The 144,179-nt window shown below is 39.5% G+C and overlaps 3 protein-coding genes across 6 annotated transcripts in view; 2 read left to right on the forward strand and 1 right to left on the reverse strand.

Annotated features, from left to right (window-relative positions):
- The first annotated feature begins 4,850 nt into the window (after positions 1 to 4,850).
- ZNF292 (zinc finger protein 292) lies at positions 4,851 to 92,499 on the forward strand. 3 transcript variants are annotated; one of them, XM_081250555.1, is made up of 9 exons: positions 4,851 to 5,768; positions 5,968 to 6,164; positions 50,049 to 50,203; positions 50,398 to 50,476; positions 52,760 to 52,895; positions 68,453 to 68,655; positions 75,135 to 75,271; positions 77,817 to 77,958; positions 84,656 to 92,499. In XM_081250555.1, the coding sequence occupies exons 2-9, from the start codon at positions 5,997 to 5,999 to the stop codon at positions 91,796 to 91,798; spliced, it is 8,163 nt and encodes a 2,720-aa protein (XP_081106681.1). In that variant the 5' UTR covers positions 4,851 to 5,768; positions 5,968 to 5,996; the 3' UTR covers positions 91,799 to 92,499. The 3 variants fall into 3 exon arrangements, with proteins under 3 accessions (XP_081106681.1, XP_081106682.1, XP_081106683.1); XM_081250556.1 differs by lacking the exons at positions 4,851 to 5,768; positions 5,968 to 6,164; positions 50,049 to 50,203; positions 52,760 to 52,895 and having other exon boundaries at positions 50,400 to 50,476; XM_081250557.1 differs by lacking the exons at positions 4,851 to 5,768; positions 5,968 to 6,164; positions 50,049 to 50,203; ... (1 more) ...; positions 52,760 to 52,895; positions 68,453 to 68,655 and adding an exon at positions 74,595 to 74,654.
- Positions 92,500 to 113,563: 21,064 nt separating this feature from the next.
- GJB7 (gap junction protein beta 7) lies at positions 113,564 to 114,234 on the reverse strand (the record flags this gene model as incomplete). The annotated part of the gene is given in 2 exon segments (XM_081251071.1): positions 113,564 to 113,583; positions 113,586 to 114,234. Coding segments are annotated over 2 exon segments (669 nt in total).
- Positions 114,235 to 137,806: 23,572 nt separating this feature from the next.
- Positions 137,807 to 144,179, forward strand: part of SMIM8 (small integral membrane protein 8) — an 11,137-nt gene continuing 4,764 nt past the window's right edge. Inside the window, exons 1-2 of one of the 2 annotated variants that reach the window (XM_081250880.1) lie at positions 137,807 to 137,871; positions 143,640 to 143,768. The gene's annotated coding sequence lies outside the window, so the exon portion shown is untranslated. The remainder of the gene's footprint in view (positions 137,872 to 143,639; positions 143,769 to 144,179) is intronic. The other variant, XM_081250879.1, reaches the window with a different exon arrangement.

Here is a 144,179-nt window from a genome sequence, read left to right on the forward strand (position 1 = left end):
TTCTAGAGGTGTGGCCTGAGAATCTGCCTTTAAGTCAAATTATTCAAGTGATCTTTATGCACACTAAAGTTTTAGAGGTTCTGCTGTAAGATAATTTAGATCCTGAAAGATAAGCCCTACCTGGACTGAGAGGTAATCTTCTTACATTTATTTTCTCCTTAGATTTCTAGGATGGTAGTAAGGTCCCATATTAAGCATGCACTAGATGTTAGTGGGTAAACTCGTGGTAAAGAAATTGAGAAAAGATTCAGTTATGTTAAGAAAACAATTGGACTGGAAATTTAGACTCTCTTGAAAAGACAATACAAAAATCAATATTGTGACAAAATGTAAGAGAAAAGACAAAATTAAATTAGATCTAAAGCCCAGATTAAGTTTGTGAAAGAGAAAGCTAGAGCCTGTGTTTTTGCAGTTCATCTGACAGAGTGTAACAACTGAGTATCTATCTTGCCTTCTTTTGAGTCTACTTGCTATAACTTTTGATTATAAATAATTTTGTTGATAAAAAGTAGAGTCCCCAAAATATTTGAAAGGCAGTTGTAAATAAGTTCCTAAAGTTTAGAGAGCATCATTGCTCATCCTGTAGAGTCTAGGATATTTTAGATAATATGAGGATAAGTGTAAATCTATATCTATGACGGTCAAAAATAAACTGAGTTGAATTTAGTTCAATGGGCATTTATTGACTACTTAATTTTATCTTGAAATGTGCCAAGGAATATTAGAGAAGGGAGCCTGGATATAAGACACAGTGTCTACCCTCAAAGGGCTTACAGGCTCATGAGCAAGGCTTATCTATAGACTAACTATAATAAAAGGCAAGATGAGGGATTTCAAATTAAAATGCAGTAGCGGGCGTGGGATGAATTGGGAGACTGGGATTGACATATATACACTACTATGTATAAAATAGATAACTAATGAGAACCTACTGTATAGCACAGGGAACTCTACTCAGTGACCTAAATGGGAAGGAAATCCAAAAAAGAGGGGATATGTGTATATGTTTGGCTGATTCACTTTGCTGTACAGCAGAAACTGACACAGCAGTGTAAAGCAACTATACTCCAATAAAAAAATGGTATGACATTAAAAAAATAAAATGCAGTAAGTAGTAGATCGAAGCTACAGGAGTTTTAAAGGGTGGTTATTTCTGCATGGGAAGGGGATTGGTGGGCTAAGGGAAAGCAGAACAAATCAGTCAACTCTACTCTGGTGACAGATGTATCCAGACTTCACTCCACCAGGAAGACAAAGGAAGACTTCACAGAGGAGCCCTGGTTAGAGAGGAAGTCAAGAGGGTGAGGATGTGGAGAGAGGAATAGTGAGCAAGTGAACATTTTTGTAAAGGTACGATAGAGGGTAAGCGCTTGATGGGACTGATCCTGGTCCAGTATATGAACAGAACACTAACCACTCAAATTGATGTTAATTGAATTTTTATTACTGCCACTGTTGTTATATTGAAGAATACGTCTATAAGAATCACAGAAATCAGCAAAACTCCTAAGAAGTTGATGTCCTAAAATGGGAAGAGAGACCTGTGCATTTCCAAGTTCATCACACTTTGACAGCCCTATTTTTTAAAATCCAGAGTCCACAAAAGTGATACTCTCTGATGGGTTTCCAATGAGGTAAATGAGATACAATGATGAAAACTTAGAAATATAAGAAAAAGGCACTTTTATATTGCCTTTCTAAAGGCAATTTCTATATTTCTTCTTGGGAGAGATGCTGTGAATCAACTCAGGGGTTCTCTACAGAGATAACGTATGCCACATTTATGCTTCCAAGATTTATTTTGCTTTATTTCGCGGTTAATTTACGCTTGAATAATTGAGGCTCTATTAAAAGCATTTTCCTTAGAATGGTATTACTCTTTCTCATCTGCACCTGGCTTTTCCTCATGGAAAGAAAAAAAAAATCCGAATAGGCAATACAAATATCTCCCCTCATTTAACTACCTGTTTATTTAAATATACATGCTATCTTCTTTCTGGGAAGAACGCAAGGACTAGAATTAATCGTTTTAAATGCGGGCCCAGCGTTTCCGGTGCCTTTAGAATCATTTCAATATGTGGCACAGCACCTGCCTCGTGTTTTCATCTTTGATTGGACTCCATTCGCTGCTCCTCTCATGAAAAATGTTTTCCTCGGGAAAGTGTGGTGTGTTTTTAACCGATTCCAATAGACTTTCAACCCATGCTCTCTCTTTGTGTCCGCGGACACAGAAGTGGTTCCCAGACTCCGGGGGGACTTTCTGCTGGACCGATCCCCAGACAGACTCCGGCCCTCACCTCTGAGATCCAGCAGGCGGCCTGTCTGGGGCCTCGCGGCCCAGCCCCTCGGATGAGAGCAGGTAGAACCCGCCCGAGACCCAGCAGCCGTGTCCGCGTCGCGGCCTCCGCAGCACAGACTCTAGCATCCCCGCCCTGTCGGTTTCCGGAGCCCCGGAGCCCCGCCGCGCCCTGGAGAGGCTCCAGCATCCCTCGGCCTGGAGGCCCCGGGCGCCCGCGGCTCCCGAACCACGAGCCACAGCCGCCCTGCGGCCTCGATCCACAGCGCCGGGTGGAAGAGCCGCGCCGGCAGATGCCGGGGCTGGGGCTGCTGAGCGCCGGCCCCCGGACGAAGAGCGCGAGCACCCGCGCAGCTGCCAGGCAATCGAGCGCCGTGCCGCGCCAGGGGAGTCCCGTCCCGCCTCGGCCGAGTGGGGACGCGAGGACACGGTTAACCGAGCAGATCGGAGGCGGCCTCAGCCCGGCTCCAGCCCCGCGCACCTTCCCGGTGGCCGGGGCCCCGGGAGACTGCCGGGGAAGGGAGAAACGGCGGCAGGAGGGCGGGGCGCTCTCCGCCCCCTGAGGCCCGCGCTCTCTCCCAGCGTGCTGGGGTTGCTCGGCGCCCCGGTCGGAAGGACGTGCCCAGCCTCAGCCCTGAGCCGTCCGCCGCGCCCGCCGCACCCCTGGCGCGGCCCTCTGGCTCTGTTAGCAGGCACAATCCAGCGCCCTTCCTGCCACCAGGCCCTGCTATTTCAAGAATTTTAGGGGGGGAAAAAAACGTGCACTAGCGAGCTGGGGGGCCGGGGCAGCCCGGGAAACTCGTGAAGCAGGCAGGCAGGCGCGGCCTGGATGCAGCGACCTCTGTCCCCTAAGGGTCTCCCCGGCTTTACTGATCGCAGGGGTGGGGTGAGGGGCTTTTTCTGTCTCCCAGATTTACTCTGAAATCGAGTCTCTTGGGACTGAACGTCCATATGATTGTATCACGTCCATAGCAGTCGCGCTGTGTCCAAAATGGGCAAGGGCACTCGCGGCGCAGACACTGAGGTCCCCAGAGACGCCAAGTCTCTTGGCCCCGGGGCTTATGCTTGTTTTCTCCATGGAACGGGCCTCCGAATTCCCCCAGGAACGTCTCAGTAAGTAGGGGTGTGTGTGAGCGTGTGTGCAATGATTCCCGTGAACTGACAGTGTTATTACAAGAACAAATGGACGTAAGTACAATACGTCATGTGTACTTGCTGATACACTTTTTTAATGGATAAGAATGAAATTTCTGAGGTCTCGAAGACAAGGTCGACTTGTCAAGGGAAAGTATTTCCAGCCCTCATTTAAGTAAAAAAACCTGCACTTCTGTAGCGATTCGATGGACATTACAGCTAGCACCTTAGACGACTTTGGTGTTCCGAATTGAATCTGCATGCATTCTCATAATAGAACACTTGTCGAACGAACTGCCATTGCAGGTCACTCTTCCTCAAAACTGTAAGCTTCCTCAAGGCAGGGATAGTTTTCATTCACCTTTGATTTTCCCCAAATCAAGCAGTGCCTGCCTATAAATTCAATAAATTGTCGTTAATTCCACCACTCACCCCTAGTCCTTACACTTTCTATAGATTCTAATACGGAGGAACGCAGGAAGGGGAAGGTGGGGAGAAAGATACCAAATAAAAGTGAAAGATTTAGTCTTCCAAGCTGAGGGACGTTTGCAAGACAGTGATAATGCTCAGAATCAATTTGGTAATCAAATCTCTTTGGTTTTAGGGCTATCATGGGCAGGAAGTGGAAATGACCTACATTCTTGGGCTTTTTGTTTTTAATCAATAAGTGGATACATTTCTCTTTGGATATATTTTCCTTTCTTCTTTTTTTCTTTCTTTCTATAGATTAGGTGTGGTGTAAACCATTATACTTGAAGTGCAAATGTGTCTTGCTAGCCTTTGATGTCTTGGATGTCCTTGAATTTACTGGTATATGTGGCTAATCTCATATTTCTCATTTTTTATATTTTAACGGTTATCCTAAGATAACATACATTGGAGAAATCTTGTTTGGACATCTAAAATACTTCACTTGGGAGAGTGAGCTGCAAATATTAAATCCATTAGCTGCCTTAACTGTTGCTTTTTAAGCTCTCAGTGATACTTTTACATCTTTGTTCCTTAGCCCTTGAGCGTACTCCCCAGCCTCTTCCATTTGTAACTATTTGAAGAACCTGTATTGTTAATATGTAATATCAGCACACATATGCTGTTATTATTTTAGCTGATAATGGCTTTTATAAGGGGTTCATTTGTGCCCACTCATCTTATATAATGGCACTTAAGCATCACCATCACTGATGCATTACAAACATTCATTCTGGACAACATACTGTCTAGAACATTTTCTATTAATACTAGAAATCTCCACATGCCTCATCACTATCATTGTTTCTGAATTTCTGTAGGCAAGTTGTAAGAAAGATTAGCCTTTTGTCTAATTTTCGACTACTAACAAAATATTTGTTTTATTCTGAACTTTAGGCTTAAGCACTTGAATTTTTATATTTCTACTGTTCTGTTCAAGTGCTAAGTGTTCATTCTTTCCAGGTTGTAAATAAAATATGGTTCAGAATGCCATCTCTATTTGCAGCACCAGGAAAAAATACTGTTGAATCTGTAATAACTCTCGATAACCTTGTTCTTATATTTTAGCAACTTCCCCTCCGTTGTGATTTTTAATGGAGTCCTTATTGCTTTTTTTTTTTCTTGACCTACTTTCTTTTCAAGAGATTTCATATAGATCGTGTTTTATGTGGCGGTGATTTCTGTAGTGTGTAGGAGAGTCTTAAATCGCGGCGGAACAGATTAGTTGGCTATCACTTATAACAGAAACGTTTTCGTGGTTTAAAAATCACCTGGTTCCAACGTCCACAATTTCACAGTCTGAAATCTTTTAAGCTATGCTTTTCATGAGTTTGCTCCGTTTTCCAGACTGAGGATTGGACCTCATTCTGCTCTGACCCAATTGTTATTTTTCTTTGTTGCCTCAACCCCCTAGAGATTGTGTTTCCAAGGGAGAGGCGTTCTTGGGACTGACGAGGAGGGGAGTGGGACGAGATCTGGTACCTCAGGCACTGGATCCCTCCTCCCCCTCTCGGTGAGAAGTCGGAGACAATTTTGACAGTTCATAGTCCCGCTTTGGCTCTCACGCTCTTGGTCCATGGGTGGGTTTTACCTGCTCCCACTTCCCCTGCCTCTGGCCTGCCTTCGGGCCAATCGCAAATGCAGCCCTTGCCCCAGCCCACCCAGAGCTCTCCCTCACCCGTCCTCTTGGGGAACTGGGGCATATATCCGTAGAAGGCTTCGGAAACTGGGGAAAACCACGCCGGGATCCGGACGGTCGAGAAGACAGCCCCTCCCCAGGCTTTTCCCCGCGTCGCGGCCCTCACGTGACCGAGAACAGGCCTCCACCGGCCCGCCCATTTCGTCCGCTGCTGCCCACTTCCCGCTGGGGGTAAGTAAACCGCGGTTTTCCGTACCGCCCAACCCCGCCCTCCTCCTTTCCCCTTCCCTTCACCTCCCTCGGGTTCCCTCGCGCCACTCTCCCCGCCCCCCATCCTCCCCACCGGGCCCTTTGTACGTGCTCGGCGGCGTGCGAGCGCGCCCGGCACGTGACCCCGCCGAACGTGGCATTGTGTTATCACGTGACCCAGGTGCGTACGCGACGGAGCGGGGTGTGAAGATGGCGGACGAAGAGGCCGAGCAGGAGAGGTTGAGTCGCGGCGGAGGCGGCTGTGCCGCGGAGCTGCAGCGCCTGGGTGAACGGCTCCAGGAGCTGGAGCGACAGCTGCGGGAGAGCCGGGTGCCGGCCGTGGAGGCGGCCACGGAGTACTGTCAGCAGCTGTGCCAGGTGAGGGCGCCTGGGGTCCCCTCCCCCTTTCCCCCTGCTAGAGGGGGAAGAGGGCGAGCGAGCGCTTGGCGGCCGTGCGGTGGTCCTCGCTGCCTTGGCATCGTCTGCGCCGCCGCCCGGGCGGGAGCGGGGGAGTACGAGGAAGGCGCCTTTGTGTGGCTGCCGTTGTGGCGGTTGTTGTCGGAGGCTCCCGGCTGGGGGAAGGGAGTTGTGGTCAGGGCGGAAAATCCCCCCTCCCCTTCCCTTCCCCGAACTCGGGACTGCGCGGTCCCCGCGGCCGAGAGATGCAGACTGCGAGGACTGGAGCCCTCTCCGCCGTAGGAGAGGCTAAGGGGGGAATGGAGGCCAGGTCCCCTTCCTCCTTCTCTTATTGTGCACTGGGGATTACCGCGCCCCCCGCCTCTGCGCCCCCGCGTCCCACTCCAATGGGCCTCCGCCCCCACTGGTTTGATTCCTTTGCCTCCTTTTGCTTTCATCCGTCCCGCCCCCGGCCCCGTTCTCGCTGTCTCCGGGCCTTTGTTGTTCGAGTTTCGCCTTAGGACTGAAGGGGCCTTTGTTGATGTTCCGAGGAGCAGTCCCCGCCGACCCCTTCTAGCTGGGCGAGACGTTCGGGGGTAGGCGGCGCGGAGGTTGTCCCTTCCTGCCTTTACTTGCTAGGAGCACCGCTTCCATGGTAAAGGTTGCTCTCCTCGGTGGAGAGAAGCTGTCCCTGTGTGTGTATCCTAGGGTCGGATGTCGCTGTGCAGCGGCTTTTCCAGAGTCCGCTTCTCTTTTGCCTTCATCCTTGGAGGAGTGTGGTTTCCTCTCTGCCCTTCCTCTGCCGTCTCCCCACCCCCCTATTACTTGGAGCCTTCCCTGTTTGGCCTCCCGGTGGAACGGAGAAGACTGAGGTTCATGTGGACCCGTGCTCAGGTCAGTTTCAGGCCTTTCCTTTTCTTGCACAAGGACACTGCTTTCCAGTAACTGCGTTCTAACCAGGATTTGGAATGTTAATAGCACTGTTTGCTTGATAGAAATCGGGGAGTTTGTGTCTACATTTGGACTTGATTACCTACCCTCCAGTTACATTTGAAATTGCAAGGTGCTGCTGCTGGCTGTGGTCAAGATTTTGGTTAGATTATCTTCTTGAGGAAGAAAAAGAATTTAAACGGGTCACATTTAGAGTTAGCTTGTGAACATGTATGTCATTATACAGAAGTTGTTTCATTAAGATACTGAACTTAAGGTCGAACAATGGTGGACCGTCTTAGCATGTCAGAGTAGATCACATTTTCACTTAACTTTTGGCCTCCAAGTTCTGAAATCTTTCTTTATAAGATCAGGGATACTTGATCCCATACCAGAAATTCTCCATTGTTCTATGCACCTTATTGTCGCAAATTATTTGATGGCGGTTATCTTAAAAAGCAAAACAACAAAAAAACTTTGTGAGATTGCATGGTGACTTGTCTGGGAATAAATGCAGTGTGAAAGCCACCCACTTAAGGTAATATAGGTCTGGTGAATACCTATGGCATAATTAGAGATTCTGTTATTCCTTTGAATCCTAGTTTTAAAGAATTGTTGAAGTTGACTAATTTCACTATCCTGACGGTAAACACTCATTCTTAATTGGTCTTCCAGATTTTAAAATTTATCTTAGCTTAAAAAAAAAAAACTTTAATAAGATGCCCATGAAAGGAACTCTTTCATTTATAAGTAAAGTTAGCTTTTCAGTCAGTGAAAAGTATTAAAGTCTAGCTTTGCTGAAAGACATTTTTCAGGTAACAGTTTCCATTGATGGATTTAAGGCTTATTGCTGTAAATAGTCTTGACCAGCGATATGTATAATCAGGATTAATAATTCTGGGAAAGTGGAATCTCATACAAGTTGGACTTAATTTGGAGGGTGTGCAACATCAGATATTTGTCACTTTAAAATTATTTTTAATATATGAAACAGTATTCCTTTTTGTCAGCATGAAGGTAATTTCCTGTATTAGTTTTAAGTGATTAGTCTTACAACATGTAAATTGTTTTTATTGACCAGTGCTACATGAAATAGTAATAAAACAAATGCTGGGTTTGTGGATTTCAAAAAAAAAATGACATATTGCATGCACTAAAATCCCACAATAACGTAAATGCATTTAAAAGTGATCTCCAGTATTCGAATAGTAGAGTGTATCTGATGTTTAAAATCCCCTGTAGAACATTTTATATATATATATATATATATATATATAATGTGTATATATATATATATAATGTATATATATATATAATAAGTTTCCAATTTGGTCTTGCCAGATGGGAGGTAACTTGAAACAGTTGTTTCTTTAAAATGGTATCACAGCCATTATTATTAACATTTTGCTACCAGTTGAAAGAGCAGAGCAGTGGTTAACAATTACAGAGTTTATTGGAGCAGTTTAAGAACCGTGCTAGAAATACTAGGAGCTAGAAATTATATCTACGTTTCTAACCTGGAGATTATCATTTAACTTTTTCTATCTAAGGTTTTTCTGTAAAACAGGGATATTCACATGCTTCAGGAAGGCAAAGATGAATAAATATTTGTCAGAGTTAGTGGGCTTCAGAGTTAATATTCTGCAAGTGTTGATGCTTAGTGCTTTTAAATGTGAATTAGTTTATATTCTGAATTTTTACCTCAACAAAAGGTGAGTTTCTGGAGAATAGTGAAACCTACAGAAATAAAGTTGCTTGCTCTTTCTAGTTTATGGATTTTTCTTTTTGAATGAAGTGTAGGATGGTAACAGATTTCTTGAGTTCTGAGAAGTAAAATAGAAATGAAAAACATTTTTCTTACTGTTAACTGTATTGTTTTGCTGTTTATATTAGGTTGCTTCCTGGAAGCATGCCCCACTTCTATATGAACGTTTGCTTAAAGCTTAAGAGTAGGAGGAAGGGAACGTGGTAGAGGATGGGCATATGGGAGTATTTGTCAGAAAATCTTAGATTTCCTTATATCTTTACAAGCTAGCTGTAATCTGGATAATGTTTAATTTTCCTAAAAGCAAATTAGAATAAGAATATAGGATAACCAGAAATAATTTATTGTATTTATTTGTTTCAGTGTCATTATATAAAAACAGATTGTAGTTGGAACTTATGGGACTGTTTATTGTATTAGACTAGGCCAGGATTCACTCACTCATTCAGCATTGTTATTGAATACCTACACTGAGGGCCAGGCAACCATGAGCATGGTCCCTGGCTTCAAGGATCTTACAGTCTCTGGAGGAAGGTAGACAAGTAATTGTAGTAAACTGTGATTTATATCTTTTATATGGAAGGTTATTTATTTGGGAGTTTGAACAGAAGCATTCCAATAGGAGAATTGTTCTAAAAGGATTTTAAAATGATTCATTTAAAAAGTTAAGCCATCGTAATAGTTGAAGAATGATTTGTTGGAGCATGGTGTTTGTTGACTGCATTACATACTGGACTGGATGACTCGTTGATTAATACATGAGTTGTGACTGTTTATGGTTATTTACCTTCTGGTGACAATTATTTTAAAAGGTAGAATTGCAGTTGTGGAAATATGGTTGTGTATCATACACACACGCACGCTTCTTACCTTTGTTCATACCTTGATTCATATAAGCAGCTTCTCAAATGGGCATAGTACTTTTTCCCACTGCGTTTCTCTCTTAAGGACATTTAGAAACACGTGGGGTCAGTTGTTTGGTTACTGCAGTGACTGGGGATGTGATAACTGGCATTTAGTGCCCATGGGCCATGGATACTACATTTTCTGAAGTGACCAGGATAGTCCCACTCCATTAAAATTTATCCCTCTGCCTAAATACCCACAAGTGCTCTTTTGAGAAACAGTGACCAGAAAGAAGAAGAATATATTAAGATTTTTTTTGTCCTTATGCTTTTTCATGTTAATATAGTTATATTAAGAAATGCAGTTAATCTGGAGCAGATCCAGGTCATTGCTTTTCAACCACATATAAATGCACACACTGAGCTTCAGTGCACATTGAACTTGAAAATTTCTACTTTCTTAGCAGAAATTAAGAGCAATTACTTAACCAGTTACTAAAACAATTCACTTTTACTAGGTTAAGGAGGGTAGCAAAGTCAGAATACTTAGTTATCCTGATTAAAGCAGAGATTTGATCTTTTGATAAAATTGAAATTCTGTGCTCTTAAGAAAGCATTTAATGCAAGGACTAGGTTTAAATGTTAGGGAATATAATATACAGGAGATTCTAATAGGATATAAACTAATAAGATTTAAATATCACTTCAAGATGACAACTGAAGAGATGTCAAAAGGCTGTGTATCATTAACATATGTGCTTTATTTTTTTTTCCCCTTTTTTAAATTGAAAATGTGGTACGTTAAAATGGTTTTTAAAAATTCAAAGACCGAGAAAGGGCATACACTGAAAACTTGCTCTCCTTCCCACCCTAGGCCTCCAGTCACCTTCCACAGAGACAGTCCCCTAATAGTATTTTATGTGTCTTCCCAGAAATGCTGTTTACTCTTTTTTTTGTTTTTGCGGTACGCGGGCCTCTCACTGTTGTGGCCCCTCCCGTTGCGGAGCACAGGCTCCGGACGCTCAGACTCAGCGGCCATGGCTCACGGGCCCAGCCGCTCCGCGGCATGTGGGAATCTTCCCGGATCTTCCCGGACCGGGGCACGAACCCGCGTCCCCTACATCGGCAGGCGGACTCTCAACCACTGTGCCACCAGGGAAGCCGTACTCTTTTTTTTTTTTTTTTAAATTAAAAAATCAGGACATACTGCATCTTTCTTTTCTTTTTTTTTGCGGTACGCGGGCCTCTCACTGTTGTGGCCTCTCCCGTTGCGGAGCGCAGGCTCCGGACGCGCAGGCTCAGCGGCCATGGCTCACGGGCCCAGCCGCTCCGCGGTATGTGGGATCTTCCCGGACCGGGGCACGAACCCGCTTCCCCTGCATCGGCAGGCGGACTCTCAGCCACTGCGCCGCCAGGGAAGCCCTATACTACATCTTTTTCTTCACCAAAAGTATCTTTGAGATCATTCTGTAGCTGCCCACGTAAATCTATGGGTTTCTGTTTTAAACTGTGTAATAATTGTAGTCTGCACCTGTGTGTAATTAATCAGTTAATTGTTGGTGGTTATTTAGAAGAGTAAGGTAATTTTATGTGTAGCAATTTCAGAGTTCAGAATAGGTAGTAAGCACATCAGGCTGGGTTATCAGTAAGAAGGCTTTACTAAAAAGGTAGGATTTGACCTAGACCTTAATGCCTTTATTAACTGTGTTTAGTGCCTTGTTGGTATAAGAAACAAATGAAATTAAAACTGTTGAGAGCTACTGTTTAAATTGTGCAGTTACAGTATATCTTTATATTTCTTCTGTCTATTTGATACAAATTGATTCTTTTGTTTGTCTGCATGTTTTGCTTAGCTTTAATGGTAGAGGCAAAAATTTTGAAAATACTTAAATATTTTCCTTGAGAAACTTGACTTTCTTTTGATTATTAGAGACTATCTTAAGTTAATTTGTAGGTCACTTCAAATCAGAAGAAAAGATAGCTTGCTTGTTAATTAGTGATAATTACTTTAGGTATTGAGGGAGTAATAAGTCATTTAAACTTTAAAAGTTTAGGTAATGCTCAGGGGAAATAATTTGTTAAGTGTTCATAATTAGTATGATTGCATGCTGGAGATGTTAAATTCTACTTTCCAGAATATACTTATACCAGTTTTAGCAAAGGAAAACTTTACCAAATTTTGCTTGCCTCCTTCTTAACACTTCTTGATCCTAAATTAAAATGGGGGAAGGGAAGAGGTATTTTGCAATTGCCATTCATGATATTTTATATGACTAATCTGCAAAACCAAGGATTTTTGAAAATGTATGGTCTTAACTGTATGAAACTGCTGCTGTACTTAATTTCCTGGAGATTCTGTCAAAGCTGAGAAATTACCTTATTTTTCCCAACTCCCACATGTAAATTCAGTTCATAAAATAAACCAATCAATGTGTGAGTAGCCTTGCTTCTAAAATGGAAAGTTTACTTTTTATTAATGTGTTTGTCAGATACGCTGTGTAACTTTTAACTATGTATTGTTTTCCAGGAGAACCTCTTGATTCATTGTTTCTCTTATTTAGAGTTGCACAGTGCACCTCACAGGAAAAAATGTTACCTTTTCCCACCTTACATATATTTAGCCAAGAAGATTTGTTAAAGTTCAGTCAGTTACATCTTAATTTATTTTAAACATATTGAAATTCCTCTTATATGGGAGCACTAAGGGAGCTATGGAGAATTGTGGCGTGGATAGAGCTTACAAAATCTGGTACATATATTAGTAGTTAAGCAAGTAATACTATTAGATAGTAAAGTATGTAGTGATTAATACAATAAGTAGAGTGTGAATTAAGAAAACTAGAGCATTTTAAAATTACTTACACTAGCTAAAAATTGAAAGGAAAGGAAAGGAAAACACTGTTTACATTGGGTCTTGAATGTGGATAACTAAAGTGGGAAGGATGGGAATAAACCTCAGAGAACTGGAACAACTTTTCAAACTGGCATCTTGGAGAAAAATGTCATGGGTTGGGATGAAAATAGGATAGAAAAGGTAGATTAGAACCAGACTAAGGGTTTAAGATCCAAACCAAGGAATTTTAACTAATCCTGTAAGCATAGATAATATATGGTTACATTTCTTAAAGACTTACCCTTCCGAGGTTGAGGCATTGAAATTTTAAAAAGTTCAGAATGTTAGAGCCTTTGGTTTTTCTTGAAGTATCCTGTGTCAGTTACTGCCATGTAACAAACTACTCAAAAACACAGTGGCTTTAAAAGAACAGCCGTTTTTATTACTTTTCTCAAGTCTCTGGGTCTTTTGGGTCGTTCTGCAGTCAGCTGGTAGGTTGTCTGGGGCTGAATGATCCCAGATGGTCTCACTCATATGTCTTGTGGTTGGTGGGTTGGTTGAGGGGCCCCAGTTAAGTTGGCTCATCTCTGCTCCACTCTTACCCTCTAGTAACGTAGCCTGAATTTCTTTACTTTGCAGCAGGAAAGCCAGTTCTGTAGCACAACTGCTTTTCAAGCCTCTGCTTGTGTCATGTTCGCCATTGTCCCATTGGCTCAACAAGTAGTCATACCCAGCCTCTTCGTGGGTACAGGGAGATGTGATGCTTCAGGGACCAATTTTATAACAGTCTATGACATATCCCACTTCTGTTTATTCTCCACTGCAATTCCGGGCACTTTTTTGGGTGAGATTTTAATTTTTTGTTTCTGTAGCCCCACCTCTGCTTTCTTTGTTGTCACACATATTCTGTCATCAAAGCACATCCAATTACCCCTTTCTCTTTGATTGGCAAAAGGCATTTCTATTCCTGCTTTCTAATCTAAATTTCCAAATAGAAGGGCATCCCACTCCATCACTGTAACTTTGGAAAGTTTGTGGAACAACCTCTTATTTGCCGTGGTTCTTTACCTTAATATTAAACCTGGTCTGTATGTGGTGTTTTGTGTTGTCTTTACCTTGTACAGTTTAGTAATAACATCCTAGTTCTTGTCCTAATATTTGAACTTCTTTTTCCTTTTAACTGATGAACTTGCTTTTAACCTTCCATTCAGTTTGTGAAATTCCCCCAACATCCTGCTTTTATCCTTCTACCTCAGTGGCAGTCCAGTACTCATGACAGTGTTTCTCAAATTTGTGTTTGCAGAAACCCAAGAGAGTCTGTAGATTTTAGAGTTACTCAGCTCAGAGTAAGATGTAACTTTTTTTTACATCACCACTTAGTTGTCCACTGAAACAAAATTATCACAAAAAAATACTTAACCTTTACTGTGTGATGCATTCTGTTTTCATTTACTATTATTGTTTTTAAAAGCTGCTCTTGATTTTATGATCCAGTAATACGTCATAACCAAGAAATTGGAAAACACTGCTTATAGGGAGTCAATGGGCTCAATTCAGTAATAAGCACAAACATAGGTAGTCCTAGGTTGTAAGGTGACCTTCTAGTCTAGTTGATTCGGAAAATTCATACAGTTTTATTTATGAGGAGCATCAAAATTAAAATACAATTTTAAATTTAAATGACTGCTAAAAACCCAGCATATGTCCATGGAATCAATTTGAGAAATACTGGTACATAGGATCAAATCCAAATTTAAGCTTGAGCCCAGTGGTCTCCGTGCTCTATTGTTTACTTTTTAAAAATACTTTCACTGTTCAGCAGGAACTTTCTGCTCCATCTAAATTGTTCATTCCTCATTTTACTGCCTTTGTGACTTTGTTCAGAGGAGCAGTGTTACGCAGTGAAAAGTCAAATGGCTTTGGGTTCAAATAGGAGGTCCCGGGCTTCCCTGGTGGCGCAGTGGTTGAGAGCCTGCCTGCTGATGCAGGGAACGTGGGTTCGTGCCCCGGTCCGGGAGGATCCCACATGCCGCGGAGCGGCTGGGCCTGTGAGCCATGGCCGCTGAGCCTGCGCGTCCGTAGCCTGTGCTCCGCAACGGGAGAGGCCACAACAGTGAGAGGCCCGCGTACCGCAAAAAAAAAAATAGGAGGTCCCCAACAATCAAGACAAGATTTTAGCTCATGCTTTGTTTGGGGTGAGGGTGAACCTTGGAGTTAGAGTCTAGACCAAACAGATTGAAGAGGAAGAGAGTTAATGTTCAAAACAGGCACTGTTACGCTTTACTAACAATGAATTATTTAATCTGAAGACTTGTGAGATCATAGGATTAAAAAGCGTTTAGTCTGTTTAAATGTCTGTTTACCCAAATTGCCTCTTAGGACCTGATCATTGCTATATAATACTGTTCAGTATGACATTGATTTATCAGAAAATGTTCAGTTTTATTAGGCATTTGTTTAGACGACTGAGATATATGGTTAAATGGCTAAAATGAAGCAGTTCTTTAAAAAATGAATTTCAAATATATGGATAATATATTCGTGTGGAACATTTGGCATCCTTATTGATGCCTGATGTATAGGCAATGTTATGTTTTAAGTTTATCACTCCTAGATACAGATTTTACATTTAGAAAGAGGTAATCTAAATTTAATAGTAGTAATTAATTAACTTGATCCCCATCCCAGTCATTTGTTTTGTTTTGTTTTTTGGATTGAACCTCCCCCGCCCCACTCCCCTGCAGTGAAAGCGCAGAGTCCTGATCACTGGACCGCCAGGGAATTCCCTGCATGAAGATATTTTCTAGGAAGGGTTTCTGAGTGCTTGTCATAACTATTGCTCCTTAGTAATTCAGAATGAACCCTAGTATGTAAAACTGAATATGTTGGCAAGAATGAGTCAGACTTAGTATATTTAATATTGTGACCTATTTAGTGTTTCTGAAAAGGCAATCTGATGTTGTAAATGCTGCCTAAAGAGAAATTATTTTTCACACCAGAAGACCTTTGAGGATTTACCTATCTTGAATGAAAACATTTGTGGTGTTTGGTGCCCCTCCTCACCGAATTATCTTTTATAAATCTTGTTTTACTTGATGAAGAAACACTACCCTCCAGATTCTTTCATATATACTTTGCTTGACAGCTCATTAGGTACTGTGAATTAAAGTGTTGGAATTCTAAGGACACTGATTTTAATTTTCATGAAATTGTTTATTGTGACCCTTGGCATGCTACTTAAGACTTTCCTGGGGTTTTTTTTGTTTGTTTTTGTTTTTTATCCTTGACATGGAGATGCTACAGACTTTTGCTGATTGTTGGTATAAGAATGGATCAAGGGGGCTTCCCTGGTGGCACAGTGGTTGAGAGTCCGCCTGCCGATGCAGGGGACATGGGTTCGTGTCCCGGTCCGGGAAGATCCCACATGCCGCAGAGCGGCTGGGCCCGTGAGCCATGGCCGCTGGGCCTGAGCGTCCGGAGCCTATGCTCCGCAGCGGGGGAGGCCACAGCAGTTTGAGGCCCTTGTACCGCAAAAAAAAAAAAAAAAAGTAGAAAGAATGGATCAAGGCATGATTATTTAAAACGATTGTTGTTGTATAAAGTAACATTTTCATTTACATTTAGAGACTACTTTGGAAACACCTTTGATGTTTTATACATGATAGTGACCTAGAATAATGTTATTACATTAATAATTCTATCATTTTGAAGTCATCTATTATCGTCATTTTGAAAATAGCATTAGATTACTGATTAACCAGCTTGTTTAAAGCCTACATTTTAGAGAAGGCAAGATTAGATTTTATAATAATTTATGAAAGGTCTTTTTATCATGGGGGGCATGCAGATTACTCAATGTGTGTGAATGTGCCAGGAGAAGATTATTGGCTTTGCAATTAAAATCTTTCCTTTGTCCAAAATTTTGAACCTGGGATTTGAGAGGCTGGGATGAGAAAAGCTAGTATTTACCTAGTAACTGAAAGTATAGATTTTGAACTATGATTAGAATTCTAGCTCCCTTATTTCTGTGGGATTTCAGGCTTGGTTTTGTGTCTTTGTGCTCATCTCTAGACTGGAGGTAAGAATAATATCTGCCTTAAAGCTGTTGTGATTAAGATATAATGTTTGTTGAGCACTTTGCATATTATGATGCTGGAAGCACACAGCATATGTTAGCTATTAATACATTTACAAGGACTAGGTCTGAAACTTTCCCTCATAAATGAATATTAATCTTAGTAAAATACTCTTTAGTTTATCATCTAGTGGTTTTCAAACTTAAAAAAAAATAAGGGGAACTCCCTTTTCCTCCCCCCCCACCCCAGGTCTCACTTGAAATGTTATGTATAAAACAAAAGTTACTGCTGCAGAACAGTTTGACAAGTACAGTACTAATCCAGAAAATAACAATGCTATTGCCAGGGGTTGTAAAGGGAGTTCAAGCAGAGTTCTCTTCTGCTGTTATTTTCTTCTCAAATGGTTCTTTTTTCTTATTTTCCCTCATTGTACTGCTTTTCTACACTCTCCCAAAAGATAATGAATGTTCTTGTCTTAGAGGCATAATAAAGCCATCACTGAAGACTTTTAATATGTTTTATCTTTAAAGACTTCTAATTGTGCTGCTTATTTTTGTTTTACATACCAAGGCACACTAAATAAACTCACTTTTTGGTACCTAAGATTTAAAATAAATTTGCTTCTCTGGAAGCATGACACTGATGTGAATATGTCTAAATAGAGAAACTGTACCTTATCAGAGAAACAATAAATATTAAATAATAGTGAAACTTATGCATGAAACAGTCCCACAGATATACTTAGTGCTTATGCTTAATTCTTTCTGAAATTTTGTTGAGAGGACCTAGACCAATTTATATATTCCCTCAAATCTTCATCTCATGTTTTCTCTAGATCTTTTATTTTCTTCCTTGGGTTTCCAAAGAAGTGGCTGTTCCCTGGCAAGTGGGTCTTTTCGTCTGTGCACCTTCTCAGAGAACCTTTCCACTTGCCTGTTTCTTCACATTTTTCTTTCCATCGCTTCTGTCCTTTAGCCTACAGAGATGGGTGTGTGTGTCTTTCTCATCTTTTTGCTATGTTGATCATGTCTTCAGATTTCTCCCTTTTCTCTAACCCCTTCTCTCCACATATGAGATGTCTCCTGTCTAAAAATGTCTTTCTCTAACTCTTGTTTTCTAGTCTTTCTTGCCAGACTTCTTTGGAAAGTTACCCTATACATTGCCTTCATCTCTTACCTTCTGTTGCAGTTTGGATTCTACCCCTCACCACACTGAAGAAGACACTCTTTTGAAGGTCACTGCTTGGCCTATTTGTAATACTTTATTAAATTTAGACCCAAGTAGCAATCCAGCAGCTCAGACTATTTCATATACCTGCATATTGTGTTTAATAAAATTTAATTGTTAGCATTTTAAAAATCATAAGCTTTCATGTTGAAATGAGAGTGCTTGGCTTTTCCTGGAAAATCAGAAGATCGGGCAGTATTGGACTCATGCATGGCTACAGGCTGAAGTGGCTGCCTGCTCAGCCTCTGGCATTTAAAAGTGTTTGTGACCCCATCTTAAGTTCATCTCCCTTCAATTTATTTACACTGCTCTCCTGATTCTCCTACCTTTGGGACTGCTCCTTAGTCGTCTTCACTGACTCTTCCTTTCACCGCTGGAAATGCGTGGTAATTATTAGCTAGTATTAATATATTTAAACGGAGTAGATACATTTCTGAATTTTTTTGTGGCATTTCCTCAGTGTTCTTTTCTTCCTCTCACTCTTCATTAATGACCCTCAACCATTTTCCCCATCTCATCAACATATCTGAGACAGGACTCTAATCAGAAAGTGGCTCCTGAGCCCTGGTTGACAGTCCGTGCTTTACATACTAAATCTTCAGCAGGCACCACTCTGACAGCATCTCCTGTCACTCACTCTGGATAGGATTTCCAGGGGTCCATTCTCTTGGACCTTGCCACTCTTCTTAGCTCTTGCCTCCTGCTTCCAACCACCTGTGCAGCTCTTCCTCGTGAGGTTCAGTTGGTACTTCTAATTAAACAAGTCTGAAATTGAACTCATCTGCTGTCCTCTCCACTCCCCACCCCCCACCAAAAAGAAAGCCTGTTGGTATTGGTGACATTCCTTCCTTCCGCCTCAAACTTAGGTTTTGAAATCTTGAGTCATTTTTAGCGCCGCCTTTCACCTCCACAGCCCAGTCACTGAGTTCTGTCAATTTTATTCATGCACTGTTTCCTGTATCCTTCTCTGGTTAGATCTGATATGCTATTAGTGGCCACTTAGTTTCTTGCAACAAAAAATTCAACAAACATTTTTTTCATGAAGGTACTTTTCTGTTCTCCATTCTCTCCGCTAATCTTTCTTCTATATTGCCGCTAAGATTATGTTATCTTTTTAAAGCATGGATATCATATTGTTAAAGACTTTTAGAAGGTAGCACAATGTGGAAGAGCTCAGACACCATGAGTTGAAATCCCAGCTCTACCATTTACTGACTGTGGGCTCAGTTTCTTAATCTCTTAGATGAGGATCATAGTATTGTGAGGTAAATGAGGTATCAGCACAGCATCCACCACGTTAGTAAGCACCACATAACATGCTATTCCATGAAAAATAAAGTTCAAGCTCACTAGCCTTACATTCAGGGACTTTCATGACATGACACCTAGCATGCCAGCCTGGCTGATTGGCAGCCATATCTCTTCATTTCTTTTTTATATAGAGCCTTAGGGGTTTGTAGTCTGTTCTTATACTACAGTTTACATGACTTCCCTCACCTCTGTGCTTTGGCTCCAGCTTTCCCCTTTAGGATTTCCTTCTTTTATCAACCCCATTTCTCCATATTTATTTCCTTCAATCTGTGATGAGTTTATGAGGTATTATTATCTTCTTCATGAGGCTTTCCTATACTCCTAAATGGATTTAATGGCATATTCCCCATCCTTCTTATTGAACTGTATTTTTTCTGGCTTTTATCATAGTTTTTCTTTTTTTTTTTTTTTTTTTTTTTTGCGGTACGCGGGCCTCTCACTGCCGTGGCCTCTCCGTTGCGGAGCACAGGCTCCAGACGCGCACGCTCAGCGGCCATGGCTCACGGGCCCAGCCGCTCCGCGGCATGTGGGATCTTCCCAGACCGGGGCACGAACCCGTGTCCCCTGCATCGGCAGGCGGACTCTCAACCACTGCGCCACCAGGGAAGCCCTATCATAGTTTTTCTATATTAAGGTTGTCTCCTCGTCCTCTCCCCAAATTGGAGCTCCTTAAAAGCAGGGGCCATGGCTTAATAAGTGATTAAATCTGTTAAATGGTTGTCTCCTCTTTTTTTGCTTGAATAGGCTGGTTTTAAATGTGGGGTGAATTTTGTGCTCATAAGAGGCCATTACTTCCTGAAATTAGGTTTCTTCTGACCACAGTTGTTTCATCTCAGTTCTGACATTGGGTTTCTGTGTTCAAGGCAAGGATTCAGTTGGATCAAATATGTATAGTTTTTATAAAGCAAACATGAATGAATGATAAGTAGTAGCTCTCTTAATCGCTTGGCGTTCGTTAAATGCTGATTGTGTGCCAGGAACTGTAAAGTGTAAGTGTGTGTGTGTTTGAGAGGGAGAGAGAGATTGAGAGAGATTAACTCATTGTAATCCTCGATAACCCTCTGAAGTAGGTGGTTACTGTCCCTATATATGAGAGACTGCTGAGGCATGGAGAAGTAAAGTAACTTGCCCAAGTCAATTAACTCAGACTTAATTTTTAAAAAAACAAACAGAAGCAAAACCCAAACTAAGTAAAACATTTTTTTTTCTTTTTGGGAGGAATATATAAGTGTTAATTGTTGAAATTTGTTTTAGGGCACAAAGGTAATTTACAATAGTAAAATTTAATCATTTGAAACTAAACCTCAGGAAAGCAGAGCAATGAATATAAGCAGTTATTGTAGTGGAGTTTGAGTAATAGTTTTATTTAAGAATGTGTTAAGTAAAGTTATTTGTTTAGTAGTAGTGGGAATCTTATTAGTTTTGAATTTCTTTGAGTAATGTATAGGTCTTTTAAGGGTAATCAATACATATTTATAAATTACAATGAAGGCAACTTGTTGAAGAAATCTGTTACTAATCTCCAAATATAACTAAGATCAATTATTTCATTGGATTAAGGAAAAAACTGCGTTTGTGTTGTGTTTGGCCTTTTTTTTTTTTTTTTTTTTTTTTTGCGGTATGTGGGCCTCTCACTGTTGTGGCCTCTCCCGTTGCGGAGCACAGGCTCCGAATGCGCAGGCTCAGCGGCCATGGCTCACGGGCCCAGTCGCTCTGCGGCACGTGGGATCTTCCCGGACCGGGGCACGAACCCGTGTCCCGTGCATCGGCAGGTGGACTCTCAACCACTGCGCCACCAGGGAAGCCTGTGTTTGGCCTTTTTATATGGTGCAAAGAAGTGCCTAAAATCCATGGGGAAAAGTAGGTCATCAGTGGTCTTTAAGCTGCTTTTAATTGGGTATCCTACCAGTAAACATTTGAATAGGAACCCTCAGTATGGGAATGTCTCATAAATTTCACACCCGTGTGCACGCGCGTATTATTTCAGCTTCTATAGTTATTTGAGTCTGTTAAATTATAAAGTTTGTTTTAGATAGATTTCATAGGAAAAGTTTTTTCCCCCCTCTGTACTGCATTTTATACTCTGCTTGGAAACCTCTGGTTTATAGTGCTGTGAGTAGCTGAAGTTTCCGAGATATGTTATTAAAGAAGTGCTGATTTATTTTCCCCATTTTCATAGTGTACTGGACAAGTGACAGCAGTGACCCAATCAGAATTTTTTTTCGTGTTGTCTTTTAGGCACATTTAATGTAATGCGTATTTCCAGTTTATTGTTTCTGTCACGCTTTACCCTTTATGAACGTCCCTGAGTATTGAGTGTGCCTGTTACCAGCTTCTCTCTTAGCTCTGAATCAACTCTGTTACTTGCTCTGTGGTATTGGAGCTTGGCCCTTTAAGCATTTCTCTGTTGATCCATGTTAAGCTGTGTCAGTAGAGGATGCTGAAGGGCCATTACACAAAGAAGGGGCTTCTGTTTGTGTTTCTTGCTGCTGCTGCATGACTGCCAGTGGCACAGATAGGGGGACATCTGGTGGTCCTCTGCCCAGATGAGCGCCCCGAGTGGACAGGTTCTTCGTGAGCTCACAGCCCCAGCCCCGACTTTGTAACTGCCTCTCACCACAGTTCTCCTGCCGCGGACATTGCACACCCTGGCCACCAGCACCCCACTTCGCCTGCGCGGCTGCTTGCGCTGTACAAGGTTATTTCCGTGGCCCTCCCCACGCAGGTACTGCTTGCAAGCAGGTCCTCAACTCTCTTTGCAGACTCACCTACCGGCCACTTAGGCCCAGGCAACCTAACCTGGCAAACTTCTTGGCGATTCCAGTAGGCTGTAACCATACTTTCTCCAACAAGGTCCAAACCCTAGCTTTGGGGAAGAACCCTCTTTCAGGTTTGTTTTTTTCCTTCTGGTGCTCTCTCAGTTCTTGGGTATTCTTTACAGCAGCGGTCCCCAACCTTTCTGGCACCAAGGACCGGTTTCGTGGAAGAGAGTTTTTCCACGGATGGGGGTGGGGAGGGGTGATTCAAGCACATTACATTTATTGTGCACTTTATTTCTGTTATTATTACATTGTAGTATATAATGAAATAGTTACACAACTCACCATAATGCAGAATCAGTGACAGCCCTGAGCTTGTTTTCACTTGCCACTCACGGGTAGGGTTTTGATATGAGTCTGCAAGCAGTCGATCTATTATGGTCTCAGTGCAGTCAAACCTCTCTGCTAATGATGATATGTATTTGCAGCCGCTCCCCAGCTCTAGCATCACCGCCTCAGCTCCACCTCAGATCATCAGGCACTAGATTCTCATAAAGAGCGTGCAGCCTAGGGCCTCCCTGGTGGCGCGGTGGTTGAGAGTCCGCCTGCCGATGCAGGGGATACGGGTTCGTGCCCTGGTCTGGGAGGATCCCATATGCCGCGGAGCGGCTGGGCCCGTGAGCCATGGCCGCTGGGCCTGCGCATCCGGAGCCTGTGCTCCGCAACGGGAGAGGCCACAACAGTGAGAGGCCCGCATACCGCAAAAAAAGAAAAAAAAAAAAAAAAAAAAGAGCGTGCAGCCTAGATCCCTCACACGCGCAGTTCACAGTAGGGTCCGAGCTCCCATGAGAATCTAATGCCGCTGCTGACCTGACAGGAGGCAGTGCTCAGGCGGTGATGCGAGCGATGGGGAGCAGCTGTGAATACAGATGGAGCTTCACTCGCCCGCCTGCCGCTCACCTGCTGTGTGGCCGGTACCGGTCTATGGCCTGGAGGTTGGTGACCCCTGCTTTAGAGCGCTCTTTACTTGTTTATATGTGTTACTCCCCTGTTAAAATTAATAATTCTTTATGTGAAACTTTCCCTATTCAAATTACTGTGTGGTTCCCAGGTTTTTGATTTGACCCTATCTGATGCAGTGGGCTAAAATGAGATGAAGTGCATACTGAGCGTAAAAACTGTATGTAGATTAGTACCAATACTTTCTGCCTTATACACATTGCCTATTTGGTTCACCTGCTAGTCCATGGAAACTACCGTTGGTATTTAAAAAAATACGATGGTTGCAAATTCAGGTTTTCATTCTAGTGGGATTATAATTATGTAGTAGTGGTCCTTAAAAGTCATTGGTCCCAAAAATTGTTGAGGTAAGGGAATGGAGTCATTGTGTTTCATAGTTAAATATCTCTCATACTTCAAACAGTCAGGAAACATCAAGTGAGAACTTTTCAATCCTATTAATTTATTGGCATATTTATTGCTCAAAAAATTTCCACCTGGTCTCTTTTTTTTTTTGGTAAATTAGCAAATGACAGGCATGAGTTATCTTTTAAAAAAAATTCCCCAAGTAGGAGGTTGGGTTAAAAGAAAAACACACCCACACTCCCAGAGGACGTGGAGCTGTTGAGACAAGGAGACAAAGAAGTGCTATTTTGACTAATTTCTTTGCTGCGCTCACTTGTTAAATGGTTTATTTGTAGACATCTGAATTTGATTCTGTTTAATATTTTCATATTTGAGTTTTCTTGTGGATATTTAAAATCAGTAGCTTTGCTGATGGTAAGACTCCTCTCATGTCTTTAATAACATTTACCACATGTCTGCAGCTCTTGCTGTACAGTTGGCTAAAGTGTTCTATTAACACTACATTCATTCCCAGGAAGTTTTCTCATTTTTCCAGTTAATGGATTTCTGACTTCCACTTTGGTTTTTGTGAACCCTAGTTCTAGCTTTTTCTTTGAAGCAGTGATATATACTTAAAATGGATGATGATAATGTTTCCAGAAGTTGAAGGAGAAAAGAATAAAAGTAAATTAATGATCAGATTAATGATTCTATAGGAAATAATTTTGTTATATCCAGTAACCTTTACACTGGTATGGAAGTAATGAATTTGCATAGTGTATTAAATAAATTACATTATTTTTTAAAAGTTAATAAAACAGTAGGACACCAGAAATCCTATTTGATGGGTTTCTTACCTCCTGGTCCTACTGCTTTAACTTCACTATTTGTAACAGCTTTGGGTAGAGATACTATTGAAGATAAAACTGATGGCCCTGACTCTGTAGATGATGATTTTCCCAGTGGAACATTTATCCAGTTAGTATTTTAAATAAAATTTTAAAAGCAAATCATATTTCCTGTAGAGTAGCCTATTTTTTAAAAAAAAAAACCTAGTTTATAATTACTATGTATACAGTGAGTGCTTTTGAAAAGAAAAAATGTGCTTTTTAATAAAGTTACAAATAGGAGTTTTTTCCCTCTGCAGTGGAAAGAATGGTACATTATTTAAGTCTTTGACGTGATGTTCAGTAAAGGTGTGATGTACTAGAGAAAGATAATTACAAAGAGGTGAGTCTTCTCATCTTAAAGGAAAGTAGAATTCTTTGCAACAGTAAAAATAATAGGAAAATAATTTAGAATATGTATTACTGTCAAGTACATTTTTGTTTCTTGCTGGTTGGCTCCTGCAAGAAAATATGACATGAATTTGAAATATGTAGGGCTTCCCTGGTGGCGCAGTGGTTGAGAGTCCGCCTGCCGATGCAGGGGACACGGGTTCGTGCCCCGGTCCGGGAAGATTCCACATGCCGCGGAGCGGTTAGGCCCGTGAGCCATGGCCGCTGAGCCTGTGCGTCCGGAGCCTGTGCTCCACAGAGGGAGAGACCACAACAGTGAGAGGCCCGCGTACTGCAAAAAGAAAAAAAGAAAAAAGAAATATGTAGTATATGTTGTATCTTACTAAAATGAAATTCAAGTATATTGTATATATTGTAACTTACTAACAAGTTACTTTTTTTAAAAGCTCCCTTCAGGTGACACAGTATGGCAATTTAATTAACACAGTAATCGTTTTAATTTTGTTGGTGTACCCGTGGTATTCTTTTAGAACTTTAAGCGTACTTTTCTGTGTTGTTAGTGGAGGTAAATTCCCAGCTAATCACAAAAGTCTTTTTATTAGCAGAGTATGCTTTCATGTTATTTTGTTTTCTAGGAACAGGATGCCATGGAGGAAAGAAGGGTTTCCTACTATTTTTCTGAGTAGTAGGCAAGCTTGCTGTCCAATTTAGAAATAATAGTTGTGAGCAGTTTTTTTTTGTGGGGGGGAGCGCTCCTTAACACTTCATTTTCATTCCTTCTCCCTTCCCTGCCCTCTTTCCCAAGTAGCCACTGTTCTCATATTTCTGTGAGCCCCACTTTGCATCCTCACTCAAACCCCCTATTTCATCAGTGTGGGAAAATGCAACTACCTGTTAAGGAACATCTAGACTAATATGTGGGTATATCTTAAGTGGATAAGATTTTGAGCAGATAAATAAAAATGGGGAAATACGGGTAATTTGGGAAAGGATAATTTGGAAAAGAAGGGTCTTCAAAGAGACAAACCACACTGTTGCTGTTATCTGAGTTCAGTCTTTTTTTTTTTTAAGAGTTATTTCTGTACCTCTGAACTCATAATGTCTCTGAAAATTTGAACTCAAAAAATTTTTTCCTAACTACTTTTACATTACAGCAAGGGTTCGTGGGGTATATGAATAGGGTAAGATGGGAGCCTTTGGTATGTATGGTTTTGTAAATTCAGGATTCCAGTTGTGTCATCATCACTCTGATCTTTTCCAGTTATTATGTGAGCAAATAAATTACTTTTTTTTCTAATCCTAATACGAATAATAGTCCAAATTTTAAGGGAAAAATTAATTAACTACAAAAATGTAGCAAGTTGTCAGTCCTCTGACTTACGTACATAAAATATACAGATAATTATGGGTCCAGATAAATCATGATAAATACCAGTGAAATTTAAAGAAAAAATCATCTTGTCCAATAACTCTCTTGACTACATCTCTGGATTCCGAAGCGTGGACACTTAGTACTGGAATATATACCTGTCCATAGCCAGATCTTCAGCTGCAGGTCTGTTGGATGAACCTATTTTGTGGACAAATGTTTGATATTTACTGATGACCTAATGTAGTTTGGTGCTCCTGCGTTAAAAACTGCTTTCACTACTTAACTGTTTGTCTATGCTAGCAGTGACAACACTAGATGCCTATAAAGCCCAGGAATGTCAAATAAATGGAGCACTTGGGAAGGGAAGGAGCAGTGGAGAACCAGAGAGCTCTTCCCCGATTTCCCAGTTGCTACCTTCCTGCTTTTCACTGCTACGTGGGATTCTTGACCCAGTATTACTACATCTTCTGAGTCTTCCAAGAAGAACTAGAAATCCAGATTTTTATGTGCATTGTCCCAATTTTGAAATATTGGCATCTAATTCAGAATGTGGGGGGGGAGGTGGGGAAACCCGAAAAATACTGTGTGAGCCAAGCAAAACATGTCCAGGGAATTTAAATTTATTCCTGGATATTTTGAGCGGTCTATAGTTTGCCAGAAACAGTACATGGAAAAACTCCTCCCCCAGAGTGAGATTTGGTTATGATTCCATCACTGTCCATGTGTTTTCCTTCTTCATTTTCATCTCTAGAAATTGTAGTCTCCTGAATGCATCTGGAAAGAGGTATGTACAGATGGCTAATATAGTAAGAGGAGGGAAACAACTCAGGTTACTTTCGCACCTCCTTTAGAATAGAGAGCTCTGTGAGGTGAAGATTCCTATTGGCAGATACCTAAGAAATCTCTTACCATCCTCCTGGTCTTGTATTTCTGCTACAGGACTCTATGCATTGTTTAATTTATCCTGAGGCTGGACAGATTTTTAACCGGTATTCTAAGTTTCCAGAACTGTTTAAACATTGTATATATCCAAGGGTGGTTATTATCAATGTATCAGTGGAAAGACAGGAGAACAAATCAGATAATATTAGCTTGCAACCATGTTTATTTGAAACTTGGGTGATTAAAGAGTTAAAAATACAATTATGGTAAATTAGGTTTTAGAATGTCAGTATTCTTGCTTAATTTTTTGCATTATCTAAGAAAAATTCTAAAGTTTAGATTAATACATGGCCAACTGTATTATCTTTTGTTTATTTTAGAAAGTTTAGTTCACTTGTTAAGAATAGCCAAATATCAAGCTTGAAAATGAACATATTAGTGAAAGATTTTAACAAATAAAAATGTTTTTTAGAACAAATTACTTATTAGAATAGTTTTAGATTTACAGAAACATTGTGAGGACAGTACAGTGAATTCCCATATACCCCAGGGCCAGTTTCCCACATTAGTCACATCTTGCATTCGTGTGGTACATTTGTCACTGTTAATGAACCTTTATTGATATGGTATCATTAAAGTCCATACTGTATTCATATTTTCTCAGTTTTTTTATCGTGTTTTTCCTGTTTCAGAATTCTATCCAGAATACACATTACACTTAGTTGTCATATCTGCTTAGGCTCTTTTGTGCTGTAATGATTTCTCAGACTTTTCTTGTTTTTGGTGACCTTAAGTTTTGGGAAGTACTGGTCAGGTGTTGTGAAAATGCCTCAATTGGAATTTGTCTCTTGATTTTTTCTTGATTAGACTGGGGTTAAGGTTTTTTGGCAGAAAGACCTCACAGGTAAAGTGCTGTTGTCATCACAGTCATATTAAGGGTACCTGTTAACAGTATGACCTAACACTGTTGGTGTTGACCTTGATCACCTGGCTCAGTAGTGTTTGTAGGTTTCTCCACTGTAAAGTTACTCTTTGTTCACCCTTTCCATGATGTACTCTTTGGAAGGAAGTCACTACACTTAAGAGGTGGGAAGTTATGCTCTATCTCTTTGAGCGTGGTGTCTAGATAAACTATTCATGATTCTTTTACATGGGAAGTTTGTCTCTTTTCCCACATTTATTTATTTATTCAGTCATTTATTTACATCAGTATGGACTCATGGATGTTTGTTTTATACTTTGTGTTATAATTTAACACTACTGTATTTTGTTGCTCAAATTGTTCCTGTTTTGGCTGTTGGGAGCTCTTTCAGTTGACGGGTTCCTTTGGATTACTACCCCCCCCATTTCCCTGTGTGTGTGTGTGTGTGTGTGTGTGTGTGTGTGTGTGTGTGTGTGTGTGTGTGTGTGTTAGCACAGTAAGTCTATCTAGAAGAAAAATTTTTAAATAGAGGTTAAGTTTCTTTTTAAATTTATTTGTTTTTGGCTGTGTTGGGTCTTCGTTGCTGCGTGCAGGCCCTCTCTAGTTGCGGTGAGCGGGGGCCACTCCCCACTGCGGTGCGCAGGCTTCTCACTGCAGTGGCCTCTCCTGTTGCGGAGCACGGGCTCCAGGCACGCAGGCCCAGCAACTGTGGCTCGCGGGCTACAGAGCGCAGGCTCAGCAGGTGTGGCAGACAGGCTTTGTTACTCCACAGCATGTGGGACCCTCCTGGACCAGGGCTCAAACCCGTGTCCCCTGCATTGGCAGGCGGACCCTCAACCACTGCGCCACCAGGGAAGCCCAAGGTTAAGTTTTATATACAGATAATCTTTCCATTTTTACTCTGTTGCTAACCCTAAAACTCCATAACTAACAAAATTCCACTATTATGGTTATGCCCTACTCTCAGCATTCTTTTTTCAGGTACTTTCAGAGGCATTGGTGAACATTATCTTGGAAGTAAAACAAACATTGTCAAGATAAAAGATCCTAGAAGATTTTAAAGTTCTTGAAACAGTGAAAAATGCCTGTGCTTGCTATAGGAAAATTTACCAGAAAATGGAGGTCTCTTAGGCCAGTGGATATATATTTTTAAGAAGACTGCAGAAAAATTCCTTCAGAGGAATATTTAAATAGCCATAAACATCTTTGAAACATGTTTATTTTATTTTTGATCAACTTTAATATTTTTTGATGATATAAAACTCATTTCTAGAAATTGGACTCTAATATATAATCTCTCTGTAGAGTTTGATTTACTAGGAGCCAGTGAAGTCATAGTTTGGGGTGGGATCACTGGTGTTAATTATCCATAGAAATGTAATTGTCCTTAGCGTACCCTGAAAGTCAGTTCTAACACAGTTTTCTGTGTAGTAAAAACATTCTTTAAGTCAGATAGACAAAACACTTCTATGTGATTAGTTTTTTTAACTCTCCAGTACATAGTATTAATAGTCTCTTTCCATTTTTTAACTACGTTCTTTTTTAAGTTATAAAAATGGCATTCTTTTTATTTAAAAATACAAGCAGTATAAAGGTGTCATCCTCCCTATCCTGTTCTACTCTTCACTCCAGAGGTGTAACTAGTTACAAAAGTTGAGTATTGTTCTAGACATTTTCCTATGCATTCAAATAAATGTAATTCATTTATGTGTTCAAATTTAAATAGCAGAATCATGTAATACGTATTGTTCTGTGCTGTACATTTTTTTCACCTGATAATATATCCTGATCATCATTCCATGTCAGTAAGTTCAAAACTACTTCATTCTTTTTATTTTTTTATTAAAATTTTATTTTATTTTATTTATTTATTTATTTTTGGCTGTGTTGGGTCTTCGTTGCTGCGTGCAGGCTTTCTTTAGTTGCAGCGAGCGGGGGCTACTCTTTGTTGTGGTGCGCGGGCTTCTCATTGCAGTAGCTTCTCTTGTTGTGGAGCACAGGTTCTAGGCGTGCAGGCTTCAGTAGGTGGGGCACTTGGGCTCGGTATTTGTGGCTCGCTGGCTCTAGAGCGCAGGCTCAGTAGTTGTGGCACATGTGCTTTTTTGCTCCGTGGCATGTGGGATCTTCCTGGACCAGGGCTCAAACCCGTGTCCCCTCCATTGGCAGGCAGATTCTTAACCACTGTGCCACAAGGGAAGCCCTACTTAATTCTTTTTAAATCATTTTATAGTGTGCACATACCACAATTTATTAAACAATCTTCTACTTGTGACATTTGGGTTGTTTCCAGTATTTTGGATTACAGAAAATGTCAGAAAACCCTTGTATCAATGTCTTTGCATGTATGTGGCAGCATTTGGTTAGGATTGTTTTGTGGAACCAGAATCTTTAGTTTAGTGGTATACCCATGTAAAATGTTTGTATTGCCAAATTGACCTCCGAAAGACCGTACTACAACCCTGGTTGTTTTTAAGGTTTTGGAATTTCTGCCATCTTGCAGAGTGAATTGGCGGCTCCTTGCTGCTTTTAATCTTATATTCCTGACAGCTGGGGAGGTTTGAAAGTTTCTTTTTCATAGACTATGCTTTGCCATGGAAAAGGCTTTCAGAAGATTTTGTTTTCCATCTCTGATTCTGGGTTATGAGGGTACTACAGTTAAAGCGGTTTTCAGATAGTTTGTATTTTAGAAGTATTTTTTAAACCTTCATATCAGGAACCTCTGAATTGTAGCTAATATTTTCTGGAAAAGTAATATGATTTTGAGCCACTAATGTTTTAAGCAATGTTTAATATATATTGATCGGTATTTTCTTTTTCATTAGTTTCAAATTGATTCTGTGAATTTGATGGGTTAAATCAGAGGAAATTCGGACAGCTAGAGATCTATGTCTTAAATGACACTAATTTGCTTAAAATTTAAATTCTAAAATAAGTCACTATTACATAGTACACATTAACTGTGTGCTTCATGTTCAGTCATTTAAAAAACATTAAAACAAGAACTAATTTGTAGTTGGGAAATGGATGTTGCTTAATATAGGTTGTTATAAGGTATAAAATACTTGAATGTATTAGGAGGGCTTGGGAAAGTTATTAATCCTCTGTGAATTCCACAGTCCTTATGTGAAACCATTGAAGCCAGATGTGATTCAGAATTCAGAATTTTATGGCTTTCTGCAAAGCTATATGGTGCATATACTGTATTTTACAGAATACCTTCAGAGGGGCTTTGGGTCGCATCCCATAAACACATAGCAAGATATATGAGTATTCTCTATAAGTGGAATAAAAGCTATGAAGTATTTCATTCCTTTTTATTATTTTTATTGGATTATATTCAATCATATGGATATAATACATTTTATTTATCCATCGACTCCATTTAATGGACATTCGGCTTGTTGCCAGTTAGTGTTGCTATGAACATTCATATACATTTTTTTTGTCAACATGTTTATATTTGTTGGGGTGCTTTACTAGTAGAATTGGATAGTGAATTTATATTTAACTTTTTATGAAACTGCCAGATTATTTTTCCAAAGTGACTGTATGTACCATTTTACATTCTGTATGTACCATTTTGCATTCTTCCCAGCAATGCATGAGGGTTCTAGTTTCTCTGTATTCTCACCAAACTTGGTATTGTCTGTCTTTAATTACAGCCATTCTAGTGGATGTGTAGTGGTATCTTGCAGTTTAATTTGCATTCCCCTAATGACTAATGATATTGAATATCTTTTCATGTGCTTTTTAAGCCATTTGTTATCTTTGGTGAACTGTCCATATAAAACTTTAGTCCATTTTTGGGAGAAGGTCATTACTTGTGTTTTTATTATAGAGTTTTAGTTTTTTATGTATTCTGGATACAAGTCCTGTATCAGATATATTATTTCCAAACATTTTCTCCTAGCCTAAGCCTTGTCTTTTCGTTTTCTTTTTTCTTTCTTTGTTTCTTTTTTTTTAAATGAATGCTTAGTTTTTTCCACGTCTGTTGAGGAGAATTGATAAATAAAATTATGTATGTTTCAGGTGTGCCAGATGATGATTTTATATACATTATGAAATGACTACAATCAAGTTAATTTAACATATCCATCACTTCACGTTTTGTGTGTGTGTGTGTGTGTGTGTGTGTGTATGTGTGTGTGAGAGAGGACGTATATTGAGAACACTTATGATTTACTCTTAGCAAATTAGAAATATATAATACAGTATTGTAGTCACCATACTGTACATTAGATCCCTAGAACGTATTTATCTTATAACTGAATGTTTGTACCCTTTGGCCAACAGTTCTCCGTTTCCCCCACCCCCCAGTCCCTGGCAACCACCATTCTACTCTCTGCTTCTATGATTTTGACTTTTTATACATACAAGTGAGATCATACAGTGTCTTTCTCTGTCTGGCTTATTTCACTTAACATAATGTCCTCCAGGTTCATCCAAGTTGCAGCAAATAATAGGATTTTTTTCTTTGTTATGGCTGAATAATATTTAGTTGTGTATATACACAACATTTTCATTATCTATTCATTTGTTAATAGTCAATTAGGCTGTTTCCATATTTTGGCTATTGTGAAAAATGCTGCATGAACATGGGAGTCCAGATATCTTTTCAAGATACTGATTTCATTTCCTTTGGGTATATGTCCAAGAAGTAGAGTTGCTGAATCATACATTCCATTTTTAATTTTTTGAGGATCCTCCATACTGTTTTCCATAATGGCTGTACACTTTACACTCCTACTAACAGTGCACAAAGGTTCCCTTTTCTCCCCACCCTCACCAACACTTATTTGGTTTCTTTGATAATAGCTATCCCAAGAGGTCTGAGGTGATACATTGTTATGGTTTTGATTTGTATTTCCCTGATGATTAGTGATGGTGAGCACCTTTTCATGTACCTGTTGGCCATTTGTATGTTGTCTTTGGAAATATATCTATCCGGGTTCTTTGCCCATTAAAAAAATTTTTTTCCCATCGACTTGTTTTATGTTCCTTATATATTTCAGATATTAACCCCTTATCAGATAGATGGTTTGCAAATGTGTTCTCCCATTTTATAGGCTGCCTTTTAATTTTGTTAATTATTTCCTTTGCTGTATAGAAGCTTTTCAGGTTGATGTAGTCCTCGTCTATTTTTACTTTTCTTGTCTGTGCTTTTGGTATTATAGCCAAAAAATCATTGCCAAGACCAGTGTCAAGGAGGTTTTTTCCTATTTTTTCTATGTTTTCATCTAGGAGATTTACAGTTTCAAGTCTTCTTACATTTAAGTTTTCAACCTGTTTTGAGTTAATGTTTATGTGTGGTTTAAGATAGGAGTTTAGTTTCATTCTTTTGTGTGTGGATATTCAGTTTTCCCAGCACCATTTACTGAAGAGACCATCTTTCCCCATTGTGTGTTCTTGGCACCCTTGTTAGAGATTAGTCGACTGTATATGCATTGGTTTATTTCTGGGTTCTCTGTTCTGTTAGTCTATATGTCTGTTTTTATGCTAGTACTATACTGTTTTGATTACTGTAGCTTTGTAATATAGTTTGAAACCAGGAATCCAGCTTTGTTTTTTCTCAAGATTACTTTGGCTACTGGGGTCTTTTGTGGTTTTGTACAAATTTTTGTTTAGATTTCTGTGAAAAATGTCATTGGAATTTTGATAGTTATTGCATTGAATCTATAGAGCACTTTGGGTAGTTATGGACATTTTAACAATATAATTTTTCTGATCCATGAACATGAAACATCTTTCCATTTGTTTGTGATTTCTGCAGTTTCTTTCAATATTGTAGTTTTCAGTGTACAGCTCTCCACATCCTTGGTTAAATTTACTCCAGTGGTTTTTGTTTGTTTTTACGGATTTTGAAGCTTTTCTTAAAAGCTGGAACTGTTTCTTTAATTCCTGTTAACAGCTTGTTCTCTTATAGACACATAGTTTGTTCTCTCATAGTTTCTAAATTTCTCTTACAGTTTGTTCTCTTATAGTTTGTTGTTATTGTATAAAAATGCAACTAATTTTCCTATGTTGATTTTGTATCTTGCAACTTTACTGGATTTGTATTTTTTCATTTTCGAAATGAAGTATTATGAAGTGCAAAAGTTTTAAATTTTGACGAAGTCCAATTTCTTTTTATAGATCATACTGTAGTGTTGTATCTAAGAACTCTTTCCCTAACCCAGGGTCACTAAGATTTCTTCCTATGTTTTTTTTCTAGAAGTTTTATAGGTTTAGCACTTTATTTAAATATGATCCATTTTGAGTTAATTTTTGCATGTGATATAAGGTAAATGTGTTATTTCATTTTTATGCGTGTGGATATCCAATTGTCCCAATACCATTTGTTATGTTGAGAATGGATTACATCCATGTATTAACATTTTTCTTAGGAAAAGAAGTAATTTTTTTCATTTGCTTTTAATCAAAGCTTTTGTGGATCTGTGGATAAAATATAAGTGACCAAGGAAAAACTAGTTTCTGTTGAATTTTATTAGCATCCAAGATAGTTGTAAATTATAGAACCAAAGGGAATTGATCACCTTTTAAGCTGGGCTTCCTGCTGTCATATTTCACGTTCTAAAGTAGGTGTATTTGTTCGTTTGAGCTGCTATAACGTAAATAACATAAACTGGATGGTTTATAAACAATAGAAATTCATTTCTCACAGTTCTGGAGGTTGGTGAGTCCAAGATCAAGGCACTAGCAGAATCTGGTCTGTTGAGAGCCCACTTTCTGGTTCATAGACAGCACCTTTTCACCATGTCTCACATGATGGAAGAGGCAAGGGAGCTTTTTTGGACCTCTTCTGTAAGGGCACTAATTCCATTTATGAGCACTCTGCCCTCACAACCTAATCACTTCTCAAAGGCTCCACCTTCTAATACCATTACCTGGGGGCTATTATTTCAACATATGAATTTTGAGGGGCACACACATGTTTAGTCCATATCAGTAGGAATGTCATATATGTGGCAGTTGGCCCATGATAGAGAGACATACCAAATAGACTATGGTACCCTTTTCTGCTGAACCCTAGCAGGTTGAGATTGAGACTCATGCTGTTATTATTTCTGGGATTTTAACTGTGCTTCTTTGAGTATGATTATGTATATATACTGTGCTTGTGGGTCCCTGGAGATATTAAGGTTACGGTCTTTGTGGAGATTTTCCTCTCTAGGATTTTGGACCTCCCGTGTGATATTCAGCTGTATGTTGGAATAAAATTATCACTCTAGACTTGAACCATGTGTTTACCTTCACTATGACTGCTTCACTCTTGGAGTCACAATATAAAGGTACAGGTCAACCAGACACATGCTGTCATGGTTCTTAGAGTATACGTACAAAGTTAGAAATATTGTGGAGACTAAACTGAAGTCAGAATTGTCATTTTTAGGGTGTCCTGTATGCAGAAACAGTTATATACTGTTACGAGAATTAGTTCAATGGATGGGATCTAAAAACACTTCCTCTCTAGGTTACAGTGTACTAGACACTGTTACTTTTTATCTCTATTACATCAGGTTTCTTAGGAAATTAGTCACCTGTGGGCATTGTGAACAGGTTAGTGTCAAACATGTTCATATTAATCCAAGATTGAGACCCTCTACACAAGCGGTCCCCAACCTTTTTGGCACCAGGGACTGGTTTCGTGGAAGACAGTTTTTCCACGGATGGGGGGGTGAGGGGGGGCGGTGGGGGGGCGGTGGTTGGGTGGTGGTTCAGGCGGTAATGCGAGCAATGGGGAGTGGCACATGAACCTTTGCTCGCTCGCCTGCCACTCACCTCCTGCTGTGTGGTCCAGTTCCTAACAGACCATGGACTGGTACCAGGGGTACCCAGGGGTTGGGGACCCCTGCTCTACACTATGGAACTCATTTGGTTGCTTTTGTAAAACTTGTTTATAGCAAAGGATATATTATAAGAACTAGGAGAATTAATGGGCCACACCACGTCAAGGTAGGGAATAGGAAATGTTGGGGTCATGATGTTCATGCCACCAAAATGCTGCAAAGAAAGTAGGCCTTGGATTCTGAGAAATTCTGGAGAATTACAGCATCCATATTGGAGATTATTTAGGATTTTAAGCTATCAGAAGCTCAGTTTCTGAATGATTACTTCACATCCTAGAATGAATTTATGGGAGTGTGAATTATGTCAAATTCATAATTGATTTTCTTTGAAAATGTTAAAGTGCCACTGAGATAACTACAACAATGGGCCATTTGCCAAGGACAATAGACTAAGGTATGGGGAAACAAAGTATCTGGAATAATGTGGGAATAAGATTATCAAATAATATTGGATTTCGTCACAAGTGAGAGAGACTCATTGAATTCTCACTGTTCAGGAGAAAGATAATGCAAAAGCAGCAGCCCCAGAAGAAAGTACAATAAGGGACAAGCTCAAACCTGAGATGCTGAGACAGGCTTCTGACTAGCTTGGTAGTTGGGAATAACCTCCTTCACCATTTCTAGTCAGAGGAAACTTTTATTATGGACCTGTTAATATGTATTCCTGGGAATATGGGTTGCAGATACTTCTTCCCAGTTTGTAGCTTTTCATTTGGTTTTAATGTGGGGTTTTGGTGAACCAGATATTAAGTTCTAATGTAGCTTTGGTTGTCAGTGTCTTCCTTTATGGTTGTGTGTTTTGTCTTAAGAAATCCTTCATTGTCCCTTGAAATATTTTCAAGATCTTGAGATCTTTTCCTCTTGTGTTCTTAAAGTTTTAAAGTATTGCTTTTCACATTTAGATATTTAGATATTTAATACATATGGAATATAATTTTGTTGTATGCTGGGAATAGTTGTAGTTTTTTTCTCCTGAAGAGCTGGTTGTTTAAGCATTATTTATGAAATGGTCTGTACTTTTCTCACTAATTACTAACGGCGCATCTGTTATATACCCAAGTTCCCATATATACTTAGCTTTGTTTTAAAGCTCTCTCTAATTCTTTTCTGTCATTTATACCTGTACCAATATCATGCTCTTTTAATTTCCATCTCTTAAAGTCTTGCTATCTGATTAGGGCAGATACTCCCACCTCGCTCTTTCAAAATTGGTTTGGCTTTTTGTGTGAATTTTAGAGTCAACTTGTCAGGTTATATGAAAAATCCTTATGGGGAATTTCTTTGGCATTGCTTTGACTTTATGTATCAAATTTGGGCCATATTGCCATTTAAAAAATTTGTCTTCTAACATCCATGAATGCAGTATCTCCATTTATACAGGCCTTCTTTTATGTCTTTAAGTGAAGTTTCATAATTTTTTTTTGAAGATTTTATATATATTTCGTTAGATTTATTCTTAGGTACCTCATGGGTTTAGTTACTGTGAGTGGTATGTTTTTAACAGTTATATTTTCTCCTTGCTTGCTTGTGAATAGAATTGATTTATATCCTGATTATATTCCTGCAACTAATTTGAATTCTCTTGGACTTACGTATGCATTTTCTGCAGTAATGACATTTTTATTTTTCCTTTGCAGCCTTTATTGTGTTCATTTCTTTTTCTCATTGTGCTGATGAGGCCTACAGTGTTGAGTAGGAGCAGTGATAGCAGACATTTTTGTTTTGTTTCTGACTTTAAAGGGAAATGCTTTTAAGTTTTCACCATTAAGTATGAGGTTTGCCATGGGTTTTACTGAATACATTTCACCAAGTTAAGGAGCTTTCCTTCTATTCATTGTTGCAAAAAGATTTTGTTTTTTTTTCTTTACATTGAATGGGTTTGTATTTTGATCGGGTCCTTTTTTTGGTAATTATTGAGGTAATCATATAGCTTCCCCTTTAAATCTATTACTATGATAAATTAGTTTAAAATTAGAGAAATCTGTTTACTATCTTCATATTGCCAAGATAAATCCTTCTGGGTCCAAAATACATTTTTAAAAAATACATTGCAGCCCTTCCTCTTCCCTTCCTGAATAATTCAGTCCTTGATTCCTTATTAGAGGGGACAAAGTAGGTGTCTGTGGTGGGAGCAGGGGTGTTGCATAGGCTCAGAGTGAGTGTCAAAGCCCAGGTTGGATGAGTAGCAGTTCTGTGGTGCAGGAGTCAGAGCCCAATTAGGGTGAGGAGGGCTCTGTAGGGAGTTGGCAGGGGTGGCTGCATGTGGGGATTTAGAGCCCAAGTGAGATGAGTAGGTTGCCCATGGGGTGGGGGAGGGGAGAGCAGCCTGGTGTGGGGCTTCAGAAGGGGGGCATTTCCACAGAGGGGCAGCCTGGCAGAGGATGTCAGCGCCGAAGCAGAGGGAGAAGGGGGAACTACCTGGAGAGACAGCCAGTTCCAGCATGCTGAGCCCAAGCGGAGTGAGGAGGGCAGGCCCTAACTTAATCAAAGTGATCAAAATGAATATCATCCATAATGGGACAAATTGAAATCATGTACTGCTTGATAGCATACAGTGAGCAGAAATCATCATTGCTTCTGTGGTATTCCTGCCAAAATGCATAACATGGATATAATTATGAGAAAACACCAAACCCAAATTGAGGGTTAGCTACAAAATAACTGGCCTGTAATCTTTGATAGTGTCAGGGTCCTAAATGAGTCTTTAAAGTTTCGCTTAGGACTTGGAGACCGAAGGGACATGACAACTAAATGCAAGGCATGATTCTGAACTGTATCCTTTTCTGTGAAACACATCATTGGGATAATTGGCACACTTGAGTGGTGTCTGGGGATTAAATGGTAGTAGCGTATGTACCAGTATTTTTTTCTTGATTCTTGTGGTCGTGCTCTCTGATCACGTAGGAGGTCCTTGTTTGTAGGAAATACACATTAAACTATTGGAAGGCAGTAGAGCACGAGGTTGGCAACTAACTCCCAAATGGTTCAGGGAAACAGTTTCTCTATGCTGTATTTCCAACTTTCTGTAACTCTGTGATTGTTTCAACATATGTAAAAAATTTTTAAAGTTTACTGCAGGATTTGGTTTGGTAATACTGGGGATTTTAAAATCTGTTTATTAAGTGAGATTGGCCTGTGATTTTTCCTGTCTCATATCACATTTACCCAGTTTTTAAATTTATAATAGCCTCAAACAATGAATGGGGGGAACTTTCCCTCCCTCCCTTTTCCCCTTCCTTTCTTCCAAAAGTTTCTATAATAGTCTGTTTCCTCAAAGATCGTTTGCTGGATTTTCCTGTAGAAAACCAACTAGATTCTTTTTTTTTTTTTTTAATTGGATTCAGTTTCTTTAGTGGGTAAAGGACTTTTTCTGTTCTTGAGATAGTTTTAATAACTTCTACGCTTTTCATTCAGATTTTTAAGCTGTTTCATTAAAAAACAAGTAAATAGTTTAAAAAAGATTTTAAAGATTTTAAAGCTATTTCAAACAAGGAATAAGGTTATTCAGTGTATTATCTTAAGATTTTTAAAAAATCTGTATTGTGGGCTTCCCTGGTGGCGCAGTTGTTGAGAGTCCGCCTGCCAATGCAGGGGACACAGGTTCGTGCCCCAGTCCGGGAAGATCCCACATGCTGCGGAGCAGCTGGGCCCGTGAGCCATGGCCGTTGAGCCTGCGCGTCCGGAGCCTGTGCTCCGCAATGGGAGAGGCCACAACAGTGAGAGGCCCACATACCGCAAAAAAAAAAAAAAAAAAAAAAAAAAATCTGTATTGCTTCTGTAGTTTTGGTCCCTTTCTCATTCCTAATTCTATTTATTTGTGCCTTCTCTTTTTTTTGATTATTTTTGCCAAAGGTTTTTTTTCTTTTTTGTCTTTCAAATGACGAGTGTTTGGTTTTGTTGATCCTCTCTGTTGTATCTTCATTTTCTATTTCATATATAAATATATCTGCTCTTGTTTTTACTACTTTAAAATTTTTTAACTTTCTTTGAATTTATTCTCTTTGTCTAACTTAAGTTAGCTACTTAACTCAGCTGTTTTCACAAAATTGTGTGTAACAACCACAAAACCCTAGTGACATCTAATAATAAGTATGTATTACTCATTCATCTGAAGTCAGGGTATGGTTGGCTAGGCAATCTGCTGGTCTTGGTTGGAGTCATACAGGTTTAAGATTGGCTGGATGTTGCCTGGTATAGGGTGGCCTCAACTAGAGCAACAGGGATGGCATCTTCTCATCTTCCTGGGAACAGCAGGCTATTCTGGACATACCTTCTCCTTTTGATGGTAGAAGCATACGAAGGAGCAAGATTCTTAAACTCATAGATGACCTACCATCACTTCTGACACATTCTTTTGGTCAAAACAAGGCACATGGGGTAGGAAAATATTCTCCACCACTATGAGAAGTATTCCAAAGTCATGTGAAAAACGGCGTGGATACAAGGAGGAGTGAGGAATTCAGTCTACCACACTTGCCATCCCCAATATTTTGCTCTTCCAAACTTTTTATTATAGAAAAAGTACAAGAATAGTACACTGAATACTCATGTACCTTTTACAAGATTCACCGGTGTTAACATTTTGCTATATTTTCTTTGTCTCATGCTTTAATTCTCTTTTTCTCCCTGAATCCTTTAGAGCTAGGCATCATGGCATTGCTTTAAGTCCAAAAACTGGACTTGTATTTATCTCTTAAGTCCAAAAATACAATCATCACACTCAGGAAATTTTAACATTGGCACAATAATATTATCTAATTACAATATATGTTCAGATTTCTCTATTTGTCCCAGTAATATTCTCTGTGACTTCTTCATTTTGTCTTTTTTTAATGCAGCCAGTTTTGCTTTATCACAGCATAAGTATCCCTAGCAAAAAAACCTTGCTATGCAAAATTGCACAACAAAAATCACAAGGCTTATGGGGAAAATGGGGTTAGAGGCACAACACTTGAAAACTTCATCAGTGTCACACACAGAACCTTATAAAAACTGTAGTACAATTGTATACCCCTTTAGTGGTTAAGACGTACATAACTATTAAAATAAATGTGGTGCTTTACCTTGGAAAAGACCTGTACTTTGTTTGTAGGAGTGGGTGTCAGAAGGAATGCAGTTTGTGAGTTATTGTGAGGTGGTGGAAGGAGAGTTCTCTGAAATTGGACAGAAAGTGGTAAAACCATGTGTGGATGGGTGTGGCTCATCACACGCCTGGTGAACTGATGTAGGTGATACATGTTTTTGAGGTGTGTGCGTTTTGTGTTTTCCTGCAAGCTTAGTTCAGCTGGGTATAGTTTTCTGCTTTCACCTAATGTTTCTCACCAAAAAAATCACACATAGGCAAATGGGAAATTAATGTTTTGCTCATACTGTGTTGGAACATATTTGCATGTTTTTTTAAAGCTGTAGCATAACTTACAGTATAAACATTTGCATCTATAAATTTCCCTCTTAAGCTTGTTCTAGCTGCATCCTACAAATTTTGATGTGCTTTTGCTATACTTCAAGTCTAAGTATTCTCCGATTTCTATTATGATTTCTTCCACCCGTGATTTAGAAATAGACTTAAGCGGGGAGAGAGATAGATTGGGAGTTTGGGATTGACATGTACACACTACTGTATGTATGTATGTATGTATGTATTTATTTATTTACTTTTGGCTGCATTGGGTCTTCATTGCTGCATGCGTGCTTTCTCTAGTTGCAGCAAGTGGGGACTACTCTTCGTTTTGGTGCGTGGGCTTGTCATTGCGGTGGCTTGTCTTTGTTGCGGAGCACGGGCTTCAGTAGTTGTGGCACGTGGGCTCAGTAGTTGTGGCGCATGGGCTTAGTTGCTCTGCGGCATGTGGGATCTTCCCGGACCAGGGATCAAACCCGTGTCCCCTGTGTTGGCAGGCGGATTCTTAACCACTGTGCCACCAGGGAAGTCCCACACTACTATATTTAAAATAGATAACCAACAAGGACCTACTGTGTGGCACAGGGAACTCTGCTCAATGTTCTGTAATAACCTAAATGGGAAAAGAATTTGAAAAAGAATAGGCACATGTATATGTATAACTGACACTTTGCTGTACACCTGAAACTAACACAACATTGTTAATAACTATATTCCAATATAAAATAAAAATTTAAAAAATATGCTTAAAATTGTCAAATTTGTACTTTTCTTTGTAAGGGTATTTTGTTAATAACTTCTGACTTTATTGCATTATGTTCAAAGAATGTGCAATGTATGATATTAATTCTTTGTTATTTTTTGTGACTATGTGACCTAGTTTATAGTCAGTTTTTGTAAATGTTTTGTGTTTTTAAAGAATGTGCATTCTCTAATTGTTGAGGGCAGGTTAATGTACTTAGATTATCTTATTTCCTTAGCTGAATATTCTATGTATATATCACTAATTCGATCCAAACTCTCCCTCAGTTGTATAAATCTCTAAGCTTATTCAGGCACATTAGGTAGTCTTGTCAATTTCATTTTGAATAAATTTGTCCTAGAGCTATCTGATATGCTGTAGTTATTTTGCAGGCCCATTGCACAGCTGTCTTCTTGGGATTTTTCTTCATTTCCTGTCTCTTGTGTTAGATTCCCTTTTTCCTAGATATCGTTTTCACTCCTTCCCTGGTTTATTCCCTCATTTTGGTGAAATTCCCTCTTTAGTAGCATCCTGAAAAAATATGCCTAGAAGTTGAAATTTTTGAGAACTTGCATGTCTGAAAATGACTTTTCTGTCTTAATACTTACGATGATTGGATGGAAATAATCGCCCCTCAGTTTTTAATGCAGTGCTTCATTTTCCTTTGGCTCCAGTGTTGCTGTTGAGAAGTCTGCTCCCTGGTCACCCCCAAGCTTGTTTTGGTCCTTTCTCTTTGTCCTTGAGCTCTGAAATTTTATGAAATAGTACCTTGGTATAGGTCTAGTTTGAGTAATTGAGTTGGGCACTTAGTGGGTCTTTCAGTTCTAAAATTTGTGTCCTTAGATTCTAGGAAATTAACTTGAATTAGTTCTTTGATTTGTTCCTCTCCATTTCTCTAACTTCCTGGAATTCCTCTTGTTGATTATGAGACCTCTAGCACTATTCTCCAAAGTTTCTTATCTTTTCTTTCCTTCCCTTTTACTCTACTTTCTGGGGAAATTTCCTCAGTTTATCTTCCAGCTCTTTAATTGAGGTTTTCATTTCTGCTATTACATTTTTAATTTGAATCTTTTTAAAATAAATATTCCTTTATGATATGGTGTTTTTATTCATAGGTCTAATAGACTCTCACACACAAACACACCCTAGAATATTAATGATAGTTTCTTGGAATTTTGTCTTCTCCATGTATAGTCTCTGCTTGCTTCAAGTTTCTTTCTTTCTTTTTTTTTTTTTTTTTTAACTAATTTGTTTCAACCTCCTGAGTGGTCCTTGGCTGTCCATATTTAAAGGTATACCACTGAAAAACTGATTGAGAGCTCGAAGCCCATGAGTGGGATTTGTTGTGGTCTTCACTATAGGGGGACCTAGCTGTTTTCTTTTCATGGGGGAAGGCCTGGTGTCAGAATCTTTGGGTCTTTTCTCTTGAATTTCCTGAGAAGGACTCAGCTAAGGAGGTTCTGGCAATTTTGGAGGGAAAAGGCCATGAGAAGGGAGCTGTCTCTGTAGTCAGTATGTAAAGTTGACTTAATGCTCCCCTTATCTCTGTGCAGACACCTTTTTTTCTATACTTCTCTCCAGAATAAACTGCTGGGGATAGAGAGGAGTAGTGCCTAGCTTTGGTCACCTAGCTGTGGAGAGGGATGCGGAAATCAGAGAGGCCAACTGCTTAAATTGACTTTCAGCCAATCCTCTCATTCTCAGTCTCACCTTTGCCCCCATTTCCAGAGGCACCTGCTCCCAGTTCTTGAGCCCTTCCATGATTCTTCAGAATTAGGTCTTTACCTAAAGCCTACTTTGGAGTCATTTTTCATAGAGTGCCAATCTTCCATATGCTTTCCAGTGTTTAAAATTTTGTTTCTCTTTCCTCTGTTCCTATTTTCTTAGTCCTTGTGGGTTTATGCCAGTTAAAAAAAAAAATTACTGTTGCTTCAGTGAGGTTTGGAGAGAACAAGGTGCAAAATGTATGTGTCCAATCCACCATTTTCACGCAAAACCTTAAAATAAATTTTAGTAACTTTGAAATTATCAAAGAGTATCACTCACCAAAGGCTCAGTGGGTACAAAGAAGTCAAAACTCTGTTATTTGCCTTCTTTCATTCCTGTACAGTGGAGTTTTTCTGGAGGTTACATGATCTGTGATATTGCAGCAGATTAAATGTGGGGATATGAGGATCCTGCTCTTTTGTATTAAGCCGAACATTGAAAAGATTTGAAAAATGTAAGAAACGCCACTCTTCTTGCTAATTTTTTTGAAAACAATTTTTTTCATTAAAAATACCCCATTTATAGTAACATGTGATGGGTTTGTTGTTGTTTTAAATCCATTTATAAGTGTATAATTAAACATCTCAGTTTTCATTTCTAATTCTCACATGGTGAAAATCAGTATTTATAATCCCCATAAACAAACGCTTTGGGATTCTCAGTAATTTTTAAGAAAGGGTCATGAGATCAAAACTTTTGAGAACTTCCACTCTAGAGAATCATAGCTATAAATTGGAATTGGACCATGAGTGTAACAGTATAAACATATCCAACACTCTAGTCTTACCTTTATGTAGGACAATAATGTAGTTTAATCCTCTTGTTTATTAAATTTAACACCCCTGTGGTTTTATTTCCCTTTTATTCTTCTTTCGTTTTCTCTCCTAATAATCCTTAGAGAAACTAAAGGAAGCTTCTGGAAGTTAATCTATACTGTCTTCCTCCCTAGAGTATATATGTCCTAGTCTCTGCTGATGTAGATAATGAGAAATCAACTTAACAGCCAGAGTATTAAATGTGCATTTTTGTTCCCAAGGGGGTGAAAATTGGTTCTTAAGGAGCAAAAAGAATCTTGGATATTACAATAGCTTGTGACTCCATAAACAGACAGTACATCTGTGGTATTACAATTTCATTGGGGGTGGGGGACAGTTAGGGAAAAAAGTCAGAAGTTTCCTTAGGAGCGGATGAAAATGAAAAAGAGGTTGAGAAACACTGTTTTAGAGATCCTGCTGGAATATGATCCTTTAACTTTTCTTTTGCTTGTATTTCTTTCTCTGATCGTAATACACACTATAGGAAAGGTGGTGACGACAAATAACTTGCAGGAAGACAATAGGTCAATAGGTCCCTTAAAGAGGGAGGCAGCTAGGTAAGGCTTCGAAAGCAAGCAGAGAGCCCGTGCATCAGCTCCCGCCAGTTATTTCAGTGCCGGAATATGGACCCAAGGTTTCCAAATTAAAAAAAAAAAAAAAAAAAGTCAGAAATCCAAGTTCTATGTAAACTTATGATTTTTAAGTGTTAGAAACTAATTAAAATAATTTTTAAACAATATGCCCACCAATCAAAACCTCTCTGAGCCCCACTAGTGTAGTCTCTTCTGGTGTGATGGAATGTGTCTCCCAAATATGACTGCTTTACTGCATTCTGAACTCAGAGCCATTTTGCTCCTGCTTGAGTCACTTCAGTGATGGAGGCCAACCTGTTCAATTTTTGGTTAACTGTAATTGTTTCATGGTCAGTCTCATAAGAAGCAGAAATTTAGCTCCTTAAAACTTTAACTTAGTGGTGCTGGTTTGTCCTGTGAGAGCACATAGAGTCAGACTAACTCTTGTTTTATGTGACAAGTCTTCAGATTTGTTAATTTGGCTGTGAATCAAAGTTTTATTTCTCTAGAAATGGAGAGCATAGTATTTAAGAACTCAGGCTCTGAAGTCAAACTATTAAGGTTTGAATCTCCTCTTGGCCTCTAGTTCTGTGCTCTTGGGGCTTATTTGTTACTTTAACTATTTTATGCCTTTGTCCATTTTAATATAAGCATATTACTGTAATTTATCTAATTGCTAATAGGTATTGTAAAGCTTGCAGAACAGTGCCTAGCATAGAGTAAATATTCAGTAAATGTTATTTATTGTCCGGATTAAGCATCCTGTCCTTAGTTCCATTAATCATTCTTTATAGAACACAGTTTTAACTTCTCTTACTGTACTTAGTTTACAGTTTACTCATTAATGGAAGCAATCTGGTGCCTCGTAGGACTTACAGGTTTCTTTTCCTATCAATCCTCTATACCATCCCCTCGCATATCCCTCTCCAAACCAGATCACAACGACTTTTATTTTTGTTCATTTGTGTATGTGTATTTAAATATAAAAACACCACACACACACATGTTCACTTGCTCATTCTTGAACACATGTGGGAGTAAAAACCGTTGGAGAGGCAACCAAAGTGTGAGGCTTAGGCCCCTCCCCCACCTTCCTAATAGAACCCTGATTTTATTCACACATTTTCCTTCTTCAGCATGGCTTTGTGCTTCGGGGAAACCTTGGAGAGTGGGCACCCATGGAGTTACTTTATGGCTGTGTGATTTTTGACCGTAGAGTGAAGGGTTTCTTTGTTGCTTGAAAAGATGCACATGAAGTGGTGGTCTCATCTTTTCTTCTGGTTATTGCTGAGACCTAGGGACTGGGTGGGGCACCACCTGAGGACAGCAGAGTGAAGGCAGAGGTGGTCCTTGAAGACGTTGTTGAGCCGCTAAACTAACCAATCCCAGAACTTGCTCTTCCTCTTAATCTCTTATTATGTGGGAAACCTTCTTATTGTTTCTGCTGCTTTGAGTTGGATTTTCTTACTTTCATAAGCTTATGAAATAATATAAGCTTAACCAATAAAGAGGTCAAGTTATCTAATTCTACTATGGCTGGCAAACTAGATAAATAGTACATAACCTCATAGAGTTATGAGGAATAATTGAAGTAATAAAGTAATCTACAGATTTATAGTTGTAACATTACCACAAAGTGTTTGTAGTGGACAGAATGTTTCACAGAGAGTGAGGAGGCTGCCTGGCTTTGCTGATTGCCAATTCAGTTACTATTCGAATTGCAGGTCACTGGACTTCGTAAAACAGAATTAAGTGATCTTGAAGGTCTGTTCTGATTCTGTGTAAAAAATATGAGTCTGATTGTTCTGGAATTCCTGCCTGAAAGGCTTTGTATAGATTAAGGTAGTAGATATAAATAAGTAACTTTTTTAGTTGAAGAAAGCATAATTTATTAACTAGTCATGTTGGGAATGCTTCCAGTTTCACAGTGGTTCTACTAATCTTAGTGTCTTGAGAAACAAGGGAAGCTCTGCTATCAATACACTTACTGGTTATGAATATCAACTCATACCTTTATAAAAATAGATATTTAACCCAACTTTTAAACTTATTCTCCTATATGTAATCAGTATGAGCATGCCATTAGTTTTCTTTTTCCTACCGTATCTTAAAATCTGCTGTGACCCTTTTCTTCTAGCCTTTCCCTGGTTACATTATTCCCAGACTGTTAACAAACCACCCAGACTGTTAAAAAGCCACCTAAAAGGTCTGCTTTTCACCAGAATCTGCTTTCTCTTCCTCTTTCCTCATCTATAAGATGAGGTGAAAGTATATCATGTTTCAGTTGCTTTATGGTTCTCACAGTCTGTGGCTTGTCAGTTATTTTCCTCCTCAATTCAGACTCTGTTATACCCAAAAGAGCTCATCTTTGATTATAATTAAAGATAAGTTTAAAAACTTTTTTGGACTTCCCTGGTGGCGCAGTGGTTAGGAATCCACCTGCCAATGCAGGGGACACGGGTCCGAGCCCTGGTCCGGGAAGATCCCACATGCCGCGGAGCAACTAAGCCCGTGCGCCACAACTACTGAGCCCGCGCTCTAGAGCCCGTCCGTGAGCCACAACGACTGAGCCCTCGCATCACAACTACTGAAGCCCGCGCGCCTAGAGCCCATGCTCCACAAGAAGAGAAGCCACCGCAATGAGAAGCCCACACACCACAACGAAGAGTAGCCCCTGCTCACCATAACTAGAGAAAGCCTGTGTGCAGCAACGAAGACCCAATACAGCCAAAATTAAATAAATAAATAAATTTAGTAGAAAAAACAAGAAAACCTTTTTCACCTGAGGACAGTAGAACTCAAGTATATAAAGGAAAGAAGTAATGTATACGTACCGTTTGCAGAGCTAGACATATCAAGAAATGTAGACCTTGGGTAAAATGTAGATATATGTACATACATGTAGATATATGTGATTTTTTTTTTAGGGTTTTTTTTGGGGGTGTTGGGAGACAAGAAAGGAAGAAGCTTATAATTTCAAAAGCTTTTTGGAAATCAGTACGGTATTTTTTTTTTCAGGAAAAACTAAAACTATTATGGGAAATTGATTCATTACTGCAAGAGAACTAATAGGGGAAACCTAAGCTTTCAATTGAACTCACGTGAGATTGGGTACATTGGCCAGGCATGAAATTCCCTAGACGCCGAAACTTCTTTTTCCAGAAAAAGGAAGATAATATTTAATGACTTTATGTAGAAAGACAGGTGCTAGCTAAAGTAAGAATTGTATGCATAGTTGGTGTTAATTCCAAAAACCTTGAAGATGTGAGTGAGGTCATCCTCCATCATATCACCAGTTTTATTCCTAGAAGTAGAGGGATAATCACAAAACAATTCCAGAATGCAGATTTTTCCCTTCAGTTGGTAGGTTTTGTTTCGATTTTCCTAAGTCCTGTTGAGAGATATTTGCACTGCTGACACAAAACACATGGTGTTTTTTCCAGTACCTCTTCTCAAACTCTCCAACACCAAATAGGTGTCCCCACAGTTCAGTAAGCTCAGGCTCCACAGGTTAAATTGGGCTCAGTCCCACAAGACTGCCCTTACTTCAGATGCCAGTTGCAAGTACTGGGCCTTCAAGTAACCTGCACTTCTGTCCAACTTGGAGAGAGTCAGGGTTTATGAATACATGACTACTCAGAAAGTAAGTTGTTATTATATTGCTCTTTAATTTACCAGATTACCTTTTCTATCCTTCTTTTCTTCCATATTCTCTTTGATCACTTACTACTTCTAGTAGTTAGAGGGTTGTAGAGAGGAGAAGGTAATTGTTTTCTTTTGAGTGTCTGATAGTAGAATATAATTCCTTCCTTCCTCCCTTCCTCCCTTCCTACTTTCCTACCTGCACATTTGTAGAAAGCTGCTTCTGTATGCGAGAGAATACAAGCAAGGCCTTATGGAGTTTTCCTTCAGGATACCTCTTTTCTAGGAAATAACACCTGAATTTGCCACATGTTGTTGAGTCTTAAACCTTGAAGAGTGAGAAAGACTAATTGTGGCAGTTTTCTATATTCTAAAAACATTTAATTAGAGTTCTACTTCGTTTAGCATAATAGTAGAACCTTTTAGATAGTTTTTAGTAACTCACAATGTTAGTAGTTGTAGAACGCATAGGTGTCTGTTTACTGTTGCCAGTTTCTTCCATCTCTTCATTCTGTAGGATAAACAGCATTTTGTTTTTCCTGGTGAAGAGTTTTTTATTGTAAAAAACAAGCACTTGGGCTTCCCTGGTGGCGCAGTGGTTGAGAGTCCACCTGCCGATGCAGGGGTCACAGGTTCCAGGCTTGGTCTGGGAAGATCCCACATGTCGCGGAGCAGCTATGCCTGTGCACCACAACTACTGAGCCTGTACTCTAGAGCCCGCGAACCACAACTACTGAGCCTGCGAGCCAAAACTACTGAAGCCCGCACACCTAGAGCCCGTGCTCGGCAACAAGAGAAGCCACCACAGTGGGAAGCCCGCGCACAGCAACAGAGAGTAGCCCCCGCTCGCCGCAACTAGAGAAAGCCCGGGCGCAGCAATGAAGACCCAACGCAGCCAAAAATGAAAATAAATAAAATAAATAAATTAAAAAAAGCAAAAACCAAGCACTTTATTACAAAAATTTCTTGACCTTATAATCATTCTTTAATATCTTTAATAGTGATTTTATGTGTGTTGAACATCTTTAGATATTTTTAGTGATAAAGCTCATCATAAAAACCAGTAATATACTATGTACTATTATTTTTTATTAACTGAAAAAATTACATGTCTTTTCTGACAGTATGTGGTTAATTTATTGTTAGGTGTTGAATTTTATGTTCCTTGCATGAAAAATAGAACACATAAATATTTGAAATTCTTCACTGCATGCCTGGTCAAGTATTACTTGCCCAGGTGTCTTCTTTTTAAAATAACTTTTAAATCTTAGAAATTTGTGGGCGAAAGTGTGGATTTTGACTTGGAAAGTGAGGAGATAATGCTTTCACTATTTAAAACCAAACTTTATGAAAAAATGCTATTGTTGGATGAATTAACACTAATCTTGTCTCCTACAAAGAGCTGCTAGAAATAAGATTACGGCTTTATTACTTTTAATATTTTAATCAGTGTAAACTTTTTGTTTTTATAAATAAAAGTTATTTCTCAAAATTTCTTAGGGAGGAAAGAAGAACCGTTGATTAATCAATATGTATATTTATTTACTTTGAATACTTTTTATTATTCCTTCCAAAACAGACACTCCTTGAATATGCAGAGAAATGGAAAACTTCAGAAGATCCTTTACCTTTATTGGAGGTATACACAGTGGCTATCCAAAGTTATGTTAAAGCCCGACCTTATCTTACCTCTGAATGTGAAAATGTAGCGTTGGTTCTGGAACGCTTGGCATTGTGAGTAGACCTTTGAGTAAATAAAAAATTAGATTTAGCTTTTTTGTTTTTAACTCTGTATCTCACATCTTATGATAGTTTAATTTTAAATAGATTAGGTATGGACAGTCTACTGATGATATTAGAATTATTCATCTTATTTTACTTTGAATTTTAGTAATTATTTGTATCCTTACCAACTTCTTGTTTTTTAGAAGCTGTGTTGACCTTTTACTGTGTCTGCCTGTTGAGTTATCTGATAAACAGTGGGAACAATTTCAGACACTGGTGCAGGTGAGAATATTTACCTATTAGATTTAATATAGGTATATTTTATGGCGATTTTCTTTATTCTTAATAAATTATTTGGTTAAACTTTAAATGATTTAAGTAATGACAAACATTAATTGCTGCTCTTATTAACATTAATGTCTTGCATATAGTCAGTGCTCAGTAGATGTTTGCTAAATGAATATATACATTTAAGTAGATTGGTTGAATATTGCACTGTTCTTTAAGATCAGATAATTAGAACTTTGCCAGAGCAGTAAGGGAACACAAAAGAAAATGCCCTCATTTGTATTTAGAAACAGTTTAACTAATTGTTGAAAATTGCAATATGCTTTATAAGAATTTAACATATCTCATTTAATCCTTATGAAAACTTTGTGGGGGTAGGTATATTTTTCCCATTTTAAAGGTGAGGAAACTGAGGCTCAACTCTAAAATATTTATCTGCCCAAACTTGTATAGCTAATATCAGAGTAGTTATTTGAACCAAGATTCTTTACTCCATAGTCCATACTTTTTCTCCTATATCTGAAAACACATGCTTTATCTCTGTTACTTAGGGCTGTTATTCTACTTATAAAAGTACTACATAGTTTAGCACTTAGTTGTTTTGCAGTATTTCAAGAATGTTAAATTTTGTTAAGCACTAGATTGTGCTGGATATTTTATAGCTTCAAGTAAAGTTTGATTAATTGGTTAGTTAAAAAGAATGTTCCTGCCAACTAGTCTCAAAAAGTATAGTTGTCTCTCTATTCCTCTAGCCAGAGTTCTTAAAATATCTTTTGGCCTTATGTTTTTCCATAGAAGAGATATTAAAAGAGGATTAGTCTCAAATTTTAGAAGCATGTGAAATAAACTGTAGTTAGGCAGAGAAATCAACTTTCCTATTTTAATATTAAATATTAAAATTACATCAAGTGCAAAATTCTTGACGATAGGATTCATATCTTTATTCCAAAGGATTCAACATAGAGTTTTACACATAGTAGGTAGATACTTAATAACTGTTGAAAGTGTCTTGTCGTGTTTGTCACATTGCAGCTAACTTTTTGATCATGCAATTTGTACTTCAGCATATCAGTAACTTTTGTCTTAGGTTTTTTTTCCCAGCAAGTGGTTATTTTTAGGTAAATGATTATCTCAGAACTTTTTTTCATTGTTTGACACTCAGATACACTCTACCACAGAATTAATTATATAAATAGTTTATATACAAATATAATACTGAATTCCTCATATTAATTTTGTTTGTCAACATAAGGTAAACCTTTTCAACTTTCTTTTTTGAAAAAATAGCACTACTTGATACTTTTTCATATGGTTTAATGAGGAGGAAATGACTCTTTAAATTCCAGTATGGAGCTCTCAGCAGTTGCTCAAAGAAAATTTCTTAAAGCACTTGAACTTGTTCAGTGAGATTTTTATGGTTTTGAGGAATAGACTTTTTATACAAACACAGTGTGCAGCTTTAAGAGTTTCCATGACACTTTGCTTTCATTTCAGAGCTTCCTCGGGCTTATTTTATACCTGCTTAACAGCATTTGTTTTATTTTGCCTGTGTTTTAACTGTTTTTAAGCATCTCTTTACCCCACTAGAGGATAAGCCCCATAAACGCAGGGACTAGTTGCTCTCTTCCTTGGTACTTTGCCCATAGAAATTCTCAATAAACATTTTCTGAATTGAGTTAAAACTATTGGTCTTTTGTGACCTGAAGAATATGCTAATTGCATGAACACTTGGAAACAACAAGTAAGCAAGGTTCAGTGTCAGCTTTAATAGGATATTGTAAGGCTATGTCGTGAATAAATGAAAAATCATACATTAAGTAGTTTTCTTTTCATAAGTCCCTTTTATTGAAATATGTGTATACAAGTTGTCACTTAGGCCTTGATGCAGATTTGTCATTTGTTAATAATAGAAGGTTTTTTGGAAAATTTTTTACTAACGCAGGATATAAAAACGTGTAAGGTCTTTCATGCTATGGATACTCTAATAGCTTCCTTGAGAAATAACTTTGCTCTCGGTTTAGATTTTGGGGAGAAAATAATATGAACTTATTTCTAGAAATACATTTTATTTATTTAAAATTTATAATTAATATAATTCTTATCCTTGAGATTCATCTTTAAAAATCAGAAGTAAAGGATTCAGCACGTTGTAATGTGACATGAAAATTTTAAGATAAAAGTCTAATTTTTCAAAAGTTTAGTATTATATTTAAAGCCTGATAAGCTTGCTTTTGAAAATCTGTTGTAATTCTTTGGATGTTTATTTAATATTTATAGGTAGCTCATGAAAAGCTGATGGAGAATGGCAGCTGTGAATTGCATTTTTTAGCTACTCTAGCTCAAGAGACTGGGGTGTGGAAAAACCCGGTACTGTGCACTATTCTTTCCCAGGAACCATTGGATAAGGATAAAGGTAAATTTTCTAGAGAGCAGAGAGAGAAAAAAAAAAAGAATCATTAGACTAGAAATAAGTACTTAAAATTGTTTTGATATAATTCATCTCAAGATATTCCAAGAAGAACCATTTAATTAAACTTTATATGAGGTGCTTGAGGCCCTTCACCTTTTTTTTATTGGGGGAAGATGTGTTTATAGGATTATATAATCTTAGAGTAACAGCTTTTTCTCAACATTATTTTATCAGAGGAATTCCCTCTGTAACATCCTGACAGGTGGCAATCTAGCTTATATTTGATAACTAACTTATTTGACAGATGGAGAAGCAGAAACAGGGTAGTGAAATGATTTTCCTCAGAATAAGAAATTAATGCGGGAACTCTCAAATCTTCTGAGATTAGTACTCTTTCTCAAACAGCTTTTTTCTCAGACTTACTTTATCCTGCTTTGTTATTTTTGTATGAGCTTAGGCAACAAAGATCCCAGTCAAACTCAAACTGGCAGGTAGCCTATCAGAATTAGATGGCTAAATCACTAATATGTGTAACACTTAATGTTCAGAATTCAAAAATTGTATGTGCTACGAAGAAGATCACAATTATTGTCTTTGGTACTTTTCTTGAGATTATTTAGGAAAGTGCCCAGATTTCACCCCAAGTTTTCCCAAGGTATTTAGAGAAGTAAATAAGCTTCTTCCATTGTTTATTGATGTTTTCTTGTTGATTGATGGCAAACTCTAGGTATTTTGCTAGCGATAGCACTTTCTGAAGGCTCTGAGAAAGGAGTGTACGTTCATTGTTTGTTAACTCTTCTGGTACTTTGATATTTACCAAAAGGCTTCTCAGCTAATCTCAAAACTTCTCTTCAAGCTGGTTGTTCCTACCTGACTCCCCTCTTAACATTTCTTCCCATTTCTGGATAGTTTTAGCAGTGTTATCTGTTTCTTAGTTTTCACCAAAAGTTTATTTTTATTACCTCCCTTCCTTTGTGTATATCCACAGATTAGCTACATTGTTCTCAGACCCTCATTATTTAAAATAAGAGCAACAACAACAACATTTAAAAGTTGAGAATCTTAGAGGTTGTTTTGCATTTGGCATATTAGTTTTTTATTTGCAATATATTATCACCACCATGTTTTTATTCCTTTAACCAAATTATACTTTTTAGTCTTCTCAGCTTTGGAAATATTGGGCATACAATATATTAATAATAATATCAAATTGCATTGTATAGTTCCTTACAGTTTGAAAGGTGCTTTTATGTGCCTGGTTTCATTTAGCCTTCACAATGATCCTGGGGGAAAACTGAGATCTTTACTGTCCCTATTTTACAGGTGAGACAATGGAGGCTCAGAAAGATGAGTTGTCTTTTCTACATCACGTTGTCAGTGATGTGAGGCGGAGCCAGGCATTGAAGTGAGGCCCCAGCGTCTCTCCTTTTTATGTTATGCCACGTTGCACCCAGCCTAATAAAATACAATGGCACCCAGCTTAAATAATTAAATCCTTTTTTCTGTTGTTGCTTCCTGAAGACTGTCTTTTGCCAAACTCACACATTATGCTAATGCAGGAAAATGGAACCTTTACCTTAGCAGAGATTTAAAATTTACCTTAAAAGAATATGTGCTCAGTTTCCTTATTTGTTTAAATGTGCCTAACATTGTTTCTGTTAACAAATGTCTTTGCCTGTCTCTGTGCTGCTTTATTCCATGGTCTTCACATGGCATAGCTACTGGGATAATTTGGACTGTGCAGGCAAAAGGAGTTTCTGCAATAACAGATGGACTGTAGGTAGCCAGACTTCAATACAACTCGTGAAGCAACCAGAGAGATGTTACATGACTGAGAGACTCTGCAGCTGTAATCTTTACTTGGTTCTCCATTATTTAGAATACTTCTTTGATGGGAGTTATCCTGTGGGGAATCACATAGACTAGAAGTGTATGTTTATTTCCTCCTTTGAAAAACTTGACGGAATTAACATTTTACACATACATACTAACTTATATTTTCAAATTGGATGCTTCTACAGCATGTGGAACTTTTAACTTTGTATATGATATATCCAGCCCCTTGGTTTAACCTACACTAGCCTATAGCAAGTTTGATGAGAAGAGCTAGAGCTCAGACGGTAATCAGCACACCGTAATAAGCTGTGCTCATTAGTTTGTTTATAGCAAAGCCTTTGAAGGTCTGATGTACTATTTGAACAGTAGATGATCCACTTAATCTTGATTTGTTTTAAATAATTAATTCTTATTGACTAATTTTAGAACTACTAAAGCCCAGATAAACCAAGAAATGCTCTTTGATTTAGGGACTGAGGGTGTGTGGGACTAAATTAAAAGTGCTGGTTTCACCTTAAGCTTTTAGTATCCTAGAATAAGATAACTCTAATAACTAAATCAGCATATTCAAGTAGATGTCCATTGAATATCACAGGATCTTTAGGCTTACATACTACTTTTGCTTTTCTTTAGTTATCATCTCAGAATTGGAAAGGCACTGAATGCCCATTTATTTTTTACCCAATTTTAACTCCTTTCTAAAACATCACTGATAAATAAATGGGCCTTTGCTTGAAGACTTCTAGAGAATGGTAACTATGTAATTCAGTCCATTCATAGACTGCTATTAGATAATCTTCATTGTGTAAATTGTGAAAAACTACATTCTCAGAGTTGCCATCCTTTGGATCTAGTGCTACCCCTAAAGCCATACCTAACAAAGTACAAATCCCTCTTTCATGCCATAGCAATTGAGATGCTTAAGGATCGTCATCATGTCCACACTTAGCCTTCTTTTATTCTAAAGACTAAAAGCCGTCCTGGTGTGGCATTATTTTAAATCTACAGTCATGATTCCTGACCTTTTAGTGCATTTTGTTTGTTGTTCTCATTCATGTGTAATTCTCAAAACTTATGTGTACCCCAAATGCTATCTGGCAGGCTCTGAAGTCATTGGTACTCTCATCCCCTTCATCTTAGTGTTACTTAAGATGACGTTACCTTTTTGGGTGGCCTTATTCTCACAACTCAACGAGGTTACTAAAATCACAAAAATTTAAAAACAAAACTCTTAAATTATTTACATTTTTATATGTTGTGTTTTGGCACACAAAAAGGTCTTTTTTTTCTTTTTAATTTCACTGTGTTAGATCCATTCTGCCTCTGCAACTTGTCAATATCATTTAAAAATGTTGATTTTGTTAATTCAAGATTTTTGTCCTTCCCTGTTTAAGCAGATCTTATTAGCATACACTCTGTTGGCATCCAGGTTCTTTTTTTTTTTTTAATTGTATTATTTATTTTTATTTTTGGCTGTGTTGTCTCTTCGTTGCTGTGTGCGGGCTTTCTCTGGTTGTGGCGAGCGGGGGCTACTCTTCGTTGCAGTGCACGGGCTTCTTGTTGCGGTGGCTTCTCTCATTGCGGAGCGTGGGCTTCAGTAGTTGTGGCACGTGGGCTGTAGAGCGCAGGCTCAGTAGTTGTGATGCACGGGCTTAGTTGCTCCATGGCATGTGGGATCTTCCCGGGCCAGGAATCGAACCCGTGTCCCCTGCACTGGTGGGTGGATTCTTAACCACTGCGCCACCAGGGAAGCCCGGCATCCAGGTTCTTGATAATAACCATTAAAAATGTCATATCCGGGCTTCCCTGGTGGCGCAGTGGTTGAGAGTCCGCCTGCCGATGCAGGGGACACGGGTTCGTGCCCCTATCCCGGAAGATCCCACATGCCGCGCAGCGGCTGGGCCCGCGAGCCATGGCCGCGGAGCCTGTGTGTCCGGAGCCTGTGCTCCGCAACGGGAGAGGCCACAGCAGTGAGAGGCCCGCGTACAGCAAAAAAAAAAAAAAAAAATGTCATATCCAAAAACCTACCCTATGGGATACTTACAGAAATCTTCTTGCTTGCCTTCAGTCTTTTAGCCAGTGCTGTTTGATTATGGTTGTTTCATCAAATTCACCTATTTCGGGGCTTCCCTGGTGGCGCAGTGGTTGAGAGTCCGCTTGCCGATGCAGGGGACACGGGTTTGTGCCCCGGTCCGGGAAGATCCCACAAGCCGCGGAGCGGCTGGGCCCGTGAGCCATAGCCGCTGAGCCTGCGCATCCGGAGCCTGTGCTCTGCAACGGGTGAGGCCCGCGTACCGCAAAAAAAAAAAAAAAAAGAAAAAAGAAAAATTCACCTATTTCCTTATGTCTGGTCCATGGCTCTTTTTTGTCTATCAGGATTTGATGAAAGACCACAAGAGGTACTTGGCTAGAGTTGTATTAAGTAAGATTGTTTAATATTGAGGTTAGTCTGACCTAATTAATTTTTAAATGAACTCTTTTAGAATAGTTTTAGATTTACAGAAAAATTGTGAAGAGTTTCCAAATAATCCACAACCATTTTTCCCAACTGTTAATATCTTACATTAGCATGATACATTTGTTACGATTAATAAACCAATATCAATACTTTGTTACTGAGTAAAGTCCATACCTTATTCACATTTCTTTAGGTTTTTTTTTTTTCCTGTACGCGGGCCTCTCACTGTTGTGGCCTCTCCCATTGCGGAGCACAGGCTCCAGACGCGCAGGCTCAGTGGCCATGGCTCACGGGCCCAGCTGCTCCGCGGCATGTGGGATCTTCCCAGACCGGGGCACGCACCCGCATCCCCTGCATCGGCAGGCGGACTCTCAACCACTGCGCCACCAGGGAAGCCCCATTTCCTTAGTTTTTACCTAATGTCCTTCTTCTGTTCCAGGATCCCCCCAGGATCCCACATTACATTTAGTTGTCATGTCTCCTTAGGCTCCTCTTGCCTGTGACAGTTTTTCAGACTTTCCTTGTTTTTGATGACCTTGACAGTTTTGAGGAGTACTGGTCAGGTGTTTTGTATCCCCTCAATTGGGATTTGTCTGATGTTGCTCTCATGATTAGAACTGGGCTTATGGGTCTGGGGGAGAAAGGTCACAGAGGTACAGTGCCATTGTCATCACATCATACTAAAGGTACACATAATCAACATGATTTCTCACTGTTGGTGTTAATCTTGGTCACCTGGCTGAGGCAGTGTGTTTGTCAGGTTTCTCCACTGTGAAATTGCTTTTTACCCCTCTTTGCATGCTGTACTCTTGGGAAAGAAGTTACCTTGTACAGCCCACACTTAAGAGGTGGAGAGTTAAGCTCCACCTCCTAGAGGAGGCAGTATCTACACAGATTATTTGGAGTTCTCCACAGGAGATTTGTCTTTTCTTCCATATCTGTCTATCTCTTTAGTCAATATGGACTCATGAATATTTTTTTTATACTTTGGTGATAATCCAATACTACTTTATTTTGTTGCTCAAATAGTTCAGCTTTGGCCCCCAAGAACTCTTTGAGTTAACTTCTGTGTCCCTTTGACATACCCCATCATTGTAAGTTATGTTTTTTGTTTGAGTACTTCCTTGTTTTCTGGCACTACAAGATGCTCCAGGCTTATTGTGCATATTTCCTGCCCTAATCCTAGAATCGGCTATTTCTCCAAGGAACCCTAGTTCCTTTTATTGGAGAATAGTATTGATATTAGCAACCAAGACCTGGTAATTGGGTGTGCTCATTGCTACTGAGGTGTCATTGCCTCTAGGACCTCTCAGCAGACAAAGTAAGAAAATATATGTAAGTATAACTAATCTGTGTATGTACACATATCTATAGATGTTTCTGTATGTAACCAGCTGTATCTATATTAAACTAAATGTGAGAGTTTATACTGATGTCTGCAACTCTAATCTGTATCACATGGATCATTCTAGCCTTCTCTTCTTGCTTACCTGTAACCTCTCACTTCAATAGAATGTCATATAATTGGAATCATACAGTATGTAGCCTTTTCAGACTTAACTTCTCTTACCATTGGCCATCCATATACTTAATCAGTCCTAGTATACATGTATAGTGGTTTCAGAATTGATAACCTCTACCCCCGTGGGTACAGTCCCTCTTTCCATTATTCTTGCTGACTCCACTCATCCAAAGTTAGGTGAGCACCCCATTTTCCCACCTCTTTCAGTGAAGTTCTTTCATTACATTTGTAAGACAGATTCTTTTGCCATATTCTACATTCTATCCTGGGCTTCCCAACCATCTAAATATTTTTTTTAATTTGCATACCTTGAGTCCTATTCATGCTGTAAAGTTCTATGGGTTTTGACCAATGCATAGTATCATGTATCCGCCATTACAGTATCATACAGAATAGTTTCACTGCCCTAAAAAAAATTAACTGTGCTTCACCGATTCAACCCTCTCCAGAACACCTGACAACTACTGATCCACTTACTATCTCTATAGTATTGCTCTTTCGAGATTGTCATATAATTGTAGACTTTTCAGTCTAGCTTCTTTCACTTAGCAATATGCATGTAACATTCATCTGTGTCTTTGTGTGGCTTAATAGGTCATTCCTTTTTATTGCTGAATAGTATTCCATTGTGTGCATGTACTGTAGTTCGTTTATCCATTCACCTATTAAAGGACATCTTGTTTGCTGCCGGTTTGGGGCATTTATGAATAAAACTGCTATAAACATTGGCATGCAAGTTCTTGTGTTAACATAAATTTTCACATCAGTTGGGTAAATACCTAGGAGTAAGATTGCTAGGTCATGTGGTAAGACTATGTTTTGCTTTGTAAGAAACTGCCAAACTGTACCATTCTGCATGTTGCTCTACATTCTCACTGGCAGTTGGTGTTGTCTATTTTGGGAATTTTAGCCATTTTAATGGGTATGTAGTGATATCCCATTGTTGTTTTAATTTGTGTTTCTGTACTGACAAGTGATACTGCACATCTTTTCACATGAATATTTGCCATCTGTATATCTTCTTGGGAGAGGCATCTGTTTATATCTTCTGCCTACTTTTTCATTGTGTTGTATTTTTTTAAAATTTTTATTGGAGTATAGTTGATTTACAATGTTGTGTTAGTTTCTACTGTACAGCAAAGTGAAGCAGTTATACATATATCCACTCTTTTTTAGATTCTTTTCCCATATAGGTCATTACAGAGTATTGAATACAGTTCCCTGTACTATACATTGGGTTCTTATTATCTATTTTATATATAGTAGTGTGTACATGTCGCTCCCAATCTCCCAATTTATCACTGCTCTCCCTTTCCCCCTTGGTAACCATAAGTTTGTTTTCTACATCTGTCACTCTGTTTCTGTTTTGTAAATAGGTTCACTTGTACTATTTTTTTAGATTCCACATATAAGGGTATCCATCGATATTTGTCTTTCTCTGACTTACTTTACTCAGTATGACAATCTCTAGGTCCATCCATGTTTTCTTATTGTTGAGTCACAGTTCTTTGTTATATTTTGACACAAGTCCTTTAGCAGATAGGAGTTTTGCAGATATATTCGGTTTACTCCGTGGCTTGTCTTTTTTCTTTACAGTGCCCTTCAGAGAGCAGAAGTTTTAAATTTTAATAAAGTCCAACTTATCATATTTTTCTTTCATAGATTGTGCTTTTGGTGTTTTATCTAAAAATAATTACCAAACCCAAGGTCATATAGATTTTTCTCCTGTTTTCCCCTAGAAGTTTTATAGTCTTGCATTTTATATTTGGGTCTGTGATACATTTTGAATTAACTTTATAAAAATGTAACCTAATTTATGTTTGATGAATCTGTCTTGGCTCTTAACAGTCATGCTTTTTTTCCTGACCACTCACAAGCCATGTTTTTAATATATTAATTTTGAGACTCTTAGGAATATATCTATTCCTCTAGTCTACAGTTTGCAAAATGTACCTTAAGCCCCATTTTGAAAATTACATCTTCCCATCTATTTCCATTTTCTCCATTGTTTGTTCTACCTTTTCAATTTAAAGCTTATTATCAGGAGCACCATAAGAATAAAGGAATCCTCTTTTTCTCTGTCATCATAAATAATACATAATCAAACCCAAGGAGCAGGTCCTTCTGAAGAAGTTACCCATCTCCACCAATTTGATTACATTCAACCTTTTTGGTGAACTAGGGGGTCATCTTGAGTTTTAGCTTTAATAACAGTTTGCATAGGTTCGTACCAGGTGCTGACACTCACGGTGCACGCATCCTTGGTCCTGAGCCTGCTGCTTTTCCTTCTTTTGTATATGTCATTATTGTAAAATCTAAACTCTGAAAGAGCTCCCTATTAACAGTCACACTGAATTCCTTCAGCCCTTTCCCTTCCACTTCTATTTTGGAATAATTTGCAATGGCATAAATTGTATTTTTATCAGCTTGCCAGTTCTTTGTTGAATCCTAAGCCCTATGGTTCTCTCTTTTTTTTGAACCCCTTGGTTTTCAAAGGAAATTTCTAAAGCTTCAGCTTTTCCACAGTACTTATAAATCCTCCAGAGCTTTGTGAGAAAATAAGTCTTTTTTTCAGTAATAAACTTTGCATTTTAAAATGAGCAGGGAAAAAGTGCTGCTAGGTTTACCCGATATTAACATACGTAAAATGTAATTATATTTTAAAGGGAGAAGAGATGGGAGGGGAGAACAAATGGTAACTAATAATTTCCAGGTAAATAGTGTGAGGCCAGATCTGATTACATGCAGCTGAATTTGTTTTCTAATAGTAAATCTCCAGTTCTTTTGCTCATTGATACTTTTCCTATATTTTTCATGTGTGTGTTTATATCTTTACCTGTCTATGTAGAGAATACCAAAAGGGGTGATTTTGAGACCTAGACTTAAATCTGTTGACGGGTTTTTTGTGTGTGTTAGGACATGTCTTATAGAAAGTCACTAAAAAGAACACCTTATAGACTATATACATTTAGTACTCTAAGAAATACAGTTTTCTTAACTTGTTTCTATTTGGTTGTCTTTTTTTTTTTTTTTTTGCCTTGTCTCTCCCTTTTGCTCTTAACTGACCTTGTTATAAAAAATAAATCAGTGGAGCATTTTAGATTTTATTTTTAAAAATCACTGCTAAATTAGGTTGCCTTGTATTTAGGTTTTACTTGTGTATAACCCTTAGATCATTGAGGATCAGTGACTCTGGATAGAATTAAGCTGATAGAACTTAACTGCAGTAAAATTGTGAAAGTGTTCACTCTCCCATTTCAGGCTGATGCTTTATTTTGCATTTCGTTAACCTTAATAATATTCTACTATTACATAATGAGATATAATATGGTGACCACCAAGATTTTATTTTTACTAAAAATGATTTTAAAACATACACTCATTGGCTTTACTAAACATCCTAGAAAAATTCATTATTTCTGTTGTAATGAGTGTATTTCATAATGATGTTACATGGATAAAGTTGTCAGAATTTAATTAAATGTAATAGTAATTAAATCTTATTTCACACAAATTTTAGGGTTACATATTTACTAGGTCCATCTATATCATGGAACATTTTTTTAATGTTTAAAAATTCTGATTTATATCAGTCATGTCAAAGAATCAGTTATGATCATAATGTTTCAGACTTAATGACAATGCAAGCAACATGATTTAAGAAATTCTGAAATGTTCAAGTGAAAATTCTATTTCTTGTATATGTAGCTTGTTCTTCCAGGAAAAGGTGAGGTCAGGTGAAGATTAAGACTATCCCTAACTGGTAATTTGAACACTGAAATATAGTTACCTTAGAGCAGTGTTTCTTAATCCTGGCAGTGCTTAAATCGCCTGGAGAGTTTTTAGACATACCAGTGCTGGAGGCCTACCACAGACCAATTAATTTAGAGTCTCTGGGTTTGAGCCCCAGGCATTAGTACTTTTTAGAAGTCAAGATAATTGTACATCCACTGATGTAGAGCTTGAAGTGTTATGTTTTTATTAAATTTCTGAATTTGGATTTTTTTGTCTAACAATGCTGAATTGATTTTTAATGCTTTTTTTTCTTGTGGTAAAAAAACAACATAAAATGTACCATTTAATCATTTCGAAGTGTACAGTTCAGTAGTGTTAAGTATGTTCATAATGTTTTGAAACAGATCTCCAAAACTTTTTTCATCTTGCAAAATTAAGCCCTGTTTTAAACAACAACTCCCCCCTTTCCCCATCCTTCACTCCCAGCCCCTGGTTAATCAACATTCTACTTTTTGTTTCTATGATTTTGACTACTTTAGATACGTCATATAAGTGGAATCATACTGTATTTACGTTTTTGTGAGTGGCTTATTTCACTTAGCATAATGTCCTCGAGATTCAACTGTGTTGTAGCATGTGACAGGATTTCCTTCTTTTTTAAAGGTGAATAATACTGCATCATATGTATATACCACATTTGTTTATCCATTTATCTATTGATGGACATTGGATTGCTTCTGCCTCTTGGCCCTTGTGAGTAGTGCTGCTATGAACATGGGAGTGCAGATATCTCTCTGAGACCCTCCTTTTACTTCTTTTGTGTACATAATCAGAAGTGGGATAGCTGGACCACATGGTAGTTCTATTTCTAATTTTCTGAGGAACTTGTAGACTGTTTTCCTTAGAGGTTGCATCCTTTTATAATCCTGTCAATAGTGTACAAAGGTTCTAATTCCTCCACATCCTCACCAACACTTACTTTCTGTTTTTTTGTTTTGTTTTGTTTTTGATAATAGCCATTCTTTTGGCTGTGAAGTGATATCTCGTAGCTTTGGTTTGTATTTCTCTGGTGATTAGTGACGTTGAGCATTTTTTCATATGCTTGTTGGCCATTTGTATATCATCTTCAGAGAAGTGTCTATTCAGATCCTTTGCCCATTTTCAATTGGATTATTTGATTTTTGTTGTCGTTGAGTTGTAGGAGTTCTTTATATATTCTGGACATTAACCCCTTATCAGATATATGATGTGCATATATTTTCTCCTATTCTGTAGGTTGCCTTTTCACTCTGTTGCTTCTGTCCTTTGATATGTAAAAGTTAACTTTGATGTAGTCTCATTTGTTTTTTTTGTTGTTGTTGTTTATACCTTCTTATCATATCCAATAAATCATTGTCAAATCCAGTATCTTGATGCTTTTCCCCATTGTTTTCTTCTAGGAATTTTATAGTTTTGGGTCTTATATTTAGGTCTTTAATTCATTTCAGGTTTTGTTTGTTTGTTTGTTTTTTAATTTTATTATTTTTTTTGGCCACACCTTGTGGCATGTGGGATCTTAGTTCCCCGACCAGGGATCGAGCTTGCGCCCCCTGCAGTGGAAGCACGGAGTCTTAACCACTGGACCACCAGGGAAGACCAAGTTTGTTTTTTTATATGGTGTAAGATAAGGGTCCAGCTTCATTCTCTTGCATGTGGATATCCAGTTTTCCCAACACCATTTGTTGAAAAGACTATCATTTTCCTATTGAGTGGTCTTGGCACCTCGTTGAAGATTATTTGACCATATAGTGAGGGTTTATTTCTGAGTTTTTTCTATTCTGTTGCATCGCCTACATGCCTATCTGTGTGCCAGTTTTGATTAGCTTTGTAGTATATTTGAAGTGAGGAAGTGTGAGACCTCCAACTTTGTTCTTTTTCAAAATTGTTTTGGCTATTTGGGGTCCCTTAAGATTCCATATGAATTTTAGGATAAATTTTTCTATCTCTACAAAATAGCCATTGCAGTTTTGTTGGGATTACATAGAATCTGTAGATTGCTTTGGGTAGTTGGACATCTTAACAGTATTAAGTCTTCCAGTCCATGAACATGGGCATCTTTCCATTTACTTGTGTCTTCTTTAATTTCTTTTAGCAGTGTTTTGTAGGTTTTAGTGTACGAGTCTTTCACTCTCTTGGTTAGGTGTATTCCTAAGTACTTTATTCTTTTTGTTGCTATTATAAATGGAATTGTTTTCTGAATTTCGTTTTCAGATTGTTCATTGTTAATGAATAGAAATGCAACTTATTTTTGTGTTTTGATTTTTATGTCCTACAACTTTGCTAAATTCGTTTATTAGTTCTAATAGTGTTTTGTTTTGGGGGTAGAATCTTTAGGGTTTCCTACCTATAAGGTTATGCCATCTGCAATCAGATGATTTTATTTCTTCCTTTCCAGTTTGGATGCCTTTTATTTCTTGCCCAATCGATCTTGCTGAATAAATTTTAAGAGAAAATATAAATTGTATTTGTAAAAAGGAATAGGTGATGCAGATTCATGTGGGCCATGATGGTAATTTTGCAGTTTACCCTTTGAAGTCAAAGGGACACCACTTGGGGGTTTTAACTAGGAGAAGACAGTCCAGCGTGTGCTTTAGGAAAAAGAAAAGGCACCCTGCGTCCTAATGGAGATGTGACGGAAAGAGTAAGAGTGGCTGCAGAAGACCAGTGAGTGCAGCAGAGAGGTCTGATAGATCAGTGATTCGGGCTGGGAGGTGGGGTGTAGTAGAGTGCAGCAGAGTGGTCTGATCAGTGATTCGGGCTGGGAGGTGGGGTGTAGTAGAGTGCAGCAGAGTGGTCTGATAGATCAGTGATTCGGGCTGGGAGGTGGGGGTGAGTGTGGTTGGCGTAGGGATGGAGAAAAATGAATAGAATCGAGTACTTAGGAGTTAGAAGTGACAGGATTATATGGTGGATTGTAGGTTATGATGAGGAGGAGGCAGAAGAGAACAACTTTAATGCCAACTCTTAGTTCTGGGTTGAGATACCACATACTGTGGTATAGAGATTTTTGTATGCAGAGTTTGAGATGCTTGTGAAACAGCTACCCAGAGATACTGCAAGGGGAATTGTGACCAAATCTGAGTGTGGAGATACACACCCAGTAAACAGGTTGACTCCACTCTGGGGGGGAATCCAGGACCTAGTCCTAAGTTTTGGTGCATGGCACATGATCAGTTAATATTTGGGTAAAGATTTATCACAAATATTCAACTTATATATTGTAATATATTTAAAATTATCTTCCATGTTTTTCTTTTTTACTATTATGTAAGTAGCATTTTATGGGAAGAAGGCCATTATTTCTTAATTGAACTGGCTGAATATCATTCATTTACATTGCCATTTTATGTCATCCAGCTCTTGATAGGCTTGAATGTAGTAAACCTGCTTTTTTCCCCCAAGTACATAAATACAGACAAAATAGATTTAAAAGGCTACACAAGTAAAATTCAAGGTATTTTTTCATTTTCTGGGATGGGGGTGGGTAAAGCAGGGTAGGGAGTGAAATTTGATGTGACTAGGTACTCAAGGATAAAGATAACAAAACGTTTTTCATGAGTCTGGTAGTCTTTGATGTGATATTATAACTCTGTAAGGAAAACATGTCCTGGAGTAGAGAGAAATAGAGAAAGATACAGAGGAATTGGGACAAGGAAAGCAGTAAAAGAAAAATGGAGAAAAGTGAGGGGAGTGAGTTTCCCTCCCCTGAGGGGGAAGTTCTGAATTGAGTATTGTTGAATGTAATCTAATTTTGATCTGTTTGAAACATGAGCTTCAGAATACATTATTATTTTCCTTTAAAAGCTAATGCTACTTCACAGCTCTCTACTGCTATGTAGTGCTGTTCTGATAACTAGTAGACACACTAGTTAAATAAGAATTTTTATTTTTTTTTCTCATCACACCACTGTGTTAAGGTGGAAGTTGCAAGACCCCATTATTCTGGTCCTGGTTCTGTCATTAACTGGCTTTATGACCCTAGAAAGTCACTTGCCTTCTGTGAGCCTCAGTTTACTCATCTGCCAAATGATGGAGCTGGACAAAATGATCTATAAAGTTCCTTCTGCTCTAATATTCTGTATTTCTTTGAAATCAGTTTTACCCTAAGTGTGGCAAAGGTTTCCCATTGTTTAAAAACACACACACACACAAGTATGTTTTTGGAATGTATAATAATAGCATATACAGTGAGAGGCCCGCATACCGCAAAAAAAAAAAAAAAAAAAAAAAAAAAAATAATAGCATATATTCTGCTATACTTGTTAGTACAGAAATTATTTTGTATAATTGTTCTAACTATGCATGCTGCTCTTTGAGATTTTAGGGACTATTTGAAATTCCTCCTATTAAGATTGTCATTAGTTTTGTTAAAAAACTTGCCACCTTTAAGTAATGTCTTTGCCATGATCTTCAGAGTTTGTTGATTATGAGTTTTTGTGGGAGTATTTGAAATAATTCCCAGACTTTTTATTGCTAGAGTTTCCTGGAAACTCAAGCTGTATTTTAAGGTCTGTGACTTATAGCCGGAATAACTTTATTTTAACTCTCTTTCCTTAAAGTTGTCATTGAAAATCTTTACAGATTTTACTTTGGCCATTGAACTAAACTGTGAAAAGATATTTGCCATATAACTGTCTTAACCAGGATCGTGTCATATTAAAAAAAGAAAAGTAATGCCCTGTATATGTCAGACATATCATCAGAGGCACCAGAGGGTTATGCAGATAGTGTTATTTATCTGTGTTCAGTCTTTATACTTTTTGGTTTAGTTTAATGTGTAAAGAATAGAGGGTAGCAGATACAAAGGTCTGGACTTCAAGAAAAGGATGGAATTTGTGATCCTATGTTAAATTGCTTACATGCTCATGGTTTTAATACTGAGGACCCATAATCATACTGTTTTATAGAAGAGTATTTTCATAGTGGAGTACAGTTAGATCTAAAAAATAAAGGTACTAGAGGGTAGCAAAGGATATTTAAAGAAGGGAAGAACATCTCTTATTTTCCATCTTCTAACCCACAAGTTACTCACTAGACATGTCTTCCAGTCTGTTCACAAGTGAGAAATTGTGTATTTTATAGTATTTATAGGGCATTTAAAACTTTATTACTGAAAGCCTTCCAGAGGTTTCCAGCTAGCCATCACCAAGTAAATTTTTAAACACGATTTTCATCCTGGTAAAGAAAACGTAGGGAAAAGTTTAAATTTGCATTTGTTAAAATTTTAAATCTCCTTCACCAAAAAAAAGTTAAATTTTTATTTGTAGTTGATCAAACAAGCACTAGGAAATTTAAGATTTCAGCAGACCAGAAATTTATTATGCATTAGTGGGTCTTAAGCAAGTGTTGAGGTTTGTTGATTGGTATTTTAAAAACCCACAGAACTTTCAGCAGACTACCCCCACCCCCTTATTTATTTTTCCGTAGATATTTAAATTTTTTCTACAGCACTCATTAAGGCAAGATAGACTTCACCTTTGTAAAATGAAAAATACAACAACAGTATTGAACACAATATTAGCTGAATTTCATCTTCTTGAATATCCAAACATCCTTTTGTGGTTTCCCATGTAAGTGTGTAATGTCCTAACTCTGCAAATTTCTAGAAATGCTAACGCCTGGTATTCAAGAATAAATGCTGTGGGGAAAAGAATTTAGTATAATTTAATAACACTGGGTTTCAGAATTCAGTGTAAAATTATTTTTATAATCAGGAATTTAACTCACCTCATTGTAAATGGTACTTTCAGGGGCAAAAATATTTAATGCAGCTCTAAAAAGTTAGCAGCATAACTCCTTCTGCTCATAAAGTCAAGTATTTTGTGATAGCCTGAGAGTAATAGGAAACTGCAACAACAACAAAAAAGAGTTACAGTTTCTGTGCTTTAAAAAAATATTCTTTGTAAGTATTTGTATTGCAAATGAACTATTACCAAATGTTAATAATCTATTATGTCTTGTTTTTTAAAGTGAATGAATTTTTAGCTTTTGAGGGTCCCATCTTGTTGGATATGAGAATTAAACATCTAATCAAAACAGATCAGTTAAGTCAAGCAACTGCTCTAGCAAAGCTGTGTTCTGACCATCCAGAGATTGGTACAAAAGGTAGTTTTAAGCAAACTTACCTTGTCTGTCTCTGTACATCATCACCAAATGAAAAGTTAATCGAAGAGGTGAGTATGTTTTCTTTTGTTAGTAATTATTTTTTAAAGTGAAGAAAATAAGTTTTAATTAGATTAGAATGTCTTTGACTTACATTTCTCTTAGTGAAAAGCCATTGTTGTCAGTCTTAAATCTGGGGTGTGCTCTTAGATAGTGATTCTAAGCAGCTTTCAGAGTTACACATAAACGTTTCACCTGGCTTCTATTTTAAATAATATGGCTCTTTTAACTGCCTTGGCTAAATTATGGGAAAGATGGTGGTAGCTTAATTTAGTTAGGATGTTTATATTTGTTAGTGTTTGGGCCTTAATTTCAGTTTTACCTGACTTCAAGATACTTGCGGATTTTTTTCTAACTGGCTAATTTAAGTAACTTAAAAAATTTATATGACTTCCCACTAGGGATACTTTCTCTCTCTCTTTCTCTCTCTCTCTCTCTCTCTCTCTCTCTCTCTCTATATATATATATATATATATATATTTGTATATATATCTTTCTCTCTTTATTTATCTATATATAAATATTTTATTTGCATATTTAATGTAAAACTCTTTCTTTTCTGGTTTTTTTTTTTTTTTTTACTTCTAGTTGGCATAAAGCATAGTATTCATGTATTTGTGTATTTTATACTACAGAATTCAAAAAGTAGAATCATGATCCAAATGGGAATTTTGCAGTTGGAGGACTCATAATTCCAAAATGAAGTTGGAGACAGGGTAGGAGAATTGAAAGTTGTTGATCAAAAAACAGGGAATAGGGCTTCCCTGGTGGCGCAGTGGTTGAGAGTCCGCCTGCCGATGCAGGGGACACAGGTTCGTGCCCCGGTCCGGGAGGATCCCACATGCCGTGGAGCGGCTGGGCCCGTGAGCCATGGCTGCTGAGCCTGTGCGTCTGGAGCCTGTGCTCCACAACGGGAGAGGCCACAACAGTGAGAGGCCCGCATACCGCAAAAAAAAAAAAAAAAAAAGGGCTTCCCTGGTGGCGCAGTGGTTGGGAGTCCGCCTGCCGATGCAGGGAACACGGGTTCGTGCCCTGGTCCGGGAGGATCCCGCATGCCGTGGAGCGGCTGGGCCCGGGAGCCATGGCCGCTGAGCCTGCGCGTCCGGAGCCTGTGCTCCGCAACGGGAGAGGCCACAACAGTGAGAGGCCCGCATACCGCAAAAAAAAAACAAAAAAAAACCAGGGAATATGTATATAAAGAGTATAGATAAAACTATAATACATTGGAGAGTGTTGTGTGAACATTTAATGTATATATGTCTTATATCTCTAATATACGTATCTTTCGACTGCAGAGCAATAGAGAATGGAGAACAAAGGGATTGTGGGACAGATTTTAGGATATACAAAGGGAAGAGCTGAGATAAACAACAGAGAAGACAGTTAACAGAGCATGCATGATCCCCTGAGTAGTCAGAGATTGTAATCAGAGTCCAGAAGAAGGATAACCTCGGACAGAAAGCTAAATGCCCAGATGAGGTTAGAGGGTTGTAATTATAATGGTGATTGACTTTTCTTGAGAAGAGAAAACAAAGAGGAAGATGATATAGCCTTGGACTGAGATTAGAAATAAGGCTGTTGTGTATGTTGAGGATAATGAGGATCCTGGGAGAGTGGTGCCAGGTAATCTCTAGGCCGGGTGGGGTAGAGCGAGGGCTCTAGCTCAGGGGAGCTATCATTAGTTTAGACCTTAGCTGTTAGTTTCTTTAATATTTCTCTTTTGACTCAGGTAATGGCTTTTTAATCACTGTATAACAGGAGCTAAAGAGAAGGTAGAAATGTTCTTATTATTCAGGATAACTTTGTAGACAAGTTCATTGGCAGCTGTATCAAGTTTCTTGGGATAACAGCCTTTGAAATGTGTGTAACATTGTTTTTTAGTCTTTAAATAAATTAGTTTTTGGGATGCTGCATTTTAGATATTTTTCACCTCCACTAACGTTTTCATTATCAGTTCAGTCCCAGCCCTTAAGTCAATCTGTCCATCCGTCCATCCTTCCTTCAGCAGATTTTATTAAGTAAGAGATGTGTGCTGTCTAAACACTGAGGGGATTTAAAAGTAAGGCATAGGTCCTACCCTAAAGAAGCATACCTTCTAGTAGGAATCTATCTAAAGACAGGGTGGTTAGGTTAACTTTGAAAGTCCTGTTTGAAGTTGAAGACTATGAATTTGTAATCTCCAGGAAAAATCTCTATTTCTAGCTGTCTTGAATAATCAAAAAATCCTGCAGTACTGAACCTAAATTCCCTTTTGGTCTAATTATCCAGAGTTAAGTATCAGCAGCCCAGCCTGCTCTGGGAGAGCCTCAGAAAAATTCTCTCTGAAGACCCTGGGTATCTCTGATGTCATATGAAATTATTTTTTTCTTCTCTTGTTAAGCAGGTGGAATTAAGATATTTCATGCTCTTTAAGCAGAGTTCGCTAAAGTCTCTTTCCCACCCCAGGAGCAAAACTAGATCACACAGTGTAGAATGGGACGGAATATGTGTAAGTCTACACGTTCCTTGTGAAAAATCCCTTTTTGCTTAGAGATTGTTTGATTACTCTTTTATGTTTCTATTACAAACATATAGAAACTGGTTCTTCATTGTTCCAAGGGGAGTGAGTTCTCTCATTATTTCTGCCCCAAGGAAAGGTAATCACTTGGGAACAATTGCCCAGACATTGCCCCCTTCAGAAGAGGTATGCTACATGACCCACTTCAAACATTCACTTTACCTGTCTGGTTCTTGTAAACATTTGAGGTTTTTACCCATTCCTTAGAGTAGGCAGGAATAGATATTGGAAAGAGTCAACCATGGTCTGGATCTATAGTCCTTTTGGGGAAATCCTTGTCCAAGTGAGCCAGTAGACAAGGGATTGACTATTTCTCAGGACCCTTTCAGTGTGATAGAGGTAGCAGAGGAATGGGCCTGAGATGAATGTTTATCTGGCTTCTCTAGAAGGAATGACCTTTGGCCTGGATTCTTGGTGTAGGTGTAAAAATGAAGTTAGCATTGTTTATTTTATATCCAGTATTTCTATTGGTTTTGTCATCAAAATAAACATAGGTGTTAAAAATGTAAAATCTTCTACCTTGTGTCTCTCTAACCATTATTTCCCCATTTAATACTCCTCTGACTAATCATTAAGTGTGAAATTTGATATTTCTGATATTTTTACATATATACACACACACTTTAAACGTACTTACACATACCCTGGCTGCTGGTCGCTTTTCCTCCTCTTAGTTTGGACATCTTTCCATATCATTTCTTATAGATCAACCTCATTCTTTCTCATGGCTGCATAATTCCATAGTATAGATTTGTAGTAATATCTTAGCCAAACTAGGGGACATTTAAATTGTTGCCTTGTCCATACATCCTTTCATTCTTCTTGGGGGGTATACTGGTAGGGTAAATTTCTGTAAGTGGAATTTCTGGATCAAAGAACCTACACATCTTAAATTCATAAATAGGGCCATACTACCATCCAAAAAAAGATTATGCCAGTGTATACTCCCATAAACAGTATATGAAGTTTTCTTCTTTCCCAACACTATAGATTATTCATCTTTTAAATCTAGCCTAAGATTTTTTTGTGTGTGTGGTACGCGGGCCTCCCACCGTTGTGGCCTTTCCTGTTGGGGAGCACAGGCTCTGGACGCGCAGGCTCAGCAGCCATGGCTCCCGGGCCCAGCTGCTCCGCGGCATGTGGGATCTTCCCGGACCGGGGCACGAACCCGCGTCCCCTGCATCGGCAGGCGGACTCCCAACCACTGCGCCACCGGGGAAGCCCCTAGCCTAAGATTTTGCCACCCTGAGAGTATAAAAAAAAACAAGCAAACAGTAGCTAATTATTTTAATGTGACATGTTTACCATTTAAGTCCCTTTCTAGATGGAAAGCAATTTCATTTTGATAAGCAAAAGACTATTCCTAAAATATGTTAAAGCCAATGCATTTTAAAAGTATACTTGGTAAATGTTTGTAAAATATTGATGAAGTGTCCTGTATTTTTTGAATATCTTGCAGAAAGAGCCATATTAAAACATGGAAGTCATTATTCACATTTTTGAAATGATTTTTATGCTTTACAAAGAGATTTAGCATAGTATATCTTTAACAAACAGATCATTTTTATTGGCTTTAAAATTTTTATTCATATTTCTAAATTTTCCGGTATTAGATTTTTACTCATTTTTCAGAGCAACACAAAATAGCTATCTGTAATGTATAAATAGTTCTTATATAGGTAATATATTGGTAATCCTTACTTTATGCTGCCTTGGATTATAAAAAATAATTCTTGCTCATTGATGGCTAAATTTGACCTGTATTTCACTTGCACAGTTTTAATTAAGCCATTTATTAGTTTAGGTTTCATTTTCTCTTTAGTGTCCTATTTTTTTCAAGTGGGCCATCTAGTGGCAAATCGGGAATGAAGGCTATCAAATAATAGCACATAGTAAAATTGTTTCCTTAGTATACTTATAAAAAGTGAGGTTTTTTGTATTATTGAATATAGCAGATGTTTCAGTTGGTATGTTGTATATATGTGGATAAATTTATAGAGGCTACTTTACATAGATACAAATATATATTTTTAATTATTAAGTATAAGCTAATGTAGGTAATATCATTGGGAAAATAAATTTCTTTCCTTATATATAATGTACACATTTTGCATTATATGAGAATTCAGTAAGAATGGCTTAGGTTTTAGAAGAACAACAAAAAAATACTTGATTCAAAATAAATCAGACTTTCAAGATGTAAGAATTTTTGTTAAACCTGAACATGTAAAATCAATATTTAGCAGGAAAGACCCTCAATATGCTTGTGCATGTAGAATTCTAGAAAGAGCACAGACTCTGAAGCGAGACCTGGGTTGAAATTTTGACTCTGCTAATTAAGCATGTAACTTTGAGCAAGTAACTTAACCTCCCTGAGCCTTATCTCTAAAAAGAAATAGTATTTACCAGGCAAGCTATCATGTTGATTAACAATGTATTTCTGAAGAAGCTGGCACAAATAAATGAATAATAATAGTAGCTGCTGTTTACTGTGTTTATTGACATCTTATGTATAAAATGTTAATGATACCTACCTAGTAGAAAAGTTATTAAATAATAATTACATACATATATAAAATGTCTAACAATTCATTTAACTTATTGTAGATATTTGAAAATATTAATTGTATAAATATATGTTGTTCAGCCCTTTTTGTGTTTGTTACATAGGGTCACTTAGAGATAAAGATTTGTAAGAAAGAGGCAGACAGAGGAGTAGTGGAAAGAGTACTGTGCCAGGGAGTTCCAGGACTTAGGTTTCAGTCGTAACTCTGACACTAACTTCATACTTCCTTTAAGAAATCATTGTTAAACACACAGACTCGGTGTTGGGTCTTTTCTTATCTTAGTGTTTTCTAGCTCAGTGTAATGTATAAAATGGAACCTCTGAATCTATCCCCATGCAGTCTTCATCCTCATTATCAAAGATCAACCTCAAGATTACCCTCATTCCCATTCAGACACTTGTTTAATCCTAAACATGTTACATTTTACACATACACGCACACACTTTTCCCGTACTCAGAAAGTAATGAGGAGACATAGAAGGTCAACAGGGAGGTGTATAGTTACCTCTGTGGTACATGGGTGCTAGTGGTCTGTATTAATCTTCAATTATTTTTGCCATTTGTCAGTTGTACCATGTTGGAATTAATCTTTCTAATTCTGTGGAACACCAGTGATTTGTGACTGTATGCTGTTTGTCAGATCCTTATCTTACAGCAAATACTTGTAGAGATCATAGGTAAATTCTGTTTGTTTTATGTAATAAATCATTGTAATGAGGTTATAAATTTTAATTTAAAAAAATAAGCATTAGATGTAAGTGCATAATTAAATGAAGCAAGTTGCCTTCATCTAGGTTATACTTATGCATGCATGACTGTTGACAAGCTTTGAGATGGAATGAATTTATATGAAAAGAAAAATAATGGAGATTTATAGAAAACTGAGGTGAGCTTCATTTAAAAGTGGTATAGCTACATAAAATGTTTCATACTATACTTTTTTCCCTCCAATAAATAGACACTTTGCTTTTTTCGTCTATATCCAGTAGACATTTCTGTCTTTTTGCTGATTCTAATGCTTTTTAAATTACTGGCTAAAGGGGAAGAAATACAAGTAGCAGCTTTTCTTTTTCAGTATTATAAACCTGATTTAATGGGTAGAGGTTGCTTATAATTAGCATTAGTTATTTACATGTAAATGAATGCTTATAAAGGTCTTGAAACTCCTTGGTTCTCTGACTTGAAGAAAGATTATTTCTTTAAACTGCAGCCTAGTCATGACAAACTGTGAATTGATAGTGTATGAGTTAATGAGGTTTTACTGATGAAAATGATCTGTAAATATCTAGTAAAAATTGTAAAGTATATACTATATATTTTAACATAAAACCACTTTATGGCATATTTCTATATCCTTTCCCTGTAGATTTCAGAAGTTGATTGCAAAGATGCCCTAGAAATGATCTGTAACTTAGAATCTGAGGGTGATGAAAAAAATGCTCTTGTCTTATGTACTGCATTTTTATCACGTCAGCTTCAACAAGGAGATATGTACTGTGCTTGGTGAGTTGATTTTATTTTGAAAGGATAAGTTCAATAAGATTACAGGATAGGTTGTGCAGATAGCTTAAGAACATATTTCTAAAAATCTTTTTAGTGTTACAAAGACAAAAAGCTTATTTTCAGATATTATATGCTGTGCAAACTGATTATCAAGTAGTTCATATTATAACTTTAAAAACTTTATATTAAGGACCACACAACTCCTTAGTATACCAGCAATGATCGTATAATGAAAGGACCACACAACTCCTTAGTATACCAGCAATGATCGTATAATGATCAATTATGATTAATTTTTAAATGTTGGAAGATGAAAGAAGGGCTTATGTCTAACGCCACAATAAAAATTTTTTCAGAGATGTAATCAACCTCTGATTTAATGTGTATATTTTGCTCTGCATATTGCAGACTTTTTTTTTTTTACTACATAACTAGCTGCTAGTCATTTATGTATAGAAATATAGTTCATTTCTGTGAGGTGTCATTCTACTTCACTAACTTCATGTTACATTTCCTAGTGGGCAAACCTGTTATATATAATCCTTTGGGAGGATACAGCTAACAGAGATGATGACTTCAGTTAACTCAAAAAACTTAAGATCAACTGTCTTAAGTTAGTGTTAGCTAAAACTGACAATTTATCTGGTCAGTCGACAGCATTATTAGTCTTCAGTGTTGTGTCGGTATTGTGGAAAAAAAAAAAGAAAATTTAGTTTACAACGTTCTGATATTCAAGGATATTTACCAAGTGACACGTCATATACTTATAGAACAGGCAAGCTAAATAAATGGTTGTATAATCAAAAAGACTAAAGTTCATAATTATTAAGGTTTTCTGAACAGTTGAGCTCAGTTATGAAGGAAAAATTGTATATGCAATACAGAGAGGACTGATATAAAAGGCAGGTAGAAGGATTCTGAAGGGAGAATAAATAACATGTATTTATTGAGGACAAATAGGTTTTCTATATAACAAGTATTAGTGATGACTAAGAAATTAATGTGTTATATTGGTTTACAAAAGGCATCAAAGTCTGGGTTTTATATGAAAAGCGGAAGCAGTCTATTGAAAGCCCTTAATAGAAGGAGGCAAAATAGAAGTTTATGTTCAAGAAACACTGTTTAAGACTAACAGTTGAGAATGGATTGGAGCCTGAACAGTGAGGGCGAGTTGGGGGTAGGAAGTGGCAGTACAGGGAATTGAGTTGAGATAGGAAAATCAACTAGAAAGCCAGTAAGTAGTCCAGCTGGGAAGTTACGAAGGTTTCCTGTGGATGTGGGGTGGGGTGAGAGAAATGTTGAAGATAACGGTCTTGAGGATAGTAAAAAGCAGAGGCTGATAGATAGGATCAGTGATAATGATGCATTAAATTAGAAGAACGGGGGCTTCCCTGGTGGCACAGTGGTTGAGAGTCCGCCTGCCGATGCAGGGGACACGGGTTTGTGCCCTTGTCCGGGAAGATCCCGCATGCCGCGGAGCGGCTGGGCCCATGAGCCATGGCCGCTGAGCCTGCGCGTCCGGAGCCTGTGCTCCGCAATGGGAGAGGCCACAGCAGTGAGAGGCCCGCGTACCGCAAAAAAAAAAAAAAAAAAAAAAAAAAAAAAAAAAAAAAATTAGAAGAACGGTGAACTGGAAAGAATGTTAATCATCTTTTTCATATATTAAGTTTTAGGTTTCAAAAGAGATCAAAGTGGGGAAGTCTTATAAAGAACTAGAGAGGTGAAAGTGGTCAAGACTGGAGAGACAGATTTTGAAGTCCTCAATATGAAGGTTAAAATCCAGTAAATGAGCAAGTTATTCAAGTGGATGGTGCAAAGGGCACAGTTTCTAGGAGTGGAATCTGAGGAACTAATAGGAAAGGCCTGTATGGAGGAGAATACTTCAGGGGGGAAGTTGAAGCAAGGAAGAAGATTTTTGTGGAAGTTAACTGTGGAGGACAGAAGAGAAATAGGACAATAGGTAAAAGGAAAATTAATCAGTTCAGTAGGATTACTTTCTAAGAAAATATAGTGTAATTGCATTTGAAATAAATTTAAAAGTTTATTTTTCGAAGTTTCTTTTATTTTTTCACTGCTGTAGCACAGATTAGTTATTTTCTTCTGGGTTCTGTGTCATTCTTGATTCTTAACATTATCTAATAATTTAAATTTAAGTTAGAATATAAAAATCAAATGCTTTTTAAAAATTATTATGCCATTGAAGCTTTTTATATATACACACACACATTTTGCACTTTCTTATTACTTTAAAGTTCAGATGTGGCCCAAAGTTACCATTTGTATAACTTGTTAACAGGTGCTTTCCTAGTAAAAGGTAGTGAGTGCTTCTCTGAGATTCAGAAATCTTAATCAGTAAAAAGGTAAGTCATATCTTGATTTTTATTTAATAAGTCTTTAGAAATTTGAGATTTTTTCTTTTAAACCTCATTCCACATATAGAATTGGAATCTATAATCAGTTTTAATTTCACATGTAATTACTAGCCTGACATGTTCATGATTTTACATTATAGCTCCAGCTTACTTTTTTACTTTTTTTTTTTAAGGGAACTCACTCTCTTTTGGAGTAAATTACAGCAAAGAGTAGAACCATCTATACAAGTGTACCTAGAAAGATGTCGTCAACTTTCTTTGTTAACCAAGACAGTATATCACATTTTCTTCCTGATTAAAGTTATTAATTCAGAGGTAAGAATGATCAAGGTATCTTATCTTAATTTCAAATATATAAATTACCTTTAATAAAAGACTATTATTTTGGCACCTCTTCCAGTGATTTTTGTTTATTTCATTTAGTGCTTTGAACATTGATTTTCTTATTAGTCCTTGATGATACTTGATACAGAGAAACTTAAAACTGCAAATGAGAGCCAGGGGCTTGCTCTTAGCCTGAAGAAAAGCAAAATACATAATACTTGCATTTTATCATTCCACAATTTTTACTGCTAGGTGTTATACTATTTTTGATAATTTGGCTCTATAGAAATTTAGAAAGTGTAAAGAGAAATATAGAGATAGCTTCCTTTGCTAGCAGTCTGGCAGATTATGGTATCTAAAAATCCTTCTACAAAAGACCCAAAAATACTTGATAAAATAAAGCAAACATTGTTCTTAATGTATAGCAGCTGAGATTGCAAGAATATTGGGGAAATCCCTAGGCTCAAAAAGAAGAGAAACCTAAAAACTGGAGTAGAAATTTGAGCTGATGCTAGGGTTCTCCTACCCTGGTGAGGATTGGGGTATGTTACTAAGGGGTCTGAGTTTTTATATCCACACAGGGATAAGACAAGAGATGGGATCTTGGGCCCTTTCAAGTTGGGGATTTACAACTGAGTTCCGTGTTCCCCTTCTTCCCTCCACCAACTTTTGAAGTACTATGATTTCATTGAAAAGTGGACTAGAAAAATATTATACTGTGTAACCCAGGTGATGATAGGAACCGTGTGCATGTCCGACTGGACTCTGGGTCAGAGGAGGAAAATGTTTTCCCTAATAAATTGTAACCATAGGTCTGCCCTCACACGATTTGGGGTCCACATTTACCCTGCCGTATAACCAGGAGTCCCCACACCAAGTGAGTGTCAGAGAGGAAGACCTTTTCCTCTCCCTTTTCTTCTTAGTTATGTTGGCTGGTCTAAGAATTAAACTGACACAGGACAGATTAACAAGAGAAGATCAGGCAAAAGTTTAATAACATGTATACATGGGAGAGACCCAGGAAAACTGAGTAACTCGTCAAAATGGCCGAAACTCTCACCTTAAATACCATCTTCAGCTAAAGACGAGGATGTTGGGCATAGTGGTTTAGGACTTCAGAGGGGAGGAAGGCAATTCACATGAAGATGGAAAAGCAATGTTTGGTAAACCAATGGTGTGCTGGGCCATACAGAGACTATTGGACACAGTGGACTCTGATTTCCAGGCCCTGCAGTTTCTCCCCAACACCCCTAGCCCATATTCTTTGCAGAGATTTCTGGTGACAGCTCTATTCCAGGAACAAGCCCTCTGCCTAAATTCTTTTAGGCAGTAACAGGTAGGGGTGGCGGGTAACAGGAAGAACTTCCTTAGTCTTCTGTTTCTTAAAAGTAATCAGCCTAACATAATCCTCATGTCAGAGAGACACATTTGGTGCTGACAGATTTTGCTCCCTTACGTAAGTAGTATTTAAGAAGGTAAGGATGGAGTCCTGGGCTGGTAATGCCTGGGATCCCTGGCAGAAGCAAATGAAGAACTGCTTTGGAGGGACTTACCTTCAGTACAGGATTCTTAGATAAAACCCTTCTTAAGGTGGGTTCACCATCAAGATTTACAAAACATAGAACAGTCTGCCATGAGGGAATTTTAGCAGAGAGAACTAACAATAGGGTTAAACATGCCAGGATAAAAACGATAAATTACATATATTTAAAGACAAATAAGTTAACCATCAAGCTCTATTAAACTTATGAAACAATCTGACATGAATGAGTTTCAGTAGACAGAAAGAATGATAGAATTATTTGCCTAATACTTTAAATAATACAGTTATCAGATAAATTATAAAATACATATATTTAAAGATATAAAATAAGGAAGTATGAGAAAGAGATGTCCTATAAAAATGATCAAGCAGATTTTATAAAGAGTCAAAAACTTATAGAAATACAAAAACATAGTCATAAAAATGAAAACACTTAATAGATGGATTAAACAGTAGATTAGACACAATTCAAAAGGGAAGTGATGAGCAGAGATTGCGTGTTTCCATTTATTAGCAAAAATCAGAATCCAACTTTTACAAAATTAATTTTTCTTATAGTAACCCTTGTAGGATGCACTTGGTTTCCCCTTTAAATGTACATGGAAGTCACTTTCCAAAGTTGCTAGCACTGCATGGAATGGTATGCCAGACAGGTCTTAGGAATTCTTGAAAACCGGGATGTAACATGACAAGAAGTATTTTTAATTAATGTATAATTTTGTTTTTGAAAGTAGAAACCAAAAGACATTCTTATTCTTTTTAAAAAATATCTTTTAAAATCTATAGCTTGTCAGTAAATCTTATATGTATCTTTGCTATTTTTCTCCTGAAATAATTTCTCTTCATTTTCAGGAGTAAAGAACAGGAATGAGTCCTTCTGCTTTCCAGTTTTTCTTTATCAACCTTGTTAACTCATCCTGCTTTTTCATTTTATATGTCGTAGTGCTGCAGTTAAAAAATAAACTTAACAATCAGTTTCTTAGAAAATTACTATGTAATTTTAAAATATAGGTTGTGCCACTACTTTATATCTAACTTAAAGAGCAGCATGGCAAAGTAGATGGAACTTGAAACTAGAAGCCAGACAAACTGGGTATAAATCTTGACTTGTTGTTGACCACCTGGTAACCTTAACCACTTTGGATTTCATTTCTTAATCAGTGGAATTGAGGAGGTTAGGTAAAAGGGACTGTCCTCCCTCAACCTTACATCCTGCTCACAAGGAGACCTTGTTGGAGAGGGGGGAAAAATCTTGGACAAGAGCCACACTGCTCATTATGGTAGCCATCAGACACTTATGGCTAGTTAATCTAAGTAAAATATAAAATTCCGTTCTTCAGTTACAGTAGCCACATTGTAGGTGCTCAGTAGCTCCGTGTGACTAGTGGCTACCATATTGAGCAGCACAGATAAAGAACATGTCCACCACTGCAGACAGTCCTGTTGAGTAGTGCTTTTCTAGAGAGACTCTGGGCTCAGAAGTAAAGCACATAAAAAAGCACATAAGGGGGAATAGCTTGGGAAAGTTGTCCAGGGGGAGCAGGATAGCGTGCAGTGTGGTAACTGCTCTGCCCCAAAACCTTGTTTCCCATTGCATAAAACGTCTCCCTTTGTTTTTATTTTCTGAAATCTGATCAAACAGAGGTTTTATCTTAAAAGTGGAATCATAGGTGATTATTGTTTTAGGACTATGAAAGAGACCTTAAAGTTATGTTGTAGTGACTGCGTTCTAGTGTAGCTCCTCATTTTTTTACATGATGAAAGTTAGCCTCAAGGTTGATGATTTGGGTTAACTGGTGTCCCCCCTTTTTCTCCCCAAAACTCCAGGAGTTGTTGAAAATTATTGCCCAGCTGCTCACATATTACCTAAAATATTTGTTTCCTTAAACTCTATTTGAGATCTGCAAAGGAAATGGAGCAGATAGCTTGCTTCATCATTTTATTTATGCTTTTTCCTAGACCCCTGAAGTCAGAGAGTTGAAAAATATAGCCCCGCCCTTAAGGATCTCATATCTATTGATGGAGACACACTAACAGTTGCAGTGTAATAGGGTCTTTCAAATATAATGGGATATCAAGACTCCTGAGAGGGAGAGCACATTGCTGAGCATAGTGCCTGGTATAAAGTAGGTGCTGATTGAATAAAAGAAGGCAACCCTCTAACCCACTGGTCTGTTTAGATTCTCAAATAGTGATGGCCAAACAAAGCTGGAGAGGGAGAGGGTTCCTAGTAACAGAAAAAGAATGAAAGGTAGTATAAAGAAAAAACTGGTTTCTCCTCTATTCACTACTCACTGAATACTTCCTGATGACCAAGCGTGTGGAGATTTTTTCCACACCAGGCAATCCTCTGATTCTCCAGACCCCAGCTGGGTGTCCTACAATTTAACTCAATTCTGACTCTGTTCACCTAGAGATAGCATAGAATCCGTAGGTTAAGGGCTCAGTCTTACAAGACTGCCCTCCTCCCCCAACATCAGCTACCAGTCTTGAGTCCAGGATGTCACCTGTGCTTCTGACCAACTGGCTATAAATCAGAGGTTTCCACAACTTTCTGGTCAGATTTGATTAATTTACTAGAGTGGCTCACAGAACTCAGGAAGACAGTTTACCAGCTAGATTACTGGTTTATTTTAAAAGGATTCAACTCAGGAAAAGCCAGATGGTAGAGATGCACAGGGCAAGGTGTGGGGGAGAGAGTGAGCTACTTTCCCCCACCTCTACTTGTTCACAAACCCAAAAGCTCCCTGAACCGAGTTCTTCATGGGTTTTTATGGAGGCTTCTTTGGCCGTTGGTAATAGATTCAGCCTCCATCCTCTCTCTCCTCCTTGGAGGGAGGGGAGGGGGACTGAAAGTTTCAACCTTCTGATCACAGGTTGGTTCCCCTGACAGCCAGCCCCCAGCCTGTGGTTATCTAGGGGCTTTCAGAAATCATCTCATTAATAAACTCCAGTGTGATCGAAAGGGCCTTATTATGAATAACCAAAAAACACTCATTTCACCTATTTCAAAAGCTGGGAACAAAAGATGCCCCTATAGCTATTATTACTTAGGAAATTACAAAGGTTTTAGGAGCCATTTGGGAACTGGGGGGGAAGACCAAAATATATATTTCTTAGCAGTATATTACAATATCACAAGTTGTATCAAGACATGAGAGAATGGTGTAGTTGGGGAACTACAGTTCACATTGCCTGGAGTGTAGGCTGTTCGGTTAGGGAAAAGATAAAAGATGAGGCTAAACCAGATGAGGCATAGGTCAAATTGTGAGAGCCCTTTTGTATTCATTCCATGCTAAGAAGTTTATATTTAATTCTGAAAGACATGAGTAATAACCATTTAAGAATTTTAAAGCAGGGTAAGCCATAATGCTATGGGTGGATAGGGAAGGGCTGAATGGGATGTTAGTGGGGAAGGAATATCAGCATGTAAGCCTTGGGTAGCTTTGGGTCAAGGATACTAGGCAGCCAGAGGAAAGGAATAGAAAAGGGGGATACCAAAGACAAAACCTTGCATTTTTTCAGAAGATTGCCTGCTGCTGTGCCAGTGCTAGAAAGGGGGATGAGTCTATATTCCTTCTCTGAATGGATCTCACTTACTAGGTTTCTGCTCCTGTGACTCATAAATTCAAGCTGGTGCTATCAGTACTTTTATTAACTGATATTATTAAGTAGGTTTTTATGGGCTAATTACTTGTTTGATCACATTGTACTTATGGGAAATTGAATTCAAACAACTCTTAAAAAACAGTTGTTACATAACCAGTTTATGATCTGAATATTACCTATAAGCTTAATTTTCAATCAGACACACACAAAGATGAGAACTCAGAAGAATAAAAATTTTGACATTGTTTTGTTAGCCTTATTTCTTAAGGTTTCAAATGTATTTATAACATTAAGATGGCCAGTTAGCATCTCAGCCTCTTTCACTCACTTTCCTTTTGGCCCACAAATCTAAGCTTCTGTTTAAGTAAAATATTTTATTTCCTTCTTAACCTGTAAAAATACAGATCCTCTCAGCTTTTTTGGACTTTTTTTGACTTCCTTGCCCTTTGATCTTATGTCACACATATTTCATTCCCATGAATGTGGCCACATCTTGTGACTGGCTTATTTTTCATATATTTGTTGTCTTTTAGCCTTGTAAAACCCATTTTTATCTCTTCATTACATGTATCTTTCAAATGAGTCTTACCTTTATTACTGCTATATTATAATAATATTTCAAGATGCTAATTCAAAAGGAAAAAAGTTTATCGTGTCTCCTGCTACTCCTAATTCTTAAGATGGTCCAGGAACTTCCCTGGTGGTCCAGTGGTTAAGACTTCGCCTTCTAGTGCAGGGGGCATGGGTTTGATCCCTGGTCAGGGAGCTAAGATCCCACATGCCTCGCAGCCAAAAAACCAAAACACAAAACAGAAGAAATATCGTAACAAATTCAATAAAGACTTTAAAAATGGTCCACATCAAAAAAAAAAAAAGATGGTCCAGCCATGAGGTAGGTGATTTGGCATTCAAATTTATGATAGAACTAGGATTCCCAATATTAAGGAACAAATAACTTTATTCTCATAAATGTGAAAATCTCCTTTCATTACTAATGAGTTAGGAATTACGGGGGCATTCTCAGTTTTGTAATTGGACTAAAGGTTTTGTTTCAGAAGGATTGTAAATATAAACTTAGGAAATGAAATTTGTGGTAAAGTTAATGACATTTATTGATCACTTAATGTGTGCCAGACATACTAAACTATACCAACTACTTTAGATACACGATATCTATTAATGCTTACAGCAGTTTCATGAAGTTTGTGTTGTTTTCATCCCTATTTTATATTGTGATATAAAAGGTCAGAGAAGTTAAATAATGTCCAAGTTTGCCTAGCCGTTAGATGATTTTATACTCATGTCTTAACTTAGCTCCCAACGTTTATGCTTTTTCTGCTGTTCTCTACAGTTCATTACACACATAGACACACACACACACACACACACAAAGCTACAATGCTTTGGAAGGGGTATCTGCATATATTGGCTATTGCAAAATTTGAGAAAAGCAAACCTCACTTTTAAAATTAGTAAATTCACAAATCTGTTGATGAGTGTAAATTAAGATAACATTTCTTACTTGCTTTTTCACAGACTGAAGGGGCTGGACTTGCCACTTGTATAGAACTATGTGTAAAAGCTCTTCGCCTGGAATCTACAGAAAATACTGAAGTAAAAATATCTATTTGCAAGACCATTTCATGCTTGTTGCCTGATGATCTGGAAGTTAAACGTGCTTGTCAACTGAGTGAATTTCTCATTGAGCCTACAGTAGATGCATATTATGCTGTGGAAATGTTGTATAACCAACCAGACCAGAAATATGATGAAGAGAATCTTCCAATACCAAATTCTCTACGCTGTGAGCTCTTACTTGTATTGAAAACTCAGTGGCCCTTTGATCCAGAATTCTGGGATTGGAAAACCTTAAAACGACAATGTCTTGCATTAATGGGAGAAGAAGCATCCATTGTGTCTTCAATAGATGAACTAAATGACAGTGAGGTTTATGAGAAGGTAGCAGACTATCAGGAAGAGAGTAAAGAAACTTCCATGAATGGTGGAATTGGTGCTAATTCTGGCCTTCTTAGAGACATTTGTGATGAAAAGCAGAAAAAGAGAGAGATAAAACAATTAAGAGAGAGGGGATTTATATCTGCTAGGTTCAGGAACTGGCAAGCCTACATGCAGTATTGTGTGCTGTGTGACAAAGAATTCCTTGGTCATCGAATAGTACGACATGCTCAAAAACATTACAAAGATGGGATTTACAGTTGCCCCATATGTGCAAAGAACTTTAATTCTAAAGAAACTTTTGTCCCTCATGTCACATTGCATGTTAAACAATCTAGTAAAGAGAGACTAGCAGCTATGAAACCATTAAGGAGGTTGGGAAGGCCTCCTAAGATCGCAACTACCAACGAGAATCAGAAGACTAATGCTGTGGCCAAGCAGGAACAGCGGCCTATCAAGAAGAATAGTCTCTATTCAACAGACTTCATAGTGTTTAATGATAATGATGGTTCAGATGATGAAACTGATGACAAAGATAAATCTTATGAGCCAGAAGTGATCCCAGTCCAGAAACCAGTACCTGTTAATGAATTCAATTGCCCTGTAACTTTTTGTAAAAAGGGCTTTAAGTACTTTAAAAATTTAATTGCTCATGTAAAGGGACATAAGGATAATGAAGATGCCAAGCGCTTTCTTGAAATGCAAAGCAAAAAAGTTATTTGCCAGTACTGTAGACGGCATTTTGTAAGTGTTACTCATCTCAATGATCACTTACAAATGCACTGTGGCAGTAAACCATATATCTGTATACAAATGAAATGTAAGGCCGGTTTTAATAGTTACGCAGAGCTCTTAACCCACCGAAAGGAACATCAAGTCTTTAGAGCAAAGTGCATGTTTCCTAAATGTGGCAGAATTTTTTCAGAAGCTTATTTGCTATATGATCATGAAGCACAACATTATAATACCTATACTTGTAAGTTCACAGGTTGTGGTAAAGTTTATCGTTCTCAGAGTGAACTAGAAAAGCATCTGGATGATCACAGTACTCCTGAAAAAGTGCTGCCTCCTGAAGACCAACTTAATTCCTCTGGAGATTCTGTTCAGCCTTTCAGAGTGAATCAGAGCACAGAAGGGAACACGGAGAAAGAAGGATCTGTGCTTCCTTCAGAAAATAACATTGAAAACACCTTCCCAGCAGATAGACGTGATGCTTGGGATAAAAGCAAAGCAGAATCGCCTGTGACCAGACAAGACCCGATTTCTGCCTCAGAGCCCAGGCAAGCTGATGGACCACTGCCAGCTGGTTTGGAAAGCCCTGCCCCTGCTCCTCTGCTTCAGGCCAGTGCGGTCGCTGTGTCCATCAAGGTATCCCTTAACCAGGGGGTCGAGGGTAACTTTGGAAAGCAAGAAAACTCAGCTGTGCAAGGCACTGGTGAATCACTGGTCACCAACGTACATACACCAGTGGAAGATTCTTGTAATGATCTGTGTCATACAGGTTTCCAAGAGAGAAAAGAACAGGATTGTTTCAATGAAGCCCAGATTACTCAGAATTCTTTAGTAGATTCGGAAGCTCTCAAAATAGATGACCTTACTCCACAAAACTTAGAAAGACAAGTGAACAACCTGATGACCTTTTCTGTGCAAAATCAGGCAGGATTTCAAAACAATTTACCAACGGCCAAGTTTGCATGTGGAGGTAATGTTAAAACATCGTCCAGTCTTTATGATTTACCTCTGAAAACATTAGAAAGTATCACATTTGTTCCACCACAGCCCAACCTCAGTAATTCTTTAGGAACTCCATCAGTGCCTCCAAAAGCACCAGTTCAGAAATTCAGTTGCCAGGTTGAGGGGTGTACTCGAACCTATAACTCTTCACAGAGTATTGGGAAACACATGAAGACAGCACACCCCGACCAGTATGCAGCATTCAAAATGCAACGCAAAAGCAAAAGGGGTCAGAAAGCTAACAACTTAAATACACCAAATAATGGAAAGTTTGTTTATTTTTTGCCATCACAGGTGAGCAGCTCTAATAATGCATTTTTTACACCACAGACCAAAGCCAATGGGAATCCTACCTGTTCTAATCAGTTGCAGCACGTCTCACCTTCCATTTTCCCAGCTCATTTAGCAAATGTGTCAGCTCCACTGTTGCCCTCAGTGGAAAGTGTCATAAATCCAAATATACCTTCTCAGGATAAAAATGAACAAGGTGGTGGTATGTTATGTTCCCAAATGGAAAATTTATCTAGTACTACCTTGCCAGCACAAATGGGAGATCTAACCAAAACAGTTTTGCCTTTGAATATCGACAGCGGCTCAGATCCTTTCCTTCCGTTACCTGCAGAAAGTAGTTCAATGTCTCTCTTCCCTTCACCAGCAGATAGTGGGACTAATTCTGTTTTTTCCCAGCTGGAAAATAATACAAATCATTTTTCCTCACAGATTGAAGGGAACACTAATTCCTCTTTTCTAAAGGGAGGTAATGGTGAGAATGCAGTTTTTCCATCACAAGTCAATGTTGGAAATGACTTCAGTGGGACCAGTGCCCAACAGTCTGCACTGGAAAAAGTGAAAAAAGACCGTGGGCAGGGCCCAAATGGGAAGGAAAGAAAACCCAAGCACAACAAAAGGGCTAAGTGGCCGGCAATTATCAGAGACGGGAAATTTATCTGCAGCAGGTGTTACAGGGCTTTCACTAACCCCAGATCTCTGGGTGGACACTTGTCTAAGCGATCTTACTGTAAGCCACTGGATGGGGCAGAAATTGCTCAAGAACTTCTGCAGAGTAACGGGCAGCCTTCTCTTCTTGCCAGCATGATTCTCTCCACAAGTGCAGTAAACTCGCAGCAGCCGCAGCAGTCTACCTTCAGTCCAGGAGCATGTTTTAAAGATCCATCATTCCTGCAACTTCTTGCTGCTGAAAATCGCTCCTCAGCATTTTTACCAAATACATTTCCTCGGAGTGGTGTGACTAACTTTAATACAAGTGTTAGTCAGGAGGGAAGCGAAATTATTAAACAGGCTTTGGAAACTGCTGGCATTCCCAGTACATTTGAGGGTACCGATGTGCTCTCTCATGTCCCCCCAGGTTGTGTCTCAGACCCAGCACCAGTAAATGCAACAGTGATGCCAAATCCACCTATGCCACCCCTGCTGCAGACTGTATGCCACGCAAACCCCCTGCTGACAGACCAGAATAGGACAACAAACTCCAAAACTTCCTCCATTGAGGAATGCAACAGTCTGCCTGTTTTTCCAGCAAATGACTTACTACTGAAGACTGTTGAAAATGGTCTGTGTTCTAGTTCATTCCCAAATTCTAGTGGGCCATCACAAAATTTTATCAGTAACAGTTCACGAGTTTCCGTTATAAGTTGTCCTCAGAACACAAGGTCTAGTCATTTAAATAAAAAGGGAAACAGTGCTTCTAAGAGAAGAAAGAAAGTTGCTCCTCCACTAATTGCCCCTAATGCTCCCCAAAACTTGGTAACAAGTGACTTAACGGCAATGGGACTTATAGCAAAGAGGATTGAGATACCAACTACTAACCTTCATTCAACTGTAATTCCCAATTGTGAACCTCAGGGTTTGGTGGAAAATCTAACACAGAAATTAAATAATGTTGACAATCAGTTGTTTATAACTGATGTGAAAGAAAACTTTAAAACCAGTCTTGAGTCCCATACAGTGTTAGCTCCCTTAACATTAAAAACTGAAAATGGTGATTCCCAAATGATGGCTTTGAATTCATGCACACCTTCAATAAATTCTGATTTGCAGATTTCTGAAGACAATGTTATACAAAACTTTGAAAAGACTCTTGAAATTATTAAAAGTGCTATGAATTCTCAAATACTTGAGGTAAAAAGTGGATCTCAGGGTATTGGTGAAACATCACAGAATGCTCAAATAAATTATAACATTCAGCTTCCTTCAGTAAACACTGTACAAAATAAATTATCCGATTCTTCTCAGTTTTCCTCCTTCATAGGTGTCATGCCAACAAAAAGTAACATTCCTCAGTCTGAAATATTACATAAGGAGGATCAAGTACAGGAGATTTTAGAAGGCTTAGAGAAATTAAAATTAGAAAACGACCTGTCCTCTCCAGCACCCCAGTGTGTACTGATAAATACATCAGTGACACTGACTCCCACTCCTGTTAAATCAATTCCAAATGTCACACTTGTTCAGCCAGTTTCTGAAATGATAAGCAACATTCAGTTTAATGACAGAGTTAATAAACCCTTTGTGTGTCAAAACCAAGGCTGTAATTACAGTGCTATGACAAAAGATGCACTGTTTAAGCACTACGGTAAAATTCATCAGTACACTCCAGAGATGATTCTTGAAATTAAGAAGAATCAGTTGAAATTTGCTCCATTTAAATGTGTAGTACCTACATGTACAAAGACATTTACAAGAAATTCGAATCTCCGGGCACACTGTCAGTTGGTACATCATTTTACAACAGAAGAAATGGTAAAGTTAAAAATAAAAAGGCCTTATGGAAGAAAATCTCAGAGTGAAAATTCGTCAGCCCCACGAATTACACAAGTAAAAAGGCAGCTAGCTATGACGGGGGAAAATAAAAGGGAATTCCAGCCTGCTTTAGAATTGGGAGCAATGAAAGAAAATACCCTCAGTAATATAGCAGTGATCCCAGAAAAACAACTTCTAGAAAAAAAAAGTCCTGAAAAAACAGAAAGTTCTTCACAATTGATTACAGTTCCTTCAGAACAATGTAATACAAATTCTCTCACAAATGTACAAACGAAAGGACGGAAAGTTAGGAGACATAAAAAAGAAAAGGAGGAGAGAAAACGCAAGAAGCCAGTTTCTCAATCTCTTGAGTTTCCCACAAGATACAGTCCCTACAGACCTTACCGATGTGTTCATCAGGGTTGCTTTGCTGCCTTTACAATACAGCAAAACTTAATTCTGCATTACCAGGCTGTACACAAATCAGATCTACCTGCATTTTCTGCAGAGGTTGAAGAGGAAAGCGAAGCTGGTAAAGACAGTGAAGAAATTGAAACTAAACAAACTGTGAAAGAATTTCGATGTCAGGTGAGTGACTGCTCTCGAATTTTCCAAGCAATTACTGGCCTAATACAACACTACATGAAACTTCATGAGATGTCTCCTGAGGAAATTGAAAGTATGACTGCTTCGGTGGATGTTGGGAAATTTCCATGTGATCAGTCAGAGTGTAAATCTTCATTTACCACATATTTGAACTATGTTGTTCATCTTGAGGCAGATCATGGAATTGGGGCAAGGGGAAGTAAAACTGAAGAAGATGGCATATACAAGTGTGATTGTGAAGGCTGTGACCGAATATATGCGACCCGGTCTAATCTCCTCCGACACATTTTTAATAAGCATAATGACAAACATAAAGCTCATCTGATTCGGCCAAGAAGATTAACACCTGGTCAGGAAAATATATCAAGCAAGGCAAACCAAGAAAAGACAAAGTCTAAACATCGGGGGACAAAATACAGATCTGGAAGGGAAGGAACCAAAATGCCTAAGACCAAACGAAAGAAAAAAAATAATTTAGAAAACAAGACTGCAAAGATTGTGCAGATTGAAGAAAATAAGCCTTATTCTCTGAAACGTGGAAAGCATGTATATTCTATAAAGGCTAGAAATGATGCCTTATCTGAGTGTACAAGCAGATTTGTCACCCAGTATCCATGTATGATAAAGGGGTGTACGTCAGTCGTTACAAGCGAAAGCAATATAATAAGACATTATAAATGCCATAAATTATCTAAGGCATTTACATCACAACACCGCAATCTTCTCATTGTCTTCAGACGGTGTTGCAACTCACAATTAAAGGAAACTTCTGAGCAAGAAGTTGAAAAGAGTGATGTGAAAGATTCTGACACAGGTGTATCAGGGAGCACTGATAACTCAAGAACAACTGTAGTCCCACAGAAGGGGGTTGAAAAAAATGAAAAAGATGAAGTGGATGAGCTAACAGAACTATTTATTACCAAATTAATAAATGAAGACAACACAAGTGTGGAGACCCAAGCTCAGACCCCTTCAAATGTTAGTAAAGATTTTCAGGAAGATAACCCCTGCCAGTCCGAAAAACAAAAAGCAGGTAATTTGAAGAGAGTTAATAAAGAAAAAAATGTCTCCCAAAATAAAAAGAGGAAAGTTGAAAAAGCCGAACCAACACTGGCAGTTGAGTTAAGTAGTATGCACAAGGAAGAAGAAACCGCTGTTGCAATACAAACCACTGAGGAGCATCCTGCATCTTTTGACTGGAGCTCATTTAAACCAATGGGATTCGAAGTATCATTTCTGAAGTTTCTTGAGGAGTCTGCAGTGAAGCAGAAGAAAAATACTGACAAAGACCATCCAAATAGTGGGAATAAAAAAGGATCCCATTCAAATGCAAGAAAAAATGTTGACAAGACTGCTGTGACTAGTGGAAATCATATATGTTCTTGTAAAGAAAGTGAAACCTTTGTACAGTTTGCCAATCCATCACAGCTTCAGTGCAGTGATAATGTAAAAATTGTTTTAGACAAGACTCTTAAAAATTGCACTGAGCTTGTCTTAAAGCAACTTCAGGAAATGAAACCTACCGTCAGTCTGAAAAAACTTGAAGTGCATTCAAATGATCCAGATGTGTCTGTTACGAAAGAAATCAGTATGGGCAAAGCCACGGGGAGAGGGCAGAACTGATAACTCATGTGCTATTAATACATTATTTACAGTTTTATTTTCAATAGGAAGCCATCAAGCATGCTAGAATTGTGTAACTTGTTTTTCTTTTGTTGTTGCTGACATGAATTAACCTGGCCAAAAAAGAAAAAAAGAAAAGGAAAAAAAAAATCAACATGACATTTGTCATGTAAAACTTTTTTTTATCCCTATGGGACTTGAGGAACAGAATCAATATTTCAGTTACTGTAAATAGTTGAGCTAAACCTCAAATTTCTATCAGCCCTTTCCATGAACTAAACTGAATTATCTGTGTGATTGATATGTTTCACCAGGTCACTGCTCACGTGTAACAGTACTCTGTAGATACCTTTTTTGTATATATTTATTATTGTAAATCATTTGCTGCCACCAGCAGTGTGTAAGTCTAAACTATTAAATGACACATTTATATTTGGAATTTTAATTTTTAACTAAGTGATCAAGTTTTTAAAACTGTTCTTTTATTGTTTTAAATTAAGAATTTTTTTAACTAAAACTAGAAACTCTGCCATAGTTCATTGATTTTTACATAAAACATTTATTTACAAGACTATCTCAAAAAATTACTTTTCACAAAGTAGGCACATTATATCAACACCTTGCTCTGCTTTGTAAATTTACCCTCCAGGATTTTTTGGGTGGTACTCATGTGAAATTAAAGCAGATTCTTTAGCAATTTCCTATAGCTGCAGTTTTCTTTTCAGTGCTTCTAATTGGATATAGTTACTATGATTCCATGAACTATAATGGAAATGTGAATAATGAATTTACTACATCAAAGATTTTAAACATTTGGTATTTTAAAAAAAATCCTTTGTGAATGTGATAGAAACTAGTAGTGTGGAGCAGTGTAAATATTTGAGGTGGTGATTTGTGAAGTAGCCCAGTATTGCCTTAAATAAAATCACATTTCATTTCTTGTTTTATACATGTGATCTTATAAAGGTTTTTGGGTTTTATTTGTTTTTTTCCCCCCATTTTCTGAGATTTATAGATTGGTGTATAGCTTTAAACTGTATAAACTTTTGTGGAAAGATTTTTTTAAACATTTTTATAAATCTTAAAATTGGTATCATTAAAGTGAGCCCATCTTGTGTTTATAAAATGCAAGAGTCCTTAAACATTTATAATTACATAGATGAAACACTTTCTATAAGGAAGTTGGATGTTTTGATTTTACTGTTTATAGATGTTAGATTGTACAGATTTGTCTGTATTTTCCCACCATATCTAATGATACTTTTTTCATTAGATTGGTCTTCCAGAGCAGTATTAGTTGTTACAATTGATTATTTTGGTTATTCAGTATGTAGTTAGCTCTTATAGATTAGCTTTATTCACCATATTTATACTGTGGATTTACGGCCAGAGATAGAGGTTATTTCAGGAGAGTTTATGACCTTCCTTTGAATTCCAATTAAAATCAGTACTGGAAACAAAAGAAAACATCCTTTCAAATTTACTTTTGTTTCTGTTTGCCATAAATAGTAGCATTGATTTTTGACTTTGTTTGTTATAAACCAGTTACATTCACAATATTATTAGCCTGAGCTATTGATGATATTGTGATATGAAAATGTGTATATTCCCTGTGCAACATCAGACTTGCAGGAAAAATGAAGCACTTAACGTTAACTGAAATTGCTGGTACTCTGAATAAATAAGCATGGTCAAGGAGTGAATTATTTTCTTTTGGAAAATATTTTTTTAAGTTTTATTATTAAAGTATTATAGTTTTATTTTTAGGGCCGAATGGGTTATATTGAATAGTTGGTTTCACCTCCTTAAGGTTTATTACCAATATGCATAAAACTTGACACATTAAAATCCCTATCCTTTGGTAAGCCCACTGTTATTTATTAAAATAAAAGTTCTTATGGGTGATTAATACATGTTTTTTTCTAAATTAATAACTTAACTTTGAGTCATTTTAATATTAAATTTTTGTTAACAACTGAATGTTTCCGTACAGTTTTCTTAGAAGTTGACCTAGATCTTAAAGGTAGGCATTTGGCAAACTGCCCTGTATAGTACAGCAGTAAGTAGGTTTATTTCTGATGAATGTAGTGATGAGCCTGTTAAGGGAAAATGCCAGTGTACTGGGGCTTTTCTTTTGCTCATTAGCTTAAGAAAATTAACCACTAGAACTTCTGTAATTGTTCTCCTACATGTCGGGGGGTGGGGGGACGGGCAGTTTGCCAACACTGAGTTAATTTTTTTATATTCCAGGTACTGTATGCTAAAAGTAATTATGGAATAGTGGGCTTTTTAGCATGGAACAGAAAAATCAAATTATGGTATAAAATAAATAATGAATTTATAGAACAACAGCATGTTGGTAAAATTTGATACAGAATGTAATGCCTAAGTATTAAAAAAGTGTCAAAAAGTATATATTTTTCATGGTATAATTTTCCTCAATCTCTTGTCTTTGAGATACTTTCTTCTTACAGTGTAAATTTGCCTACGTTTTCATCATTTGAAAAATGTATTTTTTTTTCCCTCTCCTAAACGCAGAGAATTTGAATCTTACAGGTCAGAACATGTTATTCAGAATACATCATTAAGTGAAATGTAACAGTTTGAGAAATTTTCAGCAATGTTAAATTCAGCATAATTAAATAATTATTTTAAATGGCTGGACAGAGTTTTACAAAGGCAAATTTTGATCATCAGGTAAGCAAACAGTTGCTATAGTTATTAAGATAAAAGCACATGAAAGCTAGAGACATCAAGGAGAGAATGCTCTGTTTTTCAGGGAAAAAGGTAGGTGGTTATGAGTGTTTCTAGAAAGATGAGTCTTGAAAGATCAGTGAGTGGTCGGCGGCTGCTCAGAGGGGAAAGGGGAATTCTAGGCAGGAGGTAGGAAGCGGCACAGTGCGCTTGCAGTATCGCAGGTGGTCTGTGTGGAAAGACAGGGAGTTGGAGAAGCTGAAGCTGAGGAGGCTGATGGGCCAGGTCGTGAAGGTTCTTGTTTGCCACATTTAGTCTTCATCATGTTTTGTTTTTCAAGTGGTTACTGAATGCATTTCAGTTGAACCGTTTGATCAGGTACCGATTTTAGAAAGATAATTGGCACTGAATAGAGGATAGGTTGGATAAGTTGGAGGTTAAGAGCAGGGAGACTTGAAATAGTCCGTGCAAAAATTGATGGGCGCCAGAGAAAAGAATGTTACTGGAGTTGAGAAAGAGACTAATGAATGTGATAGGTGTTAGGAAGTGGAGCAGTAAGGCAGTCTTTTTCAAAATGTTTAGTGTAGGGCTTCCCTGGTGGCGCAGTGGTTGAGAGTCCACCTACCGATGCAGGGAACACGGGTTCGTGCCCCGGTCCGGGAAGATCCCACATGCCGCGGAGCAGCTAGGCCCCTGAGCCATGGCCGCTGAGCCTGCGCGTCCGGAGCCTGTGCTCCGCAACGGGAGAGACCACGACAGTGAGAGGCCCGCGTACCGAAGGGGAAAAAAAAAAAAGTTTAGTGGAGTGTGCTAGCAGTGGGTGGGAAGGTGATGGCAGTGATGAAAGCCGTTTTCTAAACTGCATGCTGTAGCTCCCCTTAACGAATCCAGTGCACATCCGCATATTGAAGACTGAGAGGTTCTGCTGTACAGAAAGGATGTTAACCGTTAAAGTGGGAATTTTTCAGACTTAAATGACCATGAACATTAAAAAGATTTTTAATGTTAATACTTAGGTATATCCCACTAAGTTAGTGATTTAAGGAACATGCTTTGGGCAACAGCCATCTAAAATGTCATTCATTCAGCCAGGGCTCATGATAAGCAGGTGTGCACCAGTGCACCTGTACCAGCTGTTTACAAGCAGTGATGACTCTGATTGGTCAGTTTATCCATTCCAATTGTATTGATTCCCCTACTGTATTGGTGGTTAATGTTTCATCACCCTGCATCCAAATAATATTTATTGAACATTTAAGTACACTTTGATTAAAATCCAGCCTCCTTACTCAAAGTCCCTGCCAACCTCTCCAGACATTCTTATGCTACTTCCCATTTTCCAGATGCTTCCATCTCCTGGAGCACATAGTAAGCTCCCCCCCACCACCACTACTTCAAGGGCTTTACACATATTTACTCCTGTGTCTGGAATGCTTATTCCTCTATTTGTATAGTAAAGCTTAAAATTTGTCACCTCATCATTGAGCCACCTGGATCACTCTGTAATGAAGTGTCACATGTTCATTCTCCATACCAGTGTTTTTAATTTTTATACTTGTCACTATCTGTGCCGCCCAACACTACCACTCAGTGAACAAAATTTATTTCCTGATGAACTTGCTCATTAGAGGTGCTTCTCATTTCAGTGATCGCTCCATAAATGGGAGCCCTACGCTTTGACATAATCGAAGCCTGTATCACTTGCAAATCTGGAATTCAGATTCCCTTTCTCCAATCACAATCTTTCTCCAGCTCATCTGCTCGAGATGCCTCCATTAAAAAGTATTTCTACCTCATCACGACTAACAGTTAATGCTACCACTTGCTCACTGTTCATCAGTTCACTCCCTGTCCTCAACTTGTCTGGCTTAGAGACTAGATCCCACTTTGCAAATATCCTCAGACCATACCACTGCACCTCCCTGTATGTCGTGATCTGGAAAAATCGCAGTTTTCTGTCTACTCGAGCAGTTGAATGGGGGAAAATTGTTACAACAGGCAGGTTTATAATCTCAAATAGGCTCAAAACTGGCAATTTTTCTGCAGTTTTATTGTAACAACTTGTTTCCACAAACAAATGATTTGTGTACTTTTTTTTTCTGCTGAGAAAATACAAAAGTTTGACAGGAACTTGCTCAAATTTCATCACTAAATTTACAAACCCATCTATATCTGCACTCTCTTCTACTTGTCAAAAGCCAATCCCTCCTCACCTCAGAAACCTTGAATTAACTACTCTTGTTTCATCAATCTTTCTTTTCCTAGATCCTTTCCAACAGCTCATAATAGGTCCCCAATAGCTACTGTTCTTGAAAGAAAGGGGTGGGGAGAGAGGTCATTTGATCCCATCCAACTATAACCCCTTTTATTTAGTTCCCATCATAACTAATCTGAGTTGCCTCCATTTTTCATTTACTACCACTTTGTGTGTCCCTACAACTTTGCTGAAATTGCTTTCATCAGGATCACCAGTCTCTTCCATGCTGTCATACCTGTAGGTTCTTTTTCTGCCCTCATTTACTGCCTTAGGAGCATTCAGTAGGGTTGATGACTTCCTCTTTGAAGTATTCTCTCTCGGTTTTCTTGGCGTTATCCCTTGGCTTTCTCCTTATCCTTCCAGCAGCAGTTTCTGGCTGCTCCATCCCTGACTCCAATCCTAGTTCCTCTTCCAGGACCTGGACCTTTGGCTCCTTGTGTGACCCTACACTCTCTTTGGATGGTGTCCATTCTGTGGAGCTTAGTATTATCAGTGTACCTGTCACACCTAAACACATAACCCTAGGACCAAACTTTTTATAGTTCCAGGCTTTCATGTTCAGCTGCCTACCTCATAGTTAGGCATATCACGTCATATCAAAGTCATTTTCCCCACCCCGCCTTCAACCTGTTCCCTTCCCAGTACTCTCTCTGAAGTCACTACCTAGGTTTCTCAAGTTAGGTTTTCTAGCACCATGGCCAGTTACTCCATTACAGCACTCAACTTCCTTGATAGCATTCATCTTGAGTTGTGATGGCTTTTTTTCTGCCGTGCTTATATCACGCCGCCACCACCACTGCCGCAAAACCAACCTGTAGTTTGCACAAGGGCAGAAATCTTTCTCGTTAGATCGCCTACCGCTTTATGCCAAGCACCTAGTCCAGTACCTTAAGCATAATAGGTACTTAGCAGTAGTAAAATTTTATTGAATGCTTAAATGGAAGTTGAAGAAAATGACTCAAACTCTCACGGAGCTCAGAAGTACACAATTACTATCATTACTAGTTCTAGGGGTACTGTAAGAATATATAACAAAGTGAGAATATGATACTGTATGGTCTGTAGTGAGGGGAAGCACTTAATGAAGACTTCACTAAAGAAGGAGGTATTGGAGGAAGGAAGGCAGAGAAAGCTCCAGGCTAAGGGGAAACTGAAGAACTGGTAGGAATAACTTGAGGAAATGGTAAAAAAAACAAAAAAACAAAAAAAAAACATAGCATTTGAAGTGAGCAAGGAAAGGTAAGCAAGGACCACATCACACTGTGTCTTAGACCTAATTGTATTGGACTTTATCCTGGGTTCACATTTGGGTTTCAAGCAAAAGAATAAGATTCTTACATCTGCAATTTTGTGGGTTTTTTAAAATCTATTTTTGGGCAGAGGCTACTCTTCATTGTGGTGTATGGGCTTCTCATTGTGGTGGCTTCTCGTTGCAAAGCATGGGTTCTAGGCATGCAGGCTTCAGTAGTTGTGGTGTGTGGGCTCTAGGGCACGCGGGCTTCAGTAGCTGTGGCGCACGGTCTCAGTAGTTGTGGCGTGCAGTCTCCAGAGCACAGGCTCAGTAGTTGTGGCGCACGGGCTTAGTTGCTCCGCGGCACGTCGGATCCTCCTGGACCAGGGATCGAACCCATATCCCCTGCATTGGCAGGCGGGTTCTTAAGCACTGTGCCACCAGGGAAGCCCCACATTTGTAGTTTTAAATGTTCACTCTGGTGAGAGCATTCCAGTAGGGAATTCAAGTAGACCAGTTAAGAAGGCTGTCCAAGTCATCCAGGGGAGAGAGGATACTGTCGGTGTGGAGTGGTGATGGCTGAAGGATAAAGGTGGATGGACTGGAGAGACCAAAAATATTTGACAGGACTTGATCATTATGAGTTATGGGAAAGGAAGAGGAGGGGAGAAGTAGAGAAGATTTCCAGGGTTTTGCCTTGAATAAGTAGTTGAAGAAATACCATTTGTTCAGGTAGGTGAGGCGGGAAGAGGAGCAGTTTTGTGAATGGGTGATTGGCTCTAGGAAAAAGTGCATAGAAAAGGGCCCAGGGCTGAACTCTGAGGGACTCAGTATTTATAAGTAGATTAGGGGGCTTCCCTGGTGGCGCAGTGGTTGACAGTCCGCCTGCCGATGCAGGGGACACGGGTTCGTGCCCCGGTCCAGGAAGATCCCACATGCCGCGGAGCGGCTGGGCCCGTGAGCCATGGCCACTGAGGCTGAGCCTGCGCGTCCGGAGCCTGTGCTCCGCGACGGAGGGGCTGCAGCGGTGAGAGGCCTGCGTACCGCAAAAAAATAAATTAAAAAAAAAAGTAGATTAAGCGATAGGGAAAACCATGAGACAAATAGGATGGAAAGCATCCTCTGGCTTTAGTGGTAAGAAAGTAATTAGTGACCTTGGCAATTACGTAGTTTGAATGGAAGCCAGTTTTGAGGGATGTAGAGAGCAAGTGTAAACACCTATTTTTGGAAAGTTGGTTGTGAAAGAGAAGATAGAATGGTAGCTGGAGAGTGTTCTGGATTCCAACTAGTTTTTACAAATGGAGCATATTTTAAGTGCCAGTGAGGAGGATTTGATAGAGAGGGGTTCAGATGTGAGAAATAGATTATCATAAAATTCTTTAGTTTCTGGCTTGGGTAATCGTGAATGATGATGCTGTTTACCAAGATAATATACAGGCGTACCTCAGAGATACTGTGGGTTAAGTTCCAGAGCACCGCAATAAAGCAAATATCGCAATAAATCGAGCCACACAAACTTTTTGGTTTCCCAGTGCATATAAAAGTTATGTTTACACTCTACTGTAATCCGTTAAGTATGCAGTAGCATCACGTCTGAAAAACAATGTGCACACTTTAAAAATACTTTGTTGCAGGGGCAGTGGGATGAATTGGGAGAATGACTGGCACACATACACTGCTGTGTATAAAACAGACAGCCAGTGAGAACCTGCCGTAGAGCACAGGGAACTCGGTGCTCTGTGGTGACCTAAATGGGAAGGGAATCCAAAAAAGGGGATATGTTTATGCGTATAACTGATTCACTTTGTTCTACACAGCAGAAATTAACATTACTCAGAAACAGCTATACTCAAAAAAATTAATTTAAAAAATGCTTTATTGTTAAAAAACGCTAACTATCATCTGAGCCTTCCGCTAGTTGTAATCTTTTGGCAGGAATAACATCAAAGATCACTGATCACAGACCACCATAACAAATAGAATAAATAATAAGTTTGAGATACTGCAAGAATTACCAAAATGTGGCACAGACGTGAAGTGAGCAAATGCTATTGGAAAAATGGCCCCAATAGACTTGCTTGACACAGGGTTGCCACAAACCTTCAGTTTGTAAAAAATGCAGTATTTGTAAAGTGCAGTAAACCAAAGAGCAATAAAACAGGTGTGTCTGTAGAAGGAACATAGCGTTGAAGTAAAGGCTAATATTGAGTTTGAGGTTCTTGTAGGTCATTAAGGCAGAGAGGTATAGTGATCAGTTTTTATAGGGGTCTGAAACAACAGCTCTGTCCCTTGAGGACAAGCATCCTGTCTTTGTCTTCTATCTCCTGAGTATTTAGCCCATAATCGGAGGTATAGTAAGCACTTAATACATTTTGCTGGAATTGAAAGAAGCAGCAAGCACGTAGGGAAAAAAAGACGTCACCACAGAGAGAACCCTGAGGAACACCAATACTTAGTGGACACTCAGTGGGCAGAAGAAAAACTAGCAGAGAAGACTTGGGAAGGAAGGGTTAGGTGACAGCCAGGAAAGGAGATAGGGTATGGAGCATTATGGAAGCCAGAAGAGAGAAAATGGGGAAGGAAACTAGTCAGCAGCTGCCCTTATTGGAAGGCCTTTAAGGTAAAGTCAAATATTTATGAATTCTGGGGAGGTACCCATTAAAGAGGCAGAAGCTGACATAGAGTAGTAGATGGAACCTGGTCTCAAGAACAGGTGGAGGTATTAGCATCACCGAATAGAAAGGACGTCTCTTAGACTAAGTCTGTTAAGTAGGAATGTTGAGTTCCTAGGAAACAGAACATTCCTGCTCCAGAGCAAGCCTTGGAAAAGTAGGAAATCAACATTTAAATGTTAAAGTTTGAAGTGAAGACTGAGAGAAGGGGCTAAATATAAAAGGATTACTGATCAGCATTCAAGGCACAGCTGAGTTAGGAGAGCATAATCTTTAGTAGCACTGTCTGCATGGTTATGTAATATTTCCAGTAGTGTTCCTCAGCTTGAACAGAGGAGGAAGGAGGAAGAGGTTGCATAGTCCCAGGAGGAGTATTACCTCAATGAATTGAGCCTGGTTAGGGTAGGAAACAAAGCCAAGAGGACAGAAGAAAATGGAGTGGTCTGGCTTCCCTGGTGGTGCAGTGGTTAAGAATCCACCTGCCATTGCAGGGGACAAGGGTTCGAGCCCTGGTCCGGGAAGATCCCACATGCCGCGGAGCAACTAAGCCCGTGTGCCACAGCTACTGAGCCTGCGCTCTAGAGCCCGCGAGCCACAACTATTGAGCCTGCGTGCCACAACTACTGAAGCCTGCACTCCTAGAGCCCGTGCTCTGCAACAAGAGAAGCCACCCAGTGAGAAGCCCGCGCGCCGCTACGAAGAGTAGCCCCCGCTCACCACAACTAGAGAAAAGCCCATGCACAGCAACAAAGACCCAACGGAGCCAAAAATAAGAATAAATAAATTTTTAAAAAAAAGAAAAAAGGAAAATGGAGTGGTCAAGGTACTGGAGGTCTTTTTTTTTTTTTTTTTGGAGGGGGTGTTAGAAGATTCAATATTATTTTTATACAATTTTTAAATTTTGGTGTATAGTTGATTACCAGTGTGTTTCAGGTGTGCAGCAAAGTGATTCAGTTATACATGTATCTATTTTTCAAATTCATCTCCCATTTAGGTTATTACAGATTATTGAGCAGAGTTCCCTGTGCTGTACAGTAGGTCCTTGCTATCTATTTTAAATGTAGCAGAGTGTACATGTCAATCCCAAACTCCCAGTCTATCCCTCCCGCCCACCCTTCCCCCTGGTAACCATAAATTCTCTAAGTCTGTGAGTCTGTTTTTGTTTTGTAAATAAGTTCATTTGTATCATTTATTTTATCGATTCCTCAGGAGGTCTTAATGGTGCCAAAGAGAGGGTATAGTGAGCATAAGGCCAAGAATAGGTATGAAAGACTAGAGCGTTGCAATTTAAGATTTTAGGAATAATGTAACACAGTGTCTGGAAATGGCCAGAGAAGTATATTTCTGAATTAGAATGTAGATGAAGGCTGACAGAGTTGAGAAATTGAAACAGCTTTTGGTCTAATTTATTGGATGGACTGTACACAGAAGATGCCGTTAGTAGGAAGTGGTGTAAGAAGACTGAATCCAGTGCTGAAGTCCTAACTTAAGAGATTCAGTGGAGAGCGTGCTTCCAGACTACATGGTACACGTAAGGAGTTTTGGAAAGTAGCTTCTTCATGGTATCCTCTTGGCCCAAAAGTCTTGGGAGATCCAGGTTAAGATAAAGTTGCAGAATATAAAGATGAGCTTTGAATTCTTTCTTCAAGACCAAGAGTACAGTGTAGCAGGAACCTGCTTTATCTAGCTTTCCCAGGCCTAAGTCCCGTGTGTCAGATTTGCTAGTAATAGTAAAACAGTTAATATTATTTGACTTTTACTATGTGCCAGGCACCGTGCTAGGAACTTTCCTTGTACTTTCATTTATTCTTTCACCAGCTCTAAGAGTTCGGTGCTCTTATCCTCATTTTAAGATGAGGACAGTCTAGGTATCTTGTCTGAAGATTGCACAGCTAGTATGTGGCAGAGCTGAGAGCTGAAACCAGGCAGACTGACTCCAGAGTTTGTACATCCCTTGATATGGAGAACACAGGCAGCCACATGAGCTAACAGGTTGCTCAGTGTCTTTAGCTGGAATGATGTTGTGAAGATTGTCCTGGTAGCTGGAGGGAGTTTTCCCCAAGTGATTAGGAAACAGTATTAGATTATTTGTAAATGATACTCCTTTTTTAAGACGCACATTTATGAAATTTTTTCGTCTATAGTTTAATATTGATTCCAAAGGAGGGAAAACCACTTCTGGAAGCCAGTCTAGAGCCGTGAAGGTAGGGAACATAGAGGAGCAAAGGGCCCCTATGGCGATGTTCACTCAGAAACCAAAGGAGCTGAGAGAGAAGGAAATGAGAAGCCACTGTGGAGGGCTAGAGTGGATTCTGCCTAGCTCGCTACTCTAGTCAGTGTGCATGGGGAGCCCTATAATTGAGAGTAATAATAGGGGTTTTGTTTGCTGCCCCCTTAGCTACCAGGTTCTCGTGTTCCCCAGAATAGCTATGGGTGTGGCACAAGAATGTTCATTCTGCAAGCTGCACTTGCACAGACTTCGGTGCTACCAGTCCTGGACCCCCTAAGTGCCCCTATCCCACAGGGGAGGTTGGAGAAGAGGAACGGGGCATCGGGGTGGTAATAGTAGCCCTCCTGTGCCAAGGTCCCTGCGAAGCAGTGAGGTGTTGAAGTCACAGGGCTTTTGAGGACACGGTGGGTTTCAAACTATTCAGGAACAGATCACACCAGGAAATTCTTAGAAATCAGATACCTAGGAGTCATCCTCACCAGGAGACTGCCCCCCGCCCTTGCCAAGTCAAAGTCCTCCCTTTTATACGGAGGCTTCACAGTGTTAAGCAACACCCAGACACTTAGGGATGGGAAGGGGGTGGGATTATACAGAGCATCAATCTCTGACATATTTCTACAACACTTCTGCAATCGATACAACCCAGATGTTCAAACAACTGGAACCTTTTGGTAATTCTTGCTTGTTACCTCCAACCCTACAAAACCACTTAGCTGGTAAACTCATTACATTTACTTATTTGAAAATTTCAAAAGCATCCTTAATGTATTTGCTAAACCTACTTACAGCTACTTAAAACTGGAGCATTACAAAGTTTTTTTCTCAAGTATATCTGTCCTCAAAGGAAATTTTCTAATCCATGATGGCAGTTGGGTGGTGTTCTAACCTGATTTATACAACTTAAAGTGTAATTCTCAACCCCTGCTCCATGAGAAGAATAGGAAAATTAGCAACCCTGTTTTATAAAGACAGTGACATATAGGAAAATTAAATGACTTGTGACAGTAAACCTACAAAACAGTCTCTTGACCCCTGGTTCAGAACGCTTTCTCTCTGTCCTGCTGGTTGAAGGTGTTGCCATTTCAAAGCAGGAGGTTGAAGGTGGAGAGTGGCAGGGTTATACAGGGAAAGTTCTCATTGGAAGTATGGGAAGCAGTGCCATATACTTATTTTAGTAATAAGGCAAAATTATAAGTTGTCACATGTCATGGCATATGTTGGTGTCTTACACTTTAAAAATAGTTTTTCTTAAAAAAATGTAGTCTACATGTTACCAATATAAAACGAGAAACTGAAGCAACTCTAGTTTCTTCCAACAAAACCTTGATCCCACACCAGTTCCCCAGCTGAAGTAGATGAGCCAGAAGTATGAAAGGCAACAGCACCTCTGCTAGAAGTGAAGCAACCAGAAACATCCAGAATGTTCCGTGTGATAGTGGTGTGCACTTTCCAACACAAAATAGTGATTGGTTGTGTGTAATCACTGAGCTTTTAACTTGTATTATTGTGCTCCTGTGCTTGCTCGCACTCTCTCTCTCTCTGTCTCTAAGCTTACAACCCTGACAATGAGAGAAAATCTACATTTCGATTTTAAAACTATAGGCTGGAACCCAGCACTCCTACAGCCTGGCTATGTTTTGTTTTCTTTTCACTGACCAAGCTATAACGTGTAGGCAGCTTTTTTCAGAAGTACAACAGGGAAGCAAAGGGCAGACATGCTCCAGCAGAGCTTTCAAGTCTGATCCATTGAATCAGGCAGTCAGTGGAGCTGCAGTTTGAGCACTGAGCTCCAAGATCCTGGAAGGGAGGCTTGGGAACCCAAGACTGAAGTCTGGCTCTATCTAGTAGGACAATGGGTAATATTTAATAATCGAGGGCTTCCCTGGTGGTGCAGTGGTTGAGAGTCTGCCTGCCAGTGCAGGGGACATGGGTTCGTGCCCTGGTCCGGGAAGATCCCACATGCTGCGGAGCGGCTGGGCCCATGAGCCATGACTGCTGAGCTTGTGTGTCCGGAGCCTGTGCTCTGCAACGGGAGAGGCCACAGCAGTGAAAGGCCTGTGTACCGCAAAAAAAAAAAAAAAAAAAAAAAAAAAAATAATCGTGTCAGACACTGCTCCTGATATGTCCACTCATTTAATCACAACCATAGGAGGTAGCTGGCTGTCACCACCGCACTCATCTATTCCAGGAGACCCATGTGTCCTTACTGAGATTACCAATCCTAGAATACTGCTTGAAGGGAAATTGATATAGTAGTTATAATAGTATATATGTACCTGTACACACACATATGTACGTGTACCTTCAGCAGAGAAAGCAGACATTGTAGTAGATTTTATAACCCTGTCAGAGTGGGAAGAGAGACCCTGCCACCATTTGGGTTTGGTAAAATCTATATTTAAATCCTGTTATTACCTTGCTTTCCCATCTCTATTAGAGGCGATGTTCCTATTGGCTTCACAGGAAAAGTTACGTACACTCCTTTTCAGCAATCGTGTATGCATGTCCTATTCCATAAATATTTAGATGGTTTTTGTGCACTTGTCTCTCACTGCATGTTCTTTAATTCACTTCACTTGTAGCTGCCAGCATCTGTCTCTCTGACTTAAGGTTTGTAAGCCTTTGCTGGAATGAAGTTGGTCTGGAAGTGAAATTTGAGGTGCAGTTCATTTACCTGCGTATAAAATAAGTTTAAACTGGGTGTGTGTGTGTAAACTCCTTAGTTCCAGAGGCTTTGCTGTATGTGCTGGTCAAACGCTGAGCTGCACAGGAGTAAGAGGCCACAAGGTGGCAAGCTAAGACTGGGAAGTGTGTGTAGCTAAGGTCCAGAAACTGAACCAGGAATTACGTTTTCATTGGTTTTTAAATTATCTTTATAAAGAGCATGGGCTAATATGTGGTGGTCATTTATACTTTTGACTACTTATGATAGTTTGAATAGGTATTGGAACAGTTTTAAAAATTGGGAGATGACTATGATATATTAGCTGTTGATTCATTTTAGGATAAATAGGCCACCGTTTACAATGGAAACAGACTAGAGTCACCTTGCATGGATTATACATACATACATACATACATACATACATATATATATTTTTTTTCTTTTTTTTTTTTTTGCGGTACGCGGGCCTCTCACTGTTGTGGCCTCTCCCGTTGCAGAGCACAGGCTCCGGACACGCAGGCTCAGCGGCCATGGCTCAGGGGCCCAGCCGCTCCGCGGCATGTGGGATCTTCCCGGACCGGGGCACGAACCCGTGTCCCCTGCATCGGCAGGCGGACTTTCAACCACTGCACCACCAGGGAAGCCCCGGATTATACATATATTTAACTTTTCCCAAAGCACCAGTTGAAAAATCTTGTTTTGATAAGAAGGTAGTCAGTGCCACCTCTACATGCAAAGGAGACTTGGAAATGTGCCTTTTAAGCTGGGCACGTTGCCACTCCCAACAAAATCAGAATCAGCAAAATCAGAATTAGTTGCCTAATAAAATAAAACAAACAAACAAAAACTGGATGCAACACAGTTGGTCATTACATGGAATACCAATATTCCAGAGATCTTTGAAGCTATTTGTACAGGAAGCTTCTGGAAGGCTAGATTTGGAGTTTTAAATAACCAAATTCTTGCTCTGTCATTTCCTCTAACGTTAGGCAAGTCACTTTATCATTCTGAGTTGTAGCCTTCTCATTTGTAAGTATTTTTAAGGTTTCTTCCAATTCCAGAATACTATGATTTTTTAGTTTATACAACATAGTTAGGCTGTAAATTTCATGAATACATTAATTGCTGCCAGCAACTAGTGTGGATTAAACCCTTAAGGTATGATGATGAAGGCCTTGGCCCTTGCCTGCATTCAACATGCTCATATTTAGAGGGAGATTTAAAAAAACCAAGCAAATAATATAGGGAGAAGTGATATAATACAGCCATGTATTCATATCTAACATTTAAAAAATAACCTCTATGTGCCAGTGCTTTGTGTGGATCATCTCATTTAATTCGTTCACCAACCCTATAAGATAGGTATTATTTATCCCCATCTTACATCAAAAATTTGCTATCTGATAGAAATATTTGATCCAAACTTTGAAATGAAATTAGAATTTCTCAAGCTGAAGAAAAGATGAGTGAAAACATACAAAACATTGATTATTTTACATGTCACCATAATGCCATGATTTTAAGAAGGTAAATCTTATAACCATTTCTATGGAACTGCCTAACTTGTTTGTTGTAATGAGGAATCTTGTTATTGTATAATACATGAAATTTGTTTTTTTAAGGCAATTCTCTATTAATCAGAGATCTTTCTGTGGTATCAGGTTTATATAGTGATATAGCCAATATAAAGTCTCACTGCTTTATCAGGCAATCATTTAATTGTGATGCAGTTCAAATTAATAGAACATTTCTATATTAGGTAAAACTCTTTCTTTCTTTCTTTTTTTTTTTTTTATGTGGTACGCGGGCCTCTCACTGTTGTGGCCTCTGCCGTTGCGGAGCACAGGCTCCAGACGCGCAGGCTCAGCGGCCATGGCTCAGGGGCCTAGCTGCTCCGCGGCATGTGGGATCTTCCCCGGACCGGGACACGAACCCGCATCCCCTGCATCGGCAGGCGGACTCTCAACCACTGCGCCACCAGGGAAGCCCAAAATCTTTATTTCTTTGATGTTCACCCATTGGTCCTGGTTCTCAAATCTTGGAACATGAAATAAGTTATTTGTTTTCCAAGCATTGGGAAAGTCATTCCCTACAGTCTGAACACGAACTTCTAGTACAACAGAATTAAGTGAACTTTCTTTCACTAGTGTCATATTACACTGTGTTCATGTTAAGGTGATGGACAGCTAAAGCTCCAAGGACTTTACCTCATGAACCAATATCAATCCTGGTCTCATATTAAAATTTAAATCTTGATGCAGAATGATTACTTGTTGCATTTCACCTGACTTGTTCTTTTTTTATATTATTTATTTATTTATTTATTTATTTTGGCTGTGCCGCATCTTAATTGTGGCAGCGGGCTCTTCGTTGCAGCATGCGGACTTCTTAGTTTCAGCATGTATGTGGGATCTAGATCCCTGACCAGGGATCAAACCTGGGCCACCTGCACTGGGAGTGCGGAGTCTTACCCACTGGACCACCAGGAAAGTTCCTCACCTGACTTGTTCTGAACAAAATTCTACTGAGGTCTTTAAACACATCTCATTTCTGCCTTTCAATACACTGGTCATTTTTTTTTGTCTTCAGTAGATAGAAGCGGGCCTTCTGTGTCTTCATCCTAATCAGTAACATGAATATAGTCGGGAACTGTTTTTGTCTATAAGTGAAACAGACTAACAAATCAATGACTTACATCAGGTGGGAGTTAAGTTCTCTTTCACATAACAACAAAAACAAAAGCATGGAGTCAGGCGGTGCAGAGCCAATGGCAATTCCATAATGGTGTCAATGTCCCAGGAGCTTTCTTTCTGTTCCTTCATCCATAAGGTCTTGCTTCCATCCTCAAAGTCACCTCATGGTAGAAGATGTTCACTGCAGCTCCAGCTACGATGTCTCAGTCAGGAAGAGATGGGGGGAGCAAAAAGCATGCAAGGTAGATCGGCCCCACCTTTTTTTTTTGCAGTACGTGGACCTCTCACTGTTGCGGCCTCTCCCGTTGCGGAGCACAGGCTCCGGACGCGCAGGCTCAGCGGCCATAGCTCACGGGCCCAGCCGCTCCGCGGCATGTGGGATCTTCCCGGACCAGGGCACGAACCTACATCCCCTGCATCAGCAGGCAGACTCTCAACCACTGCGCCACCAGGGAAGCCCAGGCCCCACTTTTTAACTCTCCCCAAAGCATCACTCACAAAATCTTGTTTTGACAAGAAGGTTGTCACACACTGCTGACTACATGCAAAGGAGACTTGGAAATGTGCTTTTTTTTTTTTTTAAGCTGGGCACATTGCCACCCCCAACAAAATCAGAATTCTTTTAGGTGGAGAGGAATAAATATCGGGTAGATGAAAGATGGAAGAGGCAAGAGGAACACAAAGGTTTTTTTCCCCAGAAACACTGTACTCCTCAGTACCAGGGACATAAGCTGTGGCAATACCAGGGTGTGAAGAGATAAATGAGACAAGATTCTCGACCTTGGTCACAGTCAGTGGTTTTAATATCATCATTAAATTAATGTGACTAGGAGCAATCTTCTCTAAGAAGATTGGCTTATCAGGTTTGCTAATCTTCTACAGAAAGGTCTCAGGTTACTGTACTTACTCTCCTTTGAGATCAATGCTTTTAAATTGAAGGCACTTGGCTAACCTAGTGAGTCATACTTTTAGTAACGGGATGATGATCATCAATTTAGTTAATGACATTTTTATAACAAGAATATGGAAACTGTACTGCTTAATATTGGTCTCCTCTGTCCCAGTCTACTGCAGAGTTTTAACAGTGACCTTTCCCCGAGGGCTAGGACTCTGGAGTCCACTTCGTCAACTTCCTGTTGCTCTGCACAGACAAGCAGAGCCTCTGCAGTTCTATACCACAGCCATTCTGCCTGTCTCCACTCTGACAGGAGACATTAATGTCTGAGAGAAATTTGAAGATAAAAATACGTTAAAGATAAAAAAGCTAAAACAAGATTTACAAAGCTACATATATCACTTTCGTCTAGACAACCTTTTTTCTTTTTTCTTTTAATAGAAAATTAAATCTCCATAGCTGGCGAAGGATCCGATACTTCACCTGTAAGTAGATGGGGATGGTGGCTTATTTGGGTAACATCCAGAACTCATTTCCCATTGCTTTCGGACAGAATTTATGGGCACAATTCTAGAATTTTAAAACATCATCTACATCTTCTCAGAATGGAAGGCTGTTTGTTAAACTCTCTGGCACAGTGGAAACAAGATAGGTCTCTGGAAAATTCTCAGAACTCGCCACAATCACCGATGTCTTTTACGGCTGAAAGAAGATTTGCTTTGTGAGAAAAGACCCAATTTTCTATTAAAGAAAGCTGCTGGCAGGTCTCTCCCAGAACGCCTGCCTCCCTTGGGCTTTTGTCATTAAAATTCAATTGAACGCTGACATTTTTTACCTCCACGTGCCCCACCACTGCTTTCCTTCCTCACCAGTTTTTCACAGAGCTGCGAAATGCCCTCTCGTTTGTGCTGTGTCATACTAAATATACAAACAAAATAAAATGTAAACTAGGAATACACTGGCATCAATGTTTAAGGCAAGTGTTACATGCATGTGATGAGATGCGAGCTAGAAAGAGATGGGGCACTTTGGGGTTTTCAATTGCTTTATTTTATTTATTAAAAATTTAAGGACTTCCCTGGCGGTCCAGTGGTTAAGACTCCACGCTTCCACTGCAGGGGGCGCGGGTTCGATCCCTGGCTGGGGAAGAACCCGCATGCCACGCAGCCAAAAAATAAAAAATGTTTAAGGCATCTTTGGGAAATATAGGTAGAGATATTAAAAAAAAATTAAAAACAAAAGTACATGTGAAACAATGAAAAGATTTATAAAGAAAAAGTTCATCTCTCCTTCTCTTATTGTAACCAGTGTTGACATCGTTTCCCGTCTTTCCTCCTATTGACACAAACTTTCTGTACGTACACACATGTAAAAGTTAGGATGCTTGAAGCCTGAGAAGGAAAGGCTAATACAGGAGAAGAGTCATACCTCTTTTTTCTAATTATACAGGAAAGAAATTAATGAAGAACATGATTTTATTAGGACTCTTTTAGTTGCAAGGCCCAGAAACCCAATTTAAACCAGTTTAAACAAAAATGGGGAATTTATCTTCGATGTAACTAAACTGCAGAAAGGGTAGGGGTGGAGCCAGTGTCAGGGATAGCAGGATCAAAGAATTCAAACATCCTCAGGTCTTTGCCTTTTTTCCCCTCCCCTCTAGTCTTTGCAGTTTGTCTGTCTGAAGAAAGTTGGCTTACTTTCCTTGGGAAGACTGGAACCATAGCCACTTGCATACTGGGCATTCTTCTATCCAAGTACTTGAAAAAAAAATTCCCTCCAGCTCCAATTAGAGGAAACCCTGTGGCCAGGGTCAAAGTTGTAACCAGAAAGATTCTGGGGAAGAGTGCAAGGGAAACAAAATAATTGCAAGTCAGGAATGGCTTGAGTGAAATTAGAAAGACATCTGTTTAGTGATCTGGGAAGCCTGATGAGGTGAGCGGGTAGTTTAAGGCAGACCTATGGTGATTGTTAACTCTGCTTTTACTAGCTGTGTGTCCCTGAAAAGAGTAACTGCCTTTGTGGGTCTCACTTTCTTCATCTCTGAGGTTACTGTCTGAGCACCAGAAGCTTGTAGGGGGGTCAAGTGAAGTGATGTAAATACAGGATACAGGTGTGAGATACTTCACCCCATCTTCACCTCCATGCTCCTTAATGGAAGCGGAAATTTTCTGGAGGTGGGAATTATATCTAAAGATGCACAACACAGTGTCTTGCTTCTATTAATCATTGCTCAATAAACATTTATTGATAAGAGAAAGAATAAAGATGGCAAAATTTAACTGCCAATTTCTCTCAATCAAATGCTTTGGGTCTTCACTGACACCAAGACAGCCTCCAGAATGTTCATATAGGAAACTCATTTTGTAAATTAATTAAGCTTTAAAAAGAAAAAAATTATTCCCCTTCCTATCTAAACAACTTTATGCATGGCCTTTACCTCCATTACCTTTAAGTCTCCTCTGTATGCAAAGTGGAAAGGCAAGAATGTACATATGCATCCAATCCTCTTAGCTTGAGCAGAGCTTGTTGTCATAACTGAGGTGAAGAGGCTGAGGTCCCCAAAGGCGTTTTGGCAGCAAATTCATCCTCAGACTGAAAAATTCCCTGATGTCCATTCCAGTTCTGTGCACTAAAACCCTATGTTCTAGATTCCCTGCCAGGATCAGGGCCTCCAAAACCTTAAACCTCTTTAACCACCTATTACTGTAGAAAAAAATATATGTTCCTTTAAGTCCTTCCTGGTTACCTGAATTTGTGAAGGCTAGCTTTTGTGAAAACACAAACATGTTTTCATGTCACAAGGTGAACTACAATGGATACAAGTACCTGAGTCCAGCAGTGACATGTGGTGTAAACTGGAGGAGGGGGACCACAGAGTTCACATCCTCTCTGCTGTCCAGCCAGTCTTTAAAACAGATTATGACCGCTGTTGGCGGCATGGTCTGGAGGCTACATAACGACACAAATAACCTTTGTTATGCATGAACTGTAGTGAGTCATTTTATGTTAAAGAGGGCAGGCTGTGGAAGACATAACATAATTTGTTTTAGTTAAAATTGCATTTTTATGCACTTACTTTTTGTTTAAAATATCCCAGCAGAGAAGAATGATTTCTGAGCTATCTTTACCAGGCAGGGTTGCAAATCCTATTCTAAAATTGTCAGAACAAGTTTTATTTCACAGAACAATCATGCCCAGTTCAGCCAAGTAACGATATCAATGACAGTCAAGTAACACCGCAAAACCACTTCATTTTTATTCTGGAGAAATGCACATATGTTAGAGTATTAAATCCAAGGAGAATATATCTGTGATTCTTTTTTTAAGTAGGAAAGTAAAAGAAAGCCATAGTTTCAAGTCACGTGATAATAACCATATCTTTTTATTTTTTTTACATTTTTTGAACCAACGTAACAGCATAGTACACATTTTACTATCTATTCTATAAGGAGATGTACTAGGCAAACTATGACATATTGTATAGTACGTTGTGAATTCCTGATTGTAAGAAGGTCCAACATATGGAAATTTACAAAGTATTTCATTGTTCTGTGGTTAAAGATAAGTGTTCAGTAACTATCAGGTAGGCATATTCTTTTTCTGGGTCTTCCCCTTTCTCCCTACCAATGTGCTTCTCTCTGTGGGACCTGCCTTCCCTCATGACTCTAGAATGACCCTTGCAAATGTCTGCTAGTTCAGGCTTAAGTGGAATTATCTCCCAGTAACACTTGTATTTATGTTGGAGACCAGTAAATGATGACCTTCTTCCATTTCCCCTAGCCCACTTACATCCAGGGACACCTACACTGCAAAGCGTCCTGGGCTCTGTGGAGTTTTCCCCAGGCTGAACCCTCTCACTGAATGTGCTTCTGTGTGCCCCTGGTTAGCTGCTACCCCACCCTCATCATAGTCTTTCTCTACAAAGTTTGAGTAGGGCTGAGTGAGTGGAGCATTGGCTGCCACTTGGAACGATTGCCAGTGCCTCAATTGTTTGGAGGCCATCACATTTGAAAGAAGTGTCACTTTTTATATTTTCCAGTTGATGGATCTAAGCACTTAGAAGAATGCTGTTAGTTGGCTTTCTTCAGACTAAGTTGCAATTAACTATTCAAACACAACTCATGTAGGGTTCATGTGGATGAACCCTACCACCAAACAATGAGACCTCTGTCTAGTATATACAACTGAGCACATATTGAAAAATTTAAAAATTCCTCCCAAGGGACATTAAGGCTGACACCCTTCGTTTTCCAAGGAAGCCTATGTCTACTTCAGAGGGATGCGGGTTTGCTTTAAGCCTCTTGTGCGCCACAGAGTACCTTTGTTTCCCCTCCCTGGGCTGTGCTCATGGCTGAGTCTAAATGGTGCTTCTGGAGCAAGGGAGGGGCCCCCATCTCACCATATTTAACATATCTGAGGTTGTGGCACTCACACACTGAGGACTTGAGTTTTTTAGAGTATTTTTGGAGACAGCACTTAATAAAACACTTGAGGACCAAAAAACTCAGTTCAGTGGAATTCAACACAATGCACAGGCATGAGGTTATGACCAAGAAGAGGATGAAAATCGTTTTCTCCGTGGGTTTGGAGACAAAGCAGTCCACAGTGTTGGGACAAGGCTTCAAATCACACTTCATAAAGTAGGGAACACTAAAGCCACCATAGAGCTTGTAAAATAAAACCAGGAAGCCAATTTCAAAACCAGTTTTAACAATGAGGCTGATAAGGTATGTGTACCAGAGGCCCCCATCCATGGTGCCTGGGCTGACATAGAGTTTCTTCCTGTGCCTTTTCTCTCTACCCTCACAATAGGCTACATGTAGAACCACCAGAAGTGAAGGCGTGGAGACCACGATCAGTTGTAAGGCCCAAAGTCTGACCTGGGATATGGGGAAGAAGTAGTCAAAACACACATTTTCACAACCAGGCTGTCTAACGTTGCACTCAAACTCTTTCTGCTCATCTTTCCATACATGCTCTGCCGCCACCATGTAGACCAGCAAACGGAAGATGAACATGACAGCCAGCCAGATCCGCCCGATCCCAGTGGAGTATTTATTTACTCCACTCAGGAGGTCTCTGAGGAACATCCAACTCATGACTTAGATTCAAAAGAAGACAATATTCTGCAAAAGAAAACAGTTTCATCATGATTCATTTACTTCTATTCCATTGATCACTTCTACTGTCTTACTTGTAGATTATGGAATTATGGAAGATAAACTTGACTTTTTTGCATTATTACAACCCTGGATGTTCAGGGCTCTCTAAGAATCCCATAGGATACGCTCACTTTCATTCAAGGAGATGACACAGCTGGTCCACAGGACGTAAATGAGCCCATGCCCAGTTTAATTTGGAATTTGGTTTGTCATCCCACACACACTAACCCATTCCCAGACAAATCCTTCTACTTTATTGCTTCTCTCTAAGGATGGTTGGGCTCTATGGCTGATCTAGAAAGAATTAGATATGAATCCCAAGGGGAACTTTGGTACCTTGAGATATCCCTCACATGCCAGCTTCTCTTTTTTTTTAATGTTTTTTTTTTGTTGAAGTATAGTAGATTTACAATATTGTGTTAGTTTCAGGTGTACAGCAAAGTGATTCCTATATTATTTATTTCAGGTTATTTTCCATTATAGGTTATTACAAGATACTGACTATAGTTCCCTGTGTTCTACAGTAAATCCTTGTTGCTAATCTATTTTATATATGGTTGTGTGTGTCTGTTAATCTCAAACCCCTAATTTATTCCTTCCCACCCTTTTCCTTTTTGGTAACCATAAGTTTGTTTTCTATGTCTGTGAGTCTATTTCTGTGTATTAATTTTTGGATTCCACACCTTAAAGTTGTAGTCTCTACTCACTTTCTCTAATTTGTCAGTGCCCGTCCCTAATCCTTAAAGGTTATTCCCTGTCCCTACCACCTCCTGTGTCCCGTATCTCATCCCAGCTGCTTGCCTACAATTTGATAGTGAGAAGTGAGGCTCTCCACTATGAACTCCCTCAAACTTATGCTCCCTCATCCCTCCAGATCTACTTACATCGGTGCCCAGCTTACCTTCCTTACCCAGTTTGGAGGGAGAGGGTTGGTTTCTTCTCACCTCAAAATGATCATTCCAGCTCTAATCCCATTCTTGATCTACCCATTTCCCCTGCTCTGAATTCTGTATCTTCACCCTCCAATGCCCCCTTCCTCTCAGTGTATAAACGTGCTGAAGTGTTGTCCATTTTTAGTGGGGGAATCTTCATAGCTTCTCTTTCTGACAACCTCTATGCCTATCCCTTATTTCTACTTCCTCAAGTATTATTTACTCATCAACTCACTGAGTCTAGTTTTTCTTCTCAACTTCAACTACCTCTCAATTACCAAGTGTTCTGGACACTTCAAGTCTCCTTTAATTTTCCTGTGGCGTTTGATCCTGTTGCCTGCACTTGTGTTTTTGAAACTCTTTCAGCCTTGGTTTCCATACCATTCTCCCCGCTCCTTCTGTTATTCTGATCCTCTTGACTGTACCGTCTTAGTTGTCTTCGCCCAGCCCTGAACAGCTCTGTCCTCTGCTCTTTTCTCCCTCCATATGCTCTCCCTGCAAAACCTCATGCATTCCTACAGATTCAACTACTGCTTTCAGGTTCTTGTTTCTCAAATCTTAGGCTTCTCCCCAGACTTCCAGATCTCACTGCCTCCTGGCTATTATCTAAATATCCTACAGGTATCTCAAGCTTGATATGTCTGTAGTTCAATGTACTATCTGCTCTGCCCTTTGATTTCCTTATGTGGTTAAACAGCATCACTAACGCCCAAGCACCCAGGTCAGAAATCATAATCATCCTAGATGCCTCTCTCATGACGCTTTTAAAATTGAACACCAAATTCTTCTGATTCCTCCTAAATATCTCTCAAATTCACTTCCAAGTCACTGCTGAGCTCTCTCTCACCCATACAGCCCTCCCACTGCTTTCTACGTCCGGTCTCAGCATCTCCTCCGTTCCCCTCCTAGTACACCCTCAGTGCTGCTCAATTCTCTTGTGCCCCTCTCTGTCTCTTTTGCTCTTTACCCTGCGAAAGCGGATAGGAAGCTAGGGAGCCTTCTTTTTCATCTCAGCGACATTGTCTTTCTCACACTCTCGGCTTCCATTTTGTCATATAACTGAACTCCATGGGGTGGGCAGTGATTTTTGTTTCTTGAGCCTACAGTGTGCTCAGCCTTCTCTGTTTAGTGCTCTTGTGAGTTGGTCTCTCACAACCAGCCTGGAAAGTGGAGTTTTTGTTGGTTTGTTTATGGTGGCGGTTGTGTTGTTCTTTCAGATGAGAAAGCAGACTCTGAAAAATAAAGCCACTTCCCAAGGTCACAAAATAAGAGGCAAAGCAGGGTTCAAATCCAATTTTCGTTACTCTAAAACAGAGTTTCTCAACAGTGGCACCATTGACATTTTGGGCTGGATAATTCTTTGTTCCAGCAGCTGTCCTGTGCATTGTAGGCTGTTTAGCAGCATCCCTGGCTTCTCCCAGCTAGATGTCAGTAGCACCACCTCCTGTCCTATTTGTGATAACCAGAAATGTCTCTGGACAATTCCAAATGTACACTGGGGAGATGTAACAAAGTCTCTCCAGTTGAAACCATTGCTCTTAACTCTCTAGTGCAATCAGAAGATGTGGATTGGAGCTCCAGGTCTGCCACTAAGATACTTCATGATTTCTCAGGTGAAGACCTTGCCATTTCAGGTCCTATCTCCTATTACAAAGATGGATTACATCTTGCCTTCTCTATAGACTCCACCAAAGGAGCATCATGGAAATGATGATGTGAGGGGAACCAGAAGGTAGAGAAAATGGGGATATTGTGATAGTAGCATTCCTGCCAGAGCACGTCACGTGGATCTCTTCCAGAGGGAACATTATGTAACAAGCCCACATGCTAGAACCCTGAGATGTATGAAGGTTAAGAGGTATTTTTAGAGACAACAAAGACACATGTACACAATGCCCTATTCAGCAGGGAATAAATACTTCAATGTCCTTGGTTTTCAGAACACAAACAAAATTGTATTAAATAAAAAGGATTCTCAAATCCACCTGAAAGGTTAACATCTCCATGAATTATTAAAACAAATCCCCAAAGATTAAAAAGGGGACAAAAGGGTCTTATGTTTCCCTATGACATGTGTCATTGGGCATTTGTCTGTATTACTCAGGAGGATGTTTATTTAATGTTGCAAAATATTTAAAAGTACCCTGTTGGACATTTCAGAGAACAGATAAAGATAAGAGATTTTCTTTTTTTCAAAAAGAAAAGTAGTAAGAAAGTGACTGGTGTTTGAATAGGATCAGAAGACTGACACCATCAAATGTGTCAGGACTATGAATTTCATCTGACTAATGTCCATCCTATTTTGAAGTTCTCTGCTGATGGAAAGGCAATGGCTTTTCTCAGGAGGGAGGGGTGTTCTAATATGAGTTCACTTTTAACAGGGGTGGTTTACCATACCAGATAAGAGCCTGAACACAGTGTTGGACTCCTTGGGTTCAAGTCCAAGTTCATCTGTAATAATAATAGTATCTACCTCATGGGGCTCAAAACAGAGACTGACACACAGTAAGCATTATCATTATAATTTTTAGTTTTTCCATTAAAACCCTTTTCTTGGTGTCAAAGTGAAGTCTTTCCAATTGCAGGGTAAGTATATATATATATATATATATATATATATATATTTTTTTTTTTTTTTTTTCTTTAGCTCTGTTCTTATGAAGGATAATAGTTAGGAATCTCCCAGTAATAGCCCTTTAAGCATCTGAAAGCAGTGAAGTAATCAGTTCAACATTTTTATCTCTTAATAATGTAGAATGTCTCCTTATTTTTAAAAAGCGTCTTTAATTTATCCATGTTATTAAATTACTAAGGATTACTTCCAATTTTTAAAGAGTTTTCATTTACCATTTCTAATGTACAAATTATCCTATGACTCTCTCCTTTCTCTTAAGAAGCAGCAGTTAACTGCATAGGAATTTAGTTTGGAAAACATAAATATTTTCAGAAAGTAAAATATTCAATATTCCAATATCAGGAATAATTTTGGAAATTTCCCCCAAACATTTGATCTAAATTAATTTTGTCTGTTATGTATTACAGACAAAATAAGTTGAACAGAGTTCTGTGGAATATAAGTGAAGTGTGTGTTGGGAAATAATGTGCATGTGTACGTTTCTCTAGGGGGAGTGGATTTAAAGAGGTTGGGGAGAAAGGTTGGAACTTATATTCTGGAGGGCTTTGAACACATTTTTTTTAAACATCTTTATTAGAGTATAATTGCTTTACAATGGGGTGTTAGTTTCTGCTTTATAACAAAGTGAATCAGCTATACATGTACATATATCCCCACATCTCCTCCCTCTTGCGTCTCCCTCCCACCCTTCCTATCCCACCCCTCTAGGTGGTCACAAAGCACCAAGCTGATCTCCCTGTGCTATGTGGCTGCTTCCCACTAGCTATCTATTTTACATTTGGTAGTGTATATATGTCCATGCCACTCTCTCACTTCGTCCCAGCTTACCCTTCTCCCTCCCTGTGTCCTCAAGTCCATTCTCTACTTCTCCATCTTTATTCCTATCCTGCCCCTAGGTTCTTCAGAACCACTTTTTTTTTTTTTTTTTTTAGATTCCATATATGTGTGTTAGCATACGGTATTTGTTTTTCTCTTTCTGACTTACTTCACTCTGTATGACAGACTCTAGGTCCATCCACCTCACTACAAATAACTCAGTTTCATTTCCTTTTATGGCTGAGTAATATTCCATTGTATATATGTGCCACATCTTCTTTATCCATTCATTTATCAGTGGACACTTAGGTTGCTTCCATGTCCTGGCCATTGTAAATAGAGCTGCAATGAACATTGTGGTACATGACTCTTTTTTTTTTTTCTTTTTTTTTTTTTTTTTTTTTTTGTGGTACGCGGGCCTCTCACTGTTGTGGCCTCTCCCGTTGCGGAGCACAGGCTCCGGACACGCAGGCTCAGCGGCCATGGCTCACGGGCCCAGCTGCTCCGCGGCATGTGGGATCTTCCCGGACCGGGGCACGAACCCGCGTCCCCTGCATCGGCAGGCGGACTCCCAACCACTGCGCCACCAGGGAAGCCCCATGACTCTTTTTGAATTATAGTTTTCTCAGGGTATATGCCCAGTAGTGGGATTGCTGGGTCATATGGTAGTTCTATTTTTAGTTTTTTAAGGAACCTCCACACTGTTCTCCATAGTGGCTGTATCAATTTACATTCCCACCAACAGTGCAAGAGGGTTCCCTTTTCTCCACACCCTCTCCAGCCTTTATTGTTTGTAGATTTTTTGATGATGGCCATTCTGACTGGTGTGAGGTGATACCTCCTTGTAGCCCTGATTTGCATTTCTCTAATGATTAGTGATGTTGAACACATTTTAAAGAAGTTTATTCTTTTTTCTTTTTTTTTTTTTTTTTTGGCAGTACACGGGCCTCTCACTGTTGTGGCCTCTCCCGTTGGTGAGCACAGGCTCTGGATGCACAGGCTCAGCAGCCATGGCTCACGGGCCTAGCCGCTCTGCGGCATGTGGGATCTTCCCAGACCGGGGCACGAACCCGTGTTCCCTGCATCGGCAGGCGGATTCTCAACCACTGTGCCACCAGGGAAGCCCTATTCTTTGTTCTGTGAAAAAAAAATGGGAGTGAGAAGAAGGTGCTGGGACAATCAGATTTCCACATACAAAAGAATGAAGTTGGATCCCTTCCTCACGCCATTAAAAAAATTTAACTCAAAATGGATCAATGACAAAAATATAAGAGGAAAACCCATAAAACTCAAAATCCTCCACCAGCTATTCTAAGGTTCTACACACTGATTAAGAGAAATTAAGAGTAGTATCACAGGCCTCCATAAAACATGACATCCTGGAGTGAGAGCACTGTCAGGCTAAATTAAGTAACTCAGAATTTAGAGACAAATACCTCCTTTGAGTGTGAAATGAGTAAAAAACAAAAAAACATCATGGGATGTTAGTTATAGAAGGAACCCACCCCAGAGAGATCATCTGTCCTGTATTCCTGGGATAACCTGGAAAAATACTAGAAAGTTGGTGGATATGTAGATTTAAGGGTGTAAGATTTCATGCAAGACTTCGAACATCAAGAAGAGAATTGGAGGGCTTCCCTGGTGGCGCAGTGGTTAAGAATCCTCCTGCCAGTGCAGGGGACATGGGTTTGAGGCCTGGTCCGGGAAGATCCCACATGCCGTAAAGCAACTAAACCCGTGAGCCACAACTACTGAGCCTGTGCTCTAGAGCCCGTGAGCCACAACTACTGAGCCCACATGTCACAACTACTGAAGCCCATGGACCTAGAGCCCATGCTCCACAACAAAGACAAGCCACCGCAATGAGAAGCCTGCATGCTGCAATGAAGAGTAGCTCCCACTTGCTGCAACTAGAGAAAGCCCGTGTGCAGCATCGAAGACCTAGTGCAGCCAAAAGTAAATAAATAAATTTTTTTTTAAAAAAGGAAGAGAATTGGAAACTTTTTTCCAATCATAGCAACCAGAAGGTACCTGAGTAAAATGGGTAGTAAATGAAGAAACAGAGAGAAGACAACCAACCATGTGGTCCTGTGAGTGGCATCAAGACATGGCAGCAAAGGTTCACAAAAAGTAGAGGTCTGCGTGAAAGATAGGTGAACAGAAACGACCTAAAATGACATGGACCTGCTAAGAGTCTACACAGTTCTCTGGGTAGGGAGAACACAGTGATGTGCAGACACCACTCTCTCTTCTGCAACTGAGGATCCTGGGTTTTCTGGGACAACCCGTATTGCAAACTTGCTGAGCTATTGTCAGAGCTAGTGAGAACATGCTCAAGTCTTAGGTTTAACAAAATGAGTCCCAGTAACCATCTGGTAGGACAAGGATAGCTAATGCATCTGGCTCCTATACATCCTGGACTAAATGTCCATTACAATCATTTGATTCTCATTACTCCAAGTGACCAAGCAACCTTCTGAGGAATTGTTTTCTTGCTGAGATTCCTTAAGCTGTGCAATGAATCCTCTTGAGATTAGATGCAAGACTTCCAGTCCCTGGAGAGGTGCTTTATAAATCAGGCTTCCTGGGGCTTGGTTAATGTGGGTGAGTCCCTTAGGGATGACTCCACTCAGGGTGTACTAACTATAAACCTGAGCTTCTGAGCCTTTGGGCCTGAGCACCAGCCCGCCCGTTCTTCTCTTATTGCAGGATGAGCCTTTGCCATGCCAGCAACTTCTTGCCACACAGGAGGCTTCACTTCTTGTGTGGTTCAGGCATCAGGAAGCAAGTGCCCTCTCTGGGCTCTGAATGGGCACAAACACTGTCCAAGAAACCCTGGCACTGCCAGGAGCCTGGGACCTGCTCTGTCGTTACCAAGGAGTGCTGTTTTGAAACTTGCGTTAAAGGGGCACCAGATATCGAATGCCACACACACCACTGGTGACAAGCCCTGAAAAAGCCATCAGCCTCCATACCCAGCTTCTTTCGCTTCTCAGTAATAATGATACCTTGGATATTATTATACCTGGATAGTGCTTGACCGTTTCCAAAACATCTCACAGCCTCTCATCTGACCCCCACCCCATCTTCTGAGGTAGGCAGTGTGTGGTAGGACCCTTAATGCACTGACGAAGAAACCAAAACTCAGGGAAGTGGCTTGTCCACAACACGCAATAATCAGTAGAAAATCCAGCAGCAGAAGCCAGGTCCTGCAGGATGGGTCTGCAGCTCCCCCCGGAGCTGATTTCCGTCCAACCTTGCACACAAATCATTTAACCCCCAAAGAAAACAGTTTCCTCTCGAGGACCTCTTTCCATCTCTGAGGCCCATAGGACATGCTGACACGTGTGAACACTTTAACCCCTTGTTCAATTTTAAGGCATTTTCATTTTTAGAGACGGCCTATTTGGGAAATGCCAAAAGCAGAAAGTTTCTCAACCCAGGACCTGTGGCCCCTGAAGGGCTGTTGTTAGATTCTCAAGGGTCTATGAGAAGAGAATGTGTGTGTGCTTTTGGTCTAGGATCTTCAAACAAGCAAACAAAAGCACCGCTGAATGACCAGCTCATAACAAGGGCAGCCTCAGGATTTCAGCACTCACATTTACGTGTTTGGCAAACTACCCAGACTTCAGGCCAAATCCAGCCCACCACCTGTTTTGTAAATAAAGCTTTTTGGGACACAGCCATGCCCATTCATTTACTATTGTCTTTGGGCTGCTTTTATGCCAAAACAGCAGAGTTGAGTAGTTGCAATAGAGATAAAGCTGCTCTCAGGGCTAAAATAGTAACTATCAGGCCTTCTGCGGAAAATGTTTATTGACCTCTGATATATAAATCATGTTTGAAAGCATCTTGGAACCAAGTTGCAGAACTTTAATCACCTAGGCCTGTGAGCAACAGCACAGGATGGGTTGTGCTCAGGAAAAAGCCACATGAAGCCACAGGGAGAGCCGCGGGAGCCAAGGTGCTGGTGGCTGGAACTGGGACCCGTGGTGGAAGAAGCAGCCGGGACCAGCCCGGTGCGTCAAGCAGGCCCATCCCAAGGGCTCTGCAGTCAGAATCTCATTCTCGCCATGAGTAGCAATTTCATTTCAGCAAAACGACATCTTTTGTCTGCTAAACTTTAATTGGTTTAAATTTAATTTATTGGTTTCGCAACGTTTGGTTTTTCTTTTGTAAATATAGCCCCTTTAAAGCCATAAGTCTAAAGGTTAGCCTGTAGATGTAAAATTATTTTACATCCAACTTAATGTTTTATACATATCAATAACAGTATACTGAAACTTGACTTGTCAATACCGAGGGTCCACAAGCAGTGCTGAGTAGAACAGTACCCACCCGGGCTGACACGTGTCCATATGCACCACCTGCCTGGTATTTCATCTTCCTGTGTGAATAAAGGCGTTGCCATTTTCCGAGGACCCCCTCTTAGGAATAGTGCAAGGGTTGTCCTCAGACCACACAGAAAAGGCCACTGAAAGGTCCTAGGCTGTGCCTCGGTGCTCCCATCACCTCACTTACATCAGTCCACACCCTGTGCTCAGGCCAGGCTTCTGCTCTGGTCACAGGCTCCCGAAGCCCTTGTCATCCACACGTTCCAAATGGCAACTTTACTTAGAGGCAGCTCATCCAGAAAGGGCATGTGTGATGCGGCACAAAACTGAAGAGCAGTATGTCTAAGTTTGTCATAACTAGGATTCCTTCCCCGAGGGAAACTTTTGGGAAAGAGGTAATGACTACCCAATTACAAGAAATGGCATTTCCCCATTAAATAAACAAATCCTACCAGAAGAGACATAAGCTTCACTTACCTCTTGACACAGACGTGAAGATTAAACAGAAATCCAGTCCTCTGCTCGTTCCATTTAAAAAACGACGGGTTGATTATATCATTTCCCTGAGAGGGAACTGGTGTTTGAAGCTGAGGAAAATGGAGTCCAGTGGTTTCCAAGGTAGTGTAAGCAGAACAGGTGTAACCTGATCATTTGTTTTGGCTCATAACTTTGATGCGACTTCTTATGTCTCTGCTGTTTAAAATATATGTTAAAAGAGAACTGAAACTGAAAAACCAATTCAAAGCCACTGACGTACACGCAGTTCATTGAACGTATACCTTTTTATAAAAGCTTGTCATCATCTAAGCAAAGAAGCTGGGACAATGAGGGAGGGTGTCTCATCTCTTTAAACGATTTCCCAGGTTGTTTATCAAAAGCCATCTATGGGGCAAAAACAGGCAAAAGAACAATTGAAGTCAATGTATCTTTTTTTTTTTTTTTTTGCGGTACGTGGGCCTCTCACTGTCGTGGCCTCTCCCGTTGCGGAGCAAGGCTCCGGACGCGCAGGCTCAACGGCCATGGCTCACGGGCCCAGCTGCTCCGCGGCACGTGGGATCTTCCCAGACCGGGCCACGAACCCGTGTCCCCTGCATCGGCAGGCCGACTCTCAACCACTGCGCCACCAGGGAAGCCCAAAGTCAATGTGTCTTTGATGAGCTTATTTTAACTTCACTTCATGGGTCATAATCTTAGAAATCCAGAAAGTAAAAGGCATAGTAAAAATCACTTTTCTAAACCCAGGAAGCATTGATAACAGACATTTTCTATCTCTATAACAAACAGAGGGGGAAAAAAAGTACTTTATCTTTTTATGGAGCCATTTCTAGGCATGAGTTCAGCTAAAATTAAAGACGTGCAGAAATGAAAATGAAATCCTTTTTCTCTTGGAATAAGAATAACTTAGAAAGAGAACTTTACAGTTGGAAATGATACTAGATGTCATGAAATTGAATGCCTTCATTTAGAGATGAGAAAACAGAGCTACTGAGAGCAGCCTGTTGCAGGTCCCAGAGCCAGTATATGAAGTGTAGAAAAGAGCTGGGCAGGAAACCCAAGTCCCAGACATTTGCAGTGTCATAGCCACCTCCACAGACCAGGTGGATTTCGGTTCTCTCTTACTGTTCTTAACATTCGTGACCTTTATAATTATTCCATATATTCATATATTTAATCCAAAATCCAAAGAGGACTGCAGTTGATTTTGAAAAAACATTGATCTACATTATTAATTATATTACTGGATAGTTACTGGATAAACCTCTTCCATACCCAATAAAGCAAATCTTGTTTGATTTGGTTTTGTTTTAACAGATCTCAGGATCCTAGAATACTGACCCCTGTTTCCAAAGAGTTGATATCATGATAAGATCCCAAAGCCTTATCTCTGGAATTGATCATCCCTTTTAGTTTCCATTCCTTTGTTTAGCACTTATCAAACTTCATCCATGACCTTAAAACGTTACCTGATTGTACTGAGACAACGTCTGCCAGGAATAGTTGGTCTGAGGTGGTTTGTTCTTAGGGCAACCTGCAGGGTGGCCTTACTGAATCCCCAAGCACTAATGATTCAGAAGATCCCAGCCTTCCAATAACGTTCGCACTAACCCAAACAAAGGTAGCATACGATGACCCAGTATGGCAGAGGTGTAGTTTTCTAGACGAAGGTCCCTGTCCTCAAGGATCATGTAGCATCTTGCACACAAGCTAGGGGAGGGGGAAATTGCTGGGCTTAGGGGGCTATCAGGAGAGGTGCTATAGAAGAAGAGGGTATGGGTTGTATGTTTGTGGAGCAAGAGGCAAGAACATGGGTGTGTCCTGGACACAGTGCCTCCAATGAACCTGACACCTTCTCTGTTATGCTCACGATGCTTTCAGTGTTTTTGACAAAGAGATTTCATTCTCCCCACTCCATTTTTTGTTTGGAAGAAGCAAACATAATAAGGACTGCATAAAAGGAGTGACGTGGTGCAGTAGAAATAACACCATCTTGAAGTCAGAAAGCTAAGGGTGGGGAGAGGTAAGAGAAGCTAGAGCTGGAGAGAGAATGGAATGAATGCTGTCTGTTCACCTTGTTCTCCTCTGCTTTCTCTTCACTATGAGAATGTGTCCCTGCAGGACGTCAGCATGAGCAGAGCCCAGAACATGGAGGCAGTATAAGTCAGAGCCTTCAAATGTCCAGCGTGGCCCCCTGGATGAACCACACAGGGGTGGAGGCTGAAGGAAAACCTGCTTGAGGATCGCTGTGTTAATAAAGACAACAGAGGTGTGTCGAAAGCAGAGCCATATGAGAAGAACACGACCAAGGCCTAAGCATTAACATCACGGCTGGTGGCAGTGATGGACATGTAAGCACTCCTGTGCACTGGGAACACTCACGCACAGAGTACTATGCTCTGAACGTGACCCTTATTGTTTCTTAGCATAATGTCTCTTCCAAGGGAGGTCAGTAGTCTTTCCTCCTCACTTTAGACAGAGTTGGAGCACTGCTTTTTTTTCTGGCCTCCGTAAGACCTTTGACAAGCTCAGGTAGGTCTAGAAGACAGTGACCAGGGTGGAGAGGGTGTCTCTAAATGAGTCTTGAAAATATGGATTGGACGTATTTAGCCTGGAGAGGCAAGGTTCAAGGGAGTTACTTATCAGAATTTGTGTCAATTCTCTATTAAAATGTTTTTTGCAACAGTACAGATCCCATAGACCGGAGTTCAGACAAACCATGGTTGGAATCCTGGACCTGTTTTTTACTTAACTTCATGAACTTGCTCAAGATGCTTGAGTTTTCTGAGCCTCAATTTCCTTGTCTGCAAAATGGGAAAGGCATTCCTCTTTTTGGTTTTCTTATAATGCTTAAATGAAATAATAACTGCTCAATAAATAGTAGCTGTTTTTATCTTTGTCCACTGAAAGCAACGCTGACTTTGGGTTGTGAGATTTCCTGTAAAAACAAAATGGGACCAGAAATGAGAGAAGTATGCATAGACTCGAAAAACAAAAATATTACCTTTTGCACGGGGCAACAAAGCACATATGGGGAGAACTGCCTTTGCATCTCAGAACAATTGCTTTCTAGTGCAATTTGTAAACACAAGACACTTACATGAAGAAGTAGTACCCATCCTTTTTTTTCTCTTTTTTACAATTTTTATTGGAATATAGTTGACTTACAATGTTGTGTTAGTTTCTGCTGAACAGCAAAGTGAATCAGTTATACATATACATATATCCAGTCTTTTTTAGATTCTTTTCCCATATAGGTCATTACGAAGTAATGAGTAGAGTTCCCTGTGCTCTACAGTAGGTCCTTATTAGTTATCTATTTTATATATAATGGTGGGTATATGTCAGTCCCAGTTCCCAGTTTATCCCTCCCCTCTTCCCCCACTGGTAACCATAAGATTGTTTTCTACATCTGTAACTCTATTTCTGTTTTGTAAATAAGTTCATTTGTACCATTTTTTTAGATTCCACATATAAGTGATATCATATGATATTTGTCCTTCTCTGACTTACTTCACTCAGTATGACAATATCTAGGTCCATCCATGTTGCTGCAAATGGCATTATTGTGTCTTTTTCATGGCTAATATCCCATTGTATACAGGTACCATATCTTCTTTATCCATTCCTCTGTTGATGGACATTTGGGTTGCCTCCATGTCCTGGCTATGGTAAATAGTGCTGCAATGAACACTGTGGTACATGTGTCTTTTTGAATTATGGTTTTCTCAGGGTATATGCCCAGTAGTGAGATTGCTGGGTTGTAAGGTAGTTCTATTTTTAGTTTTTTAAGGAACCTCCATACTGTTCTCCATAGTGGCTGTACCAATTCACATTCCCACCAGCAGTGCAAGAGGGTTCCCTTTTCTCCACACCTTCTCCAGCATTTATTGTTTGTAGATTTTTTATTTTCTTTGGCGGTACGCGGGCCTCTCACTGCTGTGCCGTACCCACCCTGGACCGGGGCATGAACCCGCGTCCCCTGCATCAGCAGGCGGACTCTCAACCATTGCGACACCAGGGAAGCCCTGTTTGTAGATTTTTTGATGATGGCCATTCTGACCAGTGTGAGGTGATACCTCACTGTAGTTTTGATTTGCATTTTTCTAATAATTAGTAATATTGAGCATCTTTTCATGTGCTTTTTGGCCATTTGTATTTCTTCTTTGGAGAAATGTTTATTTAGATCTTCTGCCCATTTTTTTTTTTTTTTTTTTTTTTTTTTTTTTTACTTTTTATTTTATATTGGAGTATAGCCGATTAACAATGTTGTGATAGTTTCAGATGCACAGCAAAGGGACTCGGCTATACATATGCATGTACCCATTCTCCCCCAAACTCCCCTCCCATCCAGGCTGCCACATAACATTGAGCAGAGTCCCCTGTGCTATATAGTAGGTCCACTGGTTATCCATTTTTTTTAAGTTTATTTATTTATTTTTTTAATTAGTTTCTGCTTTATAACAAAGTGAATCAGTCATACATATACATCTGTTCCCACATCCCTTCCCTCATGCATCTCCCTCCCTCCCACCCTCCCCATCCCACCCCTCCAGGCGGTCACAAAGCACCGAGCTGATCTCCCTGTGCTCTGCGGCTGCTTCCCACTATCTATCTACCTTACGTTTGGTAGTGTATACACGTCCATGCCTCTCTTTCGCCTTGTCACAGCCCACCCTTCCCCCTCCCCATATCCTCAAGTCCATTCTCAAGTAGGTCTGCGTCTTCATTCCCGTTTTGCCCCTAGGTTCTTCATGACATTTTTTTTTTAAATTCCGTATATATGTGTTAGCATACGGTATTTGTCTTTCTCTTTCTGACTAACTTCACTCTGTATGACAGACTCTAGGTCTATCCACCTCATTACAAATAGCTCAGTTTCGTTTCTTTTTATGGCTGAGTAATATTCCATTATATATATGTGCCACATCTTCTTTATCCATTCATCCGATGATGGACACTTAGGTTGTTTCCAGCTCCGGGCTATTATGAATAGAGCTGCAATGAACATTTTGGTACATGTCTCTTTTGGAATTATGGTTTTCTCAGGGTATATGCCCAGTAGTGGGATTGCTGGGTCATATGGTAGTTCTATTTGTAGTTTTTTAAGGAACCTCCATACCGTTCTCCATAGTGGCTGTACCAATTCACATTCCCACCAGCAGTGCAAGAGTGTTCCCTTTTCTCCACACCCTCTCCAGCATTTATTGTTTCTAGATTTCTCTTTTTTTTTTTTTTTTAATTAGTTTCTGCTTTATAACAAAGTGAATCAGTCATACATATACATCTGTTCCCACATCCCTTCCCTCATGCATCTCCCTCCCTCCCACCCTCCCCATCCCACCCCTCCAGGCGGTCACAAAGCACCGAGCTGATCTCCCTGTGCTCTGCGGCTGCTTCCCACTATCTATCTACCTTACGTTTGGTAGTGTATATATGTCCATGCCTCTCTTTCGCTTTGTCACAGCTTACCCTTCCCCCTCCCCATATCCTCAAGTCCATTCTCAAGTAGGTCTGTGTCTTTATTCTCGTTTTGCCCCTAGGTTCTTCATGACATTTTTTTTTTAAATTCCGTATATATGTGTTAGCATACGGTATTTGTCTTTCTCTTTCTGACTAACTTCACTCTGTATGACAGACTCTAGGTCTATCCACCTCATTACAAATAGCTCAGTTTCGTTTCTTTTTATGGCTGAGTAATATTCCATTGTATATATGTGCCACATCTTCTTTATCCATTCATCCGATGATGGACACTTAGGTTGTTTCCAGCTCCGGGCTATTGTGAATAGAGCTGCAATGAACATTTTGGTACATGTCTCTTTTGGAATTATGGTTTTCTCAGGGTATATGCCCAGTAGTGGGATTGCTGGGTCATATGGTAGTTCTATTTGTAGTTTTTTAAGGAACCTCCATACCGTTCTCCATAGTGGCTGTACCAATTCACATTCCCACCAGCAGTGCAAGAGGGTTCCCTTTTCTCCACACCTTCTCCAGCATTTATTGTTTGTAGATTTTTTATTTTCTTTGGCGGTACGCGGGCCTCTCACTGCTGTGCCGTACCCACCCTGGACCGGGGCATGAACCCGCGTCCCCTGCATCAGCAGGCGGACTCTCAACCATTGCGACACCAGGGAAGCCCTGTTTGTAGATTTTTTGATGATGGCCGTTCTGACCAGTGTGAGGTGATACCTCACTGTAGTTTTGATTTGCATTTTTCTAATAATTAGTAATATTGAGCATCTTTTCATGTGCTTTTTGGCCATTTGTATTTCTTCTTTGGAGAAATGTTTATTTAGATCTTCTGCCCATTTTTTGATTGGGTTGTTCGTTTTTTTGTTATTGAGCTGAATGAGCTGTTTGTACAGTTTGGACATTAATCCCTTGTCAGTCACTTTGTTTGCAAATATTTCCTCCCATTCTGTTGGTTGTCTTTTCATTTTGTTTATGCTTTCCTTTGCTGGGTAAAAGCATTTGAGTTTAATTAGGTCCCATTTGTTTATTTTTGTTTCTATTTTCGTTACTTTAGGAGGTGGGTTAAAAAAGATATTGCTGCGATTTATGTCAGAGAGTGTTCTGCCTATGTTTTTCTCTAAGAGTTTGATAGTATCTGGCCTTACATTTAGGTCTTTAATCCACTTTGAGTTTATTTTTGTGTATGGTGTTAGGGAGTGTTCTAATTTCGTTCCTTTTTTAAATCAAGTGCTTATTAGGAGGAAAAGGGGGTACATGTAGAGAGACACACGGGCCGACTCAGGGAGAGAGTCACCTCTAATTTCATTCTTATAATGTGGGATGTTAGTTCCCTGACCAGGGATTGAACCTGTGCCCCCTGCAGTGGAAGCGCAGAGTCTTAACCACTGGACCACCAGGGAAGTCCCTACTCATCTCTTTCTAACATGGCAATTCTCAGTTATTAGAGGTTTAATCCCAAAGATTAATCTCAGAGATTAATAATATGAAATAGAAATAAATACATACATGAGTAAGGATCTCCCACTCCACGGTGGCTGGAATACTCATTGCAACGGTAACTTCATTATGTGCTTGGAATTGTTAGCTCGATTATCTGGCAGCAGTGTGCAAGTATTAGGTAACAGTGTGTGACATGTAATAGGCATTTGATAAATGTTAGTTAAATTTAGGGTTGAAAAGGCAAGTAATGAATAATAGTTGATGAAACAATTTGAGATTCCCACATGAAAGGGGATCTCAGTAGGTTAAAAGTAGGAGCTGTTGGTTATTTCAACTGAATAGATGGGTAAAAATATTAAGACAAACATACATAACTATAGAAGATGAAATAATTAGGTCAAATACTTCCTCCAGTGCTTGACTAAACTTAAAAAAAAATCACAACAAAACCCAACGCAGATAAAAAAGTACCTTGGACAAATTTTTTTGTGGTTCAGAGAAGTACACACTTTAAATTCCATTCAGGGCTTAAGGTCTGTGGATTGACCACTCCATGTGTTGCCATAACATCTCAGCAGATGGTGTTGTGTAAAGTAAACATGGACGTAAGACAGACAACCGTTCTAAGTTTTGACGCCTACATATGCTTAGCTTGTGCTCCTTGCAGTATAATAAACACAGTTAATTTTACACACAGCCTGCATATGGTTGTACATAGAAGTAAGACTATGGCACCCAGAGCCAACACTTCACAGCCACAGTCTGAACCCCAGGGACTGTTCAGCATCTCTAGCCTATCGGAAAATCTGAAAAGGAAACCCAGCATGTGTAATGACCTCTGTCAGGCATTTGAGAGAGAGAAGAAAGATTGTTGGGGGAGTACCACTACACACCCGCCAAAATGACTAAAATTAAAAAGACAGACAATAGAAAGTTTTGGTAGGAATGTGCATATACTGCTGGTGAGAGTAGAAATTGGTGCAATCACTTTGGAAACTGTTAAATGTAATAAAATTGAACATACACCCACTGATGACTCAGCAATTCCAAACCCAAGTGTATACATATATGCATCAAAATACACTAATATTCATAACAGCATTATTCATAATAGTCTCAAACTGGAAACACCCAAATGCCCACCAACATAAGAATGGGTACATAAATTATGATGTGTTCATATTGTCAACCCCCTCACAGACTGCCAGGAAAAACTGTTGATCAAGCACAGCTTACAGTCTTGGTAGTGTCTCTAAGTGGGGAAATTAGGGAAGAGTATTTGTAGGGTTTGGGATTCTGGGCTCACAAGGTTTATGCCAGGTCTTTCAATGTAGGAAACTGGTTGGGACTAGGTCAAGTTCATGACACTATATTTTAGGATTGGTGTTCATAGCAAAGCAACATTCTGCAGATGAGTTTTATGAATAGAAAACAATTGTCCTGATAAGTGAGTTGTTTACCCAGATTGGAAAACTGTTTGCTTATAGAAATCGGTTGGCAAAAATTTCCTGATGCAAACAGTAAATTTCTTTATTGATCTGCTATTGTAATCTTCCTAATCTGGCTAAGCTCAGCTCTCAGTCCCATCCGTTAAGTTCATGCTGAGGCAGGAAATCTCACTTCTCAGGACAATGCAATACTATACAGCAATGGAAATGAACCACAGACTGATAAATGCATCGATATGAATGAATTTTAAAACATAATAGTTAAAAGATTAATATATGGTGATAGAAGTTGAAATAGCGGTTGCCAGGGAAGGGGTTGGATAGTGACAGAGAGGAGGTGTGACGTGGTTCTGGGATGCTCTTCTGGGATATTCTAGCTCCTCTTCTGGGTGGTGGTCACTTGAGTGTGTACACTTTGTGAGTATCCATCAAGCTGTTCACTTAGAATTTGTATACTTCCCTTCAATTAAACAAATGCTTCAATTGAACAAAAAGATTACTTAAAAAATAGAGGTGGGTAAAGGAAAGGCTTAAATTCTAGCACCAGTTTATATTAAATAATTGGTATTGAAAATAAGTACAACAACAATATGAAAGAAAATCTGAACAAAAGAAAATAATTCCTCATAATTACACAATCCTGTTACCCTGTTTGCCTTGATTCACCTGCTTTCCGTTATTCTGTGCCTGTGTCACTTTGCTTTACTCCATCAGGCCTCCAGGGCCTAATGGCAGAGCCTGCTTTCCCTGCCTGCCCATCCAATTGTATTGATCAAAGCTCTACACCCTTTCTGCAAACAAACAAACTGTACAATATGCTGTTCACGATGTTCTGTTAGACTCTGGGGTCTCTCCCTAAATGTTTGTAAGTTTTATAATAAGGCTGCATTTTACATCTGCATGGCTGGAAGAGAGACAGACACTCTTGGTTGCTTGGAGTGAGAGGTAGAGGCTGACTCATCTAAAAGAGAAATAGAGCGAGCCTCTGGCTCAGATTAGAAAACCCTGACGCCTGTTCACACGGAGGCTGTCCTCTTCTGGAGATTTGCCTTTTCACTGTGGATTTTTACAACTGTTCTCATTAATCCAGAAAAGCACTTAGCTTGTCACCAGGTAACCTTAATTTAGCACATTCACAGCTTTCCTGAGAATAAAAACACTTACTGTAATCCACAAATAATCTGCCCTGCATGTCATCTGCCGTAGAACAATTTCCACATGACCTGAGGAAAAGCTCCAAGTTTTTTCAAACTAAAGAAAGAGCAGGAGAAGAAAAAAGAAAGAAATGAAAGAAAATAGAAGACAAGGGAATCTTTCTTATTTGAACTTAAAGAGACTTTTCATTTTTGTTTAAGCCATGACACAACATTCTTTTAGGACCATTACAATAAAGGACTTTATTACATTTTATGCATCTAAGTAACTCAGTTATTTGTTTTATGCCCTCAAAGGAAGGCATTAAAAATAATTAGAATAGAGTTTCTAATCTTTCTAAAAATCTCTATTTATTTATTTATTTATATTGGATTATAGTTGATTTACAACGTTGTGTTAGTTTCAGGTGTACAGCAAAGTGATTCAGCTTTGCATACATATATTTTTTTTCCAGATTCATTTCCCTTATAGGTTATTACAAAATATTGAGTATAGTTCCCTGTACTATGCAATAGGTCCAGATCTTTGCATTTTTTGAAACTTAGGAAGCACCTTCTCAGGATAAATGTCATTGCCTCCAAATAAAATTGTCCCACTCACTTGATTAGATTTGCACTGATCCCAATCCATGCAGACCTATGATCAACACTAAGTGTACTTAAGTCTCCACCGTCTGAAATGATTGTTTTGTCTGATTTGCTGGAGGCTTCATTGGGTCAGACATTTAAATCTTCAGAGGAATTTCTTAAGATGAGTTAAAATGTGACACATCTCTCTCCCCAGGGTAGAAACTATATAATAAAAAGCACTTATGTCTTATCTGGCAAATGAAGAAGGAAAGTGACCCATCATGAATGTCAGTGGTTCTCAAGGTGAGGTCCAAGGAGCAGCAGTGGCAGCACCTGGGAACTTGCAATAGAATTTCTCAGGCCCCACCCCAGACCTACTTTCTGAAATACGCTGAAGTTGGGATCCTGTAACTGTTGTTTTAACAAAGGTGAGTCTGACGCATGCTGAAGTTTGCCAACCCTCGATGTAAGATAATGCTGAGGGTGTGTGAATGTCAGACCAACTGGCAAGACTTCAGAAACTCTAAGCCATCTTGTGAGTTCATCTGTTAGTCTCTGGGACTTCTCTCTAAACGTTTGTAAATTTTGTAATACACTGCATTTTACATCTACATTAAAATTGTTTTATTTCAAAGGTATGTACAGTGAACAGCAGTTTCTATTCAATCGTACAACCCAAATATCCCCAACTTTCTCTAGCATTTGGATAAAAATAAGGTCATTTTAACATTGATACTGACATTTCAATGACTTATTCGCCTACAGGCAAACCTCAGGGCCTATGCCCTCCACACCCAAGGTCATGGCTATTGACAACGGGCTGGCCACAAAGCCTTGCTTGGGCCTCCTCTACCTCAGAGGGCTCCCTTCCTCTCTGGAAATTGGGTTTGGGCAAAGGTGGAAGAGTAAGGAAAAGGGTGGGCTTGGGTTTTTTGTGTGTTTTTATCCAGTGAGGGGAGCAAGTTGATAAAGGAATAAAAGATCTGTGCCTCAGCTGAGAGAAGTTGTTTCTGCAGCCCTGGGTGCCGTCAGAGGCAGTTACAGAATTGATGTCCAACAATAATCAGTATGGAGGCTGCAAAGAACAAAGAACTTTTTGGGAGGGTCTTATAAATTGCAATTTGGGAGACACAGAATCAGGTAAAACTAAAAGCCTGTTCCGGGGAAGAGAAAGAGTCAGGGGCTTATAAAAGCAAAAGCCACAGGATTGTTCAAGAATTATGACTGACTCTGATGCAGGAAAGGAAATATTTGTCCTCAAGGGATAGGCTGTCACTCGTTATTTTAGGGTAAGCGTCCAAGAAATATCTTGAGTTTCTGGAGCACTGGGCAGATGTTCTGGATGCCTGCTTTAGACGGTAAGTGATCAAAGGTCAGGTTCCATCCAGGCTGAGACATGCGTAAGTCACACTTTCTCGATGGCCTCCAGGCTCCATGTGGGAGAGCTCTCTTAGCAACACCAATTCCATTTTGATTTTCCTTTCAGAAGTGGGGCCTGCAGGCCCATTGTGGCAGGTCTACCCTCCTGCACTAGGACCCCTTTCACAATATCTCACTTTCCGCCCATTCTGGGAAAGTGTCTGTCATGGTCCAGAGGCCCATGCATTGGTTGACTGCTCTTCATCATGGTACCTCCTCCTTAGCATCTCACTTGTCCACTCAACATCCCTTCTAGGAATATTTCTGGAGCTCTTCATGTGTCTGGAAATATAGCTATGAGCAAAATGTAGAGCCTTCATGCAGCTTACATGAAGCTCCATGGAGCTTTCATGGCATAGTCACGCCTTCATGGAACTTACATGCTAAAGGAGAAGAAAGACAGTAAATAAATAAATTATATGATGGCAGGTAACGACACTATTTTTCCAAGTCCCTCAGGGGTCTCTCCTGTGCATTCAGCAGCAGGCCCACCCATTTCCTCCACTCTGGCCACCTCATTTAGTCACCCACCGTGAGTAGAAGGCATCCCTTCACCACCATGTGAGCATGCGGCAGCGGCACCCCTCGGTGGAAAAGCTCTATTCCGTGGTCCCTGCCGGCTGCTGCTTCTCAGGGCTTCTGTGTAACTTCTCAGGAAGCAGGTCTGCCTGTGGGGTGGACGTCTGCTTGTTTTGCCTTCCTAGCCCCTCTACCCCATCGCAACCCCCAGAGTATGTCTCCTCCACAACTGGGATAACATGACCTTGACCCAGGCTGGGCCGGCCCTGCTATCCCTTCCTCCTGTCCACAACAATTTGTCCTGAAAAAGGGTACATGACCCAAAGGTCATGAAAGCCAATCACAATTCTTTTATGAGATGTGATATATGGATGATTAGAAAAGCTCCCTTTCCACTTGGATGTACCTTAACGTGGTAGGAGGCTGGAACTGCCAGCAGGGATGTACCCAAGACATGCAGTGAGTGTACTTGAGAAGCGCATAGAGAAATGAGACAAGGGATGTCCCACATCTCACTGTTCCCCAAACCAGTCCCCTCCCTGTACTTAATTACATGAGGTAATACAGATCCTTTTGCACTCAAGTTACTTTCAGTTATTTGCAGCTGAAATAACAGTTGTATGCTGACCCCACATTAATTACGTCACCTACTTTGACTTGGCATGATGGTAGGGAAAAGAATACAGCATTTATTTCGTAAAAATTACTGCAAGAACGTGGTGAAGAATTTGCCTGCCAATGCAGGGGACACAGGTCGAGCCCTGGTCTGGGAAGATCCCACATGCTGCGGAGCAACTAAACTCGTGTGCCTCGACTACTGAAGCCCGCATGCCTAGAGCCCGGGCAAAGATTAATTCTATTAATTCTTGTGTGAAAAAAAAGTACTCTTCCCTTGAGAAGGCTCACAGACCACCAGTATTGTCCCTAGAGCAGACTTTGGGAAGTTGTGATTAAAATAGTTGTCTTTCATAAATCTGAATGCATTTTCACACAGATGAAACTTTGTTTTATGCAGCCAATCCCATCAAATAGAAAAGCTCCTAATCCTAGCAAATACCAGATGTCCTGTTAAATATTATTAAATATTGATGGTGCTATCTTATTATTTTTTAAAATTAATTAATTTATTTATTTTTATGTTTGGCTGCGTTGGTCTTCGTTGCTGAGTGCGGGCTTTCTCTAGTTGCGGTGAGCAGGGTCTATCTTTAATGCAGTGCATGGGCTTCTCATTGCGGTGGCTTCTCTTGTTGCGGAGCACGGGCTCTAAGCATGTGGGCTCCAGTAGCTGTGGCTGGCGGGCTCTAGAGCACAAGCTTAATAGTTGTGGCACCTGGGCTTAGTTGCTTCGCGGCATGTGGGATCTTCCCGGACCAGGGCTCAAACCCGTGTCCCCTGCATTGGCAGGTGGAGTCTTAACCACTGTGCCACTGGGGAAGTCCCTCTTGTCTTTTTGACAATAGGCCTTCTAACAGGTGTGAGGCGATATCTCACTGTGGTTTTGCATTTCCCTACTGATTAGTGATGTTCAGCACCTTTTCATGCTACAAACAGCTTTTTAATTAAAATTTAACTTATTTGTAAGAAGATTGCCTACTAATACCAGATGTCAGTGAACTTTTAAAAATTAAACCGCAAATTAAAGTCATTTTGGCTTGAGAGAAAGTTTTAATTAAATTCAAAATCCATTTGCCAAAACTTTACATAAATCCATGCCAAAATCTGGGCACCTGATATTCTAGTTTGTTTGTTTTAACACAGCATTTATCCCAACAAATTTCAACATCAGCAAAGTATGTGCAAACCGGCATCCATATCTATTCTTATCACAACCATAGCCACATGTATCTTGCATCTTAGAATCTCAAGGCACTAACAGAATGTCAGAGAATTAACCGTACATTTAAATGACTGTGTCCCTGAAATGGGGCTAGGAGGAGACCAGATCCGAGCCTTCTTTCCCAAATCAGAAATCTTTCCCCTTCCGTTAATAAATTTATGTAATTCTAGGTGATGTCTCCTTTTATTTATACAAAATACACACGCGAAACTGGAAAGTTATTTGAACCCAGTAGGCTGAAAACTTAAGGTAAAAAAGGAAGAAACCAAAAACGCCCTTTGCAAACTCCATCCCGCGGGCGGGCTTGGGAGGTGGAGGAGGGGCGCTAGACTGGTACCCCTCCGCTCCCGCGCCCCTGCGCCGCAGCCTCCGGGCTGTAGGGGTCGCTGCGGCGCCGAGATTGCCGAGCGCGCTGGGCCGCTCTCTCCTGCAGGAGGAGACGAGGCGCAGGAGGAGAGGCGGAGCGCGGCGGGCGCGGAGAGGAGGTGACTCAGCGGCAGGTAAGCAGTGGCGTGGCCGGGGTGGCGGGGCCGGGGTGGCGGGGCGGAGGGCCGGCGGGTTGGGACAGGGCGGCCGCCCTACAGCGCCCTAGACCCTGGCCTTGGAGGGCCCGGCCGCCATGCGGGCCTCGCTCCCAGGTGCGTGGACTCGGCGGCGTTCTCTCAAGCCCCCCGAATCCTCGCCACTCGGTGGGTGCCCTAAGCCGGGTCTTGTAGATCTCTGACCCCACCGGGCGCGTGTCCCTCCCATTTCCTGGACAGTTTCTTGGTATCCCAGCTCACCAAACTTCCTAATTAGGGGAAAGTGGTTTTGTAACTGTTTTCACATGAGGTGCCTCTTTGCTTTTTAACTGTGTTAAGTCGTGTATTCCCCCTGCAAGACAATGTCTGGAACTTAACTGAATGCAGTTGTTTTGTTTTTTTCTGGAGGCTTCAAAGGTGTCAGTCTTTGAGTAGGGCCAGATGTAGTGCGGGTACCACACTATGGGGAGGGCAGCGGACCCTGGTAGTACTTTACACCTCTCAGATTGTAGGCAACAACCGTTGTCAAAATCTTTCTCCTTTTTCTAGGTACAGTAAATTTCAAGAGATGGAAAGAGATTTTTTAATAGCTTTTTTAACCTTAAAACAGCAAATACAGAATTCATCTTTAAAATTTAAGTGATTATAATTTTATGTTTCTTAAATCTTGTAATAAATAACTTCTAAATGCAGAGTCTTATCAATTTAGGAGTAAGGTGGGGTGAAGTGGTGGACTAGGGGTGGGCTGGAAATTGAGAGACCTGTATTATCTCCCTGTCCCTTGGGCAAAGGCAGTCTCTGTGGGTTTAGATTTCTTTGTTTAAAAAAAGGGGATTGGATTCGATGGTGAAGGTGACGGTAGCTACCAGTTGTTGAACATCTGTTTTGTCCTTTAAAAAAGTTACCTCATTTAGTCCAGATAGTAATTCTATGCATTAGATAATATTATCCCTTTTATAAAGGTGCAGACTGAGGCTTAGAGAGGTTGTCACTCAAAAACATACACCTGATCCGTAGCAAAGTTGGAATTTGAGGCTATTCTACACTCCCTCAAGACAGAAGTCCTCTGATTCTGTCCCAAACTTGCTTATTCTTTTGTGTTTTATTTGCGGTACGCGGGCCGCTCGCTGGGCCTAGCCGCTTACCGGGCCTAGCTGCTCCGCGGTATGTGGGATCTTCCCGGACCGGGGCACGAACCCGTGTCCCCTGCATCGGCAGGCGGACTCTCAACCACTGCGCCACCAGGGAAGGCCCAAACTTGCTTATTCTAATTCAATTTTTTTTTTTTTTTTGGTACGCGGGCCTCTCACTGTTGTGGCCTTTCCCGTTGCGGAGCACAGGCTCCGGACGCGCAGGCCCAGCGGCCATGGCTCACGGGCCCAGCCGCTCCGCGGCATGTGGGATCCTCCCGGACCGGGGCACAAACCGGCGTCCCCTGCATCGGCAGGCGGACTCTGAACCACTGCGCCACCAGGGAAGCCCCTCAAATTATTTTTAAGGTGTCCTGCCCCAGACTGCAAGTGATTTTCTTAAATATTAAAATAGTGTGGTACGTGGAACTAAAATAACAAGTACATTTATATCTCATTAAAGTATTTTGTCCATTTTATAATTCCGTAAGTCTTAAAAACAAGGCTTTGATTATTGCTGACATGCCTTTCACTAATGTTCTATGATTCTGATAATTTTCTAAATTTATCTTCTACTGAGATGCTTATTTCAAAAATGAATATCTGAAGATAAAGGTTTTCCCCCAAAGTAACTCAGATTCTTTATATCTTGGTCTAATTTTCATGTCATGCCAATTTTATTTCACTGAATTGTTTAATGTCAGTTGCCAAATATATTCTGGATCATCCCATCCTGCAGAGTAAGAATTTTACTAAAGGAGAGAAAATCATTCAGAAATGACTGATGCTGACTCGGCTTAGGAACGTCTTTGTATATCCTCGCACAGTGTGCATTATTCATTCCAGGGGAGCACCATTCTCACTCACACTTGAGGGTGTGAATGACCCTTGTGGCATTGGTGCAAAGAGTCAGTCCTTGACCTCTGCTGCTTCCTTTTCCTATCGCTTACTGCCTTCAGCAGAGGGTGGGCAGAAGAGAAAGGTAAAGACCTTTTTACCAGGAGGGACATAGGAAGTAAACGCAGCTTAGTTTAGATCTTTTTTTTTTTTTTTTTTTTTTTTTTTTTTTTTTTTTGCTGTACGCGGGCCTCTCACTGCTGTGGCCCCTCCCGCTGCGGAGCACAGGCCCCGGACACACAGGCTCCGCGGCCATGGCTCGCGGGCCCAGCCGCTGCGCGGCATGTGGGATCCTCCGGGATAGGGGCACGAACCCGTGTCCCCTGCATCGGCAGGCGGACTCTCAACCACTGCGCCACCAGGGAAGCCCTTAGTTTAGATCTTTTTTTTTTTAATTTTTATTTTATATTGGAGTATAGTTGATTTACAATGTTGTGTTAGTTTCAGGCGTACAGCAAAGTCATTTGGTTACACAAATACATATATCCATTCTTTTTCAGATTCTTTTCCCTTATAGGTTATTACAGAACATTGAGTAGAGTTCCCTGTGCTATATAGTAGGTCCTGGTTGATTATCTATTTTATATATAGTATTGTGTGTATCTTAATCCCAAACTCCTGATTTATCCACACTCCCACCTTTCCCCTTTGGTAACCCTAAGTTCGTTTTATATGTCTGTGAGTCTGTTTCTGTTTTGTAAGTAAGTTGATTTGTATCATTTTTTTTAGATTCCACATATAAGTGATATCATCTGGTATTTGTCTTTCTCTTTCTGACTTACTTTGCTTAGTATGATAAGCTCTAGGTCCATCCATGTTACTGCAATTGGCATTATTTCATTCCTTTTTATGGCTGAGTAATATTCCATTGTGTATATATACCACATCATCTTTATCCATTCACCTGTTGATGGACATTTTGGTTGCTTCCATGTCTTGGCTATTGTAAATAGTGCTGCAGTGAACACTGGGGTGCATGTATCTTTTCAAATTATTGTTTTATCCAGATATATGCCCAGGAGTGGGATTGCTGGATCTTATGGTAGCTCTATTTCTAGTTTTTTTTTTTTTTTTTTTTTCTGTATGCGGGCCTCTCACTGTTGTGGCCCTCCCATTGTGGAGCACAGGCTCTGGACGCGCAGCTCAACGGCCATGGCTCATGGGCCCAGCCTCTCCGTGGCATGTGGGATCTTCCCGGACTGGGGCATGAACCGGTGTCCCCTGCATCGGCAGGCAGAGTCTCAACCACTGTGCCTCCAGGGAAGCCCCTATTTTTAGTTTTTTCAGGAAACTCCATACCGTTCTCCATAGTGGCTGTACCAATTTACATTCCCACCAGCAGTGTAGGAAGGTTCCCTTTTCTCCACACCCTCTCAAGTATTTATTGTTTGTAGACTTTTTGATGATGGGCAGATACCTCATTGTAGCTTTGATTTGCATTTCTCTGATGATTAGCTATGTTGAACATCTTTTCATGTGCCTATGGGCCATGTGTATGTCTTTTTTGGAGAAATGTCTACTTAGGTCTTCCACCCATTTTTTGAGTGGTTTGTTTGTTTTTTTGATATTGAGCTGCATGAGCTGTTTGTATATTTTGGAGATTAATCTCTTGTCCATTGCATCATTTGCAAATATTTTCTCCCATTCTGTAGGTTGTCTTTTCATTTTGTTTATGGTTTCCTTTGCTGTGCAAAAGCTAAGTTTAATTAGGTCCCATTTGTTTATTTTTATTTTTATTTTCATTACTCTAGGAGGTTGACCCTTTGGGATTCAAAAAGATATTGCTGTGATTTATGTCAAAGAGTGTTTTGCCTGTGTTTTCCTCTAAGAGTTTTATAGTATCCAGACTTACATTTAGGTCTTTAATCCCTTTTGAGTTTATTTTTGTGTATGTTGTTAGAGAATGTTCTGATTTCATTCTTTTCCATGTAGCTGTCCAGTTTTCCCAGCACTACTTATTGAAGAGACTGTCTTTTCTCCAGGAAGGACATACGAAGTAAATACAGTTTAGTTTAGATCTTTTTTTACAGACAGGTATGAAAAATTCTCCTCTCTTCTATTTATAAAAAATTATATACAACAGTTTCTTTTCCTGAGTTGATAAGGGAACAACAAATGGGTGATGGAAAAATGAAGAAGAAATAAGAACGGGGGCACCTGGACGGATTGCACAGCCAGGTGGTGGCCCTGGGTTTCCTGATTTATTGAGTTTTTTACAGGTGGACCCACACAGAAACTAATCACCAAATTACTTAGCCAGAAGCAGTTCAGTGCCAGGTTCCCATCATCCTCGCTAGTGTGTGTGTGTGTGTGTGTGTGTGTGTGTGTGTGTGTGTGTGTAATGTTTATTTATTTGGCTGCGCTGGGTCTTAGTTGTGGCATGCGGAATCTAGTTCCCTGACCAGGGATCGAACCCAGGCCCCTTGCATTGGAAGCGCGGAGTCTTAACAGCTGAACCACCAGGGAAGTCCGGAGATTCCCCTTGTAATGCAATAAATGAGGGTCCTAGCTTACAAATAAACATACCTTGAAAGCAAGTGTATCTAGAGGTTGGTCAATATCATATACAAATAAGAAAGTTCTAGTTACCTGCAGTGGGAAAAAAAGAGTAAGGGAAGAAGTGGGAGAAAGTGATGGGGAGACTTAGGAAGTTCTGATGGACGTGTGCTAGATGTTAACTGTTGTCTTAGGTACTGCTGATTCGAGTGGTAATGTTGGAATAAGTTGTTGCTGTGCTTTGAACTTATGGTGCTGCAGCTTTTTAAAATGGAATTATATTAGCTCTGCACTTGAAAGTAGCTTTTACTACTAGATTAAAAGTTTGCTTTTGACATAGAGACTTGTTTTCCCAAAAAGCACTGACAATTAGCACATCTGTGAAGAAACAGCTAAGGTTTTGCATCTTACATACTTTATTTATTCAACCACCACATCTTGAATTTCTGCCCCAGTCAATACTCCTACAGCTCTGTGTGCCGGGCATGTGAGGAGATGCAGAAGAACCTTCTCTTACATGCAAAAAATGTTCTGCTTTGTTCTGTTCTTATATATCACAAATTCTTAACTACTAAGGCCCTTTTTGGCCTCAGTAATCTCTTTCTTTTTACTTAAAGTACAGAAGGTTGTTCAAATTCTTTATTAGTTTGATCAGTGGCATAAACAAGTTCATGCAGTTTGGGGAGAACTATTGTAACATCTTCAGTGACTGTGGCTCATTAAAAGAGAAGCAGCAGTAGAACTGAGCTGTCTTATTCCAGGCCTAGTAAAAGAATGATATATAATGAAAAATATTATTTTCATACGTTCCCCAAAGTATCACAAACAATGGAAATTGTGGCATATTAAATCTTTTTAAATATAGTGTAGTAGGTAGTTCTTTAAGTTGTAAAAGGCCCTTTCAATAAACATTTGCAGTGGTTTCTAGCCCAGGTGTTCTTTGTCATTTCTGGCAAAGAGTTTAACATAAACAGAATGTGGATGTCTAGAGGTTGCAGTATAATAAATACTACCTTGATTGCTTATTTGTTTGATTCGTCGCAAAGCAAATGTAGGTTCGGCCAAGGAAAGAGGAGACGAAAGAATCTTGCATGTGTATATATATAAATATTAATATATCTGAGAAGCTTGAGAGGCTGTCTTCCAGGCTATAGTCCTCAGTAAGTTCCCCAAATAAAACTTAACTTGCAACTTGTAGTTTGTGTGTTTTTCTTGACTCGACAGTTTCAAGAAATTCACGTAAGAGTCGGGCACATGAGTGGACCCTTGGTTCTGCAGAAAACGTTGGATTTTTTGGCCAACCTTGGGCATGATGAGTTTCAAACAAGTGTGTGCTGGCTGAACAAATTGCAGGCATGTTATGGAATGATTCAGAAGTTGTCTGTAGTGAAAAAAACACTGTTCAGTAGAGAAAACTAGTAACTTGAATGCAGTTGAAATTTTTTAAAAATTGCTTGTTACACCTTGAATGATGTTTTAAATGCTGATGAAATAAGTGTTTTACGAGTTGGTACCTCATATACTTTGTGTCCAAGGTAGACTTAGCACAAGAGGTAAACAGAGTTTGATGATTGCTCTATTCTGCTGTAATGCATCGTGGTCGGAAGAGATGAGACCACTTGTCATTGGCGAGTCAGCTAACCCCCTGGGCTTCAGAAATGTTTATTTGCTCCCCAGTGATTATGAAACCAATATACATGCCCAAAGTAAGGGAGGTTTATTTAGTGAATGGCTGAGAATGGTTAGCAAGGGGATGGAAGGAGT

Source organism: Mesoplodon bidens (genome assembly GCF_964165515.1).
Source record: "Mesoplodon bidens genome assembly, chromosome: 12".
Lineage (NCBI taxonomy): Eukaryota > Metazoa > Chordata > Mammalia > Artiodactyla > Ziphiidae > Mesoplodon > Mesoplodon bidens.

Excerpts from the sequence above, each read along its gene's own strand:
- ZNF292 (XM_081250555.1), top strand. The coding sequence starts at position 5,997 with ATGGCGGACGAAGAGGCCGAGCAGGAGAGGTTGAGTCGCGGCGGAGGC. Across the intron at positions 52,896-68,452 it reads ACCATTGGATAAGGATAAAG|TGAATGAATTTTTAGCTTTT; the intron begins GTAAATTTTCTA and ends TGTTTTTTAAAG. Across the intron at positions 77,959-84,655 it reads TTAAAGTTATTAATTCAGAG|ACTGAAGGGGCTGGACTTGC; the intron begins GTAAGAATGATC and ends GCTTTTTCACAG.